Genomic DNA, 139,276 nt, shown 5'->3' with positions numbered 1-139,276 from the left:
TAAATGCCAGGCACACCCTAAAATCTTGATGCTTCTGCAAGAGCCTCAAATTGGGGGGAGGGGGTCTTCTTCCTGGCGCAGCCAGGATTCAAATATGCAATATAGAAGTATGGATGTAATGGATGCAGTCTGTGAACAAGCACAGTAACAGGTATGAAGCAGCTGTTCCCATTCTGTCCTTTCCTCTTCTCCTAATGCTCCACAAATATTCCTGGAATTTTCTCATTATACAGTTGGAGTGAGCTGCAGGGCTGCCAGGTCTGGCCATTGTCTGTGAAGGAAAAAGAGCGCCTACTGCTCAACAAAGAGACACTAGCTTGGGATTGAGTGAAACTTATTGGAGAAATAAGCCATTTTGGACATTTAATGGACTGTTTGGCTGTTTTTTCTTTTTTCTTTCTTTGTTTTTGTATTGACCATAAAGTGAGGCTAACTGTGTTCATTGAAGCAAACAGCATTTAGGGTATTTGATTAATCAGGGTAACAGTGAAATAGCTAACTCATAATATCAAAGGGTATTTGCCAGGTGCACTGTGTGTAGCTGCTTGCTGACTAGCCTAACCTTTTCCTCTCCTGTTTGAAGTGGGGGAGTCTCTGTCTATCCTAGCCAAGGTCCATGAGCAATGCCATAGCAACTATTGCCCTGCTGAAGTCAGCCAACCACACACACACACACACACACACACACACCACACAAAGATAAATGCTAACTGAACAGCCTAGTGCCATGGAAACATGCTATAGACACACACCACACAAGTCAACTGTGCTTTATTCTGTGGCCTAGATAGGCTTTTGTGCTTGAGCAAAATTCTCTCCCCCCCCATGCTGTTTGGATGCTAAACAGTTTACATGCCTGTATAAAATAGGTCAGGTAGACAGAGCTGCAGTACAAAATTGCAGATTGATTAATCATCTTGTTCTCAGACCGACATACCTGGTTTTCATGATTGTATTCAGCGCGATGAAATAAAAATCCAAGGCTTACAGCTTTACACTCGTCTTTCTTCTTGTGGGGTTGAATGGGGGGGTGTAAAGCCTTTGACAGGGATGAATATAATATTAAAGTGCTTTTGTACGGGTGTAACTGTCCTCCCTTGTCATCCATCACCCTGTCCCTCCTGCCAGCAGCAGCAGCAGCTGTGAGAAGCAGTGGCTGGAAGAGAGAGCAGAGCTGAGCAGCCGATGGACTTGGTTGGAACTGCGCTTGGATGAACTAGAAGGGAGGATACTACAACTGGAGGGGGTCCACAAGCATATATGCTCTATGAAGGTATGACAAAAGGTGTCTGTACCAACTGACTGACAGACAGTTGGTCAGTTATATTATAGGACATTAAGCTTGCACACTCTTGTCAAGAAAAGGGATACAAAAAACAAACTTTCATGGATTGCCCGAGCTACAATAAGTAGTATGTTTTAATCAGTGTTTGGATCCTCTCTTCTCTGTCTTTCTGTGGATCTCTGTGTTTCTCAGGGTCGGGTGGTGCTTGCAGACTCCCAGCCACTGACTGACAGGCAGATTCAGCAGACCCTGCTGAAGGAAATGGCAGGTTTATCCTGCACAGCTTCTGATCCGGACAACGAACCCTGCAGCCCTACACGGCTTCTGCACAATATAGAGAGACAGGTAGGAGGGAGGGATTATTACTTGCACCTCTGATACCAGGCATGAGTTTAAAATAAAGAGGATTAGTAATCTAGAATTATAGATGCTGTTTTAGGAGATTACCCTTTTCTGTCTTGTGATCTTTCATATCCCAATGTCAGGTTGAGAGGATTAAACTAATTAATTATGGTATGCTTACTTTCTGACCTCTGGTAATATGCTAAATTAGAGGCTGCAGGTCAAATGAATGAATTTGTGCTTTATGAAGTCGACCGTTAAGTAATAAGTCTGTAACTATGAAATTGCTTATTTATTTTTTGCAGCTGTTGAAGCTCAGATAGTAGCTGACATCTGGCTATGTATTTAAGATGGTGCACACTCTTGATTACGGATGGGTATCGTTTAGGTTTTATCCGATACCGGTACTTTTGAAACGGTGCCGGTGCTTAAACGGTGCTCGAAACGGTGCTTAAAGAATGGAGAACACACACTTTGTCCAAAAACTTCTCATGTTTAGCTGTTTTTTTGTAAAAAGATAACAATGTTAGCCTTTTCTGCAGCTATAGGGGATTTATGGCATCACTCTTGGCTGGAAGCAGTGCTTAATCAATGGAAAAAAACACCAATTTTGTCCAAAAATCTCTCATGTTTAGCTGTTTCCCACTTTTTCTTTGGTCATTTTAGCCTTTTTGGCCAGGGTGAAGGGAGTATCTGCCATCAAACAAGAAGACAGCCGCATGTAACCACGACGGTGTTTGCTAGTTCACCTTACGTGTATTAATGTAATAACGTGGTTAGCCTACTCAACGTAAATTACACACGAACAACATTAAGCTACTCGCCCAGAGAAGAACGGCTGCTGCTGCCATCATCATCCGTCATCATTTCTGCTACACTGGCAGGGCTAGGGGCCAGGACTCTCCTCTTCGGGTTCTTGGGGGATGTTGCTAACTCCGGATCCGATAACAGGCACCACACCCGCAGTAGATGTGCACGGTGTGAGGTCTCGCAGCAAGCTATCAAATACTGTGCATTTCTTGGCTTTCAAAAAAACGCTATGCGTCGCCAGGTGTTTCATCAGATTCAAGGTGTTACCTCCTTTGCACAGTATCAGCTTAAAGCAGGCTGCTGAGTTTGCATCTTTTGCTGTGAAGTACAGCCAGACTTTTTATTCTGTAGCTCTGCTCTAAAAGAACGTACGTACCTGGGCCCGCCTACTATCCTCGGAAAGGTAAAATGATTGGCTAGAATCCAAAGTGTATGACGTCTCAGGAAAAAAAGCACCGAAATGTGCGCTGCTTTTCGGTCTGGTTACTACCGTTTATGTTATGGCACCGGATACCGGTACCCATCCCTACTCTTGATAGCTTTAAAGCTGTACTTATGTGCACACAAGAATCAAATTTAGTAAAAAAACAAAAACGTATTGATTCACAACCCACACCGAGACATGTTGTGATTTAAGTTTATGACCTAGAGCTGGGTAATCTGTTGAAAAGATCATCAAGTGGTCCTTTTTAGATTCATGATCCTTGATTTTAATCACATTGATTCGACTCATGTGACCATATGATTAGTTAGGACACAAAACCTGTCACTTCAACTCCAGGCTAAAATCGTATAAGACACATAGTATGTTCAGTGAGCACCGACCTTACTCGTTTGCTTATCCTTGCAATCCATATGATTCGTATGGAAAGAAAACCACATGCCAACCTTAGGCGATCCATTATATAAAGTCATTAACACGCCCCCAGCGTGCTCACCCACCCAAGAAAAACAACTTCTATTTGTATTTCCATTTACACTTGCTTTAGAAGTGGTATGTACCTAAATACCAAAGTATGTGTTTTGCCTCAACATGTTTTCTGAGCTCATTCAATGTGGGACTTTCTATTCACTCTCGGTTCATACTCTTTTTATTCGCCTTGGTAGAAAGTTCTCATATGTGTACTGTGCTCCTTTTTAAGATTACAAGGCTTGCTTATATTTATCAGCCTGATACCAAATAATAAGAATCAGCCAAGGCTAAAGACATCTAACTCGATGTGATCTTTCTGTGAAGAAAATGCTTCAGGGGAAGTCTGAACGGCTGGATTGTATCTCACTCTTATGTGCATTATTTGGCTGATGTCTTCATTGCAGAGTGCTCAGCTTAGCCAGATCGTCAACAGTCTGATGCCCCCTCTGAGCTTTTCACCGCTCTCAAAACAGTCCCAGACCTGTAAAGACAGGAGAACCCTCCCAAGGTAGAGGACACACACACACACACACACACACACACACACACACACACACAAGTAGTCAGATTGTGTTAATACCTATATTATCCTGTGTGCTTTTTACAAGTTGCAGTTAAATGACACATTTACAAAAAACGTCTTTAAATACTGTTAATTTATGTGAAAATCTGACATATTTCAGACTCTAATGGTGATAGAAGTTTGTCTGTTATCTCTTTAAAGTCTAGGCGATAGGGTGAAAGCACGTCCCAGCTTGTCGTAAAACCCACTGAACCCACTTCGGTCTCTTCATGGAGTCTGACTTCAGTAATCCCTTCATGTCTCCCCTTCCTGTTGCCTTTTTAACTCTCTGCCTGCCTGTGAAGATGAAAGCCCCATAATAAATGAAAGGCATTCTGTTTCTTTTATTCATGTACAGTAACAAGTGGGTATAAGTAGGGATTGATGAACAAGATCTAAGGAATCAACACCTTGAAAGAAGTTGCTTTTCGAGCATTGTGAACTTGCTACAAAGCACAAACCTAACACGTGACCTCATCTGGTTGTGTTTCTGCAGCGGCCAGAGAGGAGATGTTTTCTTGCCTGTGAGCTCCAAGAGAAAGAGACTAGGGACTAGGCGGCTCTTTAAAGCTGATGCGTCATGCGTGTGTGCCCGAACCCGACCCCTGGTCACCTACCACAAGCCCAGGCTGTTCACTTTCAACTCATACGGCTCTGGCAGTCCACTGGTAAGCCATATGTCGACCCCCTTCTTCTTCTAGTCTGTTTAACCATTTACATGCTGTATATAATTGTCAAATTGTGCCTCTTATTACCCTGCAAGCATATCAAATACATTGATTTATGTACTTCTTAAAGCAGTTCAGAGATTCTTATGAAATGTAGCTTTAAAGCAGTGCCTTTGAGACCTATTTTAGCTTCAGTAGTGGAGTGCCATCACTAAAATAGGTCTCCAAATTAAATAGGAATTATTGTTCAAAGCCGAACACCTGCTTTTAATTAAGAAATAATATCTCTAATTCAGATCAACAAATGCAGGGTGCTATTTTAAAAGCTCAAGCCTTTATTTAGCCTGCGGGGCCAGTACATTATGCTGTCCTCTTACTGCAGATAAAAGATTGCAGTGGCGGTGTGTGTCGAGTGCTTCTTAGCTTCACACTGTTGCGGTAATGAGGATGTGTACAGCATAGGAATCTATAAATCAGCTTAACTATTTAATTTCTCATTCACATGTTCTTGACCTTGAAGGACTTTTAAGCATCGGCATGTCTCACACAGTGCCGGGATATTTATAGAGTTTCTGCATCTTTCTGATTCTGAACACTACAATTGTAGCTGCTATAATAAGCAGCGCTGAGCCATCATCATTGTGACATTGTTCAATAACAAAAAGAGCGTTTAACAGATTAATGACTTTAATCAGTGCACTCCATCAGAGATCAGCTTCCTTACATCCATATCACTTATATCCTGGAAAGGAAAGGTAAACTGTAAAGAAATTCTTTCCTGTTGCTAATCTTGCTCTGCCTATCTTGAGCATTTTTTTTTTAAGTAATCTTTTTAATCTCTTGTTCTCTTTTCCTTTTCCAGCACTCAAGAAAGTCCACGGCTACCTTCTCCTCCTCGCTGTCCTCATCTTCCTGTTCATGCTACTCCTCTTGTGATCCCATAGTCTCGTGCTCTGATCCCGACTGTAGCTCCAGCGGGGTCTCCTCCGACACCTTCAGCTTTCGACGTCACCCTGTGTCGTCTCTGTCGTTTGGTAGGAGAAACGTAGCTACATTACATTGGTCAGCATGAGCAAACTTTGTAAGCTAATCAAGATTTTTAGATCATTTGATTACAATGTTGTTTTTGAACTGCAGTCAGTAAGAGTAAATATTAGGCTTCCTGTCTGACATGGTAGACTGACTCTGAAGGGTCACACACCCTGGCCATGTATTTGTCATCTCAGGCCTGTAGAGCAAAAAAAACCAACAAGATTTGCTAAAGTAGGGGGCAGTTGAGATATGTTTGTAGGGTTATAATAAACTATAAGGTATAAAAGGTAGATGTTTTTAGTTATACGTCTTGTCATATCAGCTTACTATAGTGTGATCAGTCAGAATTTTAAAAAGACCCCACTGCACACAGCAGATGAGAATAATCTGCCAAAACTTAACCGAACTGGTCCACAGAGCCAAGAAAACAGGTCAGGTTACATGCAATATTTTAAAACTGGCATCACAATAATTAAACCTTAAAATGAAAGCACAAGTCCTGTCGTGATGGACCGTAACCACATTTTTAATCGCACTTTGGAGAACGATCACTCAGATGAAGTCAACATAGGGACAAGTCCAAATGTTTTCAGGGGGATAAAGCTCCTTAATCTCCTGGTCTTCTGTTGTGGTCTTTTGCAATGATAATATTTTTAACTACTGGTGACTACTAATGTAATGTGATCGTGATTCTTAGTGTTATTTAAACGTTGTTTTTTTTAAAATTCAATTCAGTTTTATGTATACAGCGCCAAATAACAACAACAGTTACCTTAAGGCGCTTTATATTGTAAGGTAGACCCTAGTAGGGCTGTGCGATATGACCAAAATCTCATATCCCGATATAAGAATTCTATCGTCCCGATAACGATATAAATCACAAAAATGTAACATTTTCTGTAAATTCTGTGAATCTCGGGCAGCTCGTCTTGCGGGAAGTGTTTCCAGCTGCGCGTCATGTAGCTGGAGTCGAGTGTTTTAACCGATGCATGAAACTATACATTTTTAGACATAAGTTGTAACGGCCGCCGTTTTCTTTGTCAGTATTTATTACACGGCGTGCTGCGGGGAAAAGCCTGTTCTAACGTTTAGGTCTAAGGTTTATTTTTTTAGCTCTTGGCGGCTCTTTTTTAATTCTCATCCGTAAATAATCTGCTCTTTCACGTGATTCAGTTTATTTTGAAAAGTCTCAACAGGATCTTGAGCTTTATTGTGAAAGGTTTATGTGGAACATAAACAAGCGGACACGCGATGCTATTACCGTCATTGTTGCTAACCACAAAGCATAAAAACAGGCACTTGTCTGTCTGTAATGTGGTTATATTAAATATAAGAGAAAGAGAGAACTTTAAGAAATTAATATAGCCACTACAGTGACCATCAAAACGATGAAAAAATATTGCCGTAAACAGTTTATTTTGCAACACCATGAAACAAATGATGGCGTAAAATGAAACAATAGACGTTTTTATATCGTCATCCGATATATATCGTTATATTGAACAGCCCTAGACCCTAGAATAATATATTCAGAGAAAAACTCAACAACCCCCTATGAGCAAACACTTTGGTGACAGTGGGAAGGAAAATCTCCCTATTAACAGGAAGAAACTTCTGGCACAACCATTCTTAAATACATGGCAGCAGGGATGGTGTGTAAAGAATTTTTAAAAACTTTTTAAAATTTATTTTTCTTTTTGTTTTAGTATGCATAGATTCTGTACAACTAGGGCGACGCGTGTTGAGATGCTACTGTTTAAACTGTGTGCTGAATTGAATTTGCAAAAGGTGTTGTATTCTTGTGTCCCCACACTTAAAAATTATCATATTCTTCCAGGCACACCTACGAGCCACCACGTAAAGAGGGTGCCAGGCAGAGAAGTATGGTCCCAAAGACCTTTAGTTGTCAACAGTCCAGTAAACTACAAGCGACACAGCTCCACGCCGCTGCACAACAGTAAGATCGCTCTGTATACTTGTACTGATTACAAATTATGCCTCATTGTGTGGTGCTCTCTTTCATTCTGCTGGTCTCCTTTGTTTTCACCATACTGATATTTAGGCCCAAAGCATGCTTGCAGCTTACTATAGTGTGATCAGTCATTCAGCGATTAAGAAGAACGAAGGACAGAGGTGCACTTTAAAAAGCCGCACCTGTGCATGTGCTCTTAATACCGTTATCAAAGCGACTGGATCAGATTGTTTTTGCTAAAGTAATATAACCTATAACAGGCAAGCAAAAGTTACTTTAATTGTAATTGTAGCTAAATCAGTGGTAGCATCCGTGTCTTTATATTCTAAGCAGCCACTCGGATTCATTAATGCAACAGTTCAGGTAATAAATGCAGTCTTTCAGTTTTTCTAAAGAATAATTTGTGCATAATTAAAAATGAAATGACAGTTCATCATATCCAGACAGCTCACCCATTTGCTTGTATTCAGTGAAGGCAAACAATAACCGGCTGCTTCAAAGTCATCCGCTCACTCTGCTTGTTTTCTCCCCGTCGACTATCATAATTCATTCCTAGCGTGTCAGATATCCCACTGGGGCTGTAAGAGGCATCCAACTGAGCAGTAGATGGAAATAAAATCATTTGGCATTTCACCTATGTCTGTAAGCACCTTGGTATGTTAGTCTGAAGCTAATGAATGATAATTTCCTGTAACATTTACGCTGCATACCTTTGGCAGCCTGGAAGGTTAACAATTTAAGAGGATCTTGCATACGTGGTTTTCCATATTGTAGATGGATGATTCAAAGTTTAGATTTTCCACTATTTCTCTGGTAAAGGTTGAGGAAATGTGGAATGATATAGATGAGAGGGGGAGAGCATAAAGGAGGAGACACAAAGGAAGCAGACTGACGACGGATGAAGGCATCAGACCGGGCAACGCTTGTCGATTTTGTGTCAGCTTGAATGATCTTATTGTCGTTTGTCAATACCCGAAGAAGGCAGTCTGTCAGGTAAATGCCAGCTCAGATAATAGCCACATGGAAGCAGATTTCTTATCAAAGCTGATCTCAGCTGGAATGGGATGAGATTACATAAACCGTCAAATCAAGCAAGATGCAGAAATGTGGACGGATGACGTGGAGACTGATGATAAATGACTTTCAACTGTGGTATATTTTACAGTGTAACATAGAGAACTCAGTGTGTTTAAAGACAAATTAATTGCTATAGCCATATTTAAAAAAAAAAAAAAAAAAAAAAGATCCACTTCTGTGTCCTGTTCCTTTAAAGTAACTTGAAGCAGCAGTTTGGTGAGTAAAACTCATATAAATAATGATTGGGGATTAATGTTTTCACTGATTGGTAGTAGATTGGAATAAAAATGAAAAACTCGAAATCATTCTGACAGTCTATTAATTCAGTTTCTTGTGTTTGTCTCTGTGTTTCGCTGTAGGTCAGGAATACAAGCAGAACGGCAGGCATCGTAAAAGCAGAGTTATGGGTTTGTCACCCATCAGGTTGTTAGTCTCTGCTCGGAGTCGACACAGCAAAGCCAGTCAGAGGAGAAGGAAGAGAAGACGCATCCGCAGGCTGCTGGAAGGTGTGTATACGCAGTGAAAGCTCATACTTGAGTTTCATTACTTCTTCCACAGCTTATGTTTTTGGTCGTGTGTGCGTGTCGTCATTCTGTCTGCAAACACATTAGCTTGAAACGTTTTGATTGAATTCTGGTTAAGCGTTGTAGGGGTGTAGAGCGCTGTCATGTTAACAGTACATCAAAATTTGTCTTTCATCCAAAAAAGCCTTAGAACTCAAAAACGAAACATAGATGAATCTGTATCATCAACATATAAGGAATGATCTATGGGGATTCTAAGTATCATATAGCTGTATGTCATTTACACATAGAATGTCCTCATAAATAAAACCAAATTGTACTTAAAATCATGTCAAATATATTAAAATGAGTTTCAGTGGGGCAAATAACAAAAGTCTGCACTTTCCACTTGTTTTTACTCGTATGCTAACACCTTAAAATACTTTCAAAAGAACAAAGAAAATTAAATGAATATATAGAAAATCCAATACTATTCCCTAAACGTAAATACGACCCAGAGTGAGCTGCCTTAGTGGAAATTTGTGCTCTTGATGTTTCTTGTTAGAGCTGTTTTAACAATGTAGCTGCTGGTTTTAGTGTACAGCATGCCTGTATATGTCTGTGTTTGTATACCCAGATGAGGAGGATGCCCTGTACCAGCTCTGTGATCCAGCAGAAAGTTCAGATGATGTGCTAGAGGAGAGCTACTCACATGCATCACACAAGCAGGCCTCACAGGTAACACAAAACATATGTTATTATTAAAAACTAAAGAGCCAAGAAAATGATATAGGTGAAATGTAAGAAGTAGCAGATTTAGTTCAGATTAGGATGAAGCGCGGTTAGGATAGGATGGATATGACAGGATAGGATAGATCCACCTACGTCACTTAATATGCGCATATGTGTGAAATGTAAAGAAAGATGACCACAAAAGTTTTGTCAGGACATCTGAAGATTTAGAATGACTTTGAATATGTAAACTCTTCTGAACGATTGGTAAGCTCTTGATTCAACCTGGGAACGTTTCCTTCTAGGGCTTTGTTCGCAAACGCCAGGGAGAGAACGTGTACAACATCAACAACATTGTCATTCCCATGCCACTGGCTAAAGTAGAAAAGCTGCAATACAAAGAAATTCTAATACCCAGGTATGAAATGGAAACACCCCTGAAAGTGTTACAATGTATCACTATGAACCATAACTCCTTTAGGAAGACTAATGACCAGTCTTATTGACTGGTTTTACAGTAGTTGTGATTCTGCATAATTGTATTTTGCAACTTATTTATTATAAACAATCACTTTTACCAGAGTGATGTCTGATTTGTAAAGCTATTGTTTAAAAATGACAAAAGTAAATGGAAGTTGTCCATTATCATTATTATAATGAGTAGTTTATCTTTATTGCAGTTGGCGAGTAGTTGACATCCAGCCTCTGATGGAGATGGAGCCAGAGAAGGTGGAGGGGCATGAAACAGAGCATTTCTTTTCTTTGAACATGAGCAGTTTATTTTCATTTGTGAACAATCCAGCATCTTAATGCCCTTCTGTCTGTCTGTCTGTCTGTCTGTTGTGTTTAGGCTGAGGCTCTCAGTGATGAAGTCTTTGCTCAGCGGCACCTGGCTTTGGAGCAAAAAGAGAAGTTACGCTGGTCGTCCTGGGATAAGAGGAAACACCGTAGGCGCCCTACAAGGTGTGGACACCCACACAAACTCATAAATGTAGCAATAATGAGAGTAATGCAAAATCTAAGGTGAACCACAATGTTAGAAAATGTTAGAATGTTTTTAAAGGGCCTACAGAAATAAAACAATTCTGTAAAAATATACAATAAACCTCAATAACTGAGGAAGTTAATCCAGCTAGTTAATGAGCAGACAGAAGAACGTGTTATAACCTCAGATCTTCCAATAGATGTTACCTGAATGTGGATTAATGCCACCACTAATCATTGTATTACATTTGGAAAGCTTTAAACAGTGAACTCTCAAAGGCGTGCAGCTGGTTTCAGACTTGTTTTGTTTGTGTGCATGTAAAAACCTGGAAATTTGAGACAGTGTTTCATGGGGTGTGTTTGTTTTCTCATTCCAGATCTGGCAGCAGGCTTTTAGGCAGTGGGGGTGGGATGTACACATCAGGAGAGGAGAGTTCTGTGGAGTGGAGTTGCGCTCAGCTGGATCTTGATGATTCGCTGAGGTCAGAGGAGTGGCTGGTAAGATCAAAAGCGCCACAGCTGAAACCTGAAATCCCCAAGACAAACTGAGAATATCACAGGATGGTTGATCAAGGTGACACAGGAGGCAGCTCATGTGGAGTCATGCATATTTACGCTGTTGTGTCCCCAATATGCTGTTTACCGTATTTACGCTTGACTGTTGTTTCCAACACAAGGCGTTGTAAATCATTTAAAGGAAAATCAGCAGACTGCAGCACTTTCACCCATACATTGCTGTAAGGATATTTTCTGTAACATTCCTGTGAAAAAATGAAGCCGTTTCATGTGTCCTTCAGCAGAGACAAAGAATATAAAGCAGCAACATTCATCTCATTCATCTTGTGTGAGCTATGGAGCCTTGGTGGGTTCTTGAGAGCCTACACAGATACTTGTTTCCACTCTTGTTTCCTGTGATGATGCCCTGATTGCAGTCCTCTATTCCACTTTGCTTTGATTGGAGAGCGAATGAGTTGTCCCTAAACCAGACTTACCTAATCAACCTTCTCCACACTACAAATAACCCCTACTTCACTGCATTGCACTTCTTATGCACTCCAGAGGCCATACAAACCATGATTAAAGCACAACCATTATTTATTCATTTTTAAACAGACCTCTGAGCCATGCACAGATGTATTATAGTCCTCAATGTGCATATTCACTGAAGGGACTGTTATGAAAAAAAAAAAGGACAAATAAAAAGCTTTCTGCAGTTTTATTTTACACTTAATGTCTGCCTTGCAGGAAATGTATGTAGCCAGTTGTGACTACTTACAAAAATGCGCTCCCCTGTCATATTCAATTTACAAATAAAGATAATATTCAATATTTTTCTGAATGTCATTGATTTGTCTTACTTGTCAGCCTCAGACACCCTGGGAGCCTCGAGTCTTTCCTTTGGATGAGGATGAGGAAGGCGCTCTGCTCTCTGATAAACAAGAAAAAGTCCCGTATGGGTGCTTAGGGATTAGTTCAGCCTCTTCCACGTCAAAGAACTCAAACTCCCAACCAACTCCAACTCAGGCTTCTTATGCTACACTGCCCTCTGGGGGACAAAGCAAGAACAGCAGCTGATACTGCCGTGCCTTCTTTTTTTGTCTTTGAATGTAAGTTCATTAAAAAAATTTACGTGTGTGTGTGTGTGTGTGTGTATTTTCTCAATTTTAAGCAAGTTTAATTTGTTTAACCACTTATTCCAGTCATACACTGAATTGTCTGTGCTTTGATTAATCTATCCAGTATGTCATTCATAACATAAAATTATTATTACTATTATTGTGATTGGACTTTAACACACAAATTATTAATTTATTGGATCATTCATAAAGAGTACAAAGAGTATTTTAGAAGGTTAAGCCTCTGAAAAACATCCTTCAGTATTTTATCACTTAATTTAATATTTGCATCATTTCTTTTCCAGATCTCCTCTCATCAGGGACAACGAGCAGAACATGTGCCCTAGGAACCTTACCGGGAATATTTAATACATTCCACGAGCATTGTGATCTGATGTAATAAAAAAAAACTACATTTTTTTTTTTAGGCAAAAGTGATTATTTTGTTAGGGTTGTGACAGTAGTCACAGTAGTTTAAACTTCTGCAGCAGTTTCAGGTTTTAATGTAAAAGAGGTACTGTATGTAAAGTAATATATCTATCAGCAACTCCACTGTAGTGTCACGTTTCTTTTTTTTCTTTTTTTTTTTTTTTGCCTGTCCCGTTTGGCTCTTTTGCCATCAGAATTGTTGTCTAAAGGCAAAGCAAGATGCCCAACGGATTTACTTTACCAAACTGACCATCCCAGCTTTGCCGTAATGGTCCATTTGATTCACCTTTTATTGTTTATTTTATTTTCACTTACTGAATACGGGACAGACTTGACTGGGGGAAAGAAGGGGAGAAAGAAAGAGGGAAAGAGAAACAGCTGAGAAGAGGGACGGGGGAGAAGGACAAAAGACAAAAACCAACAGAATGGGCAGAGAAAAAAAAATGCATATATCAATCACCTGGATCACCTGCTGAGAAAGAAAAAAGAAAGCAAGCAGAAGAGAACGAGTAATAGAATAAACAACATCACAATGATATATGGGAATATGACAGTAAATACTAAATATTAAACATTATTGTGCAGCACATAAGATCAACAGAACACAGTGTGCTTTGAGGTAGGAGCCAAAAAGGGTGTAGTTTGTGGGTGTGATCACCCGTGTGTACACCTGTGAGCATGGACGCGCTTGTTTTTTAAAAGGTTCCTTCATGTAATAATCTGCTAGAGGGTGTGGGGGGGCCACAGCCCCGTCCTCCAGGGCATGGAGCAGGTGTGGAGGAGATCAAAACTCCAGACATCCAGAGGCCCCCAGAACACAAGAGACCAAGGAAGACCAACAGAGGGGCAGCTGCGCCACTGTCCCGGAAAGAGCTGAGGAGAGTCCCAGATGAGGGCTCACTCAGCAGCCGCGGAGCAGAAGCCAGGGGGAGTTGCAGTGACGCGCGCGTGAGCTCCGCCGGCAGCCAGCTGCGCCTGAGTGACCGAGCCCCCGGCCGAGAGGCCGGGGGCACCCCACCTCCGAAGTGGCCCGAGCAAGCCCCAGGCCGCCAAGGAGTGAGCCGGTGTGTACCTGGACGCCCATCCCCGGACACAAAGAACCACCAACGCACCGACGTCTGAGGGGGTCTGCCACTGGCAGGGGAAGTGGTGGTAGGGGGAGATAGGCCTCCAAACCTTGGAGGGCCTGAGATGTCCCCAGAGAGGTGGCGCCTGACACCCAACCTGACATATAGACACAGACATACAGGCACACACAGATACAAACATCCATTCCCACCCTCATGCTCTCATATGCACTTACTCCACACTCAACCAACGTGGAGACAGACATAAAGAGACGCTGTACACACGATCACACTCCCCAAGCGTACTCTACAAACCGGGTCTAGGTGCCCCCGCCCCTGGAGGGGGGAACTGCACCCAGACCCAGGTGGTGTTTCCCTTTTCCCTGCGGTGGGGGGAGGCAGACCGCCCCGACTCCGCAGCAGCAGGAAGGCTCCACACTCCAGACCGCAGTCGGACGGCCAACTCCTCCTCCTAGTCCTAGCCCCCCTGCTCCAGCAGGTCGCAGAGAATGGGGGTGAGAGAAGACTCCAAACCTCCCTCCACCCGCTCATTGTAGTGTTGATGCATGTGTGTTTTAAGGTGCATTTAAAACCCAGGAGGGCTTGGAGCTACCTGCCAGAGAGCAGCAGGTAAGCGCATGGTCCCTCCTGCTAGCTCTCAATGTCTACGTGTATTTAAAATTGAGAGGTGGGCAACGATGCCAGGGGTGGGGTGTATACCCTGATGGTACTTTGGACTCCGTGTATCGTGCCCACCCCCAAGATCCTATATGTATGTGTAATGAGAGTGTGAGTAATGTGAATGTCTAAGTTGTGGGATAAAATTGAGGCAGAGGCAGCCAGAAGGGGACAGGGGGGTGGCCTCCTCTGCACCCTGGTGACATACCCCTACTCCAAGGCCCTGCATGTGTGGGTGGTTGTGGTGGAGCGGGAAGAGGGAGGCAGCTGGAGATGGGGAGGGAAGGAAGGGAGGGGCAAGTGACCCCTCCCTGGGGCCAGCTCCCCCGCTGACCCCAGTAGGCACCCCCATACTCCGCGACCCGCCAGGGAAAGGGGGCCCAGGCCCATCCAGACCGGGGCCCAGTGCAGCAGCGCCGCCCGGCCCCACAGAGCCCGGGACAGTCCACCCAACCCCACCACAGAGAAAACTGCACCCACCCCACCATCCACTCATCTTCCAGACTACATAAGACAATAAACACCCAGGCTGAGATCTTCCTCCACCTCTCCTGTATCTCCCCCTCCTGCAGAGGGAGCTCCTGAGGAGAGGAAAGCTCCTGCAAGATGTGACAATCTCCCCCACCAGTTGAAGAGCCCCCCAGGTGGCTCGACGCACCGGCAGCACCCTGCTCCAGGGCTGGGCCCCCATGCAGTAGTGTCACGTTTCTTTCATGTTTGTATCTGTCAACGCTATTTATTTCTACAGCTGTCTTAAAATGTAAATATAGGATATGTTTAGTAACTTTTTATTTAATTTTTAACTTTTACTTGGTGTACTTGTGCTTTCTGTTTGAAGATGCTGTCCTTTTTGTATTTTTTTTTCCACAAAAAAGAAAATGTATTTGGAAAATATAAAACTTTCCAATATAGATGCCATGCTCTACTTCCATAGTTATCTCAGTGATCAGATCTGTAGCAAAGGGACATGGCTGCTATTTTTTCCTGGATTGAGAAGCTGCACTAACGACTCCTACTGGGATTTTGTTTTTTGGGGCTATGCTTTGATTCGGGGTCCACTCAAATCTTCATAAAAAGATATCTGTATATTCATATCCACATATCTGTAGACAGTTTGTAGTCCATCTGTGGTCTAAATTTGAGCAACTAATCACATTCAGGCAAGCTGTTTCCAGGTAAACAATGGAAAGGAAAAGAAGGATGCAACCTAACCAAGATCACCAATAAGACCCAATGAAAAGGTGAATACATGCATCATTTTAAAATGTCTGATTTTTACTTGTGGTACTGCAGTTGCTGAATATTTTATTCTTTTTTGTTGTTTGTTTTGTTCTTTTAAAACTCTTTTTGCAGTGCCCTATTATTTGCACACATAGGAGCAATAAGAGCAATACACCTAAAAATACTATGTTTTAATCCCCCTGAATATGTGGTCAAATTACAGGGATAATGTCTGCACATGGCTGGACTGAGGTGCCCCCCAGTAATATCGGTGTTTTGAAAATCTGAAAAATTATTTCCTTTCAGGATTCTTGCAGCCCGTCACTACTGGAAAATCCAACAGGTGTGTGGAAGGATTTCAGGAGGAGTTTAACTAGGAGCAAAAATGTAAAACGACAGAAGGGAGATGAGGTAGAAAACAAGCTGCCTGTGTAATTGGGTCATGACATAGAAAATCTGAAATTAGAATATTGCACATCATTGCTTGTCAAGCTGTCAGTGCCCATTAGTCTGAAAACGAACAAGTCAAGTGAGGTGTCTCTTCAGTTGAGAGCTCCGAGGTTTTAATTTCAATAATGTGAAGGATGTCTGCAATTCTCGCCAAGTCTACTTAAATAAGATGTAATTTATAAAAGCTGGATGGACAGAACATTGTGAGGTCATTTCAGTGATTTGGATGATTTACCTTTTATGGAGGTCGTCACTTTTTAAGGCCACAGTCTTAAAGTGAAACAGCTGGTATTTTTGATCCCGTATGCATAGCTTCCTCTTATAACGACCTGGGAAGGAGGCAATGGGCAGATGGTGGTCAAGGTCATCCCTCTCACATACTGTATGCATGTCAGCTGCTTTATACTGGGGATTTGGTGCTAAGATTCTAGAAATCGAAACTTGGATTTCATTAAATTAATTTACAGATTATAACTGGATGATTCCAAGTTCATAGAGGTGAATAGGGCTCATCTGTGCTTTCACATGGCTTCGGGTGTCAGCTGAGGTAAATCTTTTCATTCTTTAAGATCCCCCTCCTTGGTCACACAGCATTACAACACTCTTTGTTGGAGTCAGCAGAAAAAAAACGTAAAACTATCAAGGTCGCTTGCACTCACTTCCAATTGAGAAGTGGGAGACCTTGTCTCTCCTTGAAAACTGAAGAAGAGCTCGAAGTGTCACATCAGTGCAATAGTAGTAGGATTGTCTGGTCTCAATAGCAGGCAAAAAGAACCTCTTGTATCCACATGGGGGCCATATTGCTTCTTAGAAGACACATAGACAGTTTCCATGAGCTCTACATCAACTGAGTAAAATTAACCCTAACCCTATAAACGAATAAGCAGATTATTAACCCAATGAAAAGGGGGGAAGATGTGTGCACTGAACTATGAAAAGCAGATTGTAACTACAGCATTTGCACTCTGGGGGGCGCTCTTATGTCAAAGAATATCTGAATACCGATTTACCATGTGTAAAAAATAAATAAATAAAAAATACTTACTGTTGAACTGGGATGACCACAAGTAACAGATGGGAAGTGATTCTTCATTAAGAACATTGTTTCTGGGAAGCCAAACTATTTTTCATGCAGTATTTTTAACCCATGCCCCGAACTGCACGTGTGCCTTTATACTGATTTATTGCCATAGCAACCTAAAGAACGTAATACTTGACGAGACGACATTTCGCCAGCCTTATTTACTTTGCAATACCTGCTGGCGTTGTACCTTTACGTCAACACAGTAGGTTTTACACTTCCGTTTAACCTGAAACGCGTCGGTACAGTTTGTTGCTGCTCCACCTCTGTGGTAATTTCTAGCAAAGGGTACACCAGAACACCGTAATGGCTAGTTTAAACACCGACGCAGTCTATCGGCGTGACTAGTAGGATCATTACGGTAAATGTAGGTTGCGGAGCCTGTGTGTGTCCGACAGACCGGGAGTTCCTCTGGAAGACACTACGCCGAACAGGTAAAGAATTTAACACTTCTTTGCTTTTAACAGCATCGTTTTAATGCAGCATAATATATTGCGATTGGCAGCGACTTAAAAAGCATGCGACATTGAATGGCTAGAAAAAGAAGTCCTTACACCCAGCAGTAAATTGACATTTCAGTGAGCTGAAGCTGAAATGATGAGGTGCCCCTCTGTGTCTGTGTGGATGGAAAAAGGACGCATTGTTCGTCCGAAGGAGAAGTGAATCTGGGCTCCTGTGAGTCTGTGTGCTGTCTGAGCTGTGGTGTGAGCCGGTTTTAAGATGAAAAATGCTGCGAAATTCATCCGATAATAAATCACATTTTAGGAATAGATCTAGAAATCAGAATCCCAAGATAGGTAGAATCCACACTGACTGACCTAATTGATCCACTTTTTAATTTTTTGATGGGGTTCAGGAATAATGTCTGCATTGTGCTACTTAAAGGCTTCACCTACTGCGGTGACTGCGGGAACTTGGCTTGCTGCGGTGGCAGTGCAAGGCTATTGGGCTTTAGTAAGCCTATAACACATTTCGGAAAGCTGTAGGTAACTGTGATAAAATCATCAGAGGGAATCCCTAGAGAAATATGACATTAATTTCCAATCACCCCAGAAAGGAAAAAGGGGGTGCAAAAGGAAAAAAACAGGTGCTGAGTCATATTGGCGGGTCCTTCCCCTGATTGATCTCACAAATTGAAGCCCTGTATGTGCATGTCTGTTGTTGTCACCGTCGCCACTGCATTTAATGTTAGATTACAGTTTAGTTTATTTCATTTAAAGGCATTTTGAAAGACTTGATGTCTTTATTAAACCCAGCACAACAAATAACACTTTAAAAAAAAAGCCAGGGCTGTTACACCTCAGAGGTCTTTTTCTTCATACTGAAATGGCTATTAAGTAAGCTCATACATGATGGGTTCCTTACACAGTACATAGGCTTCAGTCCAGTCTCATTTACATACAGGCACTGGCTATTGATTTTCCTCCATCAAGTCCATTTACAGTTTGTGCACACATACATATAAATGCCTGATGCATTCAGGATGAGGCTGCCATATATTGAGTCATGCACAGCCAGGGAGGCTGCTGTGAGCTCCTCCTTGGTGAGGGATGGGGCTCATGCTTTCATGTTTGTGAAGGACCCGGCTGGTCGTTCCACCTAGGTCTACATTTTGCCTGTTGGACGTAAATTCAGCTTTCTCAAGATGCTTCAGCCATCACATCCTTATATCTCTATGGCAAAGAGGACAAGAGGAACATTTCAAGAGCTTACTCCATGTTTGGATCTATACTTTGACATATTCTGGAGAAAAAAAGGCCAAAAAGCAACAAAACTGGAACATATGTAACATGCCTTCTGTTTTTTTCTTTGTGAAGTAAAGGTTATGATTTGCTTCCTTTAAATTGCATTAATATCGACACATTGCCTTTGCATTAATGATGTGTTTATTTTAGCATAAATGACTCCTTTTATATGGGCTTTATGTATTGATGAGAAGGTAAACAGTCTGAGTTTACTGATTGCGTTTCTGATTGTGTTTAGCCGGAAAGTTGACCTCTGATGCAAAATCTTTCTAGTGATAGCCCTTTTTTTGCTGAAATAACCAGTTGACGTTGAAGTATATGTATTAAAACAAACAAGCAAAAAAAAAAAGTCTAATTGTCTTTCTGTTGTCGAAATCTCAGATTAACTGAGAGTAAACTGAAGCTGAAATTATGAGGTTAATTAAGCATTTTGGCTCAAATGTGTAAAAAGAAGGGTTGATGGTTTCGGTATTAAATGTCACCCCTGTTTAAGTTGTTGGAAATAATATTGAAAGAATTCTAAGTAAAGTATTTGTTGTCTTACATGTATATATTGCAGGGCTGTGGTTTGTAATCTCAGCCAATAAGTGTGCAGAAACATTCTTAAAATTGATCGGATCTAATAAGCAAAACTGAAAACTTTCATTTGGCTGTAAGAGTGACAATACCGTTTGAGGTGCCAGTTAGGATGGGAATAGCACTGCAACCTGGCAGTTCACATTCACGTGTGGCGCCTCGCATTGTGGGTCAGCTTTACATAAGCCTTGTGTGTCAGTGAGGCAACCTAATCCTGATTCCTACAAAGATACTTAGTCAGCCTGGACAGTTATATACACACACACACACACACACACACACACACACACACACACAGGCAGTCCTCCTTTGTCACATTCGGAGTTTGATGTAATGCTCCGTGCTTGTTTGTGTCTGTGTGAGACAGAGAAAGTGGGAAAGGCTCCCTGTATGAAAGAAGATAGACACTCAGTGGTATCTTTGGCTGCAGCGCCAACACACTAACACTCAACCGACATGCCTGCCAGCTAACTGCCAATCTCGCTCCCTTCTTTCTGTCCCTCTGGCAAAGGGAGGTATTCCAGGTTTTTGTAGAGATTAGCACACTGGTCAGCGTGCCTGTAAAGTAGTGATTTATAATTATCTTAAGGATCAACTAGGGGCACAGATTTTCTCATTGCTGAGTAATTGGTCAGTTATTTAATTTATAGGTTGATTGGTTTTGATTTTATCTCAAAAATTTGTAAAGCAAATTTTTCTTTTTTTAGAATCCACATTTGTATTAAATACGACAAAAATACTGGCAGTCCTCACATCTGAGAAGCTTTGCAGTTCACATATATGAAAACAGTTTATTAATGTTAATGACTCAATAGGACTGCTACTGCAGTTACTAGTAATAGTTGTTTATTCTTGTTGATGGCATAAACTTTTGCACTGAGATCCAGGATTCTTTCTTACACACTTGCACTTGAAATCGATCCTGTTTTGAGGAGAGAGGGAAATAGAAAAGCATATGGGGTTCATAAATAACTAGCAGGTCATTGATTAAGAGCTTGCTATAGTACTTAAGCTGACCACTTATATTCATTGTAACAGTGGGTAGTTCGGTGTCAAGGATGCATGGCAGGAGTTCTGTGTCACCAGGATAAGATCCAGCTTTACGTTCGGTATTCAGCAGACTTTGTTGTGCATGGTGTTTAGACAGTGCCTATGCAAAGCACCGGTATGAACGAATGCTTTCAGGTCAGGGACAGGTGAAGGGCAACCATCACCCGGAAGGCAATGTCTTGCTTGATGACAGCAGTTTATTGACACTGGGAAGCTTTGATTGATTTGAAGCTTTGATTGATTGTCCTATTCAGTAATGGTTCCTCCTTGTCAACTAAAGCTATCTGTACAATATGTAGGCTGAAGGATTGAAGCACGCAAAACTTGGTCACCACTCCAACCTTTAATGCAATCATATACAAAGCAGTTATTTCACTTAGGTAGTATTTCCATGTCATACCTGTCAAATGTCACATTTAACCAATGCGATGCAGCTTTTAGTGACTTTACAAATTTTTCTTGTTTATACCGTGAACATCTTACCAATTCTTCCATTGCAATCTTCTCTGAGAGCAGATTATCAGTGGAAATAAAGCGTGTAAGTCGTAATCCCAGATCAGCATTGAAATGCTAATGGAAAGCAGAATGCTGACTTCACTTGTGCTCTTGACAGTCCTGTCAGCAAAAGAGCAATCACGCTGACAAGTCTGAGCTAACTAATTTACATTTTTGGCTACGGTTCAGGAGTGGCATGCCCCCGTGCTGACCTCGCCTGACTTGAAGCTAACGGACATCCACTTCCACACAGATTTCTACACGCTGAGCAGCGTGATGTTATATATGCTTTTATGTGTCTTGTGGAATTCTGTTCCTCAGCTTTGATTTTTATGCCCCGAGGGACAGCTGGGGTCAAGCCCAGTGGTCTTTAGTTTGCAGGAGGCTGAGATCAGTCAAGTCAAACCCACAACCGCCTGCCCCAACATCCAGACTCTCTCTGTCTTCCTGACACCTCTGGTTGGAGTATAGACAATGGCTGTTGGTTGCATACTGAACCTAAAGCACATCTCTTTAGTAATGTGGATAAAACCAAAAGCGTCCAAGCTTGAGCTTGACACAGAGATTTAAAATGTAGTTACACAGATATTTCAGAATGTAGTACTCTGACAGAAAAACCTCTCAATTATTTGAAAGTGCACTAGGCTGTTTTTTTATTTTTAAATTCACAAATTGCTTCCTCCTTATTGAAAATTCTTTGGACATGGAATATATTTGCTTTTGCTATTGCCAGCACCTCACACTCTCAAATGGGAGCTCTGGCATGAGAATTCACATGAAAATTGGACTGTAGTGTTTTGTATTTATGCATGAATATGGAAAATGAGTCACCGTCCTTCCAATGTTGCATGTCAACTTTCTGTTGAGGATAAATAATATCCAGTCCTCAAGAAAAACCCCTAGAGTTTAAAGTACAAGGTGAGACTTGTATGGTGTAATGATGGTGCGATTTTTACTGCAGCGCCATAATTTGAAAAACAACAGTGTTTATTTTTTTGTCATCATAAAATCACTCACAGGTGACAGGAAGTGATAACATCAGGCAAGAAGCCACAGTTTCACGTACTGTTGGCAGTTCCAGTGTCCAAGCAAATCTTTGTCAAAGAATATGGCACACGTGGCATATAGCACTGATATGTAAGAGAAAAAGAACAGGTGCATGTGTTTACTATTCATATATGCATTTGTGCTTCAAGTCAAATATAGAAAATCGATAAAACACGAAACTTTATTGACACCATTCTGATGTCAGAAGTGTATATGGATGGATTTTTTTTTTCAAAGTAAAGAGAATATGGTATGTAGAACGAGAAAGAAAGCTGATATAAATATATGTGTGGGCTGAAGCAGGAAAAACATAAGGATGACTCACAACTCACCTAACTATCCTGTTTTTCCTCTCCTCTTGTGTGTGTTGTTTTTGCATCTGTGTTTGTGTACAACATCCCTCAGTCTTTGTGTGGGAGTCTGTGCTTAAGTGTGTGGGTATCGTTTACAGCTAAATAATGCTTGTGCTAAAGGAGAAAAAAACATCCCCCTCAGCATTTTCTCTGGTGTGTGATGTTGACTGCATCCCAGTGGCTTTATTTTGTGACATAATTCCGTCATTTAGGTTCTTTCAACCTGCTTCAGCCGATTCAGTGGTTCCTTGCGTTTTGCTGAATGCCTGATAACAAGGCTCATAGAAGAGTGTGTGGTCATAGAAATCCAGCTAAACGGCCAGCCCGTAAAAGAACTGTTGTGGGAGATGAACTTCAGGATTATGATTGTTTTGCAATAATCAAACTCTATTGTAGCCATACTGCAAATATCTCAATAGCATAATAACTCCACTAATCTTTTCTTTATTTATTTTTTGGCAAATGCTTGAGTAATATATGTTAGGCCTTTTTGCTTATATTTGATAGCCACTGTTCAACTGACAGGTAATGTAGAGAAAGAGAGATGAGTGAGTTTCAGTAAAGATCTGATCGGTCTGGAATTGAACCTTAGACTCAGCTGATTAAGGCATTTTTTCCATGTGGCTATCCCCTAGCGGCTAGGGCCTAGCCACTTGAGTTGTCTTTGTTTATTCCATTTAAGGCTAAACTAAAATAACAGAATAACAAATACTGTACTGGAAAGCTCATCAGAGTATTAGAAGTGATGAATATTTCTAAAATCTCACTGATGAGGATGATGAAATCCATTAGTGCGCTGATACAGTATATTGGTCAAATCCCTGAGTGTTTCACTGCCGTTCATTATCGGAGAGCCAAAACCCCTGAGATGATCCAAAAACAGCCATCTTCCCGCCCAGTGCCTACAAAATCCCTACTACCCTTCACATCCTTATTTGAAAGGGTTTAAAATGAAACAGATGTGTCATAAATATCCTTCAGTCTTATCTACATTTTCCTCTTTGATTTCCTGCAATGATAATAGGCCTCACAACATGAAGCCCGATAGCAGTGTCCATCTCATAAATGAGAGACCCTGTCAATCATGAAGAGAAAGCTAAAGAGTCTGAAATCTTCTTGATGGGGTTTCTTCCCAGCAGAATTAAATGTAAACGTGTGAAGCCCTGGCTTAAAGGTGCCAATATGTGCTGCACTTTTTAGCTTGCATTTCATCTTATGTAAGGTGTGTCAGACATAACATAATATAATGTAATTATCCCACAAAAAATATGTTGTTTACACGTGTTCTTTGTCAGTCTGGGAGAAAACATACTTAACATACTGTAAGTATGGATCTCACCATGCAGATGCAGAATGTCAGTGAGCTTGCATAAATTGCTTGTGTTACAGCCTCTGTCAGGGTAATTGCATTTCACATCGCTTTGTTAAAATGCTTCAGTGTTACTGCTCTGTCTTCTGCCCTCTCGTCTTAATGGCTTTTCTTGATGGAGCACAGAGGTTGATGGTGACGCCCCCTAAGGTCTGCAACAGACCAGACAGGGGAGCTGCTGAATGACAACATTGCAGAGGAGTAATTATCTTTTGTGTTTCTTTCTCAAGCTAATGAAAAAAACAGTCAGAGAGCACTTAAGTGAATAGCGCTTTAAGACCTTCTTTCCACCTGCACATGTTGTTCAACACATGTTGACTGCATTATGTCATGAAAATGCAGGAGTCCATCACTGTCGGCATTAATGCGCCTCAGATATGTCAATTAGTTAATGCCAGGAATAGTCAGAGATGCATTTAATTACACTACCAACATGAGTGATGAAATGCTACCACTTTCAAAATTACCAAGAAGCGATAGGGTACTTACGATCGAGAAAATAGATGAGGATTACAGAACTGTGCAAAAGTCTGGAGCTACCCTTCATTTCTTTATGTATTGTTTCTGAGGAGCCAGGCTTTCTTGTAATTTTGGTCTTGAGCAATAGTTTTCCAGGCTTTCTGAAGGTCTTTCAAAGTTTTTCAGTCTGCTATTTGTACCTGGCCGATTTCAGTGGATTGCTTTTATTTGTTTGCTTTTAACACAGACCTATCAATCACTCAATCATTTTGAAAGCACCTAAGTCAAGAAATGAACCAGTGTTTTGGCTACATGGACAAAAAGATCCCGTTTTTTGTTGTATCTTTAGGTACTTTAGTTTTTAGCAGCCTGTCTCAAAAACACATAATTTGTTCCCATTTTATTAATTGAATGTATGAAAAATGGCAAAGGTAACTGTTTGGGAGGCATGAAATGGGATTTTTGTATCAATAAGTTTACTCTTATTAGCGCTATTAGCTGAAAAGGTGACATATCTCAACATGGTGTACATTAAGAATTTGAGGGAAACAGGCAAGTGGAGGAAGAGAGAAGCCTGTCTACAGAAGCTCACCAGTATCTGAAAGTCATGTCCTTAAAAATGGGAGAAAATCTCTAACAAAGACCTGACACAGGACCTGAGAGATGTATCTGGCTCTTCAGTTGAACGTCAGAAATATTTTCAGTGGAAGGGTGGCTGTCAAGAAGCAGTGTTGAGGATCTCACCAAAATTGGATATACTGTCAGATTTTGATCCACCATTGTCCAGCCAACATGATCCATCCATTTTATGGAGCTTAGTTTTTAATCCCAAACACACTGCCAATGCAGTAAAAGCATACCTGGAGAGAAAATCGCATAATAGAACACTTTAAGTGATGGGCTGACCTCCCAAGAGCCCAGACCTCAACATCACCGAAACAGCGTGGCATCATCTTGACAGAGAAGGTAACAAAAGGAAGCCAATATCCAAAGGAGAGGTTTGAGTGTCCTTCAAGAAGCCTGGAGAACTATTACTGACGCCAATTTCAAGAAATGACAAGAAAGGTTGTCAATAAGAGTTCAGGCTGGGTTGCAGGATAAAGTGGGCACAATAATATTGACTTTCAAGTTTGTTAGAATTGTACAAACACAGTTTTGCCTCATATATTGTATTTCCGTGCATGTTTGCACCCAATATGTTTCTCAGTGTCCTAGCAAAATATAAAGAAACCTTTGCACAGTCCGTTTGTTGATTATTGCTGTAGTTATGTGATTTTCTCTGCATTTCTATTACCTGGAGACAGATTTTTATACAACTTATGAAGCTAGTACTATTTGTTATTAGGAATGGAATCCAAAATACTTTATATAAAATAGACTAAATGCTGAATCACTATTTGGCCACAGCTAACATATGAATTTTTTTCTTCTTCATCGCCTGGCGTGTTGGCTTTCCTTTTCCCACCATATTGTCGGAAGTGTCACCAGACGCTTTGTAGAGTGTGTGATCTGTGATTTTGAACTTGTTGGGGATCTGTGGGAATTCAGAACGTAAAAGCCTACAAGTTAGACATGAGAAAAAACATGAATTATTCCTTCAATGTTTTGAAGTGTTGTTTCATCTCTTCAGCTTTCGTCTTCGGGGAAGCAAGTCGTCCCTCGTTCAGTTATGTCATAAACACTCACGCCTACTCATGTGAAAACCCACACATGGAACAAAAGCACATACACACAAGCACGCATTCACCCAGAGATGCAATTGCACAAACTACACATGGTTGTCGATTAGAATAGATGAGTCTTTAATCTGGTGGTTTGTGAACTCTTTTGATGGCTGTGTTTCACTTGATGTGTTGCGGCAGACTTTTCTCTTCTTGACAGGATTATCCTGTCAAATGACTGACGCCAGCTCCTATGGAAAGCTTCATCCATGCAACCTCAAACACTGTGGAGCTTTATTTTGAGATATCCACTGTCACAGCAGCACAGTCGAGGATTATAACTGGGCTTTTATTGTGTGCATTTCAGAGTGTTTGCTTCCTTTTCTGAAGCAACCTGTTGCTTAACTCTTTAGTAGTAGGTAAAAAAAATGCCTTTTCTTCCCAGGGTTTCAGCTGAAACCCTATTTTTTTGATCTGGCTGTCACTCATCACATAATATACTCTGTGATGGTGAGGCACTTGTGTAGTCAGAATATAAAAGGTAGATAAGTTTACAAAATCTAATCACTGATAAGAGATTTGTCGATTGCTTGGCAGAGAAACTAACTGTGAGTGCACATTTTAATCCACATATTCGATTAGGGGTTTGTCAAAAAGGTAAAAACAGAACTGAAGGTGCTTATGTAAACAGACAGCCTATTACTTTGTCAGAGAACAGAGGCAAAGCCAAATCCCACATGTACATAACTGGAAGATGATAGCCCATTATATCCTGTGCCAAGTAGAGGAGGCCATGAGAAGGTCACTGGCATACTGTCCAAAAACTGTGAGTGCACAGTTTCTACCACGGGCCGGGATGTGTGCATCAGCGGGTGCTGATTAAACAATGTGCCACAAAATGCAAAAACATTTAACTGGATTAGCGTTAGGTTGGGCAGGTTTAGACAGAATAAACTAAAAAACTGTAAACATAGAACTTGTATAGCTTGCTCATCCATTAGCTTTACATTTTCTCTAGTAACTTTACTCTTTTAACCACCTGCCTCAATATTTTACACTTAGGCCCATAATTTGTTGGGCAAAGACACAGTTTTTGCATTTTTTTTGCCTATGTACACAACCACAGTGGATTTTTTTTATTAAACAGTCAATATCTGATGGGAGTACAGATATTCAGCTTTAATTTCAGGGAAATTTTGCTTTATTTGTTTAGGAATTACAGTTATTTTTCTACATAGTATTCTATTCTCAGAGGCCCAAAATCGGACGATCGTGGCTCAAGAGTTGGGAGTTCGCCTTCTAATCGGAAGGTTGCCGGTTCGAGCCCCGGCTCAGACAGTCTTGGTCGTTGTGTCCTTGGGCAAGACACTTCACCTACCGCCTACTGGTGTTGGCCAGAAGGGCCGATGGCGCGATATGGCAGCCTCGCTTCTGTCAGTCTGCCTCAGGGCAGCTGTGGCTACAACTATAGCTGCCTCCACCAGTGTGTGAATGGGTGGATGACTGGGTGTGTAAAGCGCTTTGGGGTCCTAGGGGGGACTAGTAAAAGCGCTATACAAATACAGGCCATTTACCATTTATTTACCAAAAGTATTTCGACAAACTATAATAATGTTAAATAAGGCTTATTTTGTTATGTTGTTTTTCCTTCTTTGAGATTTTCTGCTAGGCTTCTACTGCAGCCGCTTTCAGTTGCTGATTGTTGTCTCCACCATTACAACACATAATTTAGTATGCTTCAGATCATGCTGCATTAATTTACTCTTCCCATCATTCTGGTACAAGTTAAACTGTCCAAATATTTTTCCACGACTGTGCGGGCTTTTTTAGCTGGTTTCAGGCAAAGTCTAGTCTGTCTTTTTCAATCTTGAGTGTAAAGAACGGTTTGCAGTTTGCAGCCCTCTGTATTTTCCTTCATGACGGCATCTCTCGATTACAGAATTTGACAATGATATGACTATCATATCGTGTTAAAAGTCTCATTGACTTGGTTAGATATGGTGAAGTTGTATTTATTTATATTTTAATAATTCACCTTGTTCACATTTTGTCATCTTTCAGGTCTTTTGATGTTGGTGAGTTGGTCAGTGCATTTATTCTTAATAATCAACAAACTTATTAATTTGAGCCTAATGACGTCTTCCCCACTTGCATTGACATCTCCTTGGGAACGAACCTCACCTGTCCGTGGATACTGCTTATCAGTAAGTTGTGTAATTAATTCTGACTCTCCAAAAAAAGGGGGACTGTGCACAAAAGTGACTGTAATTCCTCAACAGTGAATGCAAAATTTTGTAAAACTCACAGTGTCTTTGAAGCTGCAACCGCGTTGTGATTGTTTGATTTAAAAGCGACTGTGGTGGTGTGCAGAGGGAAAAGTGCAAAGTTTTCCATTTGTCCAACAAAACATGGACTTAACCGTAATTCATAATGAAACTGTAGCGGCAAAAATGTAAGGGCTGACAAAAAAAAAAAAAATCACACAAAGCCATCCAAAAATACAACGCTTATTAGACTACCAGGATTAAGAGCTAGTGTATATATGACTAAATGTGAGTGGAAACTTCCCTATTAGAGGAAATTCTAGGATTACAACAAAGGAACAGGGGATGGGATTACTGTACTGGTAGATCACATGCATACACACAATAGGCTTTTGTATGACTGATAAAGAGTGGTAGGAGGAAAAATTGGAGTGTGAGACAACCTTTGTTGTTGACAGGTCATATTGTTAATTATAAATGACTTCTTAGAGATAACAGATGGATAGTATCATAAACTAATGAAATATCTGCAAACCAATTTTTCACTGTCTTATAGCAAATTATTTCCACAGAAATGAAAATGTGTTCATTTGTATTTCCAAACGGTATTAATAGAGGGTGCATTTATTTTGACCTTCATCCAAACAAGGCAATGAAACATGATGTAGCACTAAATAAAAGTGTCTGTCATATCAGACCTGTGACATATTAGATAAACAACTGTGGCGAGGATTTCGGGATCTCAGCTTTATCAGGATTCTTGGCTTACTAAAGAAGATATTAGGGCTCAATTTTAGCTGCTCCTCTCAGACATATAATTTGGTCATTTTGGAGTAGGATCGAGGAGGATGCATATTAAACAGCTATTGTTTTTCTCTTTCTCACTTTAAGTATTTCCATGATGTGTAAAGCTCATAATGTTTTGTGAAACATATTAAGCTTAGTCCTGCTAATCTTAAAGGTTATTCTGAAATCTTTTACAAAGCTGTGATCTCACCTGGTGTGCCCATATTCAGTGTATTTGAGCGAGGCAGATGTGCCCACATGCATGTTAGCAGTCCAGACTAAACCCCACTCTGAGTGGCCTTAATTGATTTTAGTAAGCCAACTAAAACCACCAGGCTTAGGTTAGCTAATATTTTTTGCTTTCACCCAATGGTAGCCATTAAGTCAAACCACCCACTATTATCACACATGCGCGCGCGTGCACACACACACACACGCACACACACAGAGTAAAGCATGCTGCTCTTTCACGGCCTTCAATCTATCTGCCTCTTGTCAGCAGGCATTCCCTTTCTTTGATTTGCTCATTGCGGTGTTCTTCCATGTTGTGATAACTGATGTTATGTGCCCTCTCTTGTTTTCGGTAGCATGGGCCAGAGACACGAAGACGGCTAAAAGAATCCCGGGGAAGAGGGAGAATGGTTTGTTCACCCTGCCAGTTCTCTCTTCATATGTAGCCACTGCTTGCAGGGCATAGCCTTGAGAATGCAAGACTGGATCAAAAATGATCCGCTCCGTTTCCTTCCTTTGTTTCCCTCTTTGTGTATATTTCAGAAAAGGGTGTATTTATTCAGCCATTGCATTAAACATCCATTTTTCCATGGCAACCAGGCACTGATGATCCATTTAGGATGTGTAGATACAGCATTGCTCACTCCTTTTCATTTCTTTTACATTAGGCCAGGGAGAAATCGAGTGGGAAGGCACTGATAGCTGATAAGCTAAAAAACATGAAGTTATTTGGTTTTATTAACAACTGATTGAAACACAAAGATTTAACCATTTTCTGGTAAAACAAAATAGACACACGGTGCCAAATTACTAAATAATATGTAAGAAGACCCTCTCAGTATCTTTTATTGGATTGGATTAAGGTTACAATTTGTGCTTTATCTGTGGTTTGAAATAATGTGAATACAGTACTTTGTCTTTTGGAGCAAATACAATAACGCCTGACTGCATTAGTATAACCAGAAATTATAAACCGAAGGTTGAATATGTTGAATTTTACCGTGGTATTCTTATTCCATTTGTCTGTCAAAATGATTACACAAAAACCATTTGGCTGAATTTCATAAAACATGGTTGAGAGGTACAGTAGTGTGGAAATGTGTTCTTAATACAGTGGAACCCCGACTTACGAAATTAATTCGTTCCAAAGGGTCTTTTGTAAGTCAAAGCACCTTTTTCCATCGCCTTTTGAGTGAGGCGATGCTGGCTGAAGACAAAGTTCTTGGTGGAGGAGGAGGTGGCGGAGGTTGAAGAAAGCATACGTATACATGCATACATGCGTACATGTACATGTAACATTATGGAATTGAATTTAATGTTTCTATTTTATCTATTTCGTTACGCAGGCATTTTGCCGTACCACGGGCAGAAATATTGCCATTAAGTGCCTTCGTAACTTGAATTTTGCGTTAAATGGGGTCTTCGTAAGCCGGGGTTCCACTTTATTTTGATAAGATGATGTAAAGTCTAAAGCCTTACTGAAGTGGCACATTTAGTATCAGTCCCTAGGGGCAGCAGAGCATAGGTTTATTCTTCAGAACAACATTAAATCACACGTGAGATGTTCTCAGTTTAAGGTAAAGACACAACCAGATAAGTTTCCTCGCTCACTTGATAAGCTTTATTCTGCTTAAACAAGCACTTGGTTTAAGTACAGTCAATTCATGCTTACCAGTATTTTAGTGCCTCTCGTGTCACTATTGGAAAAAATACACTTAATGTGATGCTGACACGAAATGTGACCATACATTTGCATTATTTTTTTGTTTGTATTTTCTGTTCATACCTTCATAAACAGGGACTCTGTTTTGTATATAAATTTGATCATCTTTTAAATTAAATTCTTTCAGATGTATTTGGTGATTAAAAATTAAAGTGGAAGATAGTCATGATTATGACAGACCTTTTACAACTCTTTCTGCCAACTCTTTCTTTTCTATCTAAAAATTGATAAAATGTTTCTGTAGTTCAAGATGTGTGCAGGCTTGACAAAACAGACAAGAAATTATATTAACAAAGTCTTGATTTATGTGGTCTGTCATTCTGAATTCAGGACTTTAGAGGTCACTGGTGTTTTAGTCGCTCTACTCCCTTCCATTTTCTCAACCACATTCAAACCTTGTTGGCTCCTCCCTGTTTTCTTTGCAATGATAAATGTGCTGAGAGTAAATGAAAATTATAACCAAGGTCAAGTTATTGTATTTAGCTGATGGGGGTTGTGCTTTTTCTAATTGCGTTATATATCATGTAGGGGTAAAAGTGCAATACTGGTTGAAGTTATACCTCAGTTGAGCCTTATCGATTACTTGACATCTTGCAGAATTAGTTTGGTCATAGACCGTATTGGGCTTCTTTTTTTCCTCTTTCTTTGATTTCCTTTATAGGAAATGTGGCTGTTTACAGTCGGGGAAATTGTTATTTGATCCACTTGCTCACTTACAAAGAAATCAAATCTTATTTTTATGACAGTTTCATTTTAATGGAGACAGAATATCAACTGAAAATCCAGTAAAAACATATTAAAGCTTATAAATTGATTTAGTACTTGGTCGTGGAATCGTTGTATTTAGTTTGTGACCAAGTTTGCACACATCTGATGACTGATTCTGGGCAACTCCTCTTTACTGAAACTCTTAAATCCTTTAGGTTTATTGACTGCGACTTGGCAACTCGATGCTTCTTTTCTATAGGACTGAGGTCTGAAGACTGGCTAGGCCACTGCATGAACTTAAAGTGCTTCTTCTTTAGCCACTGCCTTGTAGTTTGGCGGTGTATTTTGGGTCATTGTCCTGCTGGAAGACACATCATTCACCATCTTCAGTTTTCTGGCTTTTATGGTACATGGTCCCATCCATTGACCCATCAATGCAATGTCAGCGTCGACCTGTGTCGACAGGCTAAAAGCATATTGTTACCACCACTGTGCTTGACGGTGGGGATAATCTCTAGATACTCAGCATTTCTCTTCTAGTTGATGTCAGAGAGCTTGTTTATGGTTTCATCTGACCACAGCACTTTCTTCCAAGCCTCCTCTGAATAATTTAGGTGCCTACTGGCAAACTTAAGATGGGCCTATGCATGTGCCTACTTAAACAGGAGGACCTTGCGTCCCAACGGCCTTCAGATCATTAGCAAGCTCCTCCCTTGTAGTTTTGTGCTGATACACCACCTTTCTCTTGATTATCCTCACCCCATGAGGCATGATCTTGCATGGAGCTCAGGACCGAGGGTGATCAATGGTTATCTTATACTTCTTCCATTCCCAAATAATTCCACCAACAGTTGTCACCTTCTCACCTAGCTTCTTGTAGGCCATTCCAGCCTTCCGGACACATCTGCTTTGTACATATAACAAGCTGAGAACAGGAGTATCTGTAATTGATTGGCTGTGTGCCACATGGGTACAAAGCCAATTTCTTGGAGCCAGAATTCTGACTGGGTTAAAGGGGATCAAATACTTATTTTACTTTTTGTTTGTTTGAGTTTAGAGTGGATTATCTTCACTCTAAGTACTCCAGAGTTATTCAAAAACCTGTAATTGCTCCAAGATTTTGGTTTGATTATCTGTTGACCACCTCACCATATCAAACAGTCAAACACGGGATTGTCCCCCAAAATTTGGTCCGGCAGATTTAGTGGACATCTCAGGAGTCTAACTCCCTACATTCCCTTCAAGGTTTATCAGTAGCAGCCTGAAAAAAGACCAAAAAAAACCTTTTCCCTCCTTCTGACATGAACCTTCACTTAGGCTGAATCAGCTAATGCTGTTATCAGTTGCTATGGAGACTGACTGAGTTAGGATGTTGCTGTGGAAACTGAGCAGCAGCTCATTACCACCCACAGCAACCCTCCACACTCGCTTGAGCAGCACCACACAAATACATAGCTCATACACACTCATTTAAATACACACATACACAGTAGATATGTTTTTTTTCATGATGTATCAGCCGTAAGTATGATTAATATTGCTTTTATTTAAACCTCACAGAGATACAGTGACATGGTGCACACACCTGTACAAATGTGTAGGAATTTTGCGGTGCTTTTATTAAAATTTTGTATTAACAGGTAGCTCACCGTGGGTTTCACGTGAGTCAGTCTCTTAAAGATTAAATTACCACTCCGATCTTTGTGACAGGAGCTAATCACTAACCAGCACTTTCATTATCACTGCATTTAGCGTGTTGCTTCCAGGTGCGCTCAAGCTGAAATTTGCTCTCCGTCAGCCCTTTTTCACCCCAAACACTCAGAGAATGTCACAGTAGGAAAGAAAGCACACGTGTTACTAATATTATTCTGTTCAAATGTTCCAGTAACCCACGGCAGTGTGACAGTAAAACCAACATGAATACAATAGCAGCCACTTGAAACTGAAGAAATGGAATTCGGCCATTCTTTATTCTTCTAATTAAAACTGGTGCCTTTCCTACTGTGACATGACAAAATGTCTGCCGTGGAAAGGGCCTGGGTGGGAGGGGGCAGATGTGGTCTCTCTTATTTGCAAATGGATCCTGCACTTGTTTGTTTCCAGCAGTCTGGGTTTAGTCTGGGTTCAACTTTTTTCACCTCACAGTCATACCTTTTTACGCCATCCATTTCCTGACTTGCCTGCTTTTTGCGAGACCATGCTAGTGAATTTTGTCTTTTAAAATGTAGTTTTATCAGTGTAAATAAGAGGAATCATTACGAATCTGAATGAGAATGATTTTCTCCCCCTACATATAAGGCTTGTTCTATTATTTTAATATTTTTCACAGGGATTTAGAGTCACAAACTAATCTCTCCCTTAAACAAAATTGCATTCAGTAAGCAGTGTAACAACCACATATGTGTAATTAGCGTGGCATGTTACACTTGTTTACATGAGACGATGTTGATATTAGTCATCTCTGTCCACAAGTCTCTGTTAAAATGTAAATGCTGAAGAAAATCTTGACCCATGCACTTGATCAGGGCTTTCTCTCCCTGCTGTTGTTTATTAATTCAGTAGTAGGGGTGCTGCCTGCTGTGGCTCAGTGTTTCACTGCTCCCCTGATAGTTTCCGCTGTGATACTGATATATTCAAAAACACACTCTGCACACTGCCTGAGAAGTCCGTAGAATTGACTTTGCAGTGCACCCATATGGCATTTCATTCTAGCTACTCGAAGCACAACATTGGACTACAGTCAAGTGTATTAGCACAGTGTTCTCTATAATATCGTAGTGCTAAAATTATCTTTTATATATGTAGGCCAGAGGACAGAAATTATATTAAGGCTATAATTACACAGGACATGTCTTTTGTCCACGAAGGTACGTTTTCTAAGTGTTATGTACGCTACTTGTGCACACCTCAGTCTTTGTTTGACTTTCTGTTTCAGATGCATTGGGTGATTATAAAAATCCATTTAACATGGATGTTTGTATTCCAATTATGGGCCTATTAACATGCTACACCGCACATGTTGCCATGATAAAACATTTGCAGGCTACACCAGAGCTCCGTATAAGTGAGTCCATCAAATCTCCCTGTCTCTTGTTGGTTCACACTTGATCGACAGAGCTTTGTCATAAAAATGAAATCTGTCGTCTCAAGCATTTTGTCACTGCATCTGCTGCTGAACCCTCAAAACAGTTAAATATAGAAATTAACCAGCACATTTTTTGTTTCTTGATGTAGTAAAAGCGTCACCCACTGTAGGACATATCTGGCTATCCATATGGTCACTGACACAGCTATAAATACTGTACTGTATCGTCATTCACCAGCAGAGAACACACACAAGCTTCTACTTAATCATAATGGATTAACTATCGGGTGTTGTGTTTTGGGATGTAATTCCCAAATCTCCCAAACTCATTTTAAAACTATGAATGCACTGTAGTAATTCTTTGTGGACTGCTGTATATATAAACATCTCCACACATCGATGTCACACATGCAGTTGGTAAAATTCACACTCACAGACTTGACAATGCCAGTGCACATACTGTATCAAAGTACTCACTATTGAACAAACCATTAGCACTGGTACTCTTAAAAATGTGAAGGCTGATCATGAGATTGTTTTGCCACATGCAGTAATTCTACCGTGGCAGTGAAAATGAAAGCTGCATCCACCTGCACTCAGCAGCAAGTGGGCACAGCCAGAGGCGGTCTATGTGTGCCCGATGCACACATGGTGCACCTGTTTGGGAGTGCGTTGCACTGTAGGTATTTGTGTAGTGATATGTTTGTGCGAGACTGGGGAGTGTTCATTAGCTTATTGGTAATGTAACTGACTGGTGCTGTTTATAGTGGAGCCCACGCAAACTCCTAAAGAAGCTGTGAAAACGCTTGTTCTCTTGTAAAGAGCACCACCAACTGAAGCTCTGTGTCTGACACCGACAGAGCAGGCACTTTATTCCGTAATACATATGGTGTCTCAGCGCAGGGAAATAGCGCAGAAACACAAGAGTTGAAAGAGGTAAATGAGGTCTCGGCAGCAGTGGGTTTAGTCAATAGAGGAAAAAGGAGAGGAAAAAAAATCTAATTTTAGCGAGGTCATTTATTCTTTATTGTGCGTGAACCCTTTGTTATTGCTAGTATCTTCTCCTCTTCTTTTTATACACAGTAAATTGCACTGAACAAGGAAAAAAAAGAGTTGGGGAGAGGAAATTCACTTCCATAATTTAGAGTAGAAAAAAAAAGCTTTTCTTCTTTCTCATCCCCCAGCTGATTTCTGTTTTCATTTTCAAGGGGAAATTAAAAGTTATTTTGGTTCACTTTGGAGAAACCACTTGTCCGACATGTTTTAGCTCTCTAAAACACTCGCACTAAATGCAGTGTGCATATTTTATAATAATATCACTAACAGGGCTGGGCCATATCATACCGTTCACGGTAATACCGGTATAATGTTGGGCAATGATAAGAAAATGAAATATTGCAATAGAATATGGGTAAAACGTGCATGCGCAGTACCTTTGTTTTCATACGCACATGACGGAAAAAGCATGGCGGCGACGGAGAAAGAGGAGGGCGAAAGCGGATCGTTGAATGAAACGGATGAACCAGAATTGGTTTGTAAAAATGCTGCAACGTCAGTGGTGTGGAACTGGTTTAGCTTTCGTCCGTCAGATACACAACAAAGCACTATTTTTGGTAGAGCATGCTAGCGGGCCGTCGTTATTACCGTGTTTTTTGGAAAATACAGCACACTTAAAATCAATCCTTTGATTTTTCTGAAAATCGACAGTGCCCCATATAATCCCGTGTGCCTTATGTATGAATTCTGGTTGTGTTTACTGACCTCGAAACGATTTTATGTGGTACACAGCGCTCGAAAATCTGTCAAATGTTTTAGTACGGCTTTGCTAAGCTATGAAGCCGCACCGCTTGATGGATTGTCGGAGCATTACGGCTATCGTAATCAGGAGCCTCGCGGAGGGATACGTACTGTGCTTCAACATAATATTACCATATTGTGTGTGTATAACCTCTTTTTAAGTTTTGTGGATATTATACATGGTTATGCTGAGGATATGTCGGCCAATTTCCACTGGAAATGCCTTTTGGTTAAACTGTCAGCAAAGAATTTGCATTTGCGCTGTTAAATTTTTATATAACTTTAATGCACATAAAAAAACAGCTTGTTTAATTGAAAATACATTGATGTTTTGTTTTTGTTTTTTTGCACTAATAAAGTTGTGGAGTTATAAAGTAGTTTGTCTAGTGTCAATTATATCGTCAGTTATATCGTTATCACAAATTTTCAAATGTATATCCTGAAAAATATTTTTGGTCATATCGCCCTGCTCTAATCACTGATGCCTTTTGCAATTTCTTCACACAAAGCTAATTTCTGGTGGCTCTTTGCCTGTATTTATTCTCTTAATTCTCTTAATTTTGTCCCATTAATAATTTCTTGTTGGAATTCAGTGCTGTGACCACATTTACACATTTGTGTAAAAGTTGTTGTCACTTCATCTGGCGTATTGTTTTGTGTGTTGTTTTGCTAATTGATTAGGTCATTTAAATTATTTTACAAGGTTAAATGACCTGAGCTCAAAAAGCATCACTCCTTTAAAGCAAACTTACAGCTTGGCATTGATCTCGTATTCACTCTTAATGTTTTTTGGACATATAGGCAAACTGAAGTAGGTGTTGAGTCATCATTCAGCCATAAATTTTGCCTCCAGGGATGTCAGGGTCTTGAGTTCCTTGGGGGTGGGGTTTTTATCCAAAGGAGTTAATGTACAGTTTTCCTAGCTTTGGCACCCTCTGCTGGCTACATGACAAATTAAAAATATAATTACAGATGGGGCCAAGCTGCTCAGCAGAGCAGTTAAAGAGTGCTGGTTCATACTGCTGGAGTATTTTCATTATATCATGTTCATTGCAGAATGTTGAACATTTTATGGGTTTTTTGTACCAGTTATTAACATGACCTCACTTTAAACCCTGTGCAATGAAAGATGTGACACAATAAATATGAAGTCATACTGCATTGTCTTCCAGATTTTGAATGTGTTTCTTAAGCCATTAACCAAGAATAAACAGCATTTTTGCATGAGTAGAATTTTGCTTAAGCAAATTATTGCAATTAACAAATATGTTTCCTGTTCAATCAATCATCACAGTGCCTGTTAGTGGTCATTTTTAATATGGTCCCTGCTCCAGCTGAAGAAAGCAGGATCAGCATCTTCCAAACCCCACCCAGCACAGTGCATTGATGTGGATTCAAAACAGACCACAGAGGCCTGCGAGGACCCAACCAGATGAATGTCTGTGCCTCATGTTTTCCAACATCTTAGTGGTCCCAGAGAAACAGACATGCACATGCTGAAAGGAAAAAGTACAAACAATGGTGGGGTAAATGTGGCAGCACTTCTGGGAATATTCATGCATGACAACATGTAATAAATAGACTACACAGCATCCTTTAAAGGTAAAGGAACAACACAGTAATGGAGGGATAGTAAATCAAGTATAAGTTACCGATAGTGTAAGTTATAAGCTACAGTATTGTGCAAAAGTCCAGAGTCACCTGTAATTTCTTTATATTTTGCTTTCAATGGGACAGAGTTTCTTGTAAAGTGGTAAAGCAATAGGCTCTCTGAAGGTCTTTCATTTTAAACATTGGCTGCTTTTCCACTTGTTTTCAGTCCAGTCCTTGTACCTGACCATTTCCATAAGAATTTCATAGGAATTATTTGTTTGTTAAGCCACTTAACATTAATCTATAAATCATTCACGCATAAAAAATGTCCCTAACTCAAGGGGTAAATAAAACTTGCCTTAGGCACTTTGTTACTAGCAGCTTGTGACACTGCTAGTGACAACAACCCTTTTTGTTTTTATCTTGGCATAGGTGGTGTATAGTGTGTACTTAAAAGTTTGAGGAAACCAGGCAAGTGGAGGACAAAAAAGAAGTGGCAGGCCTTAGAAAAGCTGAGGTATGCCATATTATTCAAGACCTGAGCTGAAAATCTGTAGCAACAGGACTTACAGAGTTAGAAATCAAGATTTAAAGTTTTTGGTTTCAATTGTTGTCAATATGTCAAATTTATGGAATCATGAATGCAGAAAAGTATCATCAGATTTTGATCCAACATGCAATTCCATGTGGAACGCAGTTGTCACCACCTTCATTTGTCACCACCATACTGCCAATGCACTAAAACTGTACCTGGATAGAAAAACATAGAATGGACTATCAGTCATGGATTGACCTCCACAGAGCCTTGACCTCAACATTATTGAAGCTGTATGGGATCATCTTGATAGAGGAATACACCCCCCCCCCTCCCCCCCCCCCCCCCCCCCCCCCCCCCCCCCCCCAAGTTTTGCACATGTCGAGGAGCGTGTCAGGCTACATTTCACTGTGTGTTATACTTGTATAACTATGCATGTGACAAGTAAAGAACCTTGAATAGAATAAAAGGCAGCCAACTTCCAAAGACGAGCTTTAGATGTTCTTCAGGAAGCATGGAAAACTATTCCTGAAGACTACTTTAATAAGAAAGCTTAACTAAGAGAGTTCAGGATATATGGAAGAATAAAGTTGGTCCTACCAAATATTGATTTTCAAGATTGTTTGAATTGTGCAAACTCGGTGTATCGTATGCTGTATTTCCATCTCTGTTTGCACGTTTCAATAAATTAGGAAAATGGGAAACGGGTACACTAACAACATATACAGAAATGATGGGTGACTCAAGACTTGGAAACTCAGCCATGGAAAGTCATTCCATGAAGACTCAAGACAAGACTGTCACAGTTCTGTATTTAGTGTTTAAAAACATCACTAATTAGGATTATTTTCCACAATCAAGGCTGTTTTATAAGCCACTTTTAAGTGAAACATTGACTTAATTCTCAAATGTAAAAATGCAACACGTCTGACTCTGTACTTTTACTCATTGGTACTGATTACATGAAGGTGCTCTCTCTTTTATGAGTTGAATATGTCTGCCTTTTTCACCATAGAACTAAAAAGAGAAGACCTATTTCACCATAGGACAGAAGAAGTTTAAAGTTTTCGTAGACACGTCATCTACCTGACTTTGTTAAAGTCGTGTCTGTAGTAATCTGTAGAGTGTGAATAACACTGGCTCTCATATCCTAGTCTAAAATAAATACACTATCTTGACTAATTGTTGGACACTAGATTATGAAAGGCTTAAACTACTGTGGATTTTCTAAGGAGTTAAGCACATATTTCTGCTGACAGCTTTAAGGTCAGATCAAGGTCAAAGATCCTAACAATTTAAACTACATCGGTCACATAGACAGTCAGTGTATCGGCTGGTTAAAAGTGACTGTTTTTTTTCCCTCCCCGTCATGACATTCTGACTTAATTTGTCCAAGCAGAGAGGAGAAAAACTGGGCCCATTGGTTACATGACAGGGAATCAACAATGAGGAGAGATGTATGGCATAATTGTTTTATTTGCCGTCTTTTCTTTTTTCTGTTTCTCTGTTCCCTCTGGCCTTTTGCTAACCCCAATTACATGCTTGCTTTCTTTGCCCTGCTGCCTCCTGGTGTGCATATCCTGTTGGCATAAGGAGCTTTGGCCGCTTTTCTAAGAGACCAGAGTCTGTTCCCATCAGTGGAGCTGTCTGTTTGCATGGGAGTTTTGACTTGGTAGATTAATCCATGTTTACCACAACACAGTTGGGGATGTAACTAACTAGATACCAAGCCAGATTGATTGAGTGAAAATGAAGCTACAGGGATTGTGGTGTAATAAATGAAGTATCAGTGGTGGCTGTAGTGATCTTTGTGTTATTTGTCATTACAGTTGAGGACGGTCACAGACAGTTGTACAGGTTTTGTTTATAATGCATCAAAATGATGCACTATAAACAAAACTGCCTGTCATTTACAGGAAGAAAAAGACCTTGAGGATGTCGATGTCCTCCTATAATAGCTGTTAACTCAATTCAGGTATTTTGAAGATGCAAACCAGAACTAGATCAAATTTGCATGTATTCTCTTTTTTTGTTGCTTAAATCTAATCTCATCACATCATAGTTTATTCCTTTGTTTTGTTTTTTTCTTCCTTTTCAGGGAATTAACTTGTCCTAAGTGGGCATTTCTTCCAGGCTGAAATATACCTGTCATCAGTTCCAATAAAAGGAAATGATGTTTGGCAGCTACAGAGTTACTGGCTAAATTTAGTCCCCAAGACAACTTCTAATTCCCTTTGTTGGGGACTGTTTGGCTGTCTCGGTTTTGATGTGATGGTGATTCATAGTTATTTTGCACCTGGGCCACGAGAGATTTTCTGGGCCTCTGAAAGCACACACACAGGCAGATCCAACACACATCCTGCAAGTAACCTGTTGTGGTTGTAGCTCATAGCATACACAAACACAATGTCTGCTTTAGAGTGGAGCATTTAAAGGAAGCTTACAGGTGAAGCCTGCAGTGCATTTCTTTGTTTTTTAATTGATAAAACTGTGGTTTTGACCTGGAACTTGAACCAAGGTACAGAGAAAAGGCACCAATAAATGCTGAAGTTGGATGTCTTGCAGGTCATACAGCTTCACAACATTCAGTTATGATGCTTTTACATACGGTTTATTTGTAAGTGTTGCTTTGGGAAATAATACAATTTGAACGCTTGTTGGAGCCATTTCCTACTGAAGGTAAAAAGTGAAGCGATTTAAGTCTTATTGCTTGTGACTGATTACAGGGCGTTTTAAATGATGATGGAAATTCAGTCAGAGACTGTGTGATAATGGAAGGGACTGTTGTGTTCATGAGAAGTTGTTTGTTAAGCTTTCATTTGTGACCAGATGCAGACTGGCATTAGTTGGATAAAGCTGTGAAACAAGCGCAGACACTGAATAAATGCTGGCTGACGGGTTTGACTGACACGCCTACTGCATGACAGGGATTTGAGAAGTTAGCATTATAAGTACAAGTGAATAACTAAGAATGGCATGCCATAGCTGTTTTCGTGACAGCTTTAACACATTCATAATTTTGATTAAAAAAGGGAGATTAGCTATAAAAAAAAACCCTGCCTATCTCCATCTTTTTGTTGTCTCTCAAACCTCCAGCTTCCTCTTTATGTTGAGCTGTTGTCCTTGGGCACATCTTTCAGTCTGAAAGTCATCTTTCAGATTTGGCAAATCAGTGAATAATATTTTTTAATGGTCACAGATATTTACACTAACTATTGAAATGCCTTATATTTAACGCACACAACTGTGACATTTCTTCTCAGCCTCTTAATGTCGAAAAATGTTGTAGCCACTTCAGCCAAAGTGGGCAAGTAGATGGTATATTGTAACAAAATAACGTTGTGTAAACACAGAAATATACTCACACACATATACAAATGCAACTACAGCTACCAGCAAGGAAACAAATGAAGAAGTCCAGACTCATCTTTAATGCTGAAAAGATTTTTTTTTAACTTTTGAAGTATAGCAAAGTCACATATTTTCTTCCATAATTGCTAATATTACACTGACCTACACATTATAAAATTCAAATGACATGGAGCTTTGTTTTTGCAAAAGTTGAGTGATCCTCAGTGGACATACCAGAGCACGTAGTTGTTGCTGTGGGTGCAGCTTTATGGTTGCTCTACAGCCACTGGGGTAAGAATTATTCGCAATTGCAAAAGCACAACATCAGAGAATTCTCTTTTAATTAGTTAAGGGACTGATGTACCATATGTATGTGTGTGTCTCTGAGTCTGAGAGTGAGAGAGAGGAACTTAACTGTATTTTAGGGCACAGTAAAAAAAAAAAGGGGGGGGGGGGTCATTGGTGTAAGTTTTGGAATTGGTGTAATTAAATAATCTCCATAAAAGAGGGAGATAAATATAAACATTGTTTTTCAGAATTTAAAAAAAATCTATTAGCTAAAAGAAAATGAATCAGTAGATTAAATTTGTGACTGAAATCTGCTGCAATGCTGATTTTCATGTATTGTTTATATTTTGTTGTCTGGTTGTTTTTTTGTTGTGATATGAATAACATAGTCAAATTTCTTTTGGATATTACATTGAACATCACCTCTATGTTTGAGGTATCAAGTGACTCATGAGCCAAAGCACATGGTTATAGAATCGCACCTTTAGCTTGTTTAGGGGAGCTTATGCCAAAAGGTGTTGAAAGGAAGACTACACTAGATTGAAACTTTAGGAGTAAGGATATGAATTCTCCAAATGTGGGAGTAGAATAGTTTTTTCCCTCTCTCAGCCATATTTGGAAATTCATTCAGGAATACTCCTGGATATGTTTTGTGCAAAAGCTGCATTTTCTAAGGAATTTTCTAAGAAATATCTGAATCCTTCTGATGAAGGTCTTTCTCCTGAAAGCTATTCTCCCTTTCGGCCCATTCAGCGGCAAGAGTATAAACACTGCCGTCTTTTTACTGTCGTACGTTAATCAGGAGCTTTTGAACCTTTTCCAGTTGTGTTCCATTCATGGGCAGAATATCGTGGCACAGCAGATGTCTGGAGATGGTCCAGTTCAGGTATGGGGGTGGGTAGTAAGATCCCTTTTTAATTTTTCTGGACATGGATTTAATACTCCAGAAGTGAAGGAATCAGTGATGTGTAATCTATGTCTGACAGTACAAAGTTATTCGTGATAACCTGTGAACAGTCTGCAGCAGGGAATTCATAAACAGCATTTCTTTACATTATAGAGTTTCTGGAGATGCTTCTTTGCAGTATTATATAATGGCTGAAATTAATGTAATGACGTGATGAATGAGAATGCAAGTTTTTAAGATGAGTTTTTTCTCTACAGCTCACTGCCCTGACTGTTAACAGGAGCGTGATGAATTCAATGAAGGGACTTTGGTAGGGCTGTTGCTGAGTCATTATTTTCCAATTAGACACTTAGTCAGCGCTTTAAGCCAAATACTCATCTTTTAAGGGATGGCAAGCGGGTTTAAAGTGGAAAGGAAAAAGCTGTTTGATGGTTTTTCCAAATGTACAGCAGTATTATACTTCTACCATACATATTCTTTATTTTGGTCACAAGAAGATAGGATTTTTAGTATCTTTGCTTAACAGCTTGTCACCACTGCCTCCTGGCATTAATGTTGCTCTTCATTATGTCAGGTAGTTAGGTGTCAGGTGATTTTGAGACTGGGTTTGTAAAAATGTATGTTCTTCGATAATTTTACATGCTTTTTACCACAGAAACTGTGATGATTTGACCTTAAAAATAGATTTCACTTAGCTGCATCATAGCTGATAATCATTTAAGCGTGTAGGGCTCCAGCAATAAGATAAGACAAGGAAAGGAAATGGTTTGCAAGAGTACTTTATAAAATAAATAAAATGAATGACTTCTGACACCTTATTTCCAGATCACTAATGAGAATGAAGCAATTTGTAAAGAAAATTCATCAAAAGGGATAGAATATTTGAAACACTATATTTCAAAAAGTATTCGCTTATCTGCCTTCACACATAGGAATTTAAATGACATTCCGTTCTTAATCTACAGGGTTTAATATGATGATGACCCACCCTTTGCAACTATAACGGCTTCAACTCTTCTTGGGAGGTTTTCCACAAGGTGTAGGATTTTGTTTATGGGAATTTTTGCCCATTCTTCCTGAAACACATTTATGGTTTGGTGTTTTGTGGGGTTGAGGTCAGTACTCTGTGCAGGCCAGTCAATTTCTTCCACACCAAACTTGCTCATTGATGTCTTTATTGACCTTGCTTTGTGCTCTGGTGTGCAGTCATATTGGAACGAGAAGAGCCCATCCCCAAACTCTTCTCACAAAGTTGGAGACACCATAATCCCCCACCACCAAACTTTACACATAAACAATGGAGTCAGACACATATCATTGTCTTGGCACTGCCAAACACAGACTTGTCTATCAGATTGCCAGATGGGAAGTGTGATCTCCATCTGCACTGCTCTAGAGGCCAGTGGTGGGGTGCTTTACGCCACTGCATCCAACGCTTTGCATTGCACTTGGCGATGTAAGGCTTGATTGTAGCTGCTCAGCCATGGAAACTCATTCCATGGCTCTCTACACATTGTTCATATAGTCTTCAGATTATCTCAAGAAGTTTGGAGGTCTTTAGCGATGGACTCGATGTAGAAAGTTGTCGATCTCTTACATGGCCTACCACTCTGTGGCTGAGGTTTTGTTCCCGATTGCTTCCAGTTTATTATAATACCACTAACAATTGACTGTGGAATATTTAGTACCAAGGAAATTTCACAACTGCACTTGTTGGACAGGTGGCTTGCTATCACGTTTCGATGTTGAAATTCACTGAGCTGAGAGCGACCCATTCTTCATATTTCTGACAACATAGTGTATTTCTACTAGAAGTTTTGGTCAAGTTACTTGAAAATAGTAATTAGTTACTAATTACTAATTACTTCTCCAAAAAGTAATCCAGTTACTTTACTGATTACTTATTTTCAAAAGTAATTCATTACTTTATTACTTAGTTACTTTTTAAAAACATGATAAACAACCTAAATATGTTATGAAACAACAAACCTTTCAGCCCAATTCTATTTTTTCTGCAAAATCCATCATATAAAATTGAATCAAATGAAAAAATCTGTTTTTAAATCTTGTTTTATTATTTTTACAGGAAAGTAACAGTAATCTAATCACCTTTTTTTTTTTTTTTTTTTTGCAATAGTAATCGGATTACAGATCGGATTTTCTGCCAATCTTTGTCTACTAGTAGGAAGTATTTTGATACTGATGGTTTATGCAGTCTGTTGCTAGCGTAGTGCTATTCATTGCTCTTAACTCATTGCCCTTTTCCGAAGATACCCACAGTAGCCTGTAATGTCCTGGTGTTCTGGTATGTTTGGACTGTGCATGTCAGACTAAAGCTAATTTTTGTGTGTCTGCAAATGGAACTGCAGGTTGTGTGTATCTTTAAGAAGTAGAAAACAGGGAGGCAGACATAGCTGCTAGTCTTTGTGGCTGCAGATGTGGCATCAACAGGCACACACACCCTGATGGGGCCTTCGTTTTTTTTACTGTCTTTTCATCTCTTTCACTCCTGTGCAGGCTCAGCAATTTTCTCACCTATACTTCTCCCCTTTCCTTTCCATCTGTCCCTAAGATGTAGTGATGATGGTGTGTGTGTGTGTGTGTGTGTGTGTGTTTGTGTTAACGGAGGTGCCACCTGCCACTGCACACCCAAAGTACTGGCAGCCTAATCTAATCTCCCTCCTCCCTCTCTCCCTTCCTCCCTCTTTTTCTCCCCCCACTACTGTTCTTTCCCCTTATCCTCCCTCATCCTTTCAGGTCTCGGATGTTATCCTTTCTTGTGAGCCTCGAACAACATTTCATCTAGCCAGGTGAGCTTCTCAATCTCTCCCCCTTTCTCTTTGTGTTGTCATCTCAGCCTCTGTCTCTTCCTCTCTGTCTCCACCGCATATGCTTTTGGGTGTTGCTGCAAAGATGCTGCGTCACTGTGCCTGTTTCATATGGACACAATTGCTGTTTCAGACCAGTAACAGAAAAAAACAAATGTTTTTCTCTTGTTTCACTTCTTTCTCCTTTTGAGCCACCTTGTCATGCTGGGGAATTGTTTGTGTATGTGTACCTGAATTTGTGAAGGTATTGTTTTTATGATGAATCCAGCAGTCTGTGAAAGTATAACATCATGCATTGTGTATCTGTCATTTGTTCAGTATGTCTGAGAGCATGTGCCTGAAACAACTGTGTGATTAGTGCTTTGTGTGTGTGTGTGTGTGTGTGTGTGTGGACATGTCTAGACGGTCCCAGACAGGCAGTATGACTTTCACGTGGTTAATGTGCAGATTGGAAACGTGCATTATCCCAACTAATGAAGACACTGCAGATTCACTCTGATTGTCAAAAATTACTTCTGCTTTCAAGTGTTGTCAACTGGTATCCAATTGGATGCCACTAATTGAAAAGTTGGAAGAAAAATAAATGATGAAATCACCAACCTCAGCTTTTATCTTTTTTATCCAGTTTTGGATGAAGCAGTATAGCTACGGTGGCCCTGAGAGGTCAAATGCACTACTTAGGAAAAAATAAGTAAATAGAAAAATGCTGCAAAAGCCAAAAGAAAAAAATTATGAAAGAAAATGGAAGTGTTTTTGGGAGATAATGATGTGATGAAACAGCTGCAAACATCACAAGCTAACAGTAGCAAACATGAATCAAATAGACACACATCACCTGCATTTCACTGTCTGTTTCGAATCTCAGTGTAATCCTTTGCATGTTTTGCTTTCTGTCACTTCCGCAGCTTGTCTGTCAAGTTATCATGTCCCAGAGACACTTCAGCTTTCCTTTGTGATTTTAAAAACAATGCATGTGTATGTATGTATGTATGTATGTATGTGTGTGTGTGTGTATATATATATATATATATAATTGAAGTCATTTTGATGTAGTAATTATTTCAGTGGTGTAATGAAGCTTCCATACAGTATATCCCAGCTGTTCACTAGCTTTAACTTGACTATTTAACATTTCAGAAGCAACACATCAATATCAGAGATTAATGATTTAACACTACAATACAATACTACAATTTGACCCTATCACACAACAATAGCAACAATGGCAGAGAAGTAATTTCTTAAAGAAATTATTAAATTTTTAATCCAAATTTTTGCCAAAATTTTCAAGTATTTTGGCTAAATAGGTATTCAAAATAAATGTTTAGGGGTTTTATTAGTTTTAAAAATTATTTACATTATTTCTTTCAAAATTGTAAACTTAAAATATGCATTAAAATTCACTAATTCATAGTTTGCTAATTGGTTAAACATAGAGAACTATAGTGGAGTCCAAATTCCAGAAAACATTGGCTGTACTGAACAGTGCTCAGTGATTTTCATCGTTTTAAACATGTTTTTAGTGCTCTTTCAATTCACTGCAGTTCGTTGTCTATGATTACTTCTGTTTTCTTCATCTTAGAGGCTATGCTCTAGGACCAAGAACATGACAAGCACAAACAAGTGTAGCTCACACTACTGGATGTACTAACATGTATTTTTTTTACACTGCCCTATGTTTGGCAGCTAAAGACTACCAGCACACCAACAAGACACTGTCATGCCAGATACTAAGAGCAATAACTCGCTTTGCTCAAGGCTTATCATCACTGTCAGTTCAAGACAACCAGCAAATAAAGGTTTTTTAAAATAAAAAAATGCTAGATGACTGTTATCAAATGATCAAACATCAAAGTGTTCTTATGCAGTGTGTCTTGAAGTTAAATTGATGTATTTTGAATCAGTTTCAAAGATATTAGGAAAAAATACAACTGAAAAAGATGACATAGTTGTTTTTTTTTAAATGTTACACAAACAAAGTCTTTGTTGTCACTGGTCATCAGTCGGTTACTGCCACCCTGTCAAATATAGTGAAATTACAGCATTCAGGCCTCTTCTGTTTTTGAACACTTTATTTGCAGGGCTCGCAAAATCGCTAGCCCAACGTCCCGGGGCTAGCGATTTTTCCAGTCGGGCTACCAAAAACTAACTCAGCCCTGCCCGTCGGGCTATCATAGGAAGGAAAAATATATGTCTATGCTTTTGCATTCTTTCGCCAATGTAGCTGAGTAATTATGTCATTGGCATCGGTGAGCCACTGTCAATATGTGACATATTGAAATCGCGTTTGAATTTGCGCTTGTTTTTTGCTTTCACTTTCATTTTGTGATTGCGCGAAAGGTGTGTAGAGAGCAGCAGCACTGATTGGTGAGTGACGGTTAATTGCGCACCAATTCCTCTGACATCGTCTTATCACTCATTAGCTTACTATTCAAACATGACAAGTGAAATCTCTCGCAGCAAGCTTAAACATGTGAGAGGTTGAGTGCGCAAAGAATCGCTGACCGTTATGTAAGTACGTGTATAAAAGCAGCAGGATTTACGCTGGTATTTTAGTTCTGCTCAGCCAAATAAGACAGGTCAGGGTGAAGAAGGGGCAGCCAAAGAAAAGCTTACCACAAAACGGAAAAGTTATGACAAATCAGACTATGAGGCAAAAACAAAGCGCAGCTTTTTTTGGTTTCATGGACAAAAGAATTTCTGTGGCTGGAATATGACAAGCTAAATAACATGATGTTCTGCCAGGTGTGTTGTGAGTTTCATTTGATTTCTGAGTCGACAAGCGCCTTTGTTACTGGGACTAGTAATTTTAAGAAAGACCCCATTACAACCCATGAGAAATGCAAGAAATGTATTATTGCCCAGTCTGCAGTATCTTTCCCAGAACAAACAGCAATTGCAAAAAACATACTAAAAATAAACCAAGCACAACAAGAACTCCTGAAAAAGCTGTTTAGAACAGCGTGCTATATTGCAAAGAGTGAACAACCATTGGCAAAATTTAGCAGTCTTTGCAAACTTCAAAAAGCAAATGGCCTTGGTTTCACTTACTTCTTACCCGTGACTTCAGTGGAAATTTCAGATTCAGGATCTGACACAGACTGATTCATGTTCTACACAGTTCTTACAAGTTAATAGAAATTTCTGTTCCATTTGAACCAAGTATTTGAGTTGATGATTGTAATTTTTATACAGTTGTTGTGATTTTTATTTTAACAATTTTTTTGATTAATTTTTGTTTCCATTACAATATTATATTGTAATGGAAACAAAACATTTTTTTGTCTGTGTAAAATTGAACCTACAATGCAGTCACATTTGTAAAAACCAGGACATTTAAAGCATAAAACCACTGTATGTAACAAACTTGTGAACCTTTGCTCTAAGCAGTTTTCTCCTTACTGACAACACACCAGTGAGACTCATATTTAATTATTTATTCACTCTAACTGGCTACAGGTGACAATTTTCACTGCCACCTTTAATGCTGCTGTTTCTACAATATTCATAGCCGTTCAATCAATAATAATCATTCAGCTCCTGGGTCTACGTTAGTGTTTCTCACTTCCTCTTGCACTCTCTTCTAGAAACACACACACACACACACACACACACACACACACACACACACACACACACACACACACACACACACACACACACAGACAACAATCAGTATGGCTGAGCAGGGTAATGTTTGTCAGTTTCCGTGTATGTTCAAACACAATGAGAACACCTGATGTGAAAACATGCAACCCTTCTGCACGTCTCGCTTTCCCTGCTGTCACCATGAGGGGAAAACGTTAGTGGCATTTCCCAGCAGGTCTGTTTGACCTTCTCTCGTTTGTTTAGCCTCTACTTTCTCCTTTGCTCCATCACAATTTGGTGGCTAAACCAGAAAGTCAGGCAATCCTTACCAGAGAATGTTTCACTTACATATTATGTTTTATAAGGGAAACATTCTCAGTTGTGTGTCACAAAGTTGAACAAAAATATTAAAAACTCGCCCGCATCAGGATTACCACAACAACTGCAGAGATATGGATCAGCTTTTGATCGATACAGAGCACAAGAAGTGCTGGAACCTTTATAAAGTCCAGGATTTGGCTTACTAAGGTCTAGGGAACAACCAGTAGTGAACTCACTTAACAAAGGCCACATATATAATAATGTAAAGCTACATAACATAACATTTGAAAAAGTAATAATGGCCTTTCATTTGATTTTAATGTTAATTAAATTAATGTTAAATTAGTCACTTAGAATCAGCAACCTTAATAGTTATGATAAAGAATTGATGAAGTCTGTAGCAATATGTTGTGAGTGGAGGTTACTGTAGACAGGGAGAGAATGTAATGTTGGTATTGTCAGCCACTGCAGCAGTGACGTAATGGCCCAGACTCCCTCCATTCCTAAGGCTAGACTCTTTTATTTTCTTTCTTTCCTTGTCTACCTCTCCCCTGCATCTTTTCATCTTTTCTTCTCTTCATATCTAATTTACTCATTCTGGATTTCCACTTTCGTGTTCTCAGCTCTCTTTATCTTCATTTCTTTCTTTTGTTGTCAGGGTGCTCATCCATATTAACAAGAATTGTTATGAAATGCACATAAATGAAAGGATGAGATATTCTGCACGAAAAAATTTGTGTTTTCTTTGTTTTTGTGCACTTTGTGGTGCCTTTGTAAATTACTACCAGAACTGTGTTGGTTGCGGTTTTTAGAATCCAGAAAGTTTAAATTTGATAGATAGTTGTTTTTATGCTTTATTTTATGGTAACAGTTTGGCCACGAAAGAAAATTGCTTCCTACATGGAAAGACTGGCGTTGAAAGGATCTTGTCTGAACATTTCTAAACATTTTATTTTAGGAGCAAATGAAATGACATATTTATCTGCACTACTCTGTGCAGTTTTATGGTCACATAAGTCATATGACATGCTGTTATAATAAACCATGTGTGGTTTAATGGGTCACAGATAAAGTCTTGAGATGTTTGGTCTCTGTCCCCGTAAGAGGAATTGAAACTGTTCACACATCTGTTCAGTCAGAGTCACTGACCTCAAATCTGAGTAAAATTCAATTTAAAGTAATTTTTTTTAGTTAAATTAGGAAAATGAATCAATCTGCTTCCAATCAGTCATAGCATCAAAAATCACACCCATCCTTCAAATCTAGCTGTCTAAAATGTGATGAATAAGATTATTATTTTTTTTATTTATATGCCATTGTTCAGTAAGATAGAACAACTATTTAAGCTCTCTTATTTGTAAGAGGTCACATTGACAGATGGATCTGCATATTTGTGATTTGGCACAGACATTTACACTCAATGCCCTTTCTGATGCAACCCTCAGGGATTTGCACGTCCAAACCACATGTGTTAGGTTACACCATGGAGCCGCATTGTTGTTCAGTCAAAACATGTTGATTTTTTTTTTTTTTTTTTTTTGATCGGTGTCTACAGTATGATGTCAGTGTGCCTTTTAGGACTGCAAAAAGTTGAATGGTATAGGTAACATGAACAATTCAGTGTTTAATTTTTATTACAAGTCATATTGTCACTTCCGTTTTGAACAGTGGTTGTGCACATCACCGTGTTTCCTTACAATTATATCTAATTAATACATTAGATGTATGTGGATGCTGGTAAAACATTTGTTGCTTATTGAATTACCATAAAAACGTTGTTGTCTGCCACCTGACACCAGCACTTCTAATTAAGTCTCGAAAATAAAGCAAATAGGTATTGTGTTTGAATTCAGGCTTTAAAGCAGATTATATATATATATATATATATATATATATATATATATATATATATATATATATATATATATATATATATATATATATATATATATATATATATATATATATATATATATATATATAGATATATAGATATATAGATATATAGATATATCTGAATATGACAGCATTACAGTTAAGACAGATTGAATGGGCTAAAAGAGCTCTCCATTTAATGAAATGCATACAATTTTTTCATGGGGGAAATAATTAATGGATAGATGGTGAAATCACAAAAAGGAAATTCATGTATCAAGTCATACACTTTGCATTGAATGACAGTTATCATTGAACTGGATTGTCTGATGGAAAATGAATGAAAAAAATGAATTTATAATTGAAAAACCCTTATACGTCACACTATCTCATTCACTTATTTACATAAAAATAAAACATAAGTCTCTTATTGACTTAATTACACATTTTTACTCTAATAACACAGAAGTTGTGCTGTCATTGTAGCCGATAATGTCAGCTGGTGTCAAAGAAGATAAAATCTTTTTCTGTGCTGGTAGTTGTTCGTTGTGTTTGTTGTCTTAATTTTTGCAGTGTTATCAATGCTGTAGTTTGGGTATGTGCATGAACACACACACCTTTAAATGAACAGAGAAATTCATACTTTCCCATTAGGCCACAGCACCCGCTATTTCTGAGGGGGAGCAGGTTAATGAGGAGAGGGATGATAAATGAGGGGCTAATGAAGAAGAATAATCACTATGTTCAGTTTAAGCTCTGGGAAATTTCTGTTAAATGGCACAGATTTTTCATTTTAGATATCAATTACATATATATGCATATGTTGCTTTTCTCAAGCTGCCATCCCAGCACAGTAAGGTAGCTGGACATATCCATTCATCTCATACAGCTTACCACAAGTTCTAGATGTCCTGTCTTAAACGAACAAATGGCTCATATTCAGTAGATTTTGAGGAGGCCTTCTGAGCATCATTTCCATTGACCTGAATTAACTTGAGGGTTATTTCTCAAAAATAAAATGTGAGCCTCCTCTGGAAATGTTGCAGGATCATAAAAATGATTTGTTAGCAATCTTTGCAAGAGAGGTGAAGAAACTTTAATCAAGATTGAGGTGATGGACCAACTAACTTTGTCACTTCTTGAGTTTTTTGAGGTTTCATAGATTAGAATAGAATAGAATAGAATTCAACTTTATTGTCATTGCACATGCACAGGTACAGGGCAACGAAATGCAGTTTGCATCCATCCAGAAGTGCTTTAGTGATATAGATATATTAGCAATAGTATAGATATGTAAGTATATTACAGAAATGGGTCTTATGGTATGTTATAATGTACACGGTATGAGGTATGTTGTGAATATTCTATAACTATAAGTATGTACAGGCTGTAGTGAGTACAAGCTATGTACAGGATATGAACAGGATATAAATATGAAAAACTATACAGAATATGAAATAAATAACTTTACAGAATCTGGGATATACAGCTATACAGAAATGGGAACTATGCAAGTTGTAAACGGTTGTAGGATTAAAAATTATCGAATGTACAGAATGATTATTTACACAGAGCTATACAGTAGTGCAGTTAAGATAAGTGAGATATAATTCCTACAGAGGCTATATAAAGTGCTAGTGGTTGTGAGTGGTGGTTCAGTCCATGTTATTATTGTGTTTGAGGGTACAGTTGTCCATTGTGGGTGTGTGTATGTTCAGTCCATGTGTTAACGTGGGTCAGATGTCAGGAGGCAGAGTTCAGGAGTCTGACAGCTGTGGGGAAGAAGCTGTTCCGGTACCTGGTGGTCTTAGTCCGGAGGCTCCTGTAGCGCCTCCCAGAGGGCAGGAGGGTGAAGAGTCCATGTGATGGGTGACTGGGGTCTTTGATGATTTTCCCAGCCCTTTTCAGACACCGCTTCCTGTAGATGTCTTTTATGGCAGGAAGTGGTGCTCCGGCGATGCGCTGGGCAGTTTTCACGACCCTCTGCAACGCCTTCCGGTCCGAGGCAGAGCAGTTCCCGACTGTTATACAGTTGGTCAGGATGCTCTCGATGGTGCAGCGATAGAAGTTCACCAGGATGTCTGAGGACAGGTGGTTCTTCCTCAGAGTCCTCAAGAAGAAGAGGCGCTGGTGAGCCTTCTTGACCAGCTTGGAGCAGTTGGTCGTCCAGGTGAGATCCTCGGAGATGTGGACTCCCAGGAACTTGAAGCTACTCACACGCTCCACAGCCGTCCCCTTAATGTGGATGTGGGTCAGCATTCCTCCTGTAGTCCATGATGAGCTCCTTGGTCTTCTCGGTGTTAAGCAGCAGATTATACACAGGTTCCACCATACCTACACAATACACATAGGTCTGCTTTGATACTGTACTCTATAAGAGTTGTTCTGCAGAATCATACAGGCAGGAGTAAAGACCTTAACCTGCAGAGCATACACTCATTAAAAATTAAAGCTTTACATAACCATACGATTCACAATCGAACCTACTGGGAGCCAATTTTACAGTATTACTGAATAATCCAAGACTCAGAAGATTTTTTTTTTTCCTGAAAGCTCTTGCGGCATCAGCACATACATTTCGACTCCTCGCACCAGTCCATTCACAATAAATGAGATTCTTGCATTTTCAAAGCAGGAAGCAGCAAGCTTGGTCAGTTGAAACACACACATGCATACGCACAAACATAACCCCCTACAGATTGCACAAAATGTGGGCTGACAGGTAGCTGCTGGATGTGCAGTCCCAGGAGACAGAACAAAGCACTTTCATTTTGTGTGTGTATGCTTAATCAGTATGTGTGTATTTGCAGGATCAGAATGTGTGATCATTCTGTGTGTGTGTGTGTGTGTGTGTGTGTGTGTGTGTGTGTGTGTGTGTGTGTGTGTGTGTGTGTGTGTGTGTGTGTGTGTGTTTTATAGGTACAAGGTTACATAAGAAGGAAGCTAAAGTGACCTTCACTGAGAGGAAAGAAAGTAGCTTAAAGGGATGAGTCCAAAACTCTCATGGGCTCACTCTATAGAGTGCGTATTTGTGTGTGTGTATGTAGAAGACTGTGTATGCTGGAGGTGTACACAAGTAGGTTATGGGTTGGTCACAGGTAGTTGTCATTTGTGGATCAGAGAGAAACATCTATTAGAAATTAACACAGCTACGATCAACAGTACACAGAACAGATAGGGCGATAGATAGATAGGCGATAGGGTGTGATGGAGGCCAATGATCCACTGTGGCTGTTGGCGCTGCGCTTCCACAGGCCGCTGGTGTAGAGACTTATTCCTGTTAATGACAACAAGGAAGCAAGACGAACAGCAATTTTACTTGCTAGCAAGAGAGGCTGGTCGGAACCAGGCTCTTGGAGCTAAACGCTACTCACCTGTCTCCTAGCCAACTCCAAATAAACAGCCTTCCTTGCTGCCTTTTTTATTGAAAACAGTTACAGTACACACAAGCACCACCCATTGTAAAAAAAAACAAAAACAAAAAACAAACAACCCTTATGGTCACAAAAGATAAGGTACTGTGCGTGTATGTGTGTGTATGTGTGTGTGCATGCCTGTGCGAGAGTGTGTGTATGCATGCGTTTGTGTGTGTTTGTGTTTGGAGGTGCGTTTGTGTGACCTCCTGCTTACCAAAAGGATCATAAAAGTAGGAAGCTTACAGAACCCTCACATAGATTTGCCTATTATAAAATACTATAGCCTCCCCCACCAACAAACTGGCTGGAGAGTTGGTCAGAAACAAAGGAATGTCTCCGATCTGATCCTACAGTTTGAACTAAGACTTACAAATTTAAGTAACACAATGACAACATTTAACAATTTGACTCCAACAGTGGTGACCCCTAAAGCGAGCTGAAAGAAGTGGAACAACTGAAGAATTGCATTACCACTATTTATTATTCCAGTATTGAGCCTCACATTTTTAATAATTTAAAAGTAAGCCTGGATTTATTTGTGATAGAAAGTAGTGCAATTGCAGGTTTTGGGGCCAGTGTGACTCAGGAGGTAGAACAGGTTGTCTACTAATCATGACAGTTGGTGGTTTGATGCCTGGCTTACCAAGTCCACAAAGTATCCTTGAGCAAGATGCTAAACCCCATGGAAGCGTACGCATGAATGGTTAGACTACACTCAAATAAAAATGCTGAATGAATGGGTGAATTAGACTTATTCTAGAAAGCTTTGAGTGCTCAGCTAGAATAGAAAAGTGCTGTTTAAGTACCATACATAAGTACCAGAACTATTTTCCTCAACTTAGAGTAAAGAATGAGTGGGTTAGAAATTAATTGGAACTTTTAGATAGAGGCTTGGAACGCTGGTTTCAGAGAGGACAGACAATGAGCTTGTTGTTATCAACCATTTATTTAATGGAAATGGGTTATGGCTTTTCTTCCATCTCTAACCCAACTTTAAAAAAAGCACTAACAAATGAGACAATATGTAAAAAGGTTCATTTGTGGATTAGAGTCAGGTGTGTTTAGAAATCAGACCTTTCTTAGAGGGCAGGGTAGTAAGGTCAATAAATAAATAAATTAATTAATTAATTCTCTATTTTCCAGAAGCTAAAGATTATTATCAAAGGAATGTATGTGACAGTACCACAAGAGATGTTATTATCTTTAGAAAGAATGATAGAGAGTTGAAGAGTGGTAATGGGGACTCACTTTTATTCTTAAATCTTTTATTTTGAAATTCTTTGTTGTATCCGTTGTAAAGTAAATCCAGTGATGCTGGTTACAGTGATGGTATTCCATCTACAACATACACCATATGTAATTTACTCTTATCATGTTATACCCTGAAGTGGAGTGATGTAACACATATTCTGTTATGTTTATGTGTGAAATACGATTATAGAAAATGCAAAAGCCAGTTTGTGTATTGGAAACACAGATTTAAGTGCCTTTGTTAGTAAAAGGAGGAAATCCCTTTACAGCTTTTTTTTAAAGTGTTCTTTGAAAAAAAATCACTCACTACTACAAAAAAATTGAAAACAACAAAAAAGATCTTTTTTCATTCTAATCATTGGTCAGTTGGTGCTTTGCACTCAAAAATCTACTGTACAGTACAAAAGGGGGAAAAGGACAACCCTAGTGGAGTAAACACCATGGTGTGATTTAGACCTTTGATGCTTGGCAAACACTATAACAACTTAATGGACTAATTGGTGAGTGTGGCTGCCAGAGACTGGCAGTGTCTCCAGAGCTTCACCAGACCTGGTTCTGGCTTCTTTGTTGTCTGAAGCTGTGTCACCACAGTTCAAAATCATACCTACCCCAGTCTTACACCAATGGTTTGTCTTATTCGGGGTTTTTTTTTGTCTCACTGTTAATGAGTTATTTCACTTCAAGGCATTTCATTTGCATTTTTATTAGAAACTCTTGACCATACATAATTGAAGCTAGATGGGTTGATCATGTAGGGCAGCAGAGTACATCTCACAATAAGAATCTGTTTATACAGGCTATACACTTAGTAGTTAACTTTTAATAGTTGCTTGTGTCATGTACATTTGCTAATGGTGTATTGGGTTTTTTTTTTTAAGCAATTGAAAAGACTTTTAAACTATACAAAAACACGTAAGCTGAGGGGTAAGAGTGCATACCACATGGCTGCAGATGCCATCAGCTGAGTGTCCCAGTTGAATCTTGCTTCTGCACTTTTCCTGTATCTTTAACTGTGTAAATGAATATTTGCACAGAGAACACAAAGGCTTGTCCAAGGTCATTGTTTGAGGTGTGACTCACATGTGACCCTTAGCTGCTAAGCTGAGGCACGAATAAAAAATGTGTTTCCTGCTTTTTGTAAGTGTTGTTTTCGTATCTTTGAGGCTTTGACTCTCTTAGCCGAAGGCCGTCACTGATTTCAGTTCGGGCACTCGCCTTTTCTGTTGTCCACAATGTACAACAACTGAATAAGCAGAGTAGAGATACTACATGCATTATGTAGAAAATGTATGAACTAGTAAATTAAAAAAATGCACTAATACACTACTTACTACTACTTCATTAACTTTGTGAGATTTTACTGGGAGGTACATGAAACAGGTATTCAATAGAAGACCCTTAGTTGACCCTCTTTTTCAGTGTATCCCATCCTTTTTTTTGTACAGTTAATTTGTTTGTGGGTTTTTTGTGTCTATGTTGTGTGCTATCTTTAGTCATCAAATTTCTGATAAGTGCAATTGGCAAATATACAGAATTTATTTAATGTGTCTGAGTATGAAAAATGTTACAGCAAATTCAGTCAAACTGAAAAAATAAAGTAAATAGCGAAATATGAAAATGATGCAGGAGGTCTGCAGCACTGCTTGTAGGCTTTTGAATCAAATCTAAGTTTTGTTTAGTAATTTTACCAACTTCCAAGCCTTTTTAATAAATTGTGACCCTACCTGCCATTCCCCATGTTTTACATATTACAGACATACAGTACTACCATACTGTTTACTATGCCTATATATTTAATATTGGCTTCAGTACCAGGCTGTATATATTTTTTTTCCATATTGTAAACAAATATTTAAAAAAAAGCCACAAATGTCAATAACACCTTCACCTTGTGGCTATATTGTCACAACCAAACTGAATTGCAGTTTAGAAAAAGGAAAAAAAAAAGCCTATTTGTCACAATGGAGTTAATGAAAGCACTGATCACTGCAATGTTTTGTTTTGGGTTTTTTTTTTGTCAGATGAGATGTCTTTCTGCCATTACAATATTGGTTCTACCCTCAACATGTTCATGCATTAGCTGATTGCTTTGCATTATTTACCAAAGTAATTATCAGCACAGTTTGAGTGTGCATAGAGGCTAAGACAGTTATGCAAGCTGATGGTGCTATTTAAATTGCAGGGGGTTAATTTAATTATATACTGGGGGAAAAAAGATATTAAAAAAATCTATTTTGGACACTATTAAAGACAACATGCTACCAATAGAGATGTATCTACAGTTCTATAAATTGATTAAGGTGTTAATATCACTGATTTATATTTGCTTAAAAGCACTTGCTTGATCATTGTCATATATGATGCTTATGATTTAGGTTTCCATCTGTTTTGCATTCAAATGATTTAAGTCTCTTGTGATCTACCTATATCAATCATTGAGAGTATACAGTACTTTAACGTATAGTAATATACAATAAAAAGAAATGCTGAATAGCTTTGTACATAACAGGCATTTGATTAGCTGTATTTGCTTTTTTGTTTGCAGTAATGCTGTAATCAGAACTAGTGATAGTTGTGATAAAAAGGAAAAAAAAAATTGCAGGGAGCTGTAGTTATGCCCATTTGTAGATATATCATTAGAGCAAAGCTGTGGGTAGAAGTGTTGTAGATTTGTGTAGCTTCCTTAAGAAATTGAAAAAAAAAAAAACTTTTTTACACACTGATTACAGATTTTACACACAGTATTGCATTCTAAAGTTCATTTTGAAATTGAAAACATTCTCACAAATGCAGCCTATATAACCCATAATGACAGATTTGGTTAGTTTTTGTTAGATTTGTTATCTGAAACATAATAAAAAATCAGATTTAAAACTACATATTCAATTTACTACATACTTGCTACTTACTAAATCAGTGCATATTCTTGCCCCCCCCCCCCCCCCAAAACAAACAAACAAACAAACAAACAAACAAACTCATGCATTTTGTTGGCTGTATACTTTAGTTTGCTGTAATTGCTAAGAGCTGAAAAGTCAACTGAGCTCCAGGCGAGTACAGTCTGCAGTTTTCATTGATGATCTGCCTTCCTTCTGACAAATCTCCCTGTGTCTGCTGTCGAAAATAGGACCAGCTTATTCCTTTTTATCTAGGAGTTCCACATACAGAATGTTTTAGTCTTTGCCCAGAGATGCCCTGTAAAATATAGCTACATATTTAGCTAGAATATAAAGTAATAGGTTTGGAGTGTGACTGTTTTTGAGGTTGTGGACAGGTGTCTTTTATACTGATAACAAGTTCAAACAGGTGCCATTAATACAGGTAACAAGTGGAGGACAGAGGAGCCTCTTACAGAAGTTAGTTACAGGTCTAGTTACAGGTCTGTGAGAGCGAGAAATCTTGCTTGTTTGTAGGTCACCAAATACTTATTTTCCACCATAATTTGCAAAGTTCTTTAAAAAAATCAGTGAATGTGAATTTGTGGATTTTTTCCCCCCTAATTTTGTCTCACACAGTTGAGGTATACATATGATGAAAATTGCAGGGCTCTCTCATCTTTTTAAGTGGGAGAGCTTGCACAGTTGGTGGCTGACTAAATACTTTTTGTCCTACTGTACATTGCAGAGCAATATCCTATAAACATACAAGTTTGCATCCAGATATGCTTTTCATTTTTAAGGAAAAATTTGGAAAAAGAAAAAGCTCACTTTGAGATTGTGGGCTGTGTAGATTAAAAAGGGTAATTTTACTGATTTTATAATTACATGGAAAAAGTATAAAAAAGTGAATGTACTTTAGAAGCATTTTTGTTCTTGCCCACTGTGATGATTAATAATTTCACCACATCACTACGTATCCATCTGGGTTTAGTACACAAACAAACTGTAGTAGTTTATATGCAAATTATTTCTGCAATGAATGTTCAGTGATTAAGCCATTTACTCTGTTTGTTATGCATCATTTATATGAATAGAATGTGTCTAATGCAGCAGCTCTAAAATAAAAACCTCTTTTGTGTCAAGTTTGTCTGTAAGCTGCTTTTGCAAGATCTCGTTTGAATTATGTGGACATTTTGGAAGCTGGAGTTGCTGTTACTGCTCAGTTACATTGCATGAGTTAAACACAGGCGTGGGAAAATAGTAGAAATATCTGTGTTTCTATGCTTGGATGTGCTATTGTCCTAGTTTTGACTATTACTGTGGCAACTTAGTGATTAATTTCAATACATCATGTCATATCATGTCACACACAAACATTTTTTATTTTTTGGGACAGTCAAATAATTCTAAGAACAAAGAAAACATTCACAACTGCAGACAAATAGAGGCTTATGTAATTCAAATAAGTACTGATCTTGTTTTTCTTAACTTACAGGTGCAACAAAAGGGCCTGTCGCACTTGGCTTTCTCTATTCTTCTGACAATCTCTACGTCAGTCTTTTGATAGTGGGAGAGAAGATAGTTTCTCTGGATCCAGCCTGACTCCTATTCCAAAGTTCCATCCCACCTAATCAGGTAATGACTCCGCCGTATGTGTAAACAAACATAATGCCAGACTTGGTAGCTGGTTTTTTTTGCTGATTTTTAAATTGGGCCCAAATGATTAGAAAAAAATAGTATGCAGAGAAAGATATGCGTGCAGTAAGGCCCAGGCTCCTGGTTCTGTTCTGGAACTGTCAAAATCATTGCTGTCGGTATGATAATGATTAAAAAGTAAATTGTTACTTTGAAACAACTCACCAAATCTAAACGAATTAAGCCAAAACCAGCCAAACCTCATCTACTATCGTGCTAAGCCTGTTCAGAATCAAATTCATCTATTCAAACATACAAGATGAATAACTGTCAAAAAGAGGAAAAAGAAACATTTACAACAAGAGAGAGCTGGAGAGAAAGAATGCCTGTTACCTCCACAGATGAAATGGCTGTGTGGGTGGATGTACATGTGAGTGCAGGCTGCTAGGAGCTATGAGTGGGAAGTGGGTACTGAGTGGGAAGAGAAGAGCTGCTTTAGTGAGACAATCAGCACCAAGACCCACTGAAAAGCAGTCACGCTTTCATGGCTTTTCTTTGTTTTCCGTGTTCCAGGTAGTGAGGTTGGCTATGGATGATTGGTAAAAGTGTCTGTCTGTATAGAGCATGTTTGTATGTATCGAGGTCAGCTGATGGTGTGTCCCATTATTTCTCACATAATCATGATGTCGTTTTATAGAAGACTCCATAGAAACAGGATAAAATAGACTCACTGGACAAAAAAAATATTGTTTAAAAGTGACAGTAAGCCTCAAGAACTCATGTAAATGGACCTGCTGCTTTATTTTGGTTTCGGCTGGTTTATGCCACAATATGATTCACATATATTGTGTAAACAACAAAAACAAAATGCTTATGTGCACGTATGATAGGCACTATTTTGGAGTATTTCTAGTGGAAAGGGACACTGCATATGTATACATATTCACTTTTTATATATTGCGCATTTAAGCATTTGTATCCAGTAGTAATGACAACATTGTTGTTGTTTATATAGAGAAGTATTATTTCATGCTGTTCAACATGTTTTTTTTGCTCGTGCGCCAAAAATCACAAATCACAAAAATCCTCAGATGTAAAGTCTTTGCTGCAGCATTTAGTCTGCACCTACAAAAGCCTACAAAACGTCAGGTGCTGTAATAAGGTCTTAAAAACCTGATAAAGCTGATATAAGATAGGTCTCTTTTTAGGTTTTAGAAAAAAGGCATTATTAAGAAGAAAAAAACCCACAGTGCTGATGAATTTTAACATTTTGGTTTCTTCTGTGAGTTTTCTACAACTTTTACAACAATTATTCCCCAAATCTGAAAGTACTACCTTGATGCATTTTTATGCATAATTAGAAGCTTTTACTTAGGAAACTGAATAAAACTGTGTTACCCATGCTAAAGTATAGCCAGCTGTGTGACTGCCAAGTGTACTCTGCCATATAAAATACTTCTAAAGGTACAGTTATACACTCTTGGAAAGCTGAGAGTTAGATGAGAGGATTCACCAGTTGCCAGTTTGTCTGAAGACTGAAAAACCCGGAAACAGCTACGTTTGCTCAAGTGGTGACCTGCAGTTACCGTATTCCTTTGAAGAGCTACTTGACGCTGGCTTCAAAAGTTAGCCAGTCTCGACAGACTTTAAGGTTAAATTGCCTAGCTTCATTCATGAAATTCAAATGTTTGTAATATGATACAAAAACAGTTTTAGATTTTTTTTTGAGGACTTGATTTTAAGTGTAGATACTTTATATTGACAAGTGTGCCAACATATGTAACTGCATCCTGTACTGTCCACTAGGATTCACCTAGTGCACCTATTTCAGCTGTATTTGTGGTATTGGTGCTCTTTGGTGGATGTTGCTGCAGATGGCTGACCCTCCCTGAGCCCTTTAACAGGTTTCTTCCTGTTAAAGGGAGTTTTTCCTTCCCTCTGTTGCCAAGTGCTTCCTCACAGTGGGTCATCTGATTGTTGGGGTATCCTCTGTATTATTCTAGCGTCTTACAATATAAAGCCCCTTGAGGGGACTGTTGTTGTGATTTGGCACTATGTAAATAAAATTGAATCAAATTGAATTCTAATTATCGGGTCAATAAAATTTATCGATGCAGCTTGCTATTATTAGCTAATAACCTAGCGTTTTATATTCCTGAATCCCAGAATCAAGACTGCAAATGACATGACAGCTAAACCAGAAGCATCAAAATATGGGGTTCACAATCCAGCGGGCAATCTTTCAACAAAAAAGTTATATCTCATCTGTCAAGTATCAAAACTCCTGTTTTATGGAGTTATGAGTGGGAGCAGTTTCCAAGGATTTACTGGTCGTAGCCAAGAAGTAATCTGGCACATAACCCCCTACCAATGAATTGCTATTGTGATAAGTTTTGTTATATATATATATATATATATATATATATATATATATATATATATATATATATATATATATATATATATATATATATATATATATTTATTTATTTATTTATTTATTTATTTATTTATTAGGGGTAGTGTCCCTTTCAACTGACTTGCTGTAAAAAAATGCTAGTTTTATATTATATTGATTTCCCCTCATATCAGACTATTTGTTGAACAACTATGTGTATGATCTCGTTCTCTAATAACTGCGCGCTTAACACGTCTACTCGCATTCGACCTTGAACATGCAACATAAAAGAGCGCACATACTTAGGGACACAAGAGCTTGAATCCCTAGCCTCTCTTGCTCTCAGGCTTCTGCAGCTAGATGGCCCTCAGAGGAGAGCCCTGCAATGCAGCATCTGTGTGACTCACACATGCACGGACACGCACGCACGCGCGCGCACACACACACACACACACACAGCGAGATGGCAGCATGTAAAAGTGCTCAGATTGTAGGAGGGAAATGAGGTGGTAGAGAGAGCACAGTGAGGAGAAAGATGAAGCCTGATGAAAGGTGGAGGAGAATGAGTAGGAGGAACATTGAGTGTAGGAGGTGGAGGAAGGTGAACAGGAAGAAAAATAACAGGTAGGAAGAAAATTTCTAAGTGGAAGGATGATAAGAAACCAGACAAAAGAAGAAGAAGCAGATAAGAGCCATGGAAATGACAAATGGACTATTTAATTAGCTCGACGATTACATTGTCTGGAATGAATCTTTATGGCTGATGTGTTCATAGAGAGTTCATCACTCTCACTTCATCTATTTAAGCTGGACTCACATTGTGATTCACACTTGGAGAATAATTGTCTTGAAACAAATGAAAATAAACTAGAATATTTCCACAGCTTCCAAGTTTATCTTCAACATGCTTCTGATTGGTGCATTAGATTTTGCTTTAACTAATTGCTGTTTTCATAGTCAAGCATTATTATACAGGAACAGCCTATAATTAGTGTTGAAACTACTCATAATTTGCTGAGCAAAGATAATTCATATTAGTTTATAAAAACTCCCAAATAATAAATACATAACAATACTCAGCAGTAATCCCATTAGTAGTTTTGAACTCACCAAGCACTATTTTTATAGTGGGCAGGTGATAGTGGAGAAGGACAGGAGCAGAGCCTTTCAGCCTCTGGGAGAACATGCAGTTTCACTTTACTGAGCTCTTTTTGCAATGTCACAAGTGACAGATGCATTTAAGTATGAATTACAATTCAAAAATGATGTTATTCCTCTGAACGGATTATATTTATGTTTTACCCACACAGCACGCTTACTCTTTTGAGGCCGTGAGGATGCCCGTATGGAGCAAGTTTTGAATCAAGAATGTGTATTTGTGTTTTGACTCTCAGTTATAATAATGTGCGCAGTAGGCTATAGTTTTCTTTTCTCTGCCTGTCTTGTATTGATTGTGCCTCACAAGACAAATATGCATAGAAAATGTGACAGTGACTGTTAATTATTATTAATATGCCCTATAGCAGGAGACTGGAGCCCAGATCTCCAACACTGTAGCATAGTGAAAGTCAGTCAGACACTGTTTAAACTGTACTCCTTTACAGTGTAACTGTGCATGTTTCTGTGAATGTGAATTATGCGTTTCTTTATTATTATTTTTTTCCATGTAGGAAGCAAATAAAAACAGGCTCCAGGCTTTGAATCCTCTGACTTTATAATGATTGGCTTTTATTGTCAGCAGAAACAGCAGTTAATAACTCAAGAAGGCAACCCCAATATTTGCTTTACTTACATGGCACCCACTATCCCTCCTCTGAATAACCTCTTTCCCGAAAAACAGTTTTTAAATTAGATGGGGGAGTCAGGGGAGGAAAAGTACCAAGAATGGTTTATTCTGAGGACACACAGAGGAAAATTGCCCCCTTTCAAGCTTTCTGATTTAAAAAATGTAAAACAACCCACTGCTTTCCAGTAATACTTTAGCTAGAGCTCTGTGCATAAACAGCTCAAGATATTTACTGGATTAATTTCAACATCTCACATCAGTGGTGTTGTGGAAAAAGCAGCTTGTCACTGTTGATTCATTCCTTTTTAATAATCATTAGACGTAGGTGAAGGGAGCAGAGAGGAGTAAAATATCGCCCTCAAAATTGCTTTGAGGCTGAATAACAATGTCAGCGCGTGGAAGGCTGAAACAGGAGATGTAATACGCCTTAGTTTGACATTATGAAGTAGATATCAATTATGGATGTGCAGTGAAAAAAAGTCTAGATATGAATAAAAAACTGCAGATATACATAGTGCTGTCAAGAGATTAAAAAAAATAGAGATTAATTAATTATGATTTTTAATTAATTGATCTAATTAATCTCTTTTTTAATCTCACCTAAAAATAGCTGAGGAAAGCCCTCAACTTATTGTGGCAGACCAAAAGACTGATATAACAAAGAAAGTGACTTTATAAAGTCATTTATTGTTTAACAAACGTTAAACAGATGCAACCATTTACATACTGTTGTATTCTTTTGTAAAATAAGTGGAAAAATAAATACAAATAAAATCAAATAAATTAAGTGCTGCAAGTTAGCACATCAGAGTTGCTCTTTTCTGAGCAATACAGCACTGAAATTCCTCTGCTTCAGATAATGAAAAATAAAACTGACATTGCAGTGCTGCAAGTTAGCACATCAAAGTATTCTTCCATCACAAAAAAAAGTGCTGAACATCAAGCAATCTATTCTAGTAGGCTACAAATGACACAGCAGCTATGCTGACCACATGTGTCTCATTTCTTCTTCCTCAGCCAGTCGCTAAGACACACCAGCCTGGTAACATTTTCTGGAAGCAAGGCTGCCCTTTTCTTTTGCACTATGTGGCCTGCAAGGCTAAAGAGTCTCTCGCAGGGTACAGAGGTAGCTGGGGAGGCCAGGTACTTTTGTGCTAGGACTGACAGCTTTTCATAGACTCCTGAGTGAGCATACCACCACTGCAGGGGACAGTCATCAATACTGATGCTGGGTTCTGCTCTGTAGCGCTGCAGCTCTCCAGACTCAATTCCATCTTCTGAGTCAGAGTCAGACCCCAGAAGGAGTTCGCTCCTCCTCTTCTTCTGAGCTGGTCCATCATCCTCTGTGGAGGGCTGGAGACTATCTGCTCTTCTGGGCTCTGCTGCCTGGAGCATATTCTCCAGAATGGTCCACACCTGAATGAATGAATGAATGAATGAATGAATGAATGAATGAATGATTGTGATTAAAACTAAGTGCTTTTTTTTAATTTTATTTAATCTTGTAAAGAACTTTGTGTTCCATATAATAAATAAAAGTTTGATTTGATAATGAATTGGACTCATTAGTCCAGCTTAACCTTATTGTCCTACCTGTTCCCTCTTTTCTCTTGGAAGACATTTCAAATCCTTAAACCGTGGATCCAATGCTGTGGCCACCTCGAACCATATCTCGTTGCCATTAGCTCGTCGTGCTGCCAGATCCTTCTGGAAGGCATTCTTGAACTTCACCACGTAGGCAGGATCATCATCAGTAATGTCCATGACACGGTACAGATGGCGAAAAGCAGGCAGCACTACAGAGCAAGAGACGTAGGCCTCACCACCCAGCAGCTCTGTCACATACCTGCAGAGGTGGAGAGGTTTGCTAAATAAACCTAGCTGGATTCATTTAAATCAAAGTGTAACTGATTTCCAATTTAATTGTCCTTAAAAGTTCCTTGTTATGTTCATTAATTTTGATTTTACACATGTAACAGTAGTTTATATAATTAAAATGGGAAGGTGTTTATTTGAACTTACTTGCATGGTTCAAGCAGGAGCTCCAGCCTCTGCAGTTTCGCCCACTCAGCTTCGGTTGGCAAGACCAACCTGTGGTTCTGTTGGTCCAACGTAGCCTGGACAGCCTCTCGGTTACATAGGAGGCGTGAGACCATTGCGAGAGTCGAGTTCCACCTGGTGGGTACATCCTGTATAAGTTGATCGCTCTTCTTTCCGAGTGCTACTTGTTGTTGGTTAAGTTCTGTGGTACTCGCAGGGCTTTGTTTAAAATGACCAACAATCTTGCGGCACTTTGCCAGTACACCGACAAAACCACTGCTATCGAGACATACCGTGATGGTCCTCTGGAGAATGTGAGCATTGCAGGCGATGTGCTCATATGGAAGTGCTCTCATAGCAGCCAGCATGTTTGCTGCGCTGTCTGTGCCAATGGTGGATATCTTGTTTTCAATACCCCAGTCATTTGCTACCTTGAGGAACTGTTCGGCGCATTTATCAGCAAAGTGCCTGGTTTCTGTTCTCATGACGGTCAGTGCAAATGAGTTGAGGTTCCACTCACTATCAATAAAGTGTCCAGTCACCCCAAAATAGCTGTGGTTGCCAGCTGAGGTCCAGTGATCTCCGGTTATAGCAACACAGTTGGGAGAATCCTCCGCCAAAATCTCAAGTTTGTTTTTCTTTTCGCCGTCGTACATTTTGCTGATTTTGGTCGTTACTGTAGTCCTGCACGGCGGCTTGTATGACGGGTCATTGGACGCAATTTGCAACACCTCTGTCAATCCTTCGTCCTCTACTATATTTATCGGCCTACAGTTCATCGCTATCCACTTGGCAATAACATTAGTCAGCCTGTCGGTCGCAGACTTGCTCATACGAGGGGTATTCTCTAGTTTTGTTTGGCGAAAAGCTTTGCTCTGGCTTGCTATATTGCTAACGTCTTCACTGCTAGCTGTTGCTGCACTCGCGGCTGGGTGCTTTGCGTTGAGGTGATAGGCCAAACTTGAGCTGCTTCGGTGGTAAGCAAACTCCTTCTTACACTCTAGGCAGACCACTTTACCTTTGTCAATGGTGCCGTCGGGGCGTTTATGAAATACAAATTTCCCGTTCATTGGGCCAACAACTCTCAGATGCGCCTCCATATCCACACTGTAAGCTAATCACCACTTCTCACCTTGACCTCACGACGTGACTCCACCCCCAACAAGTCAAGCACAAGGAGCCCAGCACATAAAAACGGATTTTATAACATAGCAACTCTCATACAAAATCAATGACGTCAAGAGATTAAAAATTAGATTAACGAGATTAAAAAACATAACGCGCTAAATAGCATTGTAATTAATTAATCGCAATTAACGCGATAATTTGAACACCCCTAGATATACACATTGTGCATGTTTACAGATTACATAACGACCACTTTGATGGTTTTGTTTTGATTTCTGTCTGAATATCCTTGTTGCTAGTGTTTTCCTTTAAAATATTAACACTGCTGTGATATATATGCTCACTTAGTTTATAGCTGGCACCTAGGTGACAACACATCTCGCAGGTGATCTGAAGTAAAAAATTACTTTCTATAGGATAAGCAAAACGATGTTATGGAACGGCTGTGTGCAGGCAGGAAAAGGACCCAAAGTGCAGACTCCGGAGACAGACGTGAACTCAAAACAGCTTTAATGCTGAACTCAAAAAAGGTAACAAAACTGAGACTCCAAAAAACAAACTCAGGCAAACAGACAGAACACACAGCATAGTAAACAGTAGATCGCGACACGAACAAACTGAAACACAGGGCTTAAATACACAGAGGGAGCAATCAGGGAATGGTTAACAGGAGGGAAACACAGCTGGGGCAAATCAGGCCTAACGAGACAAAGGAAGCATAGCCAGACGCATTTACATGAGACAAGGACTTTCAAAGTAAAACAGGAAACATAACACAGACTGAACTTACAGACACAGACTCGCAGGCAGGCACTACAACAGAGGGAACAGAGATGTGGGACCAGGGCAGACACAGAGACATAAACCATAAGATAGAACTCTAACAAAGAAACCAAAGACTAGAAAGGATGAATAATATGATAAACTCAAAACCCTGGGTCAACGACCCAGGCATCCTAACAAACGATGCAGTACTGAAAAAAATAAAAATCTGCATTTATGATGGTGTGAGGTTTCTGTTTACAAATACATCAGAACATGATTTCAAATGTGGCTGTCACCTTCAACCTTTTATATAAGGATCACTCTGAATGCTTGTGAAAATTGTCTTAAATGTTACAGTGTAATGACAGAAAAGCCAAGTTCATTTTTGTTTGTCTACAAAAAGATCTTTTCTAATGTTTAAAAAAATGTCGACCAATGCTTGTTTGAGTATTAATATTACAACAAAGAACTAAGGCAACGTTTATAACACAGAAATAGGAAAAATGTACTATAAATTAATTAATGGATGTAGTGTTTGGGTTATTTTATAGACTCTTGAAACCATAAACTGTTTTTGCCTAACAGGCTACAAAATACTATATAGTAACATGAAAGTGCTGCAAGCTACCATCCTAACTATCCACTTGCAGCATTGCCCTGCTCTGCTTGTCTGTTCACTATTTAACTCCATTCTTCTCCAGGGCAGAGAGAGTGCCTATCAGGAACAACCAGCCCACTGGCAAAGTGCCACAGGCTTTTTGCCAAGTGCAACAGACCTACTGTCTACTAAGACACCCAGCGTCTAACTCTATCATATCACAATCATACCAGAGTTGGTATTTTAACTGAGCATAGCATTAATTAGTATTTTTTGTAATGTAATTTTTTTATGCATTCCGTTTGATCTTATCTTCTTAATACCTGCTAAACCTCCAACCAGTATTTTGTTTTGTTTTATAATATTGAGTGAATACAAATGGTGTTAACTAGAATTAGTGAGACACTGAAATTAAGAAGAAAGATGGAGTTTCACATTAGGTGTGGTAATATTTTATAATTTCCCCATTTGTTTTATTTGGAGTTTAACCCAGAAGGTGGTGCTGTTTTATTTATACAGCATGCATTGTGCAAAAGTATGCAGAGCACACTTATTGCTACCATCATCATCAACAGCTCAACAGACCTCCAAAGAAGGCAGGGCAAATGTCCCTTGTTCTCTTGTGAACCACCACTGACACCATGCGCCTGGCCACCAGTCAGTTGTATCTGGAAAATTGCCACTGAGCTGAATGTGACCTTCATCATCAAACAGACAGTATGTAGACATGGCATGAGGACAGCAGTCTCATTTCTGAATTTTATGACTCTTTTAATATTGTAATGGAGTCTTGTACGGGGACACAGTGAGTGAACAAGCAACAGAAGAGAGAGTGACAGTAAAGGTGCTGTCCTAAATATACTGTGGCTTTTGGACCGAGACAGAGAGAGCATTTATGTAAAGCAGTTGGTGGTGAGGTGTTCTTTGTCGTGGTTTCATTCACACTGGTGTTTCCTTCAGAGGTGACTCATGCAAAGCTCCATTGACTCCTGACTGATCCATTTAGGCTGCAAAGGCTTTACAGCAATCCTATATTCTCTTCTTTTCCAGAATATTCTTTGGTTCTCTTTATTATAACCACCTCTGTGCTCTGTCTATAGTATTCCTTCTCAACATTATTTGTGGTCCTCCTGAGAACCAGCCTGCTCATGTGTGTCCTCTGTAATGGACATTTGTTTTTGGTCTATATCTTTTGACCTGTTTAAGCTACCCCACTAAGTCCTGATTTGCAAATAGAGGACATCCTGGGCTTTCCATTGATATCTCATGTGTTTGGGTGTGCTCTTTTAGCTCAAAAAAAAGTAGGAAATCACAAAAAAAAGTTCAATGGGAAGATTCTTAGTTCCTCAGTTTTCAAGAGGATATTCACACAGTGCTAACAGTTCATCTCAACTATCCCTTGATCAACACCACTGAATGTTATAAATTTGTAACCAAATGTTAAGATTTCCAATCATAAAATAGTGTAGCTATGCTGGTGGCAACACACCTCTTTGGTACAAACTTAAATACCTTACTAGCTATTGCATCGCAGAGATGTGCATGATCCCAAGAGGCTAAAGCCAGTTGCTGTTACCACCGTACCCCTGTATTAGTCCATAAAATAAACTGCAGGCTGAGCGCACACAGTGACAAACAGACAATCTGACAAAGACCAAAAGAAGGGCAGGAGTATAAATGCACACAAGATAATTAGGGGAAGTGGATGCAGGCACAGGTAAACACAAGCAGGGAAATAACTCAAACTGAGGCACAAGACAGAAATTGACAGAGTAAAACAAGGATTAATAAACAGAGAAACTTGACGAGGGGAACCCAAGGGAAAGTATAATGTGCAAGGGGCTAGACTCAGATAACAGCCTCCATAAATACTAAAGAGTACCTAGTACCTAAGAGTAAACCTGGACCACAGTATACCCCCAAAATGGGACAGTCAGTAGCATGGAAGTGGATAAATTAATACAGCATTACTAGACACAAAAGTAATAGGAACAGAACTCAACAGGCCAACAACTCAAAACCCTGTGTCCAAGACCCAAGACTGTGACAAAGGCAGCTTTGGACATAAGCATAGTTTTTATTAATAAGCAGTTATTAAGCCTAAATGACACATACATTATTTGTAACAGTATGCAGTGCTTTACAAATGTATTAGATCACCAGTCATAAAAAGAAGAAACTACAAATATTTCCAAAACCTGTCAAAATCCTAAACGTTAAATCTATATTGTTATTTATTCTTTAAAAAATAATTATGTGCATTTATGTTTCGTACGTTTTGTAAAACCACGGATTAGAACAATAAATTCAGTTAAAGACCTTATTAATACTGGTGGATTAATCATTACAGATACAGAAAAGTTCTTTTGAGTATGTTAGCAATAATGTAGCAGCTGAGGAATAAACCTTTTAAATTGGCTAATAAATTTGTTAAGCATTGATTATTTATGTTATGCAAATATTTACATTATTTGCAATGACATTTGTGTTTATTAGAGCAGGGCGATATGACCAAAAATATTTATCACGATATACGTTTGAAAAAGTGCGATAACTATATAACTGACGATATAATTGACACGAGACAAAATACTTTACAACTCCTCAACTTCATTAGTGCAAAAAACCCCATCAATGTATTTTCACTTAAACAAGCAGCTGTTTTTTATGTGCATTAAAGCTATATAAAAATTTAACAGTGCAAATGCAAATTCCTTGCTGACAGTTTAACCAAAAGGCATTTCCAGTGGAAATTGGCCGACATATCCTCAGCATAACCATGTATAATATCCACAAAACTTAAAAAGAGGTTAAACACACACAATATGGTAATATTATGTTGAAGCACAGTACGTATCACTCCGCGAGGCTCCTGCTTACGATAGCCGTAATGCTCCGACAATCCATCAAGCGGTGCGGCTTCGTTGTTTAGCAAAGTCGTACTAAAACATTTGACAGATTTTCGAGCGCCGTGTACATAAAATCATTTCGAGGTCAGTAAACACAACCAGAATTCATACATAAGGCCCATTGGATTATAAGGGGCACTGTCGATTTTCAGAAAAATCAAAGGATTGATTTTAAGTGTGCCGTATTTTCCAAATAACACGGTAATAACGACGGCCCGCTAGCATGCTCTACCAAAAATAGTGCTTTGTTGTGTATCTGACGGACGAAAGCTAAACCAGTTCCACACCACTGACGTTGCAGCATTTTTACAAACCAATTCTGGTTCATGTGTTTCATTTAACGATCCGCTTTCGCTCTTCTCATTCTGCGTCGCCACCATGTGTGTATGTAAACATAGGTACTGCGCATGCGCGTTTTACCCATATTCTATCGCAATATTTCATTTTCCTATCGTTGCCCAAAATTACACCGGTATTACCGTGAACGGTATGATATAGCCCAGCCTTAGTGTTTATTATCCATCTTAACAAAAAATATGGACATGTTGTATTTTAAGTCTTTTCATACATCCTTTGTATGGGAATCACTCTTCTGTTTTCCATTTATTATATTCTGTTCCACTCTATTCTGTTCTCCTGTTTGGTTGACAGTGAGTAGTAGTATTTAATGTACTGTGAATGTAGTACCTAGTGCTCACTGTAGCAGTACCTTGGTCTTCGGCTGTAGTTATTGACTCCCGTTTTCTCGAGCTGACTTCACTTCACTCTCTGGCTCTCTGAGGACCGCAGAGCTAAATGACAAATTGCTTCTTCACACACACCCTTATGCACAACTGCACAGGCTGCCCTGTAAATGCTACCATCAACAGCCCTTCTGCAAAGATCACCAATTCCCTTTCAGAGTATTTCACAATTTTCTTTCTTCTCACTGAGCCCTTTGTTTACCTCTCTCTTTGTCCTTCAAGCTCAGATTCAACTCAGTGTACTTGTTCCACTATTGTGAGATGTAAATAACCTCAACTGAGCATAAAAAAACTGTATATACCAAATAAAAATAGTAATAATAACAGCTCAGTGTAATGATTTTGTACTACTTTGAGCCCATTTATCTCTCCTGGCCAGGTAGTTAAATCCTTGACTTTCACTCCTTGTCTCTGACTGTCCCGGCTTTAGGTGATAATAAGAACTGATCAATAGTTTCAGCCTGTCGCTTCTACTTGATCCTTCTCTTTCCTGATCTGATCAATGTTATCCACTCACTATGAGATATTTCTATGTTAGTCATTGAATTTTAAAAGGCACTGGTCATAATATTTAGGAGTTTAAACATAAATGCATTCAATAACAAAGCAATGTTGGTTATTTTAACATGAAAAAGACATGTAAATACTGAATCATAGCCCTACGTAACATGGTATTAGCACTTAACGTTTAGATAAGTCCTAAAATGTTCACACCATGCTGATCAGCTATCATGCTTCCATTAAAAGTATTGGAAAGATGACACACTTTTTGTTTCTGGAACATTTGCCATTGGATTTTCACATAATAGAAGCCAGTATGTTGTAGTGAAGCTGATTCAAACTATTTGTTAGATGTTGGGCTGAATCTTGTCAGATTGATCAGAACCCACCTCTAAACCCTGCAGCCCAGCACGACTCACCGAAAATCCAAGGTCTTCTCTGTTCATTTTCAGCCAGTTGTGTTTTCTGTCTGAGCCGCTGGCTGCATGAGTCATTACACACAAACACACAAATCAATAGGGTTTCATCCAGTGGTTGTCATATGCCAGACAGCATCCAAGGACAGTATTTCACATAACCACCTACACACAAACTCACAGCTGCACTTTCAAAACTGTTGAGTTGAGCTGCAGCAGTGATCATAACATACAAAAAAGAGATTTGCAAATGTGACTGATGTAACATGTCCTAGAGCCTCCTCTGGTCCCTACACTCTTCATTTTCCTTAATGCTGCCATGCTAAAATTGCAGTTAATAACAGAGACATGCTGCGTTCTGACCATTCCTCATCTTTGCTCCTCCCTCTTCCTTCTCTTCCTGTCTGTATCCCAGAAGGAGAGACCCCAACCCTTGCTAAACCTCTTCGGCTGCTAGCTAGCATCAGCATGGCAGACAGTCGACAGCCAGAAGACGGTACCCCTCAGTGGGACCCATCAGCGGGGCAGGAGCCTGGTGGCACCCATGGAGCCAATGGCTACTCCTCCTCAGCCTACAGGACCTGCCAGCCTGGTGGGACCCATGTGGCCACAGCCCCCTATTCTGCCAGGGAGAACGGCTTCAACGGTGAACTAACTGGAGCTCACGCTATAACTGCAGGTAATGTAATTTTACCTTTTGTTAAAGGCATCTGCTTGTATTAATTGAAAGGTTTCATTTTCTACAGGCAGGATAAATGATGGCTGTGTCTATTGAGCTAATAGTAGATAGAAAAATGCGTAACAGCCTGCAAAATGTTCCTTAGAACAAATGATGGAAGGTCAGCATATTAAAGTTTTACAATTTTAAAACAGGCTGTCTGAAGACAGCCAGTTCTCACTACATATAGTGATGTCTGTATGTTATTGTGCTCTAAATCAATACAAATGCATTGTTTTGTTTACAAATGTGGTTAATAAAGTAGAGACCCTAAAGATTCTTGTCTAGGGAAGGGGCAGAATTGCATTTGACAACAGCACGTCGGTACAAATAGGTAAATGTGTTGTGCTGTGCTTTGTGATGTAAATGCTCAGTTAAATCATTAAAACTGAGAGCACAGCTGGCACCCAGTGAGAGTAATAAACACGATAATAGGAAAACCTTTTTTCTCCCTGTGTGGATGTAAGCATACTCATGAAGACGAAGTGAGGTCTGCAACACTGTGTGTTGTATTATCTGGTTGGGATCCGCATGTGAAACAGCTAAATTTATTTCAGAGATTGTATTCTTTGTTGAAGAAAGTATTTGGCACAAAGGTTCATCAGAAACACATTTCTGTAGAAGTACTGTAGGTGGTGTCAGTCGTGGTGAGTCCGATCAGCAGCTTTATATAGAGTCTGAAGAGTGTGTTTCATTTTGGTTTTTTACTCCAGTGCGTGTGTGAAATGTCGGTTTGTATGACTGGGCACATTGGTATGTTTGTGTTTGCACATTGGTATATGTGTATTTGTATCTTTACAGTATTCTTGGGTTTGTATGCTGGATAGCGATGTGTTTGTGTGTGTTTGCGTTCTGTCTCCACTCTAAGCTTTCTAAGTCCTCACTGCAGACACATACTGTTATTAACAATGCTATAATTAACACATAAAATCTGTCCCCCCCCCCACCCCCTCCAATCGCCAACCTCACTTACACCCTGGAGACAAGACCAGTAACGTACCAATGGTGTAACCATGGCAACTGCTCCCCTACAATTTAGTTTGCCAGGCCTTTGTTCTTTTCAACTGTAGCTTACCACTGACAAGACCAAAAAGCATGCAATGACAAGACCCCAATTAACCTCCCATCTCCCCATTACTGCGACCTAGCAGTTACTAATTTTTGCTCTGATAACGGTGTTTTTGAGTGGCCGTTTTTATGTCTTCAGTGCCCATCTTTGATATGCTTACTTTGTCCATAAATAGGTGAGCAAGTTGTTCAGTAAACATAATGCATGGGCACTTGCCTGTACAGGTCAACTGCTTTTTTTTCTGTGCAAGCTCAAGTACAAACACTAAAACGGAATAGTTGTTATATTAATACACTGTTTTTATAGCTAATAATGTTATTCTGCGGAGCATGCAATGGACCGTATCATCAGTTGTAATTACAAAAGTGTACTTTCGTTCCAGTTTGACATCCTGTGCTTAATTAATCCCTTAAGTCAGTTCACATTTTTACCAATGTCCTTTGAATATATTAAATATAGTTTTCAAAATTAACATGTTAATGCCTGTGAATAAAATGTTTTGCTCCCTGCAGTGTCACGAGAGAATTTCCAGATTTTCGGAAAATATGCGAATCAAATACCTACTGTGATGGAAATGAAATTGTCAGTGACCCTTTCCAGATCTGATTATTTTTTGTCTTTATGACTTGTATACTTCCAGTGTGTGCAGTTTTCATCTGTCACTGAGATTAAATGTATCTCACAGGAGTTTAAGGATTATAATGTGTCAGCTTGACAGACCCGTGCAAATCTGATCCAGTCACATGCAGGATTCAGAGTAGGGCTGCCACAAACGATTATTTTGATAGTCGACTAGTCACCGATTATTTATGCGATTAGTCGACTAATCAGATCATCATCCACTGGACGTAAAACTACAGCTTATTGCACCAGCAGCATCTGCTCTTATATAACTATCATTAGCTTACAGCTTTAAGCTTTTAAGGTGCTAACTAAAAATAAAGACAAGATGATAGTTTATTAAATTTTAATGAAATTTGCAGATTGTTTCGGTGAAGTTTAATAAACTCCTTGCTATCTAAAATATAACAGGACACCGGAGTAAATTCTCCAGCATCTCACACTTCTGATAATCAGCTGTCTGCTTGACGTTTATTCAGCTGTGTAAAAACTATAACTTTAATCTCAGCCAAACCGATTTACTCAGGAACAAATAAAATACTAAAAAAAAAAGGCAAACAACAACATTTTTAATTTATCTAAGTGACTCATATATATTTAACCTGAGTAGCGAAAGACGGCGGTGGGTTTGAAAACAATTTGCCGGGAGTCCGGTGTTCTCACAACGCTAGTGACCTAGCCCCCGGCTAGCTATCAAGCTAGTGGGTAACAGACGTCTCCGAAAACGTCGGAGCGCTTTTGAAAATATGTGGTGTCCTGATAAACTGAGCCGATATTTGAGGTTTACACAGCTACATTCTCGCCTGAAAATATGTAAAACGTTTATTTTGTGACCCAGAAAGAATAATAAGAGTAATATTAAAACTAACTAGCTACCGCCATTGTTGGAAACTAAGCTGGGCCGCGCTATGAATTCTGGGACACAGCGGCTTCTCTTCTTCTTCTTCTTCTTCTTCGGGGTTTAACGGCAGCTGGCATCCTTGTACATGCAGTGCTGCCATCTTCTGTTTCAGTCCGTTATTACACTCTTAAATCCTGCTACTTAATTCCTGCGTGTTTTGTGATCTTACAAACCTTCAAACGACGTGTCGACTATTAAATTTGTCGTCGACGATTTTGATAGTCAACGTAATCGTGACTAGTCGACAAATCGTGGCAGCCCTAATTCAGAGGGAATAATCTGATGGGATATCCTGTTATTTGAGTGAATGAATGATCCATCAAGGTCATAAGATTAATGTGAGGATGTCTCTAAAATATGATGACCAACAAATAGCTCTATTATCAGTGGAATAGTAATGGCTACCATTATTCTTACATAATGGTAGCCTGTAGTTACAAATGGACTAAGTCAATTTGTGAAAACGGAAAATATCAAGTAGAATTCCTCTTCTATACCAGCTTTCATAGATGCTGGTCTATAACAATGATAATTAAGAGTATATCAATACTTTTAACACAGTGCATTCTGTTTAAATATGACATTCTCTCCCCAGCTGTGTAACCAAAGCTGTGTTTATCTGCAGAGCATCTTGTCAGCAGACATTAGCATTGCCACAGAACAGAGCAGTCTGGGGGATAAGTGGGGTAGGAAAGGTGGCAGAAGGGCTGATACTGGCACTTGGTGAGCCTTCTCTCGCTGTGAAAAGCTCTTCAGACACAACAAGAACTACCGAAGCATGAAATTGCCCTCTTGACTTTCTTTGAAACAAAGTTAAAAAAGCCAGTCGGCCATTCTACAAGCGGTCAAGAGAAAGAGATGAAGAGAGAGAAAGAGTCAGACTTAATAGAAACAGAAAGAATACAAAGCGTTGTTGAGCTCATTACAGGGGGTGCTTGGCTTACATAAATCAAGGAAGCCTTGGTGTTATGCTAGGGCTATTGCTTTGGCTGATGTCTGTGTCATTTATATCGTTGATGTGAATAACTGGGCATAGTGTCAAGAATCCTGGACAAGATTTTCTGTTGTTAATGTCCATCCATAGCAACAGCCTAAATCAGTATGTTTGGCAGCATCAGAGAGGAGATTATTTTTTTTTAAATATTTCCACTTTGGGCTGGGCCATATCATACCGTTCATGGTAATACCTGTATAATGTTAGGCAATGATAAGAAAATGAAATATCGCGATAGAATATGGGTAAAACGTGCATGCGCAGTGCCTTTGTTATCACATGGCAGAAAAAGCATGGCGGCGACGCAGAATGAGAAGGGCGAAAGCGGTGAAACTTCAGTGGTGCAGAACTGGTTTTGCTTCCGTCCATCAGATACACATTTTTTGGTAGAGCATGCAAGGCGGCCATCGTTATTACAGTTATTACCGAAACAATTTTATGTGGTACACGGCTCTCAAAAATCTGTCAAAAAATGTTTTAGTACGACTTTGCTAAGCTGCGAAGCCGCATCACTTGATGGATTGTCAGAGCATTACGAGTACCGTAGTCAGGAGCCTTGCGGAGTGATACATACTGTGCTTCAACATAATATTACTGCATAGTGTGTGTATAACCTCTTTATGCTAAGGATATGTCGGCCATTTTATGCTGGAAATGCCTTTTGGTTAAACTGTCAGCAAGGAATTTGCATTTGCACTGTTAAATTTTTATATAGCTTTAATGCACATAAAAAACAGCTGCTTGTTTAAGTGAAAATACATTGATGGGGTTTTTTTTTTTTTTTTTGCACCAATAAAGTTGAGGAGAATTTTGTCTCGTGTCAATTATATCGTCAGTTATATCGTTATCGCAAATTTTCAAATATATATCATAAATATTTTTGGCCATATTGCCCTGCCCTATTTCCACTACATGTGTATGTCTGATCTGTATGTGTTGGGTTAAGAAAGCAAAATCTAATTGGTAGGGCTGGGCGATATGACCCAAAATTCATATCTCGATATTTTTTAGCTGGATGGCGATATAAGATATATATCTCGATTTTTTTTTTTTTTTTTTTTTTTTAAAGCCATAAGTTAAGAACAAAAAGAGAGTTCTTAGTCACACTGTGTCCCAGATGTCACACGGGCACTTTTATTTACATACAGCGTAGATGTACATGAAGAAATTACTCAAAAATAAATTATCAGCATTTATTATTTAGTATTTAGTATTTATTTATTTATTGTCATTGTCAAGAACAATGAAATTGCGTTTGGGGCTTCCATACAACCCCAAAAAAAAAGAAGAAAATAATAAATACCCCTTAAAACCCAAGTGTACATATTTAACCCAGTGTGACTCCAATGCAATAAGACAATCCTTAGCAATAATGTTCGTAGAAATTCAGACAAAGACCTGAGAAACATGACAAAATACAACAATGCAACCCATTCAATATTATTGTACTGTGAGATATGATATCAGATATGATAGTTATCTATTTAAGAAAGAGGGGGGGGGGGGCAGGAGGGGGAAGAGAATAAAGATATGATGCACCAATGCAGACCAGTTCATTGCTATTAAGAAGTTGGATATGGTTATTGTCCGTGAGAGGGGGGCAGAGAGTTCAGGAGCCTCACAGCCTGTGGATACAGGCTGTTGGCCAGTCTGGATGTTCTGGCCTGTATAGACCTGTACCTTCTCCCTGAGGGCAGCAGATGGAAAAGGTGGCGCGCAGGGTGATGTTGGTCCCGCAGGATACTGTGCACCCTCCTCAGACAGCGAGTGGGGAAGATATTACTGATCTCTGGCAGACTTGTTCCAATAATTCTGCCAGCTTCTTTCACCACCCGCTGGAGTGCTTGCTGATCGGCCTTGGTGCAGCTGGGGAACCACACTAGAAATCCATACGTCAGAACGCTGCTGATGGCACAGTTGTAGAAGTTCAACATCAGAGATCTGGGAATGTGTGCGCTCCGCAGTCTCCTCAGGTAGTAGAGGCGCTGTTGGGCCTTCCGTACAACTGAGGTGATATGGTTGCCCCAGGACAGGTCCTCGGTCACAGTTACCCCCAAGAATTTAAAACTGCTCACCCTCTCCACCGCCTCACTGCCAATGAAGAGAGGCAGATGGTTGTTATGGCCCCTCTTCCGGAAATCTACAATGATCTCCTTGGTCTTTTTGGTTTTTAAGACCAAGTTATTGTCGTGGCACCATGACTCTAGTTGTTGCACCTCTGTCCTATAGTTTGTCTCATCATTGTTGGATATAAGTCCGAGCACTGTAGTGTCATCTGCAAACTTAACAATGAGATTGGACGCGCAGGAGGAAATACAGTCATGGGTGAAGAGAGTGTATAGCAGAGGGCTCAGAACACACCCCTGAGGGGCACCGGTGTTGACCACAAGGGTGGAAGAGGTGTTCTTACCCACTCTGACACTCTGTCTACGGTTAGTGAGGAAGTCCACAATCCAGTTGCACAGAGAGGAGTTAAGTCCCAGTTGGTGGAGTTTGGGACGGAGTTTGTATGGCCGGATGGTATTAAAAGCCGAGCTGTAGTCTACAAAGAGGAGCCGTGCATAGGTGTTCCTGTGTTCCAAGTGCTTCAGTAATGTGTGCAGCACTGTGGCGATCGCATCCTCGGTTGACCGGTTCTCCCTGTATGCAAACTGGTGCGAGTCCAGGGATGGTGGAAAAGCAGCTCTGATGTGTTTAATGACCAGTCTCTCCAGGCATTTGGCGGGAATGGGGGTGAGTGCCACAGGTCTGAAATCGTTCAGACATGTGACATTTGACTGTTTTGGGATGGGAACGATGGTTGCTGCTTTGAAACAGGATGGTACCAGTGAACAGGACAACGAGGTGTTATATATAGAGGTGAAGACGTCCGCCAGGTCCGCAGCACAGTCTTTTAGCACCCGGCCCAGGGGAGAGGGGACAGGACAGGGTCGGTGTTCTCCCTGTCAAAACGGGCATAAAAGAGATTTAGATCCTCAGCCAGAGTAGAACTGTCGGCTGAGGGTGATGGTGTTCTTCTTTTGTAGTCCGTGATAGCCCTGATGCCCTCCCAGACCTGCCTTGGGTTTGTGTTGTTCTCAAACCTGGCCTCGATACGCCTCCTGTGCTGCTGCTTGGCAGTCTTGATGCCTCTTCTCAGGTTGGCCCTGGCAGCACTGTATGCCTCCTGGTCCCCGGATTTGAAAGCGTTGTTCCTTGTTCGAATAAGTTGTTGAACTCCGTGTGTCATCCAGGGTGGATTATTAGGGAACACACGGAATCGTTTCCAAGTTGTTACATTGTCCACACAGAAACAGATGTAGTCCAAGACAGTGGAGGTGTAACTGTCCAATGCGACACGATTGTCAGTGTCCTGCACCTTGAATACATCCCAGTCTGTGCAGTGGAAACAGTCCTGAAGCATCGGAATAGCGTCCTGCGGCCATGTTCTCACGGTTTTGGTTGTAATCCCAGTGCTCTTGATCTTTTGTGTGTATATTGGGTGTAGCAGAAGGGAGAGATGGTCTGACAGACCCAGGTGGGGATAAGCCTGGGCTCTGTACGCATTCGCCATGTTGGTGTACACCTGGTCCAACGTTCTATCTCCTCTGGTAGCACACTTCACATTACGGTGGAAATTGTGAAGTACAGATTTCAGGTCCGCGTGGTTAAAATCCCCAGCCGCAATAAAGACACTGTCCGGGTGTGCTACCAGGCTGTTATTGATGCTGCTGCTCAATTGTGCTAACGCTAGCTTAGCATTAGCATCTGGTGGAATGTAAACAGCGCAGATGTAAACGGCAGAAAATTCCCGAGGGAGATAGAATGGACGGCACTTTAACACCAACAGTTCTACCTCTGTACTGCACAGTTTTTCCGTTACCGTGACGTTCGTGCACCAAAGGTTGTTAATATAGATGCACAGCCCCCCGCCAGTCTTCTTACCCGAGTCCGCAGACCTGTCGGCTCGATAGGCGGTGCGGCCTGCTAGATCGATAGCCGCATCGGGAATGGCGCTGTCCAGCCAGGTTTCAGTGAAAATCATGCACGAACAGTTATTAAAAGTCCGTCGAGTGGCGATCTGCAGTCGTATTTCATCCAGTTTGTAACGGATTGAACGGGCGTTGGAGAGGAATATGATCGGGAGTGGTGGTTTAAACGGACTAGTCTTTAGCCGTGCCCACAGGCCTCCCCGCTTGCCTCTCTTCTGCCTCCGCTCGCAACGTCTCCTCCTGCGGCTTGCTGTTGCGGGTAGCCCCGGGGGTTGCTTAACGATCTCCGGGGGGATGAGATAATCGGATGTTAGTTGAAGATCTCCACGGCTTAGTTGTAGTAGATCATCTCTGTTGTATTGAAGTAACCCCAGACTGTGTGAAATAATACACAGTACCACCAAAAGTGCAAAAGTGTAGGAGCTCCGGGCCGCTGCGTCTGTGCGCACCGCCATCTTGCGTCTGTGGATATTAAATAATCATGGTCCATAAATAAAAGAAAATGTTGTTTTTGTGCATAACAAAAAGCTCACAATTGTGCAGTCAAAATGTAAACTAATAGACGCTGAGCATAATAACAAAGAGACAGATTTCACAGCTGCACCACGTCTCTGAACAGGTGCCATTTGTGGTCCTTATACACACACAGTACGTATCACTCCGCGAGGCTCCTCCCCGGTAGCCATAATCCTCCGACATCAAGCCGTGCAGCTCCGTAGCTTAGCAAAGTCATATTAAAAATTTTTTGACAGATTGCTGAGCGCTGTGTACCACATAAAATCGGTTCGTGGTCAGTAAGCACAACCAGAATTCATACATAAGGCGCACTGTCGAGTTTTGAGAAAATGAAAGGATTTTAGGCCGTGCAGCCCCTCCGGGCTGCATGTCGTTAGCGCGGTTAGCTCGTTAGCGCGGTTAGCTCGCTAACACGTTGACACCGTCCAGCCCCACGCACGGGGCCATCCGCGGTAATTCGCTAACGGAGATTTTCCGCTTTCATCTTGTCATTGCCTTGTCATTGTCAGGTGAAGCTATGGGGGAGGCGGAGTTGTGTTCAGTGAAGGAGAGGCGAGGCAGAGTAACGTTGTGTAGAGACAAAAGTGGACGAAAGAGAGGCAAACCTGCGGCTCCACAAGTATAATTATAACGTAACATAGACTATATCGATATAAACGATATTGTCACATCTTATATCTCGTATGAAAATATATCGATATTTTTAAAAAAACTCGATATATCGCCCAGCCCTACTAATTGGTCTAATTGCCGAGGATAATATATTTTGTGAAGGTTTTTGTCTCCGATTACGTAGCTACAAACTGAGCTTGCTTGTGTTCTGGCAGGCAGACCGTGGGGATATGGGGAATGAGGACCCAAAACGCAGACTCTGCGATGCAAACAGTGCTTTTTATTTACAGTGAGAAGCTGTAAACACAATAACTCCCCGTTGCTCCCTTGAATCCCGTGTGTGTGCTTCCCTCCGACGTCTGTGCTCGTGCTCCCCGCTCTTGTGTTTCCGCACACCCCGTGCGTGCAGCCTTTCTGGACCACTCTTTCTCCTGGTAGGATAACTCAATGAACCCGCACTGGTGGGAGCTCCAACACTCTCCTAAGTAGCTCCCCCGACGAGCCCTGATCACCAACAGGTGTGTGGTAGGAACTTCAGGTGTGGCCAGTCCTCCTGCCGGGCCACACCCATCAGGCCCGCATGTGGCTGTTCTCCATCCTCCACCCACACTTGTACACACCCACACACCCACACCCTGCCTCTACATATAATGAGTGGAACACAGAACAACACAGCACAGTGCAGAAAGACACACATCCCCAAATAACAACAACAACACTAATAATAATAATAAAAACAATAATAATAATACTAATAACAATAATAATGATAATAACGGTCCATCCTGCTCACGGACCCCCGAGTCCTCCAGAGCCGGGTCCGTGACAGTTAGCTGTTAGCTGTCACTCCTGGCTTACTTAACTATATTACATACTTTAAGGTAATCACCACTATGAAAACAGGGGTTTAATTTAACCTTTGTTTTGAAAGAAATTGTTCAAATATCTGTTCTTTATAGCTACAAACAAAACAATTTGTTCCACTGCGATTTCATTGAGAAAATGAAAACAATTAACATTTATTTTACTTCATCAGATGATTTAAAAATAGAAATTGCTCAGACTTGCATCATGTGTCAAAAAAAAGGAAATAAGTCATCGTTTCTTTTGATTGGTAGCTTTAGACATGGAGGTTGAAACCGAATGACAGGATGCTCGCATCTGAATTACGTATGGACCCAAGTCAATGGCCCACTGGTCTGTTGCTATGACAACCACTTGCTTTACACATTTTGGGTGCCTGCTGGTATCATGCCAAACATCAGTCCTGCTCTGTGTGTGTGTGTGTGTGTGTGTGTGTGTGTGTGTGCGTGCGTGTGTGTGCGCGTGCGTGCGTGTGTGTGTGTGTGTGTGTGTGTGTGTGCCTCTGTGTGGTGCACTGTTTGTGCCTTGCGTCGACTTTGGGGCTTCCAGTCACAGTCTCTGCTCAAAGAGGGAGCATTCAGAGGTTCGGTCGCCTGTCATACAGGTAATGCATGCTTTTCTTTTACAGTGAGAGCAGGTCTGTTTATACGTATCGTGTTACTTTTGTTTAGTGGTGTAGTAAGATAGATTCTGCTGTCACAGCCAGTGACAGACAGGCTGTCATTTGACATCACTTCATCAGAGAATGCTGAGACAGCCATACAAGGCTAGTTTTCATCAGTGCCAGCTGGCTTTATGGATGTGACAAGGTTGGGTTTTTTTGCATTGCTAATGCTTTGTCATTGTGCATTTGTCTAGATTTGTTTGTCACACACACACACACACACGCACGCACGCACGCACGCACGCACACACGCACGCACACAAAATTCACAATTTCCCAAAAAGTGGTTGTTGTTTTTTACACATAAATTCCATACTGCTCTAGTAGTCAAGTTGACATTTCCATATTTTTTAGTTTTCATTTGAATCTTGCAATTGTGCAATTAAGCTACTTCCCATTAGTTTGAATAAAATATGTCATTCTCAGTGTTAAAATCATCTTTGCAATTGTTAATGTGGGAAAAAAAAAAATGACACAAAGGCAGTGTGGTTCTAAACCATTCACAAAAATGTACAGGCTTTTCTTTTAATGCCCGTTTTTAGCTTTAGGGGCTGTTATTTGATGTTACAACCATTGAGCAGGTTTGACGAGGACGCCTCTCTTCTACTTTTTAGTATCAGATGAAAGGATTTTGCCTGGAAGCAGTGAAAAAGGTGGTACACATTTATTGCACTTTGCTATTGAAAATGGGAAATGGTGGCTTCGAGTTGGTGAGTGGGCTGTGTTAAGTGTTCCCGGAAGAAGTGAATGTATGTGGGTTATTGCGCGTGTGTGCGTGTGTGTGTCCCTGCCAGCTTGTGTGTGTTGATGTGTGGGTGATGCTGGAAAGAAAAAGGTTCTTAAACGGCAACAGTAAAAAAACATCACAATGCCATCCAGCCATACATAACTGCTGTTACTATAGAAATGATGGTTTTGTTTAAAACTCTGCCGTCCTCTCTGATTCGTACATGCATGCAGGCAGACTGGTGAAAGCTTGAATGCAGACTGCTTGACCAGTTTCGTATGGTGCCCTTTTGTGTGTGTCCTGATTTAGGATAACACTATATTAGCGCATGAGTACATAACTGTCACAGACTTACTCCCTTTGTTACAATTGAAAACTGTGTGCACGCTGGCTTTTCCTGTTATACTGTAGTTATTTAACACCTACTGCCTACAAGTGTTAGACGGGCATATTGTGTTGACAGCTTCTTGCTAAATGCTAACACTAGTATTACCATCTAACATTGTTTTTATTTCTTACTTTACTGTATAGCTGGTAAAAAGAAAAAAAAAGAATTGCAGAGAGTTTATCTAAATTTGCAATAAACCCAATCTGACATTATATTATCAGGAACTAATTTTGCTAATGGACCCTAAAGCAAAATTGTTGCTGGGCTTTCTGATATATAAATACCAAACAGTACCAAACTGCCTTGTGCTTCAGCACCTGGCCATGACAAACTCTCCTTGGGTTTGGCCACATTTTTGGAGCTTTTGGATTGTTTTTTTAAATTAAATATTTACTGTTTGGTTTCATTGGTGTTCTAATGTTCAAAGTTTTTGATTATTGTTAGTTTCCTGTTGTGATTTTATTGTATTTCCAGTATCTTTATCCTTCCAGGTCTAGTTAATTTTTAGTGTTGGAGTGCATTGTTATGGGATCTGAATACTGTTTAGGATAATGGTTTGCTCTACTGTTGCTTTTCATTCAGCTTTAGTTCCTAGTTTGAGTTTGTTACCTGTGTTTAGCTCCCTCAGTGTTTCCCTATCTCCTTTCAGTCCTCCTGCTGCCAGTTTGTTCATTTATCTTTTATTCTTGTGGCTCATTTTCCTCTCATGTCCGCTGTTTCACTTTCTGTCTGTTTATTGTGTTGATTAAGTTCTGTTTCCTATTCCCAGTTAGTCCTCTGTGTACCTCTCTCTTTGTCATTCTCTTCCTGTTCCTGCTTTTTGTCAGGTTTTTTATATTCTTGGTTTAATCAGTTCCGTATTTGCTTTCATTCTGGACTGTTTTACCAGCTTAGAAATAAAGCTCACTTTTTTTGTGCTGGCCTGCAGTTGGGTCCATCTTTGAACTGCATCTTGAGACAGCACTCTTTCCTGGATAATGAAATGAATTCAGATTGATAGTTAAATTACAAAAAAGTCTGCGCCGACGGAACTGGATTCAGCTCACATTTGATCATTCATTAAAAAAAATCAAAAACAATAGTAAATAACTGACAGTATTACACATTGCGGTATCATTCTTGTATTTCTATGTAAAAAGCTGTTGCATTCTTTATTCTTTATGTTACTTTTAGGTTTGGCAGTATTTTTATAAATGTTACTGTGTGTTATTGAAATGTAAAATTTCCTTTGTCGTGATGAAAATAGAGAAAGTATTACAGGTATTTTTTCATACTTTATGTCTGCATGGGATGTTGTGTTCCCATGGTGACACTTGCAGTCTTCACTAGCAGACATGGTGTTATGAAGACAATCTCAGCCCCCTCATGCTGCCTTTCGTCTCACATTTTGAGTGACATGAAAGAGCTACTGTAAAGCAAAATGGACAGAGAATTAGTCTGGTTGAAACATGTTTAATAATATTGCATTGACCTTGTATGTCTGTGTCTGGGTAGAGCAAGTGTCAGCCCGGATTGTACAGGAAGTGACAGCAGAGGCAGTGGCAGTACTGAAGGGAGAGCAGGAGACTCAAAGACTGCCATCAGGTGAGCTATAAAAATGCACATATGTTCTTTAATGGTGCTAGAGAGCAGTAGCAATTGGAAAACTATAATATGCAGGCCCCTGTTCACATGGGACCTGGCCCTGGGTACAGAGGACATGTCTCCAGATCCCTAAAAGCAGCATTTCAGGAGTCGGAGCACCTAATCCATCTGCTAGACAGCTGAAATTATTAATCTTTAGTCCTATTGTTATACCTGTTTTTTTTTAATAAGTGAACAGTGGAGCAATATAGCAGACTGTTACTAACCTGAAAAGACTCGCTAATTGAAGAACGTTAAAAACATGTTGCAGCAAAAGAGAATATGTTGGAGACACAGAAATGTCTGTATTTTCCCTCAGTAACTCTAGTAGTTCTTTCTAAACAGTAGACCAGTTGTATATTTTGTTTAATTAGTCTCATAACCTGCACACTTGAAAACCAGGCTTCTGGTTGTCAAACATTTACATGGAACAGTGTACCTGTAGTAACAAGAGTAGCTCATACCTCCATCCTTTAATTAGTCACTTTCAACTCCCACATTGCCTAGCCTGTTTCTTACTGTCTGACCCCCGTCTTTGGCAACAGAATCAAGCAGGGAACAGCCACATATATAATACCCATAACAGGAGTAAAATGTGCATAAGCATAGTGTAATGTGCCTGTGTATATGTACAGAAAGGATATATGATCTGTGCAGTTTATAACTGTGATTTAAAAAAAAAAGACTAAATTGTTTCTAATTACTGCTGCAGTGAAAACTGTGAGCAACTGACACTGAAACTAAAAATAACAGGGAATATGCACTCACTGGTATTAACTGATGATTTAAGCAATGGTTGGACAGCAATCCTGTTTGGCTGCCAGATGTGGTACCGATTGGATGGCCAGAGTTCATATTTAGCAGTGCCTTTCTTTTTCTGCTATTTAAACAGAAAAATACAAAGCTATTGCTTATTCACAGCACTTTTTTACAGGATTCTGCACCTGTACTCCATGTTTTACTCTTTTTTTTTTTTTTTTTTTTTTTTTTTTTTTGCTTGTAAAAATGCATGTGAAAATGGAAATTAGCAGTTTTCAGCCTTGCAATACCTTGCTATACATATATATGCTTGGCATGTTACCTTGCAAGAAGTGTTTTCTGCTAGTGGAAAGTATCCTTTATAATATGTGATTTATTTTTTTTAATAACTTCAGTCTTTTATCTCTGTCACACTTTCTAGTTGAAGACACCACCAATTTGCCTCCCTCGCCTCCCCCCTCACCTGCTGCAGAGCACTTTGGACCTCTAGAACAAGGTAGGCCAAGAATATAAATACATACTCGGTATGTCTCTTAAAGAGAGAGACTTCTTCTTTTGACTGTGGCTTCTGATGCTTTATGACCACCAAGACTTGGGTCTTGGTGTATGCTTGCACTGGAAGTGCCCCACCTCTCCGGACACGCCCTGCCTAAAGGGCATGAACCACACGTTGATAAACGTTCAGAAAATCTACTTAAGCTGCTATAAGCAGAAACATCTTCTCCTTTTTTCCTGTCATCCATTTCTTTTGGAATACTGCATATGTGTCATCATTGTATGCCTGAAACAGATAAAATGAATATCTTCATTATGATCCCCATTTATCCTGACAAAGACGCATTAACATGCATGAACACTCCACCTCTACTAAGTGCACTCTTTTTGTCATCCTTTCCATCCATTTCCTTTTCTAACCTCTTCATTTCACTGTCTTCTACACACTAATATGACAGCCAATTTAGGTAACCCTCTGATTTCTTGTTGTTTGTGATTTTACTTGAGTTATGTCTTCAGTTTTGCCTGTCTAATCATTGTGTTGCGTTTTTTGGTCATTGTACCCTGTGTCTTTGGCTGTGGCTATAGGTGACAGAGATCTAGCTCTGTTTATACAAATTATACATTTAAGGACTAAGAAAGCTGCAGCAAGGTGTAGAAAAGCCAATAAATTGGGTATTAAAAAAGCCCCTCCCAATGTAGAAATGCAATCTAGTTACATAATTTAGTATAGCTTGCCTCTTGAGACTGGAAGATGATGAATGCCGTTTGCACACATAAAATACTTTATATTTAATTTACATTTTCTGAATCACACAGTGTAGATTTATCCTGTGATTTTGAACATCCCAGTTAGAGCTGTGATAAAGTTTGATTATTTATGTTTGATCGGATTTTTTAAGCAGTGACTGGGCTATAAAACTAAAACTAAAAGAAATAAGGTTAGGAGCTGCAAAGCCTTGTGACATGTGTTGTTATGTGTTGTGTGCTCATGACAAACAGCTGTAAAGCTGTTGGGATGTAGGTTCCTTACTGTAGGTGGAGTGTTTTACAGGACTGAGTAGTTTGTATTAGTGTTGAGGTTTGTTCTCACTGTGGCTTTTAAAACCCCCACAAAACATTACAGGTTTGTTAGCGACTTCTGCTGTATTAGTGCTATAACTGTTGTAGCTGTTTATTTTTAATGTTGTATGTATTTTATTTTTGGTTGAATCATTCGTATGTGAAGCAGATATCTTTCACAAATGATACAATATGCCCGTTTTGTTGCTCTCAAAGAATGGCTGGCCCCCAAAGCTTTGTTATCTTGAGTTGCTTGTCACTGTCTGTTTGTCATTGTCCTCTGTGTGTTACGTCTCTCTTGCTCTCAAACAAGTTTTCTCTTCTTCTTCTTTGGCATTCCCCTCTCTGCTGACTCTTTCTGTTTCTTTTGTCGGTTTCTCTTCAAGCTTTATCTCTCTTTTCACTGCAAAAAATGTCCATCTTAAATAGTCAGGCAAAAATTGTTTTGAACTTGCTGGTTACTTAGCATTTCATAAAAGTTAAAGGACCATAGCTGGGCCCATATTTGTTCTGCTTTCAGTTCTGTTCAGTCTAGTATCAGTAGTAGCTAAATCAATAACGATACAATAAATGCAGAATATATTTTTTTCCTGGTCATATCTATAAAGTTTAATTCTGCCGTTTGACCAGTCTCAAAAAGTTACATGTGCAAAGTGACTGCTGTTCAGTTGAACTGGCTGATGAAATAATAAAGTCAAGACCAAATGGAAAAAGTTTGGACCAAAGCTCCTTATAGAAAAAAAATCTTTAATTGCATGTTAAGTCACTTTTAAGATGGCCATTCTTTGGTGGTTTTTTTTCCAGTTTTTTGCTTTCTTCTCCCTTTTCCTTTATCTTTTTTTCTCCATCCTTTTCACTCTCTCTTTCAGTCTGCGTGTCCAGATTTCCCTGCAGTTCTTCTCCTTGTGTCTGTCTTGTTTGTAGATGTAGGGGATGAGGAGGAGGCGGGCCCTCTCCGCCGCTTCCAAAATTCTCGTGAGAGGTGCAAGTTCCTCGCCCCCTCCATCTCAGTTTCCGTGCCCGAGGACGACCCCTACCACTCCGAAGAGGAGTACTATGAGCACCCATTGTTCAGCCCAGAGTGGACGCACTCGGGCTCTCGCCCCACAGGGCAAGCCGTGGCCTTTAGACAGATTGAAGGTGAACCACGCATGGTTCCTCTTTGCCATCCCCCCTCCCTCCATCTCCTTTCTCTTTCTTTCCTCTCTTCTCTTGTGATTTGACTCCCTTCCCCCATTCCTCTCTCCTTTCGTCTTTCCGTCTCTCCGTCCGTCAGCTCGTCTCTTCGTCTGTCTTTGTGTGCGTTTGTGTGTCCTTGTGTTGGTTATTCAATCAAAACAGCATATTAATTTAACAGCCATATTTCTCTTCTGTTTTAAATTTCTTTTACCCAAGCCCATTGCTATCCGTGTTTGCCATGCTGTTAACTCTAACACATAGTAGTGACGGTTCAAAGTAGTTATATAAATAACAGTGTTTTATTGCCATTCGCTCATCAGTCAGACCATCGTGCAAGTCCGACTTGTGGAACATGACCATAAGCCTTTCATAGATGTCTTGGAGACCCAGAGATGTATTTTGGTTCTTTTCTCCAGACTACTTCTCATCCCCTAAACCATACTGTGCTATGTCAGACCCTCTACACTCATCCGTACCTACCTTTACACTCTCACTGTGGCAACAAGGAAGACTTTCAGCTCAGACATATTCACCCACATTTGTGGTTCAGAAATGTGGACGTCATGCACATGCAGTCTTATGAGGCCCTTCTGCCTTTTTAATAAACACCCATTATCAACTCTGTTATAAAAAAAATCATTCCATTCATTTGTTCTTGTTATTCGGGGTCATCAGTAAGCATAATAAATAACCTTTTAAAAAAGCAAACCAATCTAAAAATAATCAGCTGATTTTTCATGTTTTTTTTGGCATTTTTTAACAAGTTTGTCAGTCATTCAGCACAAAATAAGTGTAAAGTCTAGTATGACTGTAATGCTGTGAAGGTGCTGTAAAAATAGCATAATAAATCTTTGGAAATCTAATGGCAGAATCCAAATCCCTATCCAGTAATATACAAAAAAAGTAATATAGAGAAACCAAGAGCCCATCTCGAACCGATTCAACTTGTCTCAGTTATTAAACTTTCCTGATGCTGCTGATTTTTTTTTTCTTGCTCAAAAGAGTGCAGGAAAGAAAGTTCTTTCTCCAGAGATATTAAATTAAAATGAAATGAAAAGCCAGAACTCTTGACTCCCATAGCTTAGGGATTCAGAAGTTATCTTACAGGACATATTTTACTGTCGTTGTTTGGAATCACAGATCTCAGCTGAACTTAACATTTGTGTAATACTGAAGACATTTATTAACTTCTAGTTAGTGTAAACTAATGTAAATGATCATATTTAATGACTATTAGCAACCACTTTGTACGATCAGCTGCAAATCCTTAGAAAGATGCGACATTGTCACGGTGGATCTGCAGCTAACTCTCCTTTCACTCAAATGAATACAATGTTCCTTCATTTACTTGCATATATAGTATCCTGTCCATGCAGTGTAAAGCCATGAAGTGTTGTTTCCTGTTATCTTTACCACTAAACAACTGACCTTAGTCGTAAAAGATCAAAGGTCAGTATCTGTTAAGGATTTGCTTATGGACTGGAAAAAATATTTTAAAAAGACAGATATTTGGGGGGAAAAAACATATTCTTCTAATATGATAAAAAGAAAACAAAAAATGCATAAATAACAGCAGTCTGTACTGTATGTGTAATGTACATATATGTGTGAACAAATAAATATTTTAGGCCATCTTTCCCTAGAGCTGAAAGTGTCCCGTCATAAGTTGTGTTCGCACATAACCCAAGTCTGTGTTGCCTGTAGTCTTAATGTGTCCCCCTTTCACCCTGTTCTCGGGAAGAAGAGACCATGGAGGCTCTTACAGCTGAATACGAGGAGGAGGTGGAAGATGAGGAGGAGAGTGCAGAGGCAGCAGAGTCCGAGGCAGCTCTTGATGAGCAGCAGTGGAGTGGGGAAGAGCCCGAGCTGGACAGCCCCCAAGCTGAGCCCTTAGAGCAGGCAGAGGCCATAGACGAGGCCCAGGATCTAGACCTGGAGCCGGCTGAGGCAGCTAGTGCTACTGCAGAGAGCTCTATGGACAGAGAGGAGGAGGAAGCAGAGGGTGAGGAGAGCCCGGAGACAGGTGTGTCCTGCCCTCTGCTCTCCCTGCCTGCATGTTCCTGCATTGCCCACTGTATAAGAACGCAAGATGTGTACAAAGGAAATGTATAACTTATAAGCATTATAATTCAAGTGGAATGGCAAGTAATCCTCCCTGCGCTCTGCTGCGGCTGCAAGGCAACACAGGCTTGTTGGTGAAAAAAAGCCACATTGTTTTAACTTAACCTGGTTTTATTGTGTATTTTTGCTTATATTTTCTTTTACTTGCTGTGGTTTTCGGGGCCGGCCGTTTTCGTAGTGGTATGATGAAGTGAAGTGATGCTAATCGTGACGGTTGCTGGTTTTATTTTTTCCACCTGCTATAAGCTTCCAGATTTTTCATTGTGTTTATACATTGCCTAGTGCTGGTATGCCAGTGCTGTGCGCAGTTTTGTAGCCATGATTCATTCCTGCAACACGTGCATAAATCATTGGTATCATGAATCTGAGTACAGAGTTTGCAGGGGATTTTGTGTTGGCTGTCTCATGTTCAGTGTGGTGCAGTTGTTGGTAAAACCATCTCATCAAATGCATTTCTGTATCAGCTTAATTCCTAATTATTTCTCTTTTTTTGGGTTGTTTTTGTCACCTTTAGCTGGTGACAGCATATAGCATTTATCTGTCATTTACCAGTAAAGTTCTTCCATGATTGTGCTAATAAACTGACATCTGAACATTTAAACCCTAGATTTTTCACAATAGTGAAAACTATTTAAATATTAAAAGCTTTAAACTTGACAAACTGACTAAACACTTCATTTTACTGAATGACAGAAATGTTATTTCACTTGGTATCTGATGGTTTTGAAGGTCAGCATGGATATTTCTCCCATCTGTTATTGCTTGTTTCCCATAAAGCAACATCACAGTTGCCTCATGCTGGTTTCCGTCACGCCACCATCCCATTTTATCATCCATCTGTGACTTGGTGGACCGCGTAATCTCGCCGTACTTCTTCATTGATGGCCGTACCATTGTGCTGTAAGTTTCTGAGGAGAGCTTTGCCTGTTTTTGTCATAGCTTTTCCAGACCCTGGCTTAATAGATATCTCATTCACAGCATGCTAAAACAATGCATTTCTGTAATGATCGAACAGCCAACTTACAGATATCCTTTCAGCTTTGAAGATGGAGACAGACAAGCAGGACAGTGGATCCATGAGCCCTGACAGCATTGGATCAGAGAAACGCCCAGAGGAGTTTTATGAGCCCCAGATCCAAGGGTTCTTTGCTGGTGAACGAGTTGTACCAGAGAGTCCCACCATGGATATGCCATCCTTTGTACCCCCAGATGTTCAAAGTCAAGCCAAGGAACCCGTCAGATCGCTCACACTTCAGCCTACATATGGTGAGCCGATTACAGTGTCAGAGAAGCAGCCATCAGTGGAGCTGGTAGAGTTCAGCAGCATCAGCTCTCCTGCTGATTTCACATCAGTGGGAGCCAAAGTTCAAGGAGGAGACTCAACAAGTGACACAAAAGACAGATCTGGGATGTCAGCCTATTTTGAAACATCAGCCATGGAGGTTAGTGAAGGTCCTCACAGTAAAGGTGAGGGTTATTACGAACTGAGTAGAGCTGGTGAAAAGCAGAGTACTGATGATACCAGTTCTCCTGAGATCAGCTACAGCACACTTGCTGAAGCTCAAGATAAACCTGAAGCTAAAAAAAGTACAACAGAAGACACTAGGGTATTTACAGTTCCTGACAGGAGTAATGACTGCAGGCTTTCCCCAGGTAAACTTGCCTTAGAGCAGAGGAGTTACTCACTTAACATCACCATAGGAGCAATGGATCAAAGTGGCCAAGGTAGACAAAGAAACTTCTCCCCACTGGCCACAGATATCATGTCATATACCAGTGGAAGCTTAGATGACTCAGCAGACTACCTTCCAGTTACCACACCATCTGCAGATAAGCCACCATCTTTCCCTCCACTCATACTTGAGACGGCAGCTTCCATTACTTCAGACTCCTCATCTCCTCCAAGGATCACAGAGCAGCCTCCAAAACCTAGTCCTGAACCGGAATCTCCAGAATCCCCTGAGCCTCCCAAGAATACATATAAAAATGGCACAGTAATGGCACAAGACTTGCCCGAAATGCTTGACCTTGCTGGTAACCGTTCGGGACTGCAATCAGAAAACAGTGACCCAGAAATCATTCGGAGGAAGTCGATTCAATCTGATTCTTCTGCCTTAAATTATGACCCACTGGCTAGCCTAATTTCAGGGGAACAGAGTCCTGGAGCTAGAAAGAGTGACAGCCAGCTGGAAGAGATGGGTTATTGTGTTTTTAGTGAATATTCAGGGCCCATGCCGTCCCCTGCAGATGTGTTCAGCCCTACAGACACTTCTGCACAAGTCTTCACCCCGTCTGTCCTGGAGGAAAAGGTAGCTGAGCAGGCAAGAAAATTAGCAGTCAGAGATGTGTCTTTGGAGGATAAGACACAGCCATCAGGAGTTGCTGATGCAGCTGAAGAAAAAGACCAGAAAGAAGAAGAGAGAAAAGATTCAGCTGAAGAAAATAAAAAGAACAAAGAAGATGATCAGATGATTACCTCTGTAAGCGAGACACCACTTGCTCAGCCCTGTGAGCCTTTTGTGACACCAACTGTCACTGTGACACTGGAGGAAGGTGGGAGGTCAGTGAGCGAGACTGAACGGCAAGCCAGCGGTGAAGGCTCAGCGTCAGAAACTGAGATTGCTGACTATGAGAGGCAGATCCGGAAACTGGAGATGGAGGACAGGCCTCTCAGTTTGGAGGAGGAGCGAGAGCTGCAGGAGCTTCGAGAGAAGGTGAAGCTGGTGCATCAGGAAGCCTATGAGGAAGTGGATGCTGAAGATGTGTACCAGCTGACTGGTGTGGCCAAGGACCGAATTGCCAGGCCTGTTAAAACTTCATCTGCCTCATCTGTGGAGAGCAATATCGATGATGACAAGCTGCTCTCCCCAGTGCTCTCACCCTCCAAACTTAAACAAAGAGAAATGTATGGCTCCCCGAAAAGATCAGCTTCACCTGTGTTAGGCATAAACAAAGATGAGAGAGAAGATCCAGAAAAGAAAATGAAGGCAGAGCAAGAGAAAGAAGCAGTCGAGAAGAAACTTAAAGAGGAGGAAGAAAAGAAAATCAAGGAAGAGGCAGAAAAGAAAGAACAAGAAATGGAAGAGAGGGAAGAGCAGAAAAGGAGAGAGAAAGAAGAGGCAGAGAGGATATTGAAGGAAGAAACAGAAAGGAAGGAGAAAGAACAGAAAGAGCAGGAGATGAGGGAGAAATTGGAGAAAGAAGAGAGGGAGTTGAAAGAAAAGCAAGAGAGAGAGCAGAAAGAAAAAGAGGAGCGAGAGTTGAAAGAAAAACAAGAAAGAGAGCAGCGTGAGAGAGAGGAGAGGGAGTTGAAAGAAAAGCAAGAGAAAGAGAAGAAAGCGAAAGAGGAGCAAGAGTTGAAAGAAAAACAAGAAAAAGAGCAGAAAGAAAGAGAGGAGAGGGAATTGAAAGAAAAGAAAGAGAAAGAAGAAAAGGAGTTGAAAGAAAAGCAAGAGAGAGAGGAGAGAGAAAAGAAGGAAAAGGAAGAAAGGGAGAGAAAAGAAAGAGAAGAGAGGGAAAAGATGGAACAAGAGGAGAGAGAAAGGAAAGAAAGGCTGGAAAAAGAAAGAATAGAGAAGGAGTTGAGAGAGAAGGAAGAGAAAGAAACAATAGAAAGGCAGCTGAAAGAAAAGGAAGAGCGTGAGAAGGAAGAAGAGATGAACACAAAAGTTGCAGACCAGCCTGAAGTGGATGCAAGACAAAAAGAAGCTGATGCAATAAAGCCTGCTGAGGTTGAGAAGATGAAGGACAAAGGCGACGTGACGAAGGAAATACCCGAGGCTCATGCTGCCATTGAGTCTGTGGTGACAGTTGAAGATGATTTCATTACTGTGGTCCAAACCATTGATGAAGCCGAAGAGCCGGGCCACAGCGTTCGTTTCTCTGCCCCACCTGAGTCTGAAGCAGTTTGCATTGCTGCCCAGAAAGAAGAAGAAGAAGAGGAAGAAGAGTCTGTGGAGCTGGCTCAGGAAGCGGACATAGAGGCTGCCAGTTTAGAGGAAATGGGAGATGTTCCTGAAATTCCCGACTCCCCCGAGAGGGAGGCTCAGACCATAGAAACAGAAGGACCAACAGAAAGCTATGATAGAGATGAAACCACAATGGATGACTCCATTCTGGACAGCTCCTGGGTTGACACTCAAGGTGAGATCACCTTTTTTGGTTCTTCTTTTTATTCCCTCTTGTCAGCTTCAAATACACAAACTGAATAAAGTCTCATGCCCTATTTTCCACACTGCAGATGACGATAAGAGTATGGTAACGGAGCACACTGAGCCTTTGCCCAAGATGTCTAGTCCGGTCAAAAAACCTGCTGTGGTCCAGAACAAACTGGCACAACAGTGGAAGACAGAGAAACAGGAAAAGCCTGTTAAAGCCAAGACTAAGGGGGGGCGGCCTAAGGGACGAATCTCGACTCCAGAACGCAAACCTACCCGCAAAGAACCTGCCTACATCCCCAAAGAGGAACTCAAGAAGAAAAAAGGTTATTGTAATTTTATTTTTCGTCGTATGTAAAATAAAGTCAATAACTGAAGCAATAATCATTGTTAAATAATGTTCAAGTCAGCTGCTCCTCAAACACAGCACTCTGTGTATCTGACTGTTTTGTATGCAGGCTTTCTTATTGAATAGATAGCTAATATTCAGGATGCATGAACCGTACACAGGCTTTCTGTGGTGTTTTCCGTATTATAACACGACTGTCTCTGTCTGTGGTTGCACTCCTCTGCTGTTGTCACTGGTCCTCTTTTCTCCGATAATGCAGCAGTGATAAAGAAGGCTGACCTGGCCAAAAAAATGGAGACTCGGACTCAATCCCCGTCCAAGAGGACTGCGGGGAAAGCAGCAGTCCGCCAGACCCGTCCTATCCAGCACCACTCCTGCCCCAGGAGAATAACCACAGGTGACACGTTGCCTTGGTCTGTCACACAGCTGGTGCTTGCTGCAGGACAATCACCGCAACAGCATTCCCTGTCTCGCCTCCGCTTCATTTTTGTTTTATTGGTTGTTTAATGTTATTAGTTTTGTTAGTCATTTGTTTTCAAATGCATTTATTTTGTGTTTCATCATAATAAAGATTGACTTTCATTAATATTTTCTTTGGATTCATTTGTGTATTTTTTGCTTTTTTTGTGTTTTTTGTTCGTTCTCCGAGCTAACAAATACTGTCTCACTTGTGTTCTCTGTTTTAAGCATTTGTTTGTGCTTACACCTATGCTCATATATACATGTGTCTAAGAAGGCACAGCACACTTCCCTTAACTACAGTATTGTTAACTTAAATAATACTTTAATTCCTAACACATTCATAAAGATGTTATTCTTTATGAATACATCTTTCCTTCATAAAATCTTTTTTTGCAGTTTGTATCTAGGTTCTCTGTCAGCTGCTGGTGTCCAGCTGACTTGTCACAATAATGAATCTTGTCAGTAAAGAAACTATAGACCTTCACAACCTCGATGGTCTTTTAAATTACATATCCAGTTTAGCCATTTCCAACTTGTGGTATCTTCTCCGTGGTGCTAAAAGCACTTTTCCACTCTGAGTACTGAAAGCACTTTTTACTACAAGCTACTTTAATATAGTCTATGCCTTGAAGCATTTTCTATTACACGCACACTGTCACTACGATCAATGCATCGGGGGGAATATGGGGGCCTCAGCATCTTGCCCAAGGACACGTCAATATGAAGACCAGAGGTACCAGAGATTGAACCACTGACCTTCCGGATGGTAGACAGACTTTGCTAAGTGACAGCCACCCTTTAACTTATTACTAGGTTTGCTAATGCTGCTCTGACCCAGAGGCAGTTTGCTCTCCATTTTCCCCTGACGGACTGAATTCTGTGTCAGTGATGAGGAAAGCTCAGTATACTGCTGCAATGCCCCAATTCGATTTTTTTTTTTCCAAGGTTGCCTTACATAATACAAAATCCCCCATTCTGTGTGATATCTTGCCAAATCTTTGCAGAACAAAGCTGTCAAGAGAGAAACATCCAGCTCCTATAGAACATTGAATTTGGCATATTGCTTACCATGCCACATTTAAGAATGCAAAGTTGGATGTCTGTAATTTTTACATTTTATGTAATGGGAACATATTCTTGCAAGGATATAAATATGGGGGTAATCCTCCAAAGTAGGGCATTTAGAGAGCCCTAACTCCTTCTCCTTCAATGTACGAAGGTTAACGCACAAATTCTTCTGAAGTATTTTTGTTTCCCTGAACTTCTCTGTCTGTCTGTCTCCGTCCCTCAGAGGTCCTACCTGACAGTCGTCAGCCTCTCAGCGTTGCCAGACAGTCTCGTGACAGAGCATCAGTAAGTATACTCAACAAACCTAACAATGGCACGACCTCTGGCACAAAAAACACTGAGAGAGATTCCAAGAAAACTCTGCTGGCAGTCAGCATGAATGAACAATTAAATTATAGGCATAGAGAAACTCAATGGATACTGAACACTAGAAACAGGCAGAACCTTTTTTTGGTGCAACATATTTGAAACTTTTGCTTTTTTGCTATTAATATGAAACCGCTAATACACATCTTGACTTCTGCAGGATCTGAAACAAAAAGCATCTCGGTAATTTTGAAAAAACAATTATCAGTAGAATCATTAAAATGATGTTATTTCCTAGGGTGACTTGCGGAGTTCAAAAAAAAAAAGTCTCAAAAGACATTAACACAATAACACATCACATCCAGATAACGCAAATGCTTTGTCCTTCCATCTACACACTAACACGGGCAGGTGTTGCATTAGTTTTTTGTTCATATTTCATGAAGAAAATTATTAATGGTGGTTACATTTTGTAAAATGTTTCCTCTTCTTGGCATATTTTAATGGGTTTTTGCACAAGTAGTGAAGACAGACGCATTTGGAGTGTTTATTTTGCTGAGTGGGTGTTGAACCAACCTGTGACATTTCTCCAGTGCCTGTGGTCGTGACTCCATTTCACTCCTCCGCCATGGTAATGACAGTTATTGTGTCTAAAAGAACATGCTTTCTATATTTCCTAAATGTCATGTCATCACAGCATACTGAAAGTGTCTTCTAATACCATGCTCTGCAGTGTAGCCCGTTGCTGTTGCATGGGCATGATGAAGAGTATCCCTCACGTTCTTAAGTTTTGTTTATTTGTTTGATATTTTCATGTCCCATGAGTTTTCAGTTTCTTACTAAAATGAATGTGCAAGAGGAGCTGCTTTAATAGATTACATAGTAAATTGTTCCACATGATTCATGAGATCATGTGCATTCATGATGCATGTTGTAGCAGTGGTATTTTCACCACTTTTTGTCATCCTGTGTTCTTTATTTTGTTTTCATGCGCCTCACCAACCACGCCTCTTTGTTGTACCATCTCAGTGCCATGCCCATCATTTACCGTTTACAAAGATCCCCACCTTCATATCCAGAGCGGCTGCCTCGCTAGATAGACCTCGTCCATCCTCAGCAGAGCCTCAGGGCTCCACAGAATTACAGAAACAAATAGCTAAGGTAGGTGGATGGAAGAGTGACAGGGTTCCTGCACAAGTCCTGGAAATTTCATACATGTTTTCATGCAAACATGAATATTATTTGCTTTAATTTTGTAATATTGCTTGCAAACGATATCTGTTGTTTCACATTGAATTAAAAAGATAAACCTCAGTCTGCCTGACTGGCCTAACAATGCGCTCCCTGTATGCTTTCCAACAGGATGGTGGGTCACGGAGCCCAGAGAAGAGGTCTTCAGTGCCACGCCACACCTCATTTATGAGTCGCCGTGGGCCCCATGACCATGAAGAGAGCTCTACCTCTATCACTAGCTCTGGCTCTACGGCTCCTCGCAGGCCCACATGTAGGGTCCAGTTCCCCTAAACTGTACAAAGTATCAGCATTTAGTTTACGTTAGGTTGTCTAAAACGAAACTCTTGATAGCCTCCAGTGTGCGATAAATGCTACTAATTCAGTCTTTACTACTGTTGATCAATTTTAGAAAAATATTTCTAGAAAGTGAAAAGCACACTCATAAGGCCTTATGCTTGATTATTTTAAGAAGTCCCAGCTGACATCTGCTAATGAGTGATTTTTGCATACTCGCTCTATTTCTGTCTGTCTTCTGGCATCTTTAACATTTGTTTTTTTATATTAATACTTAATTTACTTTTATTACAAAGCCAAAATGTTATGTTGGACTATTAGCGTGCACTAAAACTCCTCTTTTTCTTCATTCTCCATCACTAAATCCAAAACTTTTGATTTTTCCCTTTCTCCAGCATTTCGCACTGAGATGAGGGCAGAACACAGGACAGGGCGAGCTCCTAGCATGACAGGTAATTACAGACTATTTCTACTATTTCTAGATATAAATTAAGAGCATTTTGTAATTTTGTGCTGTGGACTCAAAATATTTTGAATAAAAGGAATTGCAGCCTGTCTTCACCTCCACCTCCATCACCTGTATTTGTCATCTTACCAGTTACAGAATCAGTGCGCTCACGTTCAGCTCGCAGTGGCCACTCCACCCCACGCACCCCTGGCTCAACAGCCATCACCCCAGGAACTCCTCCCAGTTACTCATCATCTTCGAGGACCCCCGGGACCCCACGCTCCCTCAGTCTGATTTGTCAGGAGAGGAAGGTGGCTGTGGTCCGTACCCCACCCAAGTCACCTGCAACAACACCCAAGCAGCTCCGTATTATCAACCAGCCACTCCCTGACTTCAAGAATATCAAGTCTAAGATTGGCTCCACAGAGAATATCAAGTATCAGCCTAAAGGAGGACAGGTAACACTTTTACTTTGTCCAGAAATCTGCAGCTTTTTTTAACTGCTTGCTAATTTTCTTCCATCTTCACATTTGGTTTTACTGCTTATTGTAGTTTCCTTTTTTCCTACCTCTCCCTTCTGCACTGATCTCAGAGACAGAAGCTGCCATGTATTTTATTTTTGTTTCAGGAAGTTACATGTAATAGAAATAAAAAGTATATTAGGTATATATAGGTAGATTTACTGAGCATGCAAAGAAACTTAATGCTTGCCTCCTAGCAGATTTTACTCAGGATTTGACCTTTGAACCATAAAGCAACAACAAAACATTCAATAGGAGGAAAAAATTGAGTCAAATAACTGTTTCATATGGATCTGCAAGAAAAATCTGTACAATATATTTACAGACCACTGATCTGTGATGAGGTCTGCTTTACCATTCCTCGTATAAATAATATTATAAGGTTTTGTCTAACATCTTCTGTCTTTTTCTTCTGCTTTAAGATGCTTATTTCCCATAGTTTCCTCCCGTCTCTAGGTCCTCGCTAAAAGTCCTGCTTTAGTCTTTTAGTTTCCCTTGCCTGCTGCCATCCATCATCGTAAAAAAAAGAGTACAAAATATTACATAATGATGTTTTGTATAAGAAAAAAGGAAAATCACACGTAATTACACGTGTCCATTGGTTAAATTTACAATGTATACAATGTAAAGTGTAGCGTGTTAAACTTTTCCTTTACCTGATAGACTATCCTAAAATGTACTTCAACTTATAATGTTGATTTTAATGATATATAAACCTATTGGACATATGATTTATCATCTAAACTATTTATATGGTGAATCAAGACCTACAGCAGCTTAGCAGTTCTTTACCACTTCTAGATATTTTCAGTTCCCAGTCTGATTTTGTGGCTGTCTTCCTCTGTTGTCTCTATGTGACGCATTAGTTCAGATATCAGTTGCTGCTGTCAGTGAAAGTAAAAGTATGCTTGCGTTAATCAGATTGCAGAAAAATTTGTCTTCAAGAGCTGTAAATGTTGCTCTGTGTCTGATGGATGAAAGCAGTTTGATATATCTGTTGCCATCAACACAGTAGACCGAGGCTCTTTTTCTCTGAGTTTAATATAGACTAATATAGACTGCCACCTGATGGCAGGTTAAAAAGTCATTTTAACATTGTTGTGATTGATTGTGAGTTTATCCCAAAGATAAACACTGAGATAAAGGTCTAAAGAATGATTTCAAAATATGTATATATACATTTTTTACAATTTTAAAGCAGTAAATGCTAGCTTATGTTATGTCAGCTTTATTTTTACCTGTGATTTCTCACCACCAAGCAGTTCTCCATCTAGAGATTTCAGTAAACAGAAAATGACATGACTATGACACCTGAGCGAGAGTCTGAACTCTGAGCAGTATTGTCCCGTAAGCGTTCCTCCTGGCTCTCTAAAGCAAAGACAGCAGTTCAGCAAAATCAGAATTACAAATCTTGTTTTCTGTTGCTGCACAGAATCTGCATTAGCACAGTGTCTCGGGGTACATTTCTTACATTTTGACAAATGTCTCGAGTCTGAAACACAAAGGCAGCACTGCACCAGGAAGCAATGTGTCTGTAGCCATCAGTTCCTACAAGCCTTTGCTGATGACCTGATTAGGAATCTAAGTGTTTGGCTGGCATCTTTATGACTTAGCAGGCCTCTGAGCTGCTCTGTGCAGTCAGCCATAAAATAGGGAGGGATCATGTTCCAAATGCCAGCCTGTCATCTGCAGGAGAAACACGCTTGAGCTTCTCTGGGGGGGGGGTTAGCATGTGTACAGCATTACTGTTTATGCTTTGTCAAAGTGTTCATAACTAGCTTCATCAGTGTTTGCAATGTAAATACTCAATTATACAGTCACATCACTCACTGTGGATGTGGAAGTGCTTGGCCAATATTTCAGTGTGGATTTTGCTCCACTGTGTGTTAGTTTGCTTGTGTGTGATTTTGAATACGTCATGCTTTTGTGTATTTCTTATCTGTAACACAGATAGCAGATACATTGACTAGGGGGTTATCTCCCTGTTAGATAGACGCGGCTATTTATCAAATGCATCTATTGAATTTGCACAGATATCTGATCCTTAATGGGAATTATTCTCCTTATTGTGTAGTTGTTCCTTCTGATTACAGGTGTTTGTTTCACACATGAGCATGCTGTCTTCAGACAAAGTCTTTTGTTTTTGGAATCAGCATAGATTAATGCAGTGCGTTATTCGTCTTCAGTGGTAGTTTGATAAGTTGTTGAGGTTCAGAGGTCTATGTTTATGCCCATAAATGAAACTGAATATAATGACTGATATCAGTACTGATATTTGGTGATTTAAAAAGCTAATATACTGTATGTAAATATGTTCTTTAATATTTCTTTTAGCCACACAAAACATTTGTTTTGTGTAGTTATTTGTCATTGTTTTATTATCACAGCAAATCATGGATTACTCAACGCTCAGCTCGACTCTGATCAGATCAGCTGAGATCTTGAAGTTGCAGAGTGCGCACTGGTGGACCATCAACACCCATAACATTGTTAAAGGATATTTCTCCTGTCTCATCTCTATTTTTTAAAATGTTAATTTATCAGCAGTTATAAAGAGTGATACTTTTTATAATTTCGGGCTATATGTCGGGCCTACTGACACATTGGTCAAATTGTATTAATCTTCACATTTTAGTTTAGATTTAAAAGACACCTTGATGCATATTAATAGAAGCATTTATAATTATACAATTACAAATCTATCCATCCATTTATTTTCTTACCTGCTTACCTGCCTTGGCTGCTACATAGTGAGAAGCTTGGCAAAGAATTATCATATATAATGATCTTTAACACTTGCATTAATGCTCCTGTTAATGTCTCCAAGGTTCTTTTAACAAAAGCAAATAACTTGAGAATATCATTGAGTGTTAATTATAAGAGAAAAATGGAAATACAAATAGAAAACTTTAGGACATTTGAATGAAACAAATGATTGATTAAAGTATTTGTTTAACTGGAGCCTTTATTGCAGTACAGTGTTATAAACATTCATTGTTGAAATGGTCCTCTAGTGTCACTATTGTACCACTGAAGTAGTACAAAATTATAGATAGCGCATAATTTTACCTCTTTTTTTAAACTTAATGAAAATTAAAAAGCCAAACTAGTGTGACAGCATTTATATTGTTGCAAATATTTATAGACAGTAGTCACATGACATGATGGAAGTGTACTCCTCACCTTAATATTCACAGCACCCTCAAAGATCCAAATAGTGTTACTATAAGCAGCTCCTGTAGTGAGCCTCCCCCAGCCCACAGCAATATAGCAAGCCTATACTCAGCTACTGACCTGTCTAATGACTGTCCTCATAGAAACAGAAGGACCCAGATGGGCCAACAGAGGCCAAACGCAGGGCCTCTTTGATCTGGAAGTCAGTGCTGCGCCTCATCTCTGTTACTCTGTGTCTGTCTGCGGTACACAGCGTGACCTGGACGCAGGACCTGCTGGTATACCTTATCACTTTTAATTATAGCACTTTGAATAAAAAGTCTGGAAACCTTTGTCCCAGTGGAATAATTAAAAAGAAAGCATTTACTATGTGTAATTTTACTCATTAATATCTTGAAAAGGTAATTTGATTGATTAAATTTAAATTCAAATGAGCCATTAATATTAACAATACAAAAAACTATTTTAGAGCCAATTAATTATTACGTGGCCACTGCCTTTTGTCTTTTGATTGATTATTGAATTTTAAAGTGCTGAAGAAAGTCCATCGCACAGAGCAGCAGCAGAACGTGTTTGCGTAGCTGCTTTACATAGGATCGAACCAGTCACATCAAAAAATCAAAAGGCAGTATTTTTCTTTTTTTTTTCTTAATATTTTAGTAATCATCATGTTGAAATTGTACAGTACTGAGGAAAAGTCTTAAGCCACCCCTCATTTGGGAAATATGTACAATGATTTACTGAAATGTGTGCAAACATATAGTATAAAAAACAAAAACTGAGTTTGTACAATTCTAAGTCAACATTTGGTATGCCCACCTTTATTCTTCAACACAGCCTAAACTCTAAGGCAACCTTTCTTTCAGTAGTGTTCAGGAATAGTTCTCCAGGCTTCTTGAAGAACAGTCAAAGCTCCTCTTTTGATGTTGGCTGCCTTTTGCTCTAATCTCTGTCAAGATGATCCTACATTGCTTCAATAAAGTTGAGGTCTGGACTCTGGGGAGGCCAATCCCTGATTGATTGGGTTTCATTGTGTGTTTTTCTATTTTGTTATGCTTTTATTGCATTGGCATTGTGTTTGGGATCGTTTTCATTTTGGATAAGGAAGCCATTGCCAATCAAATGCTTTCCAGATGCTATGGCATTGTGGATCAAAATGCTAAGATACTTTTCTGTCCATAATACACAAGAACCGACAACCAGCTAAATAAGAAATAAGAAAAAATTTAGCCTCAAACAAAGATGGAGCCTCTAAGAAGTTTTACAGATGGCTATAGAAACTCACTGTTGTACCTACTGACTATTTTAACCAATAGGTTCATCGTGTTCATCATGTTCTTCCTTATGAATGGCATCTTGGCAACAAACCTTTCATTGAGACCAATTCTGATGAGTAATCAGTAAACAGTAGATGGATCAACTGAAAGATCAAATGAATCTCTCGGGTCATGTGTCAGGTCTTTGGTGGAATTTTGACTTTCCGATACTGTTCATGTGTTCAAATAGTCTTCTTCTTGTGCAGTTTCCTCAAACTTTTTAAGAACACACTACACACCATGCTGAGATGTGTTTTTGTGACAGCCTGCTAGTAACAAAGAGCCTAAAGAGACAATTTAATTCATGTATTTATTTATCAGTTCATTTATGTATTTATTCTTTGAAAAGTTTTCTGTTATTTGTTGATAATACCTGGGTCCATCTCTTGCGTGAGGTGCCTTATTTATGCTGAAATTATTCATTAAAACTATGAAAGATCTCTGGAAAGCCTGGTGAACTATTGCGCAGGACCATTAAACATTACAAGAAAGTCTGGCTTCAAAGTGAAAGAAAATGTGAAGAAATGTGCGTTGGCTTGAGACTTTTCATAAAGAGAAGTCAAACAAATACTCTGGTTGGCAGACTGATGACTCATGGGAAGAAAATTGAAAAACTCTATTTGTTTCAACATGAATGCAAGAGGTACAGAAAACAGTTAAAGAAAACACAAACTTGTGATTTCTCATTCTTTAAAGCATTAATCATGCTCCAGAACAATAGAAATGTGTGCACTGACACTTTTTCAGTATGCTGATCATCAGTATCCTGTAGTCCCTAGAGTATTAGACAGTGCGATCAAGCATACGAAGATAATACACAGTCATTCCTATCTACCATTTAAGAGGTCCATATATCTCTGCATGTTTCCATAGATTCATATTTTAAACAAGAGGCAGGACTTCACCCCATCACTGTCAAAGTGCAGCTCCAAGGATAATCTGAAGCACTCTCCTCGTGGAGCCAATGTATGTACCCTTCAAGCTTTGCCTTCCTCATTAAGAGGATGGGTGAATGCCTTATACAGGGAGTGCAGAATTATTAGGCAAATGAGTATTTTGTCCACATCATCCTCTTCATGCATGTTGTCTTACTCCAAGCTGTATAGGCTCGAAAGCCTACTACCAATTAAGCATATTAGGTGATGTGCATCTCTGTAATGAGAAGGGGTGTGATCTAATGACATCAACACCCTATATCAGGTGTGCATAATTATTAGGCAACGTCCTTTCCTTTGACAAAATGGGTCAAAAGAAGGACTTGACAGGCTCAGAAAAGTCAAAAATAGCGAGATATCTTGCAGAGGGATGCAGCAGTCTCAAAATTGCAAAGCTTCTGAAGCGTGATCATCGAACAATCAAGCGTTTCATTCAAAATAGTCAACAGGGTCGCAAGAAGCGTGTGGAAAAACCAAGGCGCAAAATAACTGCCCATGAACTGAGAAAAGTCAAGCGTGCAGCTGCCAAGATGCCACTTGCCACCAGTTTGGCCATATTTCAGAGCTGCAACATCACTGGAGTGCCCAAAAGCACAAGGTGTGCAATACTCAGAGACATGGCCAAGGTAAGAAAGGCTGAAAGACGACCACCACTGAACAAGACACACAAGCTGAAACGTCAAGACTGGGCCAAGAAATATCTCAAGACTGATTTTTCTAAGGTTTTATGGACTGATGAAATGAGAGTGAGTCTTGATGGGCCAGATGGATGAGCCCGTGGCTGGATTGGTAAAGGGCAGAGAGCTCCAGTCCGACTCAGACGCCAGCAAGGTGGAGGTGGAGTACTGGTTTGGGCTGGTATCATCAAAGATGAGCTTGTGGGGCCTTTTCGGGTTGAGGATGGAGTCAAGCTCAACTCCCAGTCCTACTGCCAGTTTCTGGAAGACACCATCTTCAAGCAGTGGTACAGGAAGAAGTCTGCATCCTTCAAGAAAAACATGATTTTCATGCAGGACAATGCTCCATCACACGCGTCCAAGTACTCCACAGCGTGGCTGGCAAGAAAGGGTATAAAAGAAGAAAAACTAATGACATGGCCACCTTGTTCACCTGATCTGAACCCCATTGAGAACCTGTGGTCCATCATCAAATGTGAGATTTACAAGGAGGGAAAACAGTACACCTCTCTGAACAGTGTCTGGGAGGCTGTGGTTGCTGCTGCACGCAATGTTGATGGTGAACAGATCAAAACACTGACAGAATCCATGGATGGCAGGCTTTTGAGTGTCCTTGCAAAGAAAGGTGGCTATATTGGTTGCTGATTTGTTTTTGTTTTGTTTTTGAATGTCAGAAATGTATATTTGTGAATGTGGAGATGTTATATTGGTTTCACTGGTAAAAATAAATAATTGAAATGGGTATATATTTGTTTTTTGTTAAGTTGCCTAATAATTATGCACAGTAATAGTCACCTGCACACACAGATATCCCCCTAAAATAGCTAAAACTAAAAACAAACTAAAAACTACTTCCACAAACATTCAGCTTTGATATTAATGAGTTTTTTTGGGTTCATTGAGAACATGGTTGTTGTTCAATAATAAAATTATTCCTCAAAAATACAACTTGCCTAATAATTCTGCACTCCCTGTATAATTCTAGTTAGTCCAATTCCCAATAAATATTTTGATTCATATCTCTTTAGGTAGTGTACAACATGTTGCTTCTTGTTGTGTTGTGCAGTATATGGGTAGGTTAATAGTATCAAAGTGAGCTAGTTTGTATATTACCCCCCTTTTCACTGTAGTTTGGCTCTCGGTTCTTAATTTTAGATACAGTTGTCTCTTTTCAACTATAGTTCAAGGGGTGACAAATGTCACTTGTATTATAGGTTATATATTACTGGCATTATGAATGACCAACAACAACATAGCAAGGAGGATGCATGCTTCTGACTTTTTTCTAATATTTAGCCGACTGTCTAGCACAAAAATGACCTGATGGTTAAGAGAAAGATCCACTCAGTTGACTATAGCCTTAGCTAAAATGCTAAAGTATACTTGAACATGCAGTCCTGTTGGATCCATATGAATACTGTAGCCTAACTTTTCTTTAGCACTTTACCCCAAAAAACCCCCGTCATGTATCTGTGATTAGTTTGACATTTAATCCTGCACTATTGTGTTGATTAGGTCTAGTCCTACATTTCGTGTAGAATAATACGAATAATAGTGAGTCGACAATAGATTAAATGTGTTTTTCCTTCCCCAGAAATCTCCCACTAGTTGAGTTCTCTTTTTCTTTCTATCCTCTTCTTCTATTTTTTCCCCTTTTCCCTCCATTTATTTCCTTCTGAGGGTACATAAAATGCTTGTTTCCTCACTTTAGTTTATCCCACAATTCTAGGTCACATGAGATATAATAGGTCACATGCTATGCTATAGTGATGGTGCTTTGTGGCAAGACGAGGTTTGCATATCTTGTGGATATTCTGTGGTGTTACAAGCATGAATAATCTGCTCTCATTATTCATTTAGTTTGCTACCTTGTGTTTAGGTTGCATTAAGAAGAAAGACAAAAATAATTCCTCTTTTAAAGAAGGGGAATAAATTCTCTGTTATATTTAGCTATTAAAAATTTATTGATAGTGTAACATTTTACTGGCAGTGGGTGGAAAGTTATGGTTCGATGTCCATTTATAGGTCACGGGAGCTGTTTAATGAGACCACTTGTGCATACCCGATGTTTGAAGGGAAGTAACAGCAGAAAACCTTGTGCTAATTGAGAACTGAATGAAAACACTTCCTCTTTGTCTATGTCTGTTGCATATTAAAGAAATTCTCAATATAGCATAAGAAAGGACGTCTGATCCCCCACAAATGAGATATTCTTTCTATGTTCTTTATTGCCTCTGGTTGTCTTGAGCCCATCGGCACATAAGCATTGTTCCAGCAGTGTTTTGAACCGAGACTGATTGTCTTCCATATTCTTTGAACAGATGTCCACATATTTGAAAGCACTCCTTGTGTTTCATTAAGCGGTGAAGGAAAAGGAAAACAGTTCAGAGGCCACATACCCGAAAGTCTCCGTTGTCCTCATCTTTTCTAATTCACAAAATGTGTAAGAAGTGTATGCACTGTCACTTCTTTATCTGGTGTAAACCCCCATTGCTTTTGCTGTGCTGTCGTATAAAAATGAAAGCTATTTATTTGTTGTTTCAGTACTGTTCCAACTCTGCTTCGTCTGCATCTCACTCCTGCTTTTTCTCCTTGCAGCTACAGAGAGTCAGCACACGTCACAGCACACTCACATGTTCATCATCCTCAATCCCTAAAGTAGTGGCCTCAAATCAAAGAACTTTCAATTGTGTTTTTAGCTTCTAAAGGTTCATCAGTTGTTGCATTTTGGTACATAACCAAGGCTCACAGACTGTCACAGCTCACGCCATGAGTCAGATCAAATTGTCTTTTCCTCTGAGCTTAAAGTGATCGTATCAGTTGAATGATGTTTGTCCTGGGCAACAGGGAAACTACTAGTCCAATTGTACCGCCAAACACAGTCAGACATCTATTTAAACAGTGGGAGTATACAAACTGTTTAAAAGACTTAAGCCCAAGCGTTTTCCCACCTCATTCCTCACCTCCACCCTGCAGGTTTTCATCCCCAGTGTTAAACTGGACTATAGCCATGTTCAGTCTAGGTGTGGGTCCTTGGACAGGCGTGGCTACTCGGCAGGAGGTGGAAACGTGAGTCTTGTGCTGCAAGCCCATTGTGTCAGTGTTGTTGTCGGTATTATTTATGTGCCGTGCTGTGCTGTGTTTCCTCTGTTTCCTCTGTGTTTTCCTGTATTTTTATTTTGCCTTACTGTTTCTCAGTTTAATAGTTAAGTCACTCATTCATTTGCAGTGCTCTTACTAGACTGCTCTTCATCTTTGCATTATTCTCCACCAGTGGTTTGTGTCCTGCAAGTAATGATACCAAGGGCTGAATGTGTCTGCCTCCAGAACCTGACATTTGACTAGTCTGCTGACTTAGCTTCTAAGGGCACTAGCCAAGTTATCAGGAGATTAGAAAAAATATATCCTTTTCAAAATGCGGGCATGTTAAAAAAAGCTAAGTCTTCGTCAGATGATAGCCAGTGGTTTCAGTATTGCATTTTACCAAATGCAATGTCTTTATGATCCCCATCTTGACTTTGTAACTGCATGCAGACACAGCCTGCTTGGACTACAAGTTCAAAAACAAAACAAAACAAATAAACCCAGAAAGCTTCTGGTACCAAAAGCTCCTTCCTGCTTGTACATATTCATGTTTGTTACACTTTTCTGCTTAATGCTTTTCTAATCCTATATTGTATTTTGTACTGGACAGAGAAGCTCATCAAATCTTAATGAATTTTCTTTATGTACGATGAAAATAAAGCTAATAAAGGCTTTCTTCTTCATATGCAGAAACACACAGAAGAGAAAGTAGACTTAGTGCTTAACAAAATTAGCCCACTCATTGCTAGCAAAACTCTTGCCAGCATCTCTCATCCACAACAGGTAGCACGCTGCATGAAGCACTTGATTAAGACTGATTACAGCCATCTGAAGGCAGCAGGTATAGTGTGCGCTCCATCTGCAGTTTCTGATTTGAATAATGCACATTAACAATGCACAGTTATGCAAGCTTAATAACAATGAGACAGTTAAAACTTATCTCTTGACTTTATATCACTTCCCTCAGAATGATCTGTTCCCATAAAACCTCTTTTTATTTGATTCTTGCTACAGCAGCTGAAAAAAGTAGTGCCAGGAACATTTATAAGGTCAGTGCTTTTGGCACAGCAGATATTATCTGTTCAGGTGACTGTAGTGATTAAATTCATCTGTTGTGTAACAAGAAACAGCTATTATTCTGTGCCCAGTTTTACAATAGCGGCCTCAAAGTAGTGAAATCAGAGTTGGCATTGTGTGTATTATTCTGTATTCTTACATGTTACTTGTAATCGCTCGTCTTTAATTATCTGCAGAAAACCGCCGTCAACCTAAAGAGACACGTGGTAGCACATTTGCTCATATATTGCAGCATCTTAGTTTTGAGAGTCTCAAATAGAGTGTCAGTACACATCAAGTGAAGAATAGCGCAAAGGCCGCTCAACTGACAGTTCCTGCAGATTTTTAGGACAAGCCCAGCACAAGTCAAGGTCGCTCAGGAGAGCGAAGGTGGAGAGCGGTGGTTGGCTGAGTTGCTGAACGTAAGGACATTAAATTGCAGATTAACATTTGCAATCAAACATTACTAAAAGTTGTTGCATATAACTGTGCATAATTTCATGAGAAGTGCTCTTTACTCTTCCCTCTGTTGCAAATTATTATATTTGGAGATTACATCAGCTCCCGTCAGTGTATAAAAGAGCCAGTTCGTATTGCCTCTGATAAATTAGACTTTAAAAAAACTCACTAGAAAACTGAGGCAAAGGTTTGAAAAAATTAAAGCCATAATTAACTATTAGTCAGAAAATCTTTATTACATTTGATATAAATAAAGAAAACAATGTCATTTCTCCAAATTAAGCATGCAAACACTCAATTATTGCAGTTCTCTTTTGAGAAACAATTAAAAATGGATATCGTACTACTCTGCTAATGTGTAAAATCTACACCAATCATCGGCAACATTAAACCCACTGATTGCTTAAATAAAAAAAACATGTATCACAGTGTTATTACGAAAAGTGTTATAATTGTTTAGTAATCTTATTATGAAAAATGTGCAATTAATGAAGGTTCTTACTGTTAAAGACTTTGGATCCTTGTGTTCATCAATGATACTTTTACATGTATAACCTACATAAGAAGGCATACTAGCCTTTTTCAGTGGTAGCAGCCTTTCCCAGCAGACCAATGTGCTCCACCAGGCCACAAAAACTCTTCAGCAATGACTTTAAGAGACCAAAAGTCCAAGGTGACGATCCTGGCTCCAAGATCCCTAATGATGATCTGCAGCACACAGAAGAAACTTGATCCACAGAGACTCCAGCACACTAAAGGACCCACTACCATCATCATACAGGGCCTCCATAAGTCCTAATGGGTCCAAGGTGCTTTGTACAAAGACCTTCAGAAAGATGGTTTTTAATGTTGTGTGTGATTGGTGTTTTCACTTCTTAGTAGAACTGATAAATTAAGCAATCATGCGCATCTGAAGAAAAATGCATGTATCTGGTTTATGTTCAGTTATATGAATAGGTCAAGAATTTGCATTTGCAGAAGGTACTGTGTTATGTAAGAAATCAACACATACCATACAAATGAAAAACATCAACAGTGGGGTTAACAGATGCCTAAGTGACATGACTACAGGAGCGATGTGCCAAACAGTAGCCTGATGTTCACCCACGCTGACACAAAGCACTTATAATCTCTTCTCTTTAAAACTCATATGGTATACTTTTGCTAGTCTTTTGCATGTGTAAGAGACTTGGTGTTCTTTGTCAGTCCACAGCTTCACAAAACAATAAGGCCACAACAAGATATATTGTAGGTAAAGGCTGCATACAGTATTGTGTGCTTGCGGTGTGGTTTTTTTTTTTATGTGACTTTCTATGTGTCATCTTACTTTTTATGTCATTTTGTGTCCCGGGCCTTGTAAAGAGGGTTGAAATTACGGGACACAAAATCACTGGTTACAAAAGACATTTGTACTAAATCAGCGACATGGCAAAGGTTGCTGACCACAGGCGTGTCTGCGTGATTCATCTCAGGATGTGGTGTATCTGTCCTTGTTCATCGTGCTGTGATTAAAGCTTTATGTTTGCTGTCTCATCAGTTCACTCCTTACACATTTCTCTGCGGGTTGCTCTTCAGACCTCCTCGGTGTGTCCTTGCCCTCTCTTTGCCTTACACTTCTCACTGTTATGTGTATCTGTTCAGTTTTATAAATGGGACAAATTATTTTCAAGACATACTTACAGCTTGAAAACAGGTTGCTTCGGTTACAGGTACAATCTAGATCAGATGTATTCCTCTTGATAAATCAGGGGGGGGGGGGACCTGATGATCTTGCCTAGAACTGTGGGCTCTAAACTTGCCTTTTCCTGACTGTGTTCCTTCCAGGTACAAATACAGAACAAGAAGATTGACTTGAGCCATGTGACCTCCAAGTGTGGCTCTCTAGACAACATCCATCATCGGCCAGGTAAAGGTTTGCAGTTCCCCTACAAAGAGGGCAACACTGCACTGCAGTGAGTGTGCTGTGACCAGAAGGTTGCTGCTGCAGTCCCTTACTTTCAAATATGAATTTTATATGTGGGATGTCCAGGAGGCCGTCGAACTGCTTAGATACACTTGAGCAATTTATCTAAATTTCATGAGCTTTTGAGTTCAGACTGTGGTTATACTGGAAAGCCTCAAGGTATGACTGCATGTGAAGCTAAAAATGTGAGTAGATAAGATGAACTGCACGCTCCCATTTTTTCTTTTAGTGACATAAGGAAGTGCATAGTAGACAAGCCAGACAGGTAAACAGTGTTGAGTTCAACATTCATCACCCAACTCTGTTTGATGCTGCTGGCTTACAATGCCAGGTAAACCCCTGTGCGCTTCCACCTGGTCTTATCATTACACGATAATACCAATGGGACACAGATTAGACGTTCTAAGACCGGTTTTCTTGTATTTGTTAGACAAAGAATTTCCTGCCCTATTTGAATGTATGTATTCATTTGGCAGTTTTTTTATTAACTCCTGAAATAACATGTCAATCAGATGCAGCTCCTGGACCAGTCTGTATCTAAATTTGCAACAACAGTGGAAGCAAGCAGTAAACTGACAGCCTGATAGATGTGTCCGCAGGTGGCCGCATGTAGGAGGTGTTTTGGTTCCTGGCAGCATTTTCTGAAATTTGTCTTTATACCTTGAGTGTTAGAGTGTGGGATATGATGTTAATAAATTGGGTTACATCAAACCTGGAGAGGGTTTTACATTCAATTTAATGTTTGTTCATCCAAATTTCTGAAATGCAAAGTAATAAATTGCCTTCACAGTAATCCCTTAACATTCCTAAGTCCATAGGACTTGCACTAAAAGAAAACTTGCATATTGGTTATAGGGGTTGCTGTTGGTAAGTTTGAAATTTCTTTTCCATTAATACAACAAAATAAATTCTCTGATGCTGTAGGGCAGTGTGATGCTCTGTGACAGTCATGTTAAAAGCTCTACAATTAAAATATAAATCATAATTATTAGATGCCATAAAAGTGGTTTTATGTTTTTTATTCTTCCGGATAACTGCACAGAACTTGTGCTTATATTTATCTGAATTGGCCTTTGAAATCATTTTCTGAATTTCCAGCTTAATTTACAGAACTGGAAAGATTTAGTTGCACTACCAGTACTTTGGCAGCAAAGCCCCAGGCAGAAATATGGAATCCCCTTTTTATTTACCCATAGAGAGTATTGGACTGTCCTGCAGCGCCACCTGCTGTTCATTCTGCCATGTTTATTACAGTCTTTCATCTATTCCTAAACTCTCATTGAGAAGCTACTGGGGTTTCATACTTTAACTCTGCACAATTTTTAACCTCACTCTCTCATCTGACCTTTAATAACTTCTTAATAAGGTGGGCGTGTCTTGAGTAGATATTAGGTGGATATTTGGTGACTAAGTATTCGCATTTTTTTTCACTTGATGCTGTTTCAATTTCAAAATTGAAATAAATACTTACAATTAATATAGCGCTCTTCTCACTTAATAGTTTTTACACTTCTTCTGCTTTTAAACAGGAGGTGGTAATGTGCGTATCGAGAGTGTGAAGTTGGACTTCAAAGACAAAGCCCAAGCAAAGGTGGGTTCCCTGGAAAATGCTCACCACATTCCTGGTGGAGGCCACGTGACGGTGAGTGTCAGCTCCATGCTTCTAATCAGCCATTTAAGGGAAAACATCAAGTTATTGAGAGATTGTCCTACTCATCAATTTAAATATAAGCCCTCATAAGTAATAGCCTTTACTCTCCCTTTACTCAATATTCACCCAAATCTCAGGCTGTGCAGTAGTCAGAGAAATTGCAAAAAAAGCCCAAGGCCTACATCTCAGACTCAATGTTCATGACAGTACAATTAGAAAAGGATTGCACAGATACGTCTTGTCTGGAAGGTTGTCAGGAGAAAGCTTTTCTCTACAAAGAACATAGCAACCAAGCTCAGGTTGCATCTAAACCTGCAAGACTTCTAGAGCGTGTTTTTCAATCAGACATCATTTAGATGTTTAACTGTAATATACACTGTTCCATGTAGTCAAAACCAAAGCACAGCATATCAGCACAAGCACCTTATATCAATTGTCAAGCATGGTGGTGTGATGATTTGGGTTTGTTTTTGCCACAGGACTTGGGCACCTTGCACTCAGTCGGTCGACCGTGAACTCCTCAGTATAAGTACTCTATGTGAGGCCATCTGTCTGACAGTTAAAGCTTGGCTGAAACTGGGTAATGCAACTAGACAACTATCTTGTTGCATTGCAAACCAGAAAAAAGGTTTTCCAGGACTCTGCAGTCATGTGAAAAACTAAGAACAAGCAAACCAGAAAATTGGTAATAGAATCTCTGAGAAAACCACAATGAACTGATGCAACGTAAAGAAGAGTACGTCGTGTAGAAAATTATTACTTAAGATTATTACTGCTCAAGGTGGTTCTAGAAGATATTAAACCATGGGTTGTACTTGGTTTTTCACATGACTGCAGAGTCCTGGAAAACTTTTCTGTAGTAGCAATAACTTGAAATAATCATTTTCTGTATGACCATCAGTCTCTCACGTCATTGTGTGTGTGCATCTTAACTATTTGTTTCCATAGTTCTGTAGTCAATTAAGTTTAAATCTTACAAAACGGTGTTTCCACCAGGCCAATCTTCCAAAAACTTGCTGTATTCCTTTAGCAGTAAAGGTACAGTATATACATCAGTCCATACATGACTGCTCTTAATAAGTGATCAGTAATCCTCTGGAGGCATGGGAGTTTTTCCACTTGTTCTAAAGCCGTTTCTAAAATGAATCAATATTTCATATGACGTCTGATAGTAATATTTGTTTTTCCCTATTCGCTTCTCACATCACACCATCTGCCTTTAACAGATTGAAAGCCACAGGTTGACATTTCGGGACAATGCCAAGGCCCGAGTAGATCATGGAGCCGAGATCATCATCCAGTCACCAGGTCTCTCTGGCTCAGTGTCTCCCCACCGCATCCGCGAAAGCCATCTATCATCCTCCGGGAGTCTCAACATGATGGATTCCCCACAGTTAGCAACCTTGGCGGAGGATGTCACTGCAGCTCTGGCCAAGCAGGGTTTGTGAACACTGGATCTCTGGATCGCTGCTCTGCACCCAAGACGTCCTCATCCTGATCCATTCAAACTTTTCTGCCCTCTCCTGCCACCCTAAGGCTGACTGATCACCGCTACTACTCAGCTAAACCGGTTCTAAGTAGAGACTCAAAGTAGGAGCTACTGTACTTTGGTCCTATTTATTCTGTTTTCTGTCTATTTTAAACCCAAACGTCCTATTTCTGATTGATTTTGATCTCCCTCGTTTTGAATGATGTTGCAAAGAAAAGTTTGCTGTAACCTCTAAATAGTGGGGACAAAAGATTGGCTTTACTGGTCTTGGATCAGTGTTGAAGAAGCAACAGCCTTTTTTCTACTTTGAATAAGAAATAACGCCACGACCACCACACCGCACGTGTTGCTCTTGTTCAGTAAACGTGCATGGACACCCTATCAAAACACGCATCCTTACTGCAAGTCATTCTTGTCATCCAATATATAATATATTTATCAAATATATATAGAAACATGTATAAAATAAAGGTTCTTTGCCATCTACATGTCCTGAAAACATTTTAAAAGGAAGTGACAAAAATGGCTTGAAAATCTGTAAAATTGCATTTATGCAAGCAACTAGGTCATGTTACCACGAGCATGTATGGATTCAAGTCTTAAAAGAGGCTATTTTGTAATTTAAAATAAGGATTTTAGTAAGTTATTTCCTCATTTATTGGATAAAAATTAAACAAGTTCATGTTTTGTAGTTAATAGTTGTTTACAGTGTAATGCTTGGTGACAATGTCAGACAGCTGATTTGGTGTTGCTAAAGAATGCATCTCAGTCATGTCAAAGTGCATCACACACTTGCACCTGCTCAGCGGTTCAACGCAGAAGCCTGTCCATACATCACAGCAGTATTAAACACTGGCACTCATTCGACAAACATCCTCAAAAGGAAAGTCTGTTCAGACGCAGCTCACAAGAATAAACAGCACTGACATTTCTCCAGTATTACAGGCTGACATTGCCCTCATCGGGACTGCCGGAACCACAGAGGAGATGCTACAATTTGCGACCTGATATTTAGCAGAAGATGCAGCTACTCTGAAATCTGTCTGTGCGTGTGCTTTTTGGTGCAGGTCCCCTGCTGTTTTACAGCGGACGCTACCGTATCTGGATGTTTTGTTGCAATATGCGGGAGAATAAATTGGACAAAAATATTTTGAAAAATCCTAAAAGTTAAAAAGACTCAGTCAACTCCTGTTATGTCTGTTAGGAAAAAAAAAGTGTTTGGGTGATCTAGTTTCTTTTTCAGACACCATTTGTGGTATGCCCTGCCCTCCTGCCCACTACTTACTGCCCTCACCTGCAACTGTTTGTTTGCTTCCGTGTTTTTTCTGCATTCCCCATCTCTGTGTGCCCCTTCCCCACCTCCTACTCCAACCTACAGCAACTGTAAATGTATTTAAAAGGTCAAGTAGATGTACGCAGTTTTTCTCTTGTTGATATGACACCAGTTACAATAATTAATGACAATAAAACGACCAAAAAATGGGAAAAAAAGTGACGTACTTGTTTTGTTTTCCGCTAACCAGAAAAAGCACCGCGTATATAACTTCAAAATGTCAAACCACTTCCTTTTGAAAACATCTGGCTTAAAATAAATGTCCAAATATCAGCGTACAACACACGGAGTCAAAAAGAGGGAAATTAAATGGGAGTGTGAAAAGTTTATTGTGAAATGGCAGAGGATACAATAAGTTAAGACTTAGGGAGGGTTAGATTGGAAGAGGATTGAATTCATTTTGATGGCCAGTCCTGGGCCAAACGAGTCACTTTACTGGCAGATAGAGAGCCAGACAGGCAGTAAGTGGGGAGGGATGGTCATCGTTATTCCGCCTTCCCATCCATCACCGTTCTTCTGTGACGAATATAAACCCCAATGACACTGCGGGATTTTGGTGAAGATAACGAAAGAAGCACCTCATGAGTAATCAGGATAGCTTTCCAAGTGACAGGAGGAGGAAGAGAGGAAAATAAAAAGCACCAGTTTGGACAAAAGAGGAAAAAGAAAGTGTTGAAAAAATAAAACAAGGATTCAGGAAATGATATCTCATAGTCCTTTGATCCCCCTGCTTCCACAGATGGTACAGGAAGCAGCGAGCGAATGCAGCGACACCATGGGGTCTGCACATGTACGATGCTCACCACCACGGTGGCAGGGTCCTTACACAGACATGATGTGCTTGACGAAGGCTGCGGGCGAAGGCCGGGGCGGGAGACAGAAAAAAAAAAAAACAAGAAAGGAAGAGAGGGAAAACTGAGTGAACTGGAAGAAAAATACATTCTCAAACTTCCATGAAATAAACATATGTTTAATTTACTAAATGTGAAGACTGACACTGCAGTTTCTCTGTTAACACCCTCATCATTCATTACATTTTCTTTGCTGATAAAAAGCACTTTGTTCTTTGCTGTTTACATTTTATGAGCAAATCGCAAAGTAAGAAACTATCTCTGCTGTGGTTGTTTCTAAGATATTGTTTTCTGTGATTCACAGCATTTAAAGTATGAGAGTTTGTACTGTCTATAATAGCTTCATCTATTAAGCTACACTTTTTTGTCTAGAGGACAGATGACACTAGAAAAGGTTTGACAGTCACTTCTTTAAGACTATAAGAGAGACTTACACGAGGCTAAGATACTGTGTGTTAACTCCAAAAAGTCTGGATTCAACACTTCTATTAATATCAAAGAAAAGCAATGACATCATCAGGGATGTGAAGCTCCAAGACAGAAGGAGTCAAATAGTTTTCACAGGTTAGATTAAGCAAAACTTGTAAAGTAATTCTCACATAAGATAAAACAATCTATAATAATAGAGTTAATAATTATTTTGAACAGTGTGAATACTATCAGCAGCAGTAATAGTATCATCATGTTTTTATGTAGCTGTTGTTGGACTGTGTGGCTCACCCTCATAGTTGACACAGCCGTTTTCATCCTCTTGTCCTGTCATGAGAGCGTCAATCTCAGCCTCTGTCATCTTCTCTCCTGCAGGGGGAGGCAGAGGACATCTGATATTAACAACACACAAAGCGACTCGGGCACGCACCTGAACAGATCAAAGGAAACGCATCCTAGGCTGACTCACCGAGTGTTGACAGGACAATACGCAGCTCAGCACCCATCACTGTGCCGTTGCCCTCCTTGTCGAAGACGCGCAGACCCTCAACATAGTCTTCAAATCCTGCCTTGTTTGGGCTGTTGATGATGGCCTGGAGCATGGGCAGGAAGCCCTCAAACTCTACTCTCTTGCTGGCCATGTCTGCATGAAAGGAGGTAGAGTAAGTTGGATCTAGAGGGGACACTAAAGGGAGGCTCAGAGTTCTAGAGCTTCAGCAGGTTCACGATTGAGCACAGCGCAGTCCTATTTTAAGGCACATTTATTACTTTGTTTATTTATTTATTAGGTCATTTGTCATTTTGATCTTGATTGCAGTCTTGAGTTTGCACAAATCTGCACCTACACCATCATTTGTCTTCTTTCAGTTGCTCCCTTATTTAAAGGGGCTGCCATGGCAGATTCACATATTGGATTTAGCATAGGTTTTTATACCACATGCCCTTCAAGGGATTTGTGTCTCCTCCTGGTCTTGAACCAGGGATCTTTCTCGTCTTAGGCAAATATGTTAACCACTATAATAATATAGTTCTTCTGTTAGTTTAGAATACAAAGTGTGTGTGATTAAAAACAAACAAAAAAGTTTTAGATCAGGCTACGTTTTGTACTGAAAAATACAAGACGTGGACAAGCGTGAGCATTTATTGCATAGCTCTGTGCTACACTTCACAGTTTGGGAGAGTTTATGAATGAATATGACAATGTTGACCACTAGCTGGCAGCATAAACAATTTATTATGCCATTTCCTCAAAGGCACAGACCTGACCACAATATAAGACACTTTTGATGAGCAGAAGATCATTTCTCAATTCTTTGAACATGACTGCTTCCAGTCAAAAAAGCAGCTACTGATAATTTCTCTCTCATACTTGCTATCGTTTGTGTTTGACAGCAGCACTGTACACCTCTTTTGCATATTTTACCAAAAACCCAGAGCTATCCATTAATGTTTACCACACATATTATTAAAATCAGTTTAGACAAATTAGCCTTTTGAACTATGCCTCAGTTAGTAATGTTCCTTGTTTTAGCCCAGTGACGACAGCATGTCATACTGGCATCAATACAAAAAGCAAATCGCTAACTTATCTTTATTGGGATTAGAATGAATCTAGTCATGTATTTCATGCTCCCTAACATCTTCTGTAGCAAATCTTTAAGTGATCAAGTGAGGGAGCAGTTACTAAATGTCATTACTGTACCATCAGCAGAGGGGTTTCCCAGCAGTTTGGTCACCTCCTTGTTGGTGGGGTTCTGTCCCAGAGCGCGCATGATGTCAGCAATCTGGTTGTAAGCCACCTTGTTGTCACCCACCCTGTCGAACAGACCGAAGGCCTCCCTGTAGTCTGTTTAACAGAAGCAAGAGAGGATTTTGCCAGCTTAATGATCCATAATTTCCATTTTTATTTTATCTCAAAGTTGGTAAAGTTTATAATCATTATAGTTTGTTATGTCTTTATCATGGACAGTAAGACATTTCTGTTATATTCCTTCTAACTGTAGAATTTCTTTATTAAACAGAAACTACAGCAATGCAAAAACCTATTTAAAGAAGAAGAACTGCATTTGGGGCACATTTACATTTAATTGCATAAAAATAGCACTAACCTGAGGTATTGCAATATTTTTGCATTTATGTTTGTATAAAAAGAAGCTTGTGATGTTTATTTTATAGACTAGCACAGTTGCTCATCAATATATGTGATATGCATTGTCATCTGATTGTATGTATATGCAAACATAACATATCTTACTTCAAAAATTGAAGTTATAGTTTGTGTAAATGCTTTTTTTAAACCGAGTCACTAGTTTATATTTCAGCCTTAGCTGTTGCCTGTCAGCAGGTGGAGACAGCTATGCTACAAACTGACAAGGAAAATATCTAACAAGTGCAAGACATCTCAAAAGGTTGTGGTATTACTGGCTGAATAGAGTCTCTCCTGCCGATCTCGTCACCCCTCATACTATTTTCATCTCAGCTGTCTCCTTCTCTCTCAGTCAGCGGGGCAATGGGCTCTTTTAAAAGACCACCTTGGAATTGATAAACATAGCTGAGAATATGAGCTCCTCCTTTTAAAGGCAAGGCCCTCTGTGGGCGAGCTGAGTAAAAGTAGGGAATGCTGACTGCAGTGTAACAAGCAGCCTGCCAGACTTCAGGTTTGGTCATGTGGTTCCAACCAACAGCACACAGGTGTTTCTATCTGTCAAACACTACACTATCATTTTACTGTGCTTCCATCTGTAATCTTTAAATCTTCCGATCTTTTCTTTTTTTTTTTCTTGTTTTTTTTGGCTGTTGGCTCTTGGAACACAATGAGATATCGCTGATCTAGTGACACAGAGTTCTAAAAAGCATGTAAACAAGCTAAAGTTAATATCTGGTCACAGGGATTTGCTGGCTTGATTTGTGACATGCGACCCTTTCGTTATTAAATGATACTCTTTACAGCCAAACTGTGATGTGATCAAAATGCTTTTTAAAATGCAATCTGAGTGTTTTTAACTTGACACCAGTTGTCCTATTTATTTTTACTAACAAGTTCAGTTAGTTGATGCATTTGTTGCCAGTGTTTTCCATGCAAGAAGCCACATGTTTAACCACATATGCGGTTTCTTATTCAAGCATGCAAATCAGTCAAGCTTCTGAAACCGTAAAAGTCTTCCTAAGACTGACTGTACGCATGAAGTGTTTCTGAGCTTCATTAGCCACAAATGGGCTTCAGAATGGATTTGATGGCTTTGTGGAATTTCAAAATACAAAAATGAATGAGGTGTCCAACTGTCATGGATACGCTGAGACCTGTTATGATGTCTATTGTAGTTTTTTTTTACATTGCTGTACTCTGTTATTTCTCTTTTGCTCCCTGTATGTTTTTAATTGATGGAATTTGCAAGTCACATTTTATGATAAAGGCAGATTTTCAGATTTCTCTGATGGAGGGCCAGCTGAGTTTTGTGGACTGTAAGTAACAGTATAGAACTGAGGTGAATTAAGTTTTACATACCTTCAATCTGGTCTGCGCTGAATTCCACCTACAAGCCAATATAAAAGCAACATTTTAGTAAAAAACATGGAAAGGCAAAAGTTATCACTTGCCATGTAATTAACATCACATTTGTATTCAAACAACGTGATCAGGCACTTCCCATTTATTGTGCCCTAAACAATCACATCAAAACCAAATTTAGCTTCATATTATGCCACATATGTAGGTCCATCTTTAGCTACGTTAACATGTCCACATTTGGTGTCACTCTGCATTGCCATCACATATTAGTCCCTACTCTGATAGTCCAATCCAGAGAGCCCAGGGTGTGGTCTAAGAGATCTAAGACATGGTGCGCTATCCATGGTCCCACTCATTCTCCCCAATACTCTGCACACCTTTTATTGTGGTCCTGCCAACCCGCAGTTGCTCTCACTGACTCTCAAGTGCGTATAAGCTTATAGATATTCAAATCATTCATATAAATGTAATAAATGGTGATTGCCCCTCCCCCGCCACTCCACCAAGCTCTTACTCCATTTAGCAAAAACACTGCATCCGTCTACTTCTGTCATGCAACTTTATGAGTAGAGAGAGAGATAAATCCCAGTTCTTCCTTCCTCGGTATCCAGCACCCCAGTGTAGATCTGGTTAGGCCTTCACAGGTCATTGTACCTTGATGGCGGAAAGGTCGACAGCGGGAGCTGCGGGAGCAGGGGCTGGCTCGGGCGCTGGTGCAGGTGCAGGTGCAGGTGCGGGCGCAGGTTCGGCTTTCTTTGCGGGAGCCTTAGCGTCCTTCTTGGGTGCCATTTTTGCTGATAGTAGAACTACTTTGGCCCTGAAGCACAGACAATTCCCGGATCGGGTGACACACAAAGACTGTAGCACAGACTGAGCACAGAGGAAGAAATCACCGTTGGGGCGTATATATATGTGACTATTTTTCCTCTTGACCACCCGTCAACCCTATCCCCGTGTAAGGATTGGATAGCGGATGGGAGGGGTGTGTGTATGTGAAGGGGTTCTCTCTAAACTTGGAATATAGGGCTACGAGCCAGAAGGTGTTTAGCCATATACCTATAATCACAAACGAAAACATTGAAACGGCGTGAAAGGTTATCCGGGGTCACGTGATCTTTCCGCTGGATCGTTTCTTAAAGGATCTACTTTTACGCACTGCCCCCACTTTTACGCACAGCTTTGCGCTTCATTGCGTACACTATCTAGGTAATATATTCTGAAATGTTTTTCAGGCCAATCCAATAGATGATATGGATACATTAACACAAATCAGCGACTATCAGACCATTAAAACCTGACCTAAGAAATGGGAATGTGTCTGAGTAGAGGAGAGATAAAGCAATTTGATGGAAACTAAAGAGCAGATCCCGTGGAGCTGCAATATTAGACATGTGATGGAAAATGAAATCAGCTGCTGTCAAGCAGAAGTTAATGTTAGTAATGTTAGCTGAGCTGATCTTTGACAACATCTCTGATGGACTCTTCCGGGGGCTTCATTTTTACCATCAGCTGTGTATCCAAGCATTGCACAGAAATTTATTTGAAATATAGCACAGATATCCGTGTTTCCAGTGAGTTTAAGGTGACGATATTTCTAACATTCCTTTAAAATATTACACAACATATTTAGAATATGTGCAACTGATATCACGATGGTGCAATCATAAGAACATGGCACATTTGCTTTAATATTTAGCTTGAGATGACCCTATTATATGTGGTGCCAGTGGAGTATTGATACAAATACATTTGGAATATGTGTGTATCTAAGAGTGTAGAAAACTCAAAAAGGAATAAATGCATATGACGTTTTATGGTAAGAAATATGTCTGCTGTTGGCTGTAGTCAGAAAAAAAACCTAACTGATCGGACTACTTCAAATTAATATGTCAGTGTCAATATCTCATTTTTTAGATGAACAGGTGGTGGAAGGAGTGTCTTTCAGAACTAATAAAGAGCCATTGTTTATTTCTAGTCACGGATAATGTGCGTTGGGTAGATCAGCAGCTGTGGTCAGTTTGATTCTCTACTGAGGGAGGTGAATGGGGAGGAGGGGTCACCACAACCACAGGAAGGATGTGATGTAAAGGCACAGGGAGATGGCGACCTAGTGGAGCTTTCAGCTGCTGATGCCAGTAACCCAGACAAGGCCAAGAGTGCAAATTCTACCTCCTTAATTCTTGTCTATATCTGTCTCCCAGTGCCAGCGGTGCCGCCCTGCCCCCAACACCATGACAGGGCCAAGTGACGAAGGAACAGCATAAATTCCTTCACCCCACAGCCCCCAACCCCTACACACTCCCCACCCACTTGCTTTCACTGACCCCATCTCCGTAAGGGTAAGCCAGAGAAAGCCTCAGTCCCTCAGCTGTCATCTAGGCTCACCCCCAGCACTCCACTTCATCTTCTTGGAGTCTGACTTCCCTTTACTCCCTCCCCCTATAGAAACTCTGCCCCAGTCCTTGCACCTGTGCTGCAGTCCAAACTGAGCTCCACTATAGAACCTTAATGGATTCAGCAGCACGATAGAGCTGGGCTTTATTAGGAGGTGATGGCAGGTCAGCTTATGAAAAGAGAAAAAAATGGACAGAGCAAGTTCATGAGGTGATAATCTTTAAAAATTTACCAAGCAATGTCATTTCTAACATTTATAAAACATTTTAGTGAGTAAAATACTGGGCAGTTTTTTTCCTTTTGCTTATTCAAACCTACATAATGTTTCAATTTCACTCCCGTAACAAATTAAAATCCAGACAAATAAGTTCTGTGTCATTTGCTCCAGCAGCGTGAAGAAAAAGGGTGTCTAAATATCTTTGGGTTTACTGTTACTGAGAATCGCATTAGTGAATATATACAGTGCTGTCTTCTCATGACTAAATGCTTAAACCTTTACTTAGCTATCTTCAGTGCTCAGTTCCTTTGAGAATGCCATAGAAGACATATGAGGTCAGACCTTTGGAGAGAAGAATGAGCTTCAGCCTTACAGTGCATGGCACGGCAGTGACATCTGAAGAACAAATATAACAGCCCCCCTTGGTGATTCACAATGCCGTTCACGGTAACAGAACAAGAGGATAAGGGAGAAAAAAAAACCTGTATCCAATGTTACAATGAGTTGTGTTTTCTTATTTTTGTGGAGATGGAGTGGAGCTGTTACATTTATGCATGAGGAAGACTATCTAAGAGAGATCGTATGTGGAGCTTCTTCGTAGCATACAGTACTGTGTAAAAGTCTTGAATAACCCTCATTTCTTTATATTTTGCTCAAAAGAAGCCAGACGTGGTCTTGTGCAATAGTTCTACAGGCTTCTGTAGGACTTTCAGGTTTTCTTTGACAATGGCTGCTATTTTGGTCATTTTCAGTCCAGTCCAAGCTCGGGCAAAGGCAGCCATTGGCCAAAACTGGTTGCTGGTGAGGAAAGGGAGACAGGTCAAAAGATGGATTGTGGAAGAGATCTAGAGATAACCTTATGATTAAATGCGGAGTGGCTTTTATTGATAGAAAATCAAATAATCTTGTGTATGTAAAGTGGAGGTCAAGAGAGAGGTACAAAGGTAAGTGTCTACAGCCTGTAAAACATAGTGAAGTCTCTGTGATGGTTTGTAGCTAACATGGAGTGAAGAGGATTTTATCACAATTGATGGAATTTCAAAGACAGAAAAGGTCAGATTTGGGTCTACCATGAAATACTACCTGGAAAGCAATTGATTGGCAGTTATTACAATGTTCTCAAATACACTGCCAAGTAAAAGGATACCTGGATACCTAACCAACGTAGGATAATCTTGACAAAGAATGGAATAAAAGGCAGACAACATTCAGAGAAAAGCTTTGAATGTCCTTCAAGAAGCTTGGGGAACCCTAAAACCTGCTTAGAGAAATCTCAAAGCTTAACTAAGAGAGTTCAGGCTCTGTTGAAAATAAGGTGGCCATAGCAAATATTGATTTTCAAGCTCATTAGAATTGTATAGACTGTTTTTGCCTCATATGCCATATTTCCACCTGTGGTTGCACATATTTTATTAAATGCTTGCACCTATTTCCCATTTTCTTAGCAAAATATAAAGGAAAAGGAGCAGCTTAAGACCTTTGTACCATATTGATAAACAAGTGTAAGACTCTTTTTTTGCTGATATAGAGTTCACCCATACTCCATTTCTCCAGTCTCAGGTTGGACCTTCCTTGGAGGACCAGCCTACATGCCCTGTAGCCATGTCGCTACCGTTATATAGGTCTACATAATGTACCTGTAATTTAAAAAGTACTTTTTCTTTCTTTTATTTTTAAACTTTATTTTAAAATACCCTGAATATATTCTCTGATCATATAATAAGCTATGCAAAGTGACCAGCTAGCCAATCTTCTTCCAAGCTCAGACAATACTGAGCTATAATTATCCTAGTTAGGGTGAAGACCGTGAGCTGTCAGAGCTATTCATATTTCTTATGTGCCTCGTATTCCTTCTTTGGTAGTCAGGTCTTCCAGTTGGTCAACAAGCACTATAAAAGTTTAGCTCTTACAACCACAATTTTGCTAGTGGTTGTTTCCCCCGTTAAAGAAATAACAGAAATAGTGCATACAAAAAGTCTAGATCACTAGTTAGAATCAGCCATGGTGCATTCCCTACACAAATGTTTGTATTTATTCAACTTTCTTCTTACTAGAGCTTTTCTTTTGAGTCTGAAGTGGATAGGATAAGATAAATCATCACTGAACATTATAGAGGATCTGGGATGTTAAAGCAAAACAGTAATAGGAAGCAATAACCAAAAGTGGGGTAAAACAAACAGTCTTTATTGAAGTGAAAGCCTATTATCTTCCTACTTAGTAATAACCAAATTATGTTCCACAGAAAGATCACAGAAAGACAAAGAAATTGTTTGCAGTAGAGTTGAACAAAGCAGTTGATAGATGTGAGTGGGGGGCTTTTGATGGGCATTCTTTTGCAGCTACCTTGCTTTAACCTGTCTTCTCTGGGTCACTTCCGCACTCTGTAGCTATGCCCTTGGTGGGGACAAGAGAGGCATTTCGTATTATCACTCCAAGGTTTGCTTCAGGACAGGTGCTATAACAGTCTCACCTCAGGAATGGAGTTGTGACATAAAGTGGCAATGAATGTTTGCTACTTTGCATTCATAGTAATTTGTCAAATTCTGCAGTTCAAAGTATTTCTAACTTGTATCCGTACTGGAAATTCTGGATTTTATAGTACTGCAACTAAAACAGCCGTGAAATTACGAGTTGTGCAATTAAGATTCCACGAAGAAGGAAAGACAGAGGTACTGATTTCAAGACATACCACCTGTCCTAGCCTTGGAGTACTCCTGCGTTAAGCATGATTAATGAAATGCTGAGAACATGAACTTGAGAAAAACATCATGCGATGAGTGCAGTGTGGTGTAAGATTCCAAAGATGGCAGAAGCTCCTTGGTCACTGGCATTTGGCTCGGTGGGGAGCTGCAGTGCTGAAAGGGTTACTGAAAAGAAGGAAATGACGGACCGTAGCGAAGGACTTCCTTTGCTTCAAAATATTCAGCAGAGGTCACTGAGTCAGTCTTCTGAGATGAGCAGAGTAAATTTTGGATTCTGGTTCCATCTACCGCCCCCTCTTTTTAAACCCTGAGTGCTTCCTTCTCTGCCCTACGTCCATGCCAAAAGGAATGAGGCTGTAACTGAGCCTGGGGGACAGATGGTGCCTATTTATAGTCCCCACAGAGAGGTGTGAAGTTTCTTGGGATTTCAAAGAGCGGGAGCCATGGCTCCTTAAGGGGTCTGATGCAGCCTCTGTGGCCCATGTGTTCTCTTCCCCTCCCTCGCTCTCTAGAAAGCCCCACACTGGCCACACAGGGCTTAAGATGGGTTCAGGCTATACAAAGGTACCTATTGCCTTTTTTACTGAGGCCACTGCATCACTACAGAGGATGGGAATCTAATACGAGCCAAAGGGAAAAGTCTGCTCCTTCTTTTCTCTCCAGACGATAACTTTCTTTAATAATCCAGAGGTTGAATTTGCTGTCACAGCAAGACTGCTAAACTGTCACAATGCCACTCAAAGCATGTATGGTAACACTGTGAGCGGATTTTGTACCAGCTTGACAGCTCATGCTGAGGCACTGATTGATGCTAGCAAAACCTTGTTCAAAAGATTGTATTAACAGTATACAACACAACTCCATTATAGATACGGAGGCTTGACTCAATGATTATAAATCAGCGACTGTTCATTTAGAATAATTCAAATGAAAGCATTAAAATATAGTTTTACTATTTTTTCTTTTTAAATAATGGAACGTTTAGCTTCAAAGTACTGGTTCAGAAAGTCACACAAACAATTTTCCAGTCATTACAACTGTTGCAACAACTGATACACATGTCACTACTCCTGCTCTCCTGCCATTAGTGCTGTATGCATAAAATCCAGCCTAAGTGCGCAATGACTTGAACAAAATCAGGTCGGCCATGAATGTGAAACAAATCACTGCTTTCCGTGCATTTGCTTTCTGTATGCTGTGAACTGTAACTGAGAGGTTTGGTCCTGCGGTGCTGTACATTTCTCATCTGCTGCTACTTTATGAACCTTTCAGACCTCCAAAATCATCCCACGCACACACACACTTCTTCTTTTTTCGACCTGTTTATATTTTTCAATAGCATTTTTTATTAGTCTTATTGTTGGAACACACTATACAAACAAACTTGCTTTCATATGGAAAGTGAAAGTATTGTCAGTCAAACTGCTCAATTTAAGTAGTCCGAACTGACGGCGAACAAACCCCACCATACATCCTTGAAACGAAGCACCAGTTATCTCTCTTATGTCAGGGCCAAGACTTGGAAACCTGGCAAACAGCGGGGAGAGTTAGCGGGGCGTCTATTTAAGTCCTCTCTTAAGCTTGGTCCCCATCTGAAACTCATCTGAAACTCACACTTGAAACTGCAGACAATGTGGGATCCCTCCGCCGAGGATAGACACTAGAGTTCATTAGGCCGTACGCCAGCCAATCAGTGGAGGAATTTAAAAGGCAGCTAATGACAGCCCTCCCAGTAATAAAGAGCCATACAGTACATTGCCCAGGCTTCTCGTGTTCTCGCAGTCATCACATAGTTATTTTCTAGATGCAGTTTATTCATTATTGATAGAAAAGAGCTAAGGCTGAATTTTGGCACTCTATCTGTAAATGGAAACATTCAGCAGAGAAGATGAGAGGACGAAATTGAATACAGTTGAATATAGTATATGAATACAGTCCTATAATTACAATTATACAATCAGTTGTTTCGGTCTAATATAGTGCAGTGAAAATCTCTAAACGCTGAGTGCATGTTTATTTTACCGCATTATTTTTAAAACAGAAAAACAACGACCCAGCATCAAATCGGATATTTGATGGCACTGTTTAAATGACCTGTGTATTTAAAAGTGACAGAGGAACAAAGTTATTGCCCAATTAAGTGTTGAGTGGCTTCATAATCTCATAAAAATATTTACAGACTTAATATAAAGCTTTTTAATGCCAGTAATAATTCTCGGGCTTATGGATCTGCTATGACGGGTTTTTCTCAAGGACAACTTCAAATAAAATGATTTATTACTGTAACGGTTCAGCACCAGGACGAAAACTGATGTGTAATGAGGTCTGTAATGTATAGACTCCAGGCCAAATGACTGTAGGAGTTAATGTTAGAGTTTCACAATCTGATCAGTTTCAACCGGTGCACTTAACCTTTTAATTTTCAATGTGACATTGTCTCTCTTCACTACATACTAACAGATCTCCTGCAGACGCCTTACTTGTTCATGCCTCTTTTTTTTCGGAATATTTATTTCCACATAGTGGAACTTTATATGGTTGAACCATTATATTTAATTATCCTCTCAGCAGTGGGCTCTGCAGTAGGCTATACTCCCATGCACTCAAGGAAGATTTGCACTTGCATAGCTCACGTTTATTGTTGTTAAAAGGATACATAAATAAATGTTCTATGCACATGAAATGCTCTTCTGTGTTATTTTAATATGCAGAATAATACTGTACTGTAAATGTAAACTACTGCATAAGCTACAGCACGATCACAGAAATAAACAGTCTGACTATAGAGAGACAGAAGCTTGAGTTCCCTTGAAGTGGCTGTTGTTGTGATTTGGTGCTATATAAATAAAACCGAACTGTATGAAAATGAACCAATATTAACCTGAATGGCTAAGCTTGTGCTGGATATTTGCTCTCAAAAACATGAAACCAACCTTTTAAATCCCTGTTAAATGTTAAAGTTCACTACATTGGATTACAACATCAACCGTTTAAAAAAGCTGTAATGGTATTAAGTGAGGTTTAGACAGCAGTATAAACAGAGACTATGCATCACATCCTTTATTACATCAAAAAAGACATGTCCTCTGACTTAAATTTAGTTGTCGTTTTACCGATAAAGCTGTCAAAGCTTTTACAACATAGTAGGAGCGAAGGTGTTATTTTACTTATGCATATACAGAGAGCTGCAAATCTACACATCAAGTGTACCCACTCACTGAGCTGCTGTAACACTATTCAGTGACTCAAGATCCCTCCGCAGCTCTTGCACAACATCTGCCACTGGATGTCAGCAGTGTTCCACAGATCTACAGAAGGAGCTCACTAGGTTCATTTTGATCGGGGAAATGATTGTGGTTTGCAGGGAGAGGAGGGCAGTTTCATCAAATAGAAAGGAACTACACAAAATGCACAGAACTAAAAAAAATATAAAAATAAAAACAAAATAAGCTTCAGCACAGGAAATGATGCATATATGTACAATGCAATGACATATTGCACCAGAGCACTTCTTTAATGCTAAAGACTGGCACATGGCAACAAAGTTAACTATACAGCACATGTTATAGTTCCAAGTCTATTTTCTGGAGTGTGGAGGTATTTCCTGATCTAAACAGGTTCTAGTACTCACACCCACTTTGTTCAGACTGCTGAACACAGCAGAGTGGCAGTCAGACAGCCTTCTCCACAGAGGACCAGTCTTGCAGTGATCAGCAAATACACAGTACACTCTAATCCTACCACCATGCAGCCACTCCATGGTCAGTTTGCCTTTTTTTTTGCAGGCAATTGGCCTCAAAGAAAATGTTGTATAGAGTTTGTTGCACAGAAAGCACTATACAAAAGTTTGCTATAAGTGGGCACATTTATTCCCAGTGGGAAAGCATTTTTCTTTTAGCTCTGTCTGCGTTTAATGTTCTAAAATGCAGGGTGTGCATTTAATCACAAATGTCTTGTGTGTAGACATTTTTTAAAAAGTCAGTTGTTGTTTTTTTCCATTGTAACTTAAACTAAAAACATAATCTAAGAAAAAAATTGTCAAAAGCCTGTTTTTAGCTTGACATTAGTCTCTATAATAATGTTGAAACACGGCCAAATGATTAGAACAAAAGCTACATCCAAGGTCAACTTATTAGAAAACCAACAGGTGACTGTGATTATATAGTTCACAGGTTAAGTCACGCTGATACACTACAGAGCTACATTTCTGAACACTTCCTGCTAATCGTGCACTATATTTTTATCCTTTGTGTCCCTCCTCCCTCGTATTGAGACAGTGGACCTTATTTTTGTTTGGCTCTACTAGAGAATGAAAAGAATGAGTGTTCCTTTATGCTTTCAAAACAATTAAAGTCAATTCAAAATATATATTTTTGACATCTCACAGTGCAGCTAGGTAAGTAAGGTGTGGCCTTGATCCCAAATTGAATGTTACAAAGGTCACGTGTGTTTAGATTTCCTTGCATTCAGTAAGTACACCTCTGTGTTGTAGCTTGTATTTGCAGTGATAGTGATTGTTTTGAATTTTCAATTTGATAAAAATGAAGGAATTAGAGGTATTAGAACAGGGGTGTCACACTCCAGGCCTCGAGGGCGGGTGTCCTGCAGGTTTTAGATCTCACCCTGGGTCAACACACTTGAATCAAATGATTAGTTCATTACCAGGCTTCTGGAGAACTTCAAGACATGCTGAGGAGGTAATTTAGCCATTTAAATCAGATGTGTTGGACCAAGGACACATCTAAAACCTGCAGGACACCGGCCCTCGAGGCCTGGAGTTCGACAACTGTGTATTAGCACGTATGCATAAACAATTAGGTCCATAAATATTTGAACATTTAAAATCACAATATCAGTATTGTGATATCTGTCATCTTCAATTCAACAACAGGTTAAACAATATTGTTGCATCAACTGTTTAGAAAACCACAACCATTCTAGTGCTGGGATGTGATCACTTTACCCGTGAGTCGAAATTTAAACACATGCTACTTCTACATTCATTCGGCGTTCCCCGAGGCCCTAAACACCGCGCGCTTCAACAATTCCCCACCGGCGAATCCACATCAACGTTTCAAGCGCTCACTTGCTTATACTGCAATCCTGCGGCGTGGACACGAGGGAAAGCTTAAATCTCGCTCACACTTTTTCTCCCTCAGTTATTTGTTATAACGAGTAGCTTTTCAACCACGTCTGCGCCGTCTTACTAAAAGTCTGCTTATAGGTTAATATGGCAAAAATCCTCCAAGCTGTCAGCGTTGTGAAATCTTTGAGACAAGGATGCGTGTTAGGCAGAAACGTGGGGAACGCGGGCTGCCTGAGACTTCACACTGCAAAACTTTTTAGTGTCAAGGTAAGAAAACAGAAGTGTGACCGGTAAGGACTGTTGTCTGCGATAAATCCAAGAACTGAACTGTTTTAAAGATCTCGCTGAAAGTAATTTACTTTATTCAGCCCTTGAAGTTCAGGAAAAAAATGCTGAAGTTTACAAACAACAGCTGATCCACATGGTGGCTGGCAAATAGGAATCCGTGCCAGATGAGGGGGGGGGGGGGTAGAAACTGCAAGTGTATTAAAATAAATGGCGTCAGGCATGCTTTGCATACGGCGAATACACACACGAATATATTCTATAAAACACACTGAGTTGTTTGTGGTAGAGCTTGACGTTTTTCATTGTGCAACATTTTAGTAAATTGGCTGATTTTTCAAGGCAGTTTGGAGCGGTCATGGACAAGTGAAATTTTAGTGTGACAATTCGTAAAAGAAGTTGTAAAATGAGTTGCTGTAAGTGGGTGAGATGTTCACATGCCTGTCTCGGCTAAAGTGGCAAACAGCTGCACAACTATGCACAACGTGTAAATCAGAAGGAGTGTTGCGTCATGCTTCAGATGATCTCTGATTGCAACATTCACGGAAAAGGCGAGAATTTTATTTGTTTCGAGTCAGGGTTGTGGTAGATAAAGTACTAGTTTTTAAAATGACATGCATTAATTTGCTAAATAACGTTAGTAAGTAAATGCATTAATTGAGAAATTACTTTTTTTTTTATTTAAAAGATCTTAAGGCTGTGAATAAATCGGTGGTATGCTAATATTTTTATATCTGTGACGAGTACGAGTAATATTGGTCACTGTTTTCCTGATTGCTATCTGGAGGTCATGGTGCATCACACCAGCCTCTTTAATAATCTATGCAGCTCTCTCTCTCTCTTAGACACGTGTACAGATGCACTCTCTCACTCCTACACAACAGAAAAACAGATTTGTCTGTCTCAGCATTCGCAGTACAATTCACACAGGCCTGCAGTTTCAGCATGATGTCCCAGAGCGTCACTGGTTGCCATTGCATCTAAACTCAAAATCTACAACACATCTTTTTCAAAGTCTTTCCTTTGGTTCTTCCAAAGTCTCTTAATAAAAAGAGAATATATTATTTTGGGGTGTGATGATTTTTTTTTTTTTAACTTTACTTTTAACTCCCAGGCCCAGACAGCCCACCTGGTCTTGGAGGATGGCACCAGGATGAAAGGGATTTCTTTTGGGCATGATGCCTCTGTAGCTGGAGAGCTGGTCTTCAATACTGGTCTTGTGGGGTAAGAGGGAGAAATGTTGACTGAAATTATAACACTGTTAGATTTTTATTTATTTATTTCTTTTGCATGGCACATTTCAACAATTCCAGTACACATTTGAAGAAACAAAAAGGCATTGACATCTGACATGAAACTTGCTTTTAATTTGATAACCTCTGCATCAGTCACATTTATATAGTTTTAAATAGAAGTGTGAGTTTAAGTGCATTTTTTTTAAAACCAATAAATCACTTCAATAAAAATCTTTACAAAATGTTTCTGTTTTTTTTCTACTTTAGGTATCCCGAGGCCCTGACTGACCCAAGTTATAGAGGTCAAATACTGACGCTGACATATCCTATTGTAGGGAACTATGGTGTGCCGAATACAGAGGAACTGGATGAGCTAGGCCTGAGAAAACATGTAGAGTCAGAACGCATTCAAGTAGGTAACTAAGGTGTGGCTTGTCTTACAAGCATGTCTTCATATTCCGCTACATTGAGTAATTATCTGACTGTACAAGCGTTTGTCTCATTCTTTTGTTTTTAATAATTGGATAGAAATCCTGTGTAAACAATGCCTGCCTCAAGTTTAGAACCCATGGGCATCACCAGACTAATGCAGACAAATATCATTTTCTCCCCTGAAATGCTCTGTTAGGCTTTTACTGCAACCTCCTTCAGTTGCTGCTTGTTTATGAGTCTCTCTCTGCCTTCAGTTTTGTATTTAATAACTGAATAGCATGCTCTGTTGAGTTGAGATCAGGTGACTTTGCAGTTGGAAAATGTCACTTTTTTTTGTCTTGAGAAAAAGTCTTGGGATGCTTCTGCAGTATGCTTGGCTCGTTATCCATTTGCACTTAGAAGTTCTGTCCGATCACTTTTGAAGTATTTCGCTAATACGAGCAAATGCTATAGCCAATCCATTACAGCCAATTCAACTAGTGGCCCAATCCATTATAGGCGCTCCAGCAATACATGCCCATAACATTCCCTCCACCATATTTGACAGCTGATGTGACATATTGGATCTGTTTCTTTTCTTCTTCAAACTTTTCGCTTCCCATCTCTCTGTTACAAGCTAAGTTTTAGCTGCCTAAATAGTTTTTTCCGACCTGCCCAAAGAGCATGGGAAGGGTTTCCTGTTAAGTGTAACCAGTGGTTTGCAACTTGATGCAAACGCTTTATTTGCAGTCTTGAGGACATCTCTTGAATGTAGACTTTAACAGTGATACAGCTACCGCGTAAAGAGTTCTTGACTTGGATAGATGTGAAAGGTTTTACTTAATCAAGTGAAAAATAAACTCTGTGCTCATTCCATTTTTTTGAAGCTTTCTGGTGTTGCTGAGCTGGTGGTGTGTTCATTCTTTTTAAGAATGATGGTTATTTTTGGTCACTCTTAAAGTTTTTGATACATCTCAACCTCATTAAGGCTTCCTTAAATTGGCTTGGCATCTCTTTGTTCTTCATATTGAGATTTTCAGTGAATGGCTACTAAATTCACCTCTGGATCCTTTATGTGTTTGGCTTTGTGCACGGCTTCACTTGGCTATGAAAATGATTGCCAGAAGGCAGTCTGTTTGCTTTTCAAGCCATAAATTGTCCAGATACTTATGGACCTAACTGCATATAATCCACCACAGTTTTCTCACTGATAACAATGTCAGCTGTTAATGTTGAATCATATTAGAGCTGCTTTAATTTTCTGGCAAATAAAGAATTAACACTGCAGTTGGCACTGACCACTCATGGCCATTTTCCTTTTTTTTTTTTTTTACTTCACTGAATTTTTGTTTAATTACAGCTAGGGTTAAGTGGTTGAAGCATCAGGTCAGAATGGTTATTATTATTGACTGACCCTTTTATTAAAACTGTGTAACTGCAGTTAATAGACTGGAGGGGTTTTAAATTGGACTTTTTTTCCAAGGCTCATACAATGCTTTGGTTTCTCTAGGTATCTGGTCTACTGGTTCAAGACTACAGCCACGAGTACAGCCACTGGAACTCTGTCAAGTCTCTGGGTCAATGGCTGCAAGAAGAGAAGGTTAGATTGCAAATTAGAAGCTGTGAGAATGCGTGAATGATGAATATGACTTTTCTGTTAATGTAAATCTTACCCTCAAAAGGTTCCTGCACTGTTTGGGATAGACACCAGGATGCTGACCAAAGTCATCAGAGATAAGGTACCACAATTAGAAAGACTGTATCTGTTTCACGTTTAATGAATGAGTCGGTCAGTTTCTGATATGTTTGGCTTGTGGTTTCTCTTAAGGGAACAGTTTTGGGGAAGATTGAATTTGATGGTCAGCCTGTTGACATAACTGACCCCAATCAGAAAAACTTAGTAGCAGAAGTTTCAACCAAGGTAACAACTGCCAGTTTTTTTTCTTTTTTTTAATTTAACGATAATATCAGATTTAAAAACTCCTTTTGTTTAGATATTTTGAAATGGCACTAACCTCTTCTTGTCATGCCTCTATACTCACCAGGAAGTCAAAGTTTTTGGAAAAGGCAACCCAATTAAAGTGGTGGCTGTCGACTGTGGCATTAAACATAACATAATTCGACTGCTGGTTAAGGTGAGAGTTGCGTGAAACATCCTTGTTCGACTGTGTGCGTTCCATTTGGAGACCTTGTTTTTGTGACTTAGCCCCAAATGACCTCCTCTGCATAAACGCAGAATAAAAAAGTCAGCGCTCTGTTACATGCTTTCTGCAACCTGACCTAGAAATTTTGAGAAAGTAAATCTGGGCCTAATGAGCTCCAGAAATGTAAAATTTGTTTGTGGCATGGAGATTGGTAAGAGAGTGGGTTTTCATCA

General features: G+C 39.8%; 5 protein-coding genes across 12 annotated transcripts in view; 3 read left to right on the top strand and 2 right to left on the bottom strand.

Annotated features, from left to right (window-relative positions):
• The window catches only part of kansl1l (KAT8 regulatory NSL complex subunit 1-like), a 17,035-nt gene extending 3,987 nt beyond the window's left edge, over positions 1 to 13,048 (top strand). The window contains exons 3-16 of one of the 2 annotated variants that reach the window (XM_085248389.1): positions 1,132 to 1,273; positions 1,478 to 1,630; positions 3,755 to 3,858; positions 4,409 to 4,580; positions 5,443 to 5,614; positions 7,450 to 7,569; positions 9,021 to 9,167; positions 9,802 to 9,902; positions 10,202 to 10,314; positions 10,577 to 10,625; positions 10,747 to 10,859; positions 11,258 to 11,378; positions 12,246 to 12,487; positions 12,802 to 13,048. In XM_085248389.1, the coding sequence (XP_085104515.1) occupies positions 1,132 to 1,273; positions 1,478 to 1,630; positions 3,755 to 3,858; positions 4,409 to 4,580; positions 5,443 to 5,614; positions 7,450 to 7,569; positions 9,021 to 9,167; positions 9,802 to 9,902; positions 10,202 to 10,314; positions 10,577 to 10,625; positions 10,747 to 10,859; positions 11,258 to 11,378; positions 12,246 to 12,455 (1,717 nt within the window). In that variant the 3' untranslated portion in view covers positions 12,456 to 12,487; positions 12,802 to 13,048. Of the gene's footprint in view, positions 1 to 1,128; positions 1,274 to 1,477; positions 1,631 to 3,754; positions 3,859 to 4,408; positions 4,581 to 5,442; positions 5,615 to 7,449; positions 7,570 to 9,020; positions 9,168 to 9,801; positions 9,903 to 10,201; positions 10,315 to 10,576; positions 10,626 to 10,746; positions 10,860 to 11,257; positions 11,379 to 12,245; positions 12,488 to 12,801 lie in introns of both variants that reach the window. The other variant, XM_085248388.1, reaches the window with a different exon arrangement.
• Positions 13,049 to 17,730: 4,682 nt separating this feature from the next.
• On the top strand, positions 17,731 to 119,939 carry map2 (microtubule-associated protein 2). Of its 4 annotated transcripts, XM_085248384.1 has the most exons (22): positions 17,731 to 17,856; positions 46,203 to 46,255; positions 61,099 to 61,238; positions 74,938 to 75,201; positions 88,062 to 88,151; positions 89,371 to 89,445; positions 91,431 to 91,646; positions 93,427 to 93,708; positions 94,845 to 97,949; positions 98,047 to 98,289; positions 98,572 to 98,709; positions 100,066 to 100,127; positions 101,178 to 101,309; positions 101,511 to 101,652; positions 102,071 to 102,127; positions 102,274 to 102,581; positions 105,962 to 106,096; positions 108,008 to 108,100; positions 111,723 to 111,815; positions 115,170 to 115,251; positions 116,838 to 116,950; positions 118,186 to 119,939. In XM_085248384.1, the coding sequence occupies exons 4-22, from the start codon at positions 74,991 to 74,993 to the stop codon at positions 118,405 to 118,407; spliced, it is 5,799 nt and encodes a 1,932-aa protein (XP_085104510.1). In that variant the 5' UTR covers positions 17,731 to 17,856; positions 46,203 to 46,255; positions 61,099 to 61,238; positions 74,938 to 74,990; the 3' UTR covers positions 118,408 to 119,939. The 4 variants fall into 4 exon arrangements, with proteins under 4 accessions (XP_085104510.1, XP_085104512.1, XP_085104511.1 ...); XM_085248386.1 differs by lacking the exons at positions 91,431 to 91,646; positions 93,427 to 93,708; XM_085248385.1 differs by lacking the exons at positions 101,178 to 101,309; positions 105,962 to 106,096; positions 108,008 to 108,100; positions 111,723 to 111,815.
• Positions 66,090 to 68,785, bottom strand: LOC146556963 (E3 SUMO-protein ligase ZBED1-like). Its single transcript, XM_085248390.1, has 3 exons — positions 67,445 to 68,785; positions 67,016 to 67,268; positions 66,090 to 66,838 (listed from the first exon to the last, which is right to left on the bottom strand). Exons 1-3 carry the CDS (start codon positions 68,560 to 68,562, stop codon positions 66,422 to 66,424), a joined length of 1,788 nt encoding a protein of 595 aa, XP_085104516.1. The 5' UTR covers positions 68,563 to 68,785; the 3' UTR covers positions 66,090 to 66,421.
• A 152-nt stretch (positions 119,940 to 120,091) lies between the features above and the next one.
• Positions 120,092 to 125,455, bottom strand: myl1 (myosin, light chain 1, alkali; skeletal, fast). Its single transcript, XM_085248391.1, has 6 exons — positions 125,224 to 125,455; positions 124,567 to 124,594; positions 122,764 to 122,907; positions 121,531 to 121,704; positions 121,353 to 121,430; positions 120,092 to 120,632 (listed from the first exon to the last, which is right to left on the bottom strand). The coding sequence occupies exons 1-6, from the start codon at positions 125,356 to 125,358 to the stop codon at positions 120,604 to 120,606; spliced, it is 588 nt and encodes a 195-aa protein (XP_085104517.1). The 5' UTR covers positions 125,359 to 125,455; the 3' UTR covers positions 120,092 to 120,603.
• Positions 125,456 to 134,160: 8,705 nt separating this feature from the next.
• cps1 (carbamoyl-phosphate synthase 1, mitochondrial) overlaps positions 134,161 to 139,276 on the top strand; it is a 62,727-nt gene continuing 57,611 nt past the window's right edge. For 2 of the 4 annotated variants that reach the window (XM_085248630.1, XM_085248629.1), the window contains exons 1-7: positions 134,931 to 135,235; positions 136,368 to 136,477; positions 136,756 to 136,900; positions 138,410 to 138,499; positions 138,582 to 138,638; positions 138,728 to 138,820; positions 138,945 to 139,034. In XM_085248630.1, coding sequence (XP_085104756.1) covers positions 135,113 to 135,235; positions 136,368 to 136,477; positions 136,756 to 136,900; positions 138,410 to 138,499; positions 138,582 to 138,638; positions 138,728 to 138,820; positions 138,945 to 139,034 — 708 coding nt within the window. In that variant the 5' untranslated portion in view covers positions 134,931 to 135,112. The other 2 variants (XM_085248631.1, XM_085248632.1) reach the window with 2 other exon arrangements.

Source organism: Mchenga conophoros, linkage group LG16 (genome assembly GCF_057382185.1).
Source record: "Mchenga conophoros isolate Kocher_MC1m ecotype Shallow Benthic linkage group LG16, M_conophoros_male_GT1.1, whole genome shotgun sequence".
NCBI lineage: Eukaryota > Metazoa > Chordata > Actinopteri > Cichliformes > Cichlidae > Mchenga > Mchenga conophoros.
Note: the sequence above shows the minus strand (reverse complement) of the source record. Positions and strands in the feature narration are given on the sequence as shown.

Bases quoted from the DNA above. Each gene is read 5' to 3' on its own strand.
- myl1 (XM_085248391.1), bottom strand. From the start codon at position 125,358: ATGGCACCCAAGAAGGACGCTAAGGCTCCCGCAAAGAAAGCCGAACCT. The intron at 124,595-125,223 runs GTACAATGACCT...ATTGGCTTGTAG, and splicing joins TCGACCTTTCCGCCATCAAG to GTGGAATTCAGCGCAGACCA. The intron at 121,431-121,530 runs GTGAGTCAGCCT...CTCCCCCTGCAG, and splicing joins TATTGTCCTGTCAACACTCG to GAGAGAAGATGACAGAGGCT.
- LOC146556963 (XM_085248390.1), bottom strand. From the start codon at position 68,562: ATGGAGGCGCATCTGAGAGTTGTTGGCCCAATGAACGGGAAATTTGTA. The intron at 67,269-67,444 runs GTAAGTTCAAAT...CCACCTCTGCAG, and splicing joins CTCCTGCTTGAACCATGCAA to GTATGTGACAGAGCTGCTGG. The intron at 66,839-67,015 runs GTAGGACAATAA...TCATTCATTCAG, and splicing joins CAAGAGAAAAGAGGGAACAG to GTGTGGACCATTCTGGAGAA.
- map2 (XM_085248384.1), top strand. From the start codon at position 74,991: ATGGCAGACAGTCGACAGCCAGAAGACGGTACCCCTCAGTGGGACCCA. The intron at 75,202-88,061 runs GTAATGTAATTT...GTGTCTGGGTAG, and splicing joins AGCTCACGCTATAACTGCAG to AGCAAGTGTCAGCCCGGATT. The intron at 102,128-102,273 runs GTAATTACAGAC...TCATCTTACCAG, and splicing joins GCGAGCTCCTAGCATGACAG to TTACAGAATCAGTGCGCTCA.